The 117,128-nt window shown below is 38.7% G+C and overlaps 8 protein-coding genes across 15 annotated transcripts in view; 2 read left to right on the forward strand and 6 right to left on the reverse strand.

The window, feature by feature from the left end:
• The window catches only part of LOC128623880 (catenin beta-1-like), a 14,269-nt gene extending 7,704 nt beyond the window's left edge, over window positions 1–6,565 (reverse strand). Inside the window, exons 1-2 of one of the 2 annotated variants that reach the window (XM_053651024.1) lie at window positions 6,350–6,565; window positions 335–384 (exon numbers count right to left, since the gene is read on the reverse strand). In XM_053651024.1, coding sequence (XP_053506999.1) covers window positions 335–347 — 13 coding nt within the window. In that variant the 5' untranslated portion in view covers window positions 348–384; window positions 6,350–6,565. Of the gene's footprint in view, window positions 1–334; window positions 385–1,632; window positions 5,595–6,349 lie in introns of those variants that run through there. The other variant, XM_053651032.1, reaches the window with a different exon arrangement.
• A 1,974-nt stretch (window positions 6,566–8,539) lies between these two features.
• LOC128623893 (piggyBac transposable element-derived protein 4-like) lies at window positions 8,540–15,068 on the reverse strand. The gene is made up of 3 exons (XM_053651045.1): window positions 12,419–15,068; window positions 10,888–11,033; window positions 8,540–10,435 (listed from the first exon to the last, which is right to left on the reverse strand). Exons 2-3 carry the CDS (start codon window positions 11,028–11,030, stop codon window positions 8,800–8,802), a joined length of 1,779 nt encoding a protein of 592 aa, XP_053507020.1. The 5' UTR covers window positions 11,031–11,033; window positions 12,419–15,068; the 3' UTR covers window positions 8,540–8,799.
• A 10,906-nt stretch (window positions 15,069–25,974) lies between these two features.
• On the reverse strand, window positions 25,975–32,738 carry smim13 (small integral membrane protein 13). The gene is made up of 3 exons (XM_053651058.1): window positions 32,574–32,738; window positions 32,183–32,288; window positions 25,975–27,025 (listed from the first exon to the last, which is right to left on the reverse strand). Exons 2-3 carry the CDS (start codon window positions 32,256–32,258, stop codon window positions 26,835–26,837), a joined length of 267 nt encoding a protein of 88 aa, XP_053507033.1. The 5' UTR covers window positions 32,259–32,288; window positions 32,574–32,738; the 3' UTR covers window positions 25,975–26,834.
• A 2,781-nt stretch (window positions 32,739–35,519) lies between these two features.
• cdhr2 (cadherin related family member 2) lies at window positions 35,520–59,462 on the reverse strand. Its single transcript, XM_053651068.1, has 31 exons — window positions 59,400–59,462; window positions 56,341–56,398; window positions 55,193–55,258; window positions 54,899–55,035; window positions 54,709–54,762; window positions 54,536–54,625; window positions 54,217–54,306; window positions 53,136–53,258; window positions 51,902–52,048; window positions 51,470–51,545; window positions 51,052–51,173; window positions 50,326–50,544; window positions 49,837–49,992; window positions 49,286–49,447; window positions 47,257–47,318; window positions 46,547–46,790; window positions 44,454–44,693; window positions 44,270–44,339; window positions 42,889–43,473; window positions 42,118–42,189; window positions 41,732–41,781; window positions 40,311–40,474; window positions 39,473–39,566; window positions 38,922–39,010; window positions 38,736–38,810; window positions 38,303–38,447; window positions 38,051–38,172; window positions 37,170–37,283; window positions 36,858–36,941; window positions 36,528–36,591; window positions 35,520–36,238 (listed from the first exon to the last, which is right to left on the reverse strand). The coding sequence occupies exons 1-31, from the start codon at window positions 59,406–59,408 to the stop codon at window positions 36,092–36,094; spliced, it is 3,930 nt and encodes a 1,309-aa protein (XP_053507043.1). The 5' UTR covers window positions 59,409–59,462; the 3' UTR covers window positions 35,520–36,091.
• Window positions 59,463–70,695: 11,233 nt separating this feature from the next.
• Window positions 70,696–83,786, forward strand: rnf44 (ring finger protein 44). Of its 5 annotated transcripts, none has more exons than XM_053651081.1 (11): window positions 70,696–71,662; window positions 75,102–75,367; window positions 76,362–76,593; window positions 76,957–77,124; window positions 78,295–78,468; window positions 79,451–79,630; window positions 79,921–80,036; window positions 80,523–80,610; window positions 80,864–80,985; window positions 81,080–81,179; window positions 82,272–83,786. In XM_053651081.1, exons 2-11 carry the CDS (start codon window positions 75,195–75,197, stop codon window positions 82,332–82,334), a joined length of 1,416 nt encoding a protein of 471 aa, XP_053507056.1. In that variant the 5' UTR covers window positions 70,696–71,662; window positions 75,102–75,194; the 3' UTR covers window positions 82,335–83,786. The 5 variants fall into 5 exon arrangements, with proteins under 5 accessions (XP_053507056.1, XP_053507065.1, XP_053507075.1 ...); XM_053651090.1 differs by having other exon boundaries at window positions 70,698–71,662; window positions 79,451–79,618; XM_053651100.1 differs by having other exon boundaries at window positions 70,699–71,662; window positions 76,957–77,076.
• A 3,513-nt stretch (window positions 83,787–87,299) lies between these two features.
• Window positions 87,300–94,712, reverse strand: faf2 (Fas associated factor family member 2). The gene is made up of 11 exons (XM_053651132.1): window positions 94,613–94,712; window positions 92,500–92,568; window positions 91,263–91,397; window positions 91,073–91,149; window positions 89,914–90,052; window positions 89,679–89,764; window positions 89,490–89,581; window positions 89,180–89,357; window positions 88,913–89,084; window positions 88,657–88,800; window positions 87,300–88,005 (listed from the first exon to the last, which is right to left on the reverse strand). Exons 1-11 carry the CDS (start codon window positions 94,673–94,675, stop codon window positions 87,823–87,825), a joined length of 1,338 nt encoding a protein of 445 aa, XP_053507107.1. The 5' UTR covers window positions 94,676–94,712; the 3' UTR covers window positions 87,300–87,822.
• An 844-nt stretch (window positions 94,713–95,556) lies between these two features.
• higd2a (HIG1 hypoxia inducible domain family, member 2A) lies at window positions 95,557–99,483 on the forward strand. Its single transcript, XM_053651176.1, has 2 exons — window positions 95,557–95,787; window positions 98,025–99,483. The coding sequence occupies exons 1-2, from the start codon at window positions 95,601–95,603 to the stop codon at window positions 98,189–98,191; spliced, it is 354 nt and encodes a 117-aa protein (XP_053507151.1). The 5' UTR covers window positions 95,557–95,600; the 3' UTR covers window positions 98,192–99,483.
• Window positions 99,484–100,079: 596 nt separating this feature from the next.
• cltb (clathrin, light chain B) lies at window positions 100,080–110,122 on the reverse strand. Of its 3 annotated transcripts, none has more exons than XM_053651145.1 (6): window positions 109,677–110,122; window positions 108,485–108,528; window positions 106,835–106,952; window positions 106,370–106,481; window positions 103,797–103,850; window positions 100,080–102,710 (listed from the first exon to the last, which is right to left on the reverse strand). In XM_053651145.1, the coding sequence occupies exons 1-6, from the start codon at window positions 109,849–109,851 to the stop codon at window positions 102,539–102,541; spliced, it is 675 nt and encodes a 224-aa protein (XP_053507120.1). In that variant the 5' UTR covers window positions 109,852–110,122; the 3' UTR covers window positions 100,080–102,538. The 3 variants fall into 3 exon arrangements, with proteins under 3 accessions (XP_053507120.1, XP_053507129.1, XP_053507138.1); XM_053651154.1 differs by having other exon boundaries at window positions 108,485–108,525; window positions 109,677–110,111; XM_053651163.1 differs by lacking the exon at window positions 103,797–103,850 and having other exon boundaries at window positions 109,677–110,108.
• Window positions 110,123–117,128: the final 7,006 nt, after the last annotated feature.

Raw genomic sequence — 117,128 nt, forward strand, 5'->3', positions numbered from 1 at the left:
AAACACCCCCCCCCCCCCCATTCATGTCAAACCACCCTAACTCATTTTTAAAAAGATGAGAATCTAACCTAATGCATCTTTTAATTTGAATAGCTGGACACCACATGCGTTACAGATACAGTAAGCAACGACTAGCTTCTAGTCTATTCAAGATCTTTCTACATGTTTAAACACATCCTGCCCGGGTTTCAGTCACTGCGTGTGGTATCGTTGTGTGTACGTAGTAGGGAGAGGGCACCGTCTTTTCTGGAGGTCGCTCATTACCATGCAAACCCGTTCATTTACTTCCTAGCTATAATAAGAATTTCCAAGACTGTGGAAAACGTGTACTCACACTGGGTAGCCATCGTGATGCCGAGCTGTCAGTCCGAACTACTTCCAAATCTGTGTGGGAGAAACAAAGCAACGTGATCGTACAGAAAGAAATCAGGCAGAGGCACAAAGTGTAACTTGGCAAAGCTGTGGAAGAGGACATGCGATACGGGCTCTTACAAACGGCCTGAAATCTGATCGTCCGTATTCAACACTCCGTTCCTTTCAGACAACAGCTGTCTCTCTGTGTGTGTGTGTGTGTGGGGTGGTGGGGGGAGGGAGGTGGGCCTCGAGTCATACAGCCTCAAGCTGTGTGTGTTCTCAGGGAAACTCCCAACATTCAAGCAGCTGTCTCTCTCTCTCTCTCGCTCTCTGTGAGTCATACTGGCACTAGCAATAAAAACATTCCTGGGGGTTAGTCCACGTCATTCATCAGCACTTGAGTATCAAGATGTGCAGAACAAGGTGATGGAGATCAACAAGCTAATTGAAAATTAACAGCCTTGGGATAGACAGATGCTCGTTTCTACCAGAAATGTTTAAATGCTTATGGACTAAAAACTAATACATGGCAAGCCCACAACATAAAGACATGTGTTTGCTGGACTTTTTTTTTTGTTTTGCACACAGAAAACAAAATGACTTTGGTCAAAGTTGTAACAGTAATCTCGCAGCCACCTTCATATCATTTCAGCAACAGACTCGACTCTTCATCGAAAACCCTAAAAAATTTCATTCAAATGTGGGTCAAGGAACTAGTCACCAGTAGAAAAGTCTACACACCAGAACTAGCTAGGATACAGCATGCTTATTCCAGTATACAACTATTTATTTTTTAAATAACCAGGTTGGAATGTAAAACTTTTTAGAACTGGCCAAGATGGCTGCAATCCACCTAGTTCTCAAACAAGACGACAGAAGGAAGTAGGAGTGCGACAGATGGGCTAAATATTTTTTTTTTTTTTACAAATACATTTTAAAATGTGTGTGTGTGTCTGTGAAAGCCAACTAGCTGAACAAATACTGCACTTTTCCCTTTTAAAATAAGCAGAATAGGATGCATTGTTAATCAAGACTGACCTATGATCACAAGACTTGTAGTAACAGCACATTTTTTATGAAAGATGGGGAAAAAACATAATTAACCATAAACAGCACACTTATTCCATCTTTTTGGCTCGTTTTTAAAGAAAGCTATTCCAGCGAAGTCATATTCCACACTTTTTTCTTTCTTAATATGCTGACTAAACTAGAACTTGTACAAACATGTTAGCCGGCGCTTTGAAATCAACACTAAAAATTTAGTCAACAGCCACGAACCTGTCTTAGTGTTTCTGCAGAACGAGAGAGGATGTGGACTAATCCAGGACAACGGAAACCACTTTTAGGTATGGCTTCCTGAGCTGTGACTCGGGCTGAAGAGTGAGCGAAAGCTTTGGTTAGAGGATGATTTTAGTCCTTTTCATTAAAAATAAACAGGACTAAGTCCAAAATCTACTTGAATTCACCACTATCTTGAATTCCCCTTGAGCTACCAAGGTAGAGATAAGAGATTAATTAAACTGTGACTAACATGCAAATCCTTTTCAGTATTGCGGTTTTTTTTTTTCCCCCATGGTATTACCAAAGCAACCACAACAGGATGAAAACACACACGACCTGCTAGAAAAACACAAAGTCACTGTCGTGTGCCCTGTATCGCTCGGTACACCGCGTAACATTTAATAATGAGTTTTCACGTACGTGCAAATGGCAGCAAAGCTCAATCATGACAACATGAGACTATGTTCAGACAGGTCTGGCAAAACCATCATCAAATCTGACTCGTAAGCTTTATTCGAATGGGGTTATGGAGTAAGTTTGTATTTTACAGGTTACTCTGTGAGATTTCAACATGGATTGATTAGCTCCCCCTGCTCAATCCCCAAATGAGAAAATTACAGGCAGAATTAATTACCCATTTTTTTTTTTCTTCGACCGAGATTTTTCCATGCGGCTTCGATCGTGCATCATAGAGGACAACCCGCCCCCCCAAAAAAATGTGTTTGACTGCTGCTATTTTGTCGTGTGCGTGTTAGTTCCCCTCCACAAGACGATAAACACTTCAAGTCTCAAAACTTAAAAATGGATGCTTCTCCCATTTTGTGTTCCCAAATTGCCTCTATGAACTTTGTTTGCCCCAATCTGAAATAAGAGCTATAATAAGAGCGTTTCTTCTTGACTCCAGTGCCTCGTCGACTGCTTGGACACCATGTTGTAAACAGAGTATGATCATATGGCTGCATCCAGCTTCTTCAAAAATTCAACCTGCTAGAAACTTGCTGTGGTCATTATGTGCATTGCACTTAAATTATCTTAATATTAAATTTGGCTTCAACTGTCTTCCGTTTTCACTCCAAGGCATAATCTCATAACTAATCGACTTCAAAAAGTCCCAAATTAATCAAACATACCAAATTTTAGACAAGAATTTTTCTGACTTGTTAAGAGTCTTTTTCTAGAGCCCCAAAGTTTTGAAAAACGAGCACACAGTAAAAAGTTTGGGGAGAGGAAAAAAAAAAAAAGAAAAAAGCATGAGAGTACAGGACTTTGAAAGTTGTGCAGTTTAGAGCAAATCAGCTTGCATTTAAAACACAGCTGAGTGAAAATCAGGACACAAGCCAGACTCAAATAACCACATCTAAGAGAAAGCTGTGGCTAATAGCTGAAACGTTGGCCGAAGACCTGCTGTAGTTACGTTTTGTCAAGACACAACAGACTTGGTGTGAGAATGGTCTCTGTTGAGCACTAGAGCTATTGAAATGAAAAACAAGCATCTGTAGAATGTTTATTTACCTTTTTCCACCCCAACAATTTCAAAGCCCAAATCCAGATCATAATCTGCATTAAAAAAAAATAATAAAATCCCAACATAGACCTTGGTCAAAGCAAAAAGCCTTCAGTGTTGGTTTGGTCTTGAGGAATTAAGGAAAAAATGCTTCACATTAGGTCTTTGCATTTTTATATACACACCATCAGGTTTTTCATGCATATTAGTCATGTTAACATTTGAGAGGAGCTTAAAATACAGCAATTCACACCCTCACTCACGCTTAAAAAAATTTTTTTTTTAAAAATTCGTGCAGCTCATCTGAAGCTCTTACGCAGAAAAAGAGCCCCTTTTACACAGGTAATTACAGGAACCCACATTTATGAAAACATCCTGCAGTCAGCGTCGGACATTCCACTGTGTGTTTGGCTGCCGGGGAGGTACAGTACGGCACTTCAGACGTCTGCCTACACCAAACCAGACAGAAAGATTCTTAATAGGCGGAGGGAAACCGTAGCGCTGTGAAGTCGTGCCAAAGTTAATAAATCGGTCTTCCCCCCCCCTTCAAGCGGGTGAAGGGGGATGGTCCTGTTCAAAAATGCTCTGAGTACACACAGGAGCAGCTGTGGCTATGAAAACACACTTTGTAAGCAGTTCATTCAACATCACTCAGATCCAAATGAAAAAAAGAAAACATTTCAATGCTGAACTGAAAACGTTTCCGTGACTGCCTCAGGACTCGCTCAGAGTCAGAGAGGAAGGGAGCGATGAAGCCACATGATAATCAAACCCTTAATCACACAATTAACTATTACTACATTATACATCTGCCTTTCAAAGACGACGTGAACAGCATGATGAACAAACCTTAAACAAGAGCTCCTATCTTCAAACCAAGCACCAAGACAGACCGCCCTCATCCACATGGAAGCGATTTAGAAAAGCCGCATCCTCAAAGCAAATGTAGTACACCGCCTGAGCCTCCTTCACGAGCTTCCTTCACTATAACGATCACTATCACTATAGGATTCCTTCACTATGACGATAACAAAGGATCGCTTTTCACGAACTGCACAACTAAACATGTTGTTCTCCAGCTACATTTTCCGTGCAGTGGCGTAAGGGAAAGCGGATGCAGTGTTTCTGGGGTTCCCCCCCCGAGCGAGACGACATGCAGCTCTCCGTCTGGCAGATCAAAGATGTGCTCTACAACAGTTTCATAATCCTGCTGCTCCTTTGGTCCCCTGTTCCTGTGCAAAACACTCACGTTTCCTCCTCACCTTCCTGAAAAGGTTGTTGAGGAGCTCTTGATGAGTCAAGGCTTGTGTTAGAGAAGGGATTACACTAAAACTGAATCTATAGTGGAGGAAAACTGCTGTTTTTTTCAGGAAGTTAAAGAGTGCCGTAAGCTGTCCTCATATAAAAAGAGTCAGAAAAAACACACTCAGGGGAAACTTCATTCGTATGAATTCCCATGAAATTCAGGAATTCATTTACATTAAACAAACATTTTTGCCAAAGTAGCACACAAATCCCTAAGCTGCTTCCACACATGAATCAAACCCTGGTGTGTTTTCTGCTTGACACAGATCTTATAAGTAGATCAGAACACAGTGATCCAACACTCACGGCATCCGAGTGTGACCTGATGGAGCGGAGGAAGCAAATCAAACATCTCGCACATTTCTGGTTGCTGCGTTTCCCACCCTCCTCCCTTGCTGAACTAAACCAAAAAACAGAGCTGTAGTACCACAGAGAAAACAAATCAAAGTTGAACTGCTAAGTTTTCAACCCTGGATGTGTCACAATTGTTTTTTGATCCCATCTCTGGGCTAAACCAAACCACTAAGCGGTCTGTTCTAGGTGGAAAAGCACCGTAAAGTTTTTTCATTTAAAAGCATTTATTCAGCTATGCCTTGCTAACATGTCAGCAAATCACAACTGCTTTATTTTCTCATTAACCCAAAGACTGAAAGTCACTCATTAACAGGTTTAAACAGTCCACGTTGTTGCAGAAGTATGTAGGAGTCGGCTCACCAAGGGCATAACTGAGGGTTAAACACTGAGGTGCAGGGGTTTTGTTATCACGTTTCAAATAAACATTAACAAAACTTTTGATGAAGAAACAAAAATACTAGCGAATAGAAGAATGTCTGAAGACGTAAATCATTAACCTTGTGCTGAATGAGTGAGTGTCCTACACTAGTTACATAATGATTACTCATTAACTAATTACTTAATGTATTAAACCCTAAACAGTAAATAGTTTCTTACCTCTGTTTATAAGTAGAATTAGAAATAAGAGTAGAAATACGCTTAATATTTTAGGTTTCAGGCACATTTCATAAGCGTGTTGGTCCTGTTGTGGGCGAGTTGTGTGAATTGTGGTAAGGCTTGATGTAGTCCTCCATTTTGTGCATTAAGATAAACCGGTTGTAATTAAACGGCTAGCAAACTTCTTATTGAAAACTGAAAAACCCAAAAACATTTATGATACCTTTAAATGTATTGTAATATTAGCAATGTTTGTGCAGTTACACGAACCTTAATACACAAACTGGTCACACTCGAGGGGAAAAAAAGAAGGGGTGAAAAAATAATAACTAGCATGCTAATCAAACGTAAGCTTATTAAAGAACACTGCTAGCAATCGCAATCAGTTCACACCTATACTCCAAAGAAATCCCGCCTCGTCGCACAGGATTGGCTCACATCCAAAAAACCTGTGCTCTCTCATTGGCTAGGGAGTATATCTAATTAGCAAACTGTTCGCGTGTACGCATTGTTAGCCAATCCGGCACTGTTTGTCAGAAAACGGGTAGGGAGAGGGGGAAAAAAAACAATTATGTAGCTATCTAAACAGCGACTCTCTCGCGCTCGCTCACACACACCTGAAACGTGCGTGTAGTTGTAGAGTTTTGGTGCAAAGCATGTCTATCTAAAATACAAAAAACCTGTTCCCAATGAAAAATGCCATTATTTCGAGGAGACTGTTGGCTAATTAGCCAAGTTCTCATCAAGCTCAGTTGCGACGTTGCTCATGTGTAACATGAGGAAAAATATAAAAGTTAATCATTAGTAAGTAGTTAGTAATAAGCTAGAAAATCAACCCGACATTTACACAGACATGGACACATTTTGCTAGTTAGAGGAAGAAGTCGAACCGCTTCGATGGTAAACAGAAGAAACGCCTAAACTTCTATTAACTCACACACATTATAAACGTACCTGATACAAAAAAAACGGATAACCCGTTTTTCCCCCCTTTTCTTTCTTCTTTAAGCGGCGTGAGAGCAACCTTCTCAGTATCCAAAACTGGAATGAAAACAGCAAGATCACCGGGAATTTTTTTCTTCTTCGTGCCTCCTCTCCGCTGTGACTCGCTGCTATGTTAACTGGAAACTGGAGCCTCAAAATGGCGTCCCGTCACTGTCGCCCCTGCCCGAGTCATACTGCGCATGCGTACTTCTCTCACGCACAACGCACACCTCAGAGGAAGTTCTTATTACGGTGAATGCGGTTAATGTATCCTACCGCGTGCTTAACAAAATATAAACCGCTACCTGAGGTGTGTTGGTTTTCGACATATGGAATAATTATCAGACTGTTTTCATGATCCACGTATAATATAAATATTGATAAATATCTTGTTATTATTAATGAAAACGTGGCATTTTTTCCGCATTTCGTTCGAAGAAAACTATGTGGTATGCGCGGATGGATATGGTGTATGTAGTTAGGACGGGGTCCATTCATTAGTATGGAATGTGCCTGATTTGGGAGATCAACTTCCAAACACAAAGTAGCTTTTATATTAGGATTACGCGTTATTCAATGCATTATATATATATATATATATATATATATATATATATATATATATATATATATATATATATTAATACTCGTAGTAAGTTGTTTTTAAGAGCCTTTTTTGTCGAGTTAACCTATATAATTTTATATAGTGTTATAGCAAAAATGGCACACGAATTGCTTATAAATCTTGTATGGCCTACTGATTTCTCAGTAGAGAACCAGTATAGAGGAAAGGAAGTAATTCCGAACCTGAGTATTTGAACTAAAAGAGAGCACAAGCGCTACAAGTGTATAACCATTTCATACTTTATTTAAAATATACACTCAATGAGCACTTTATTCGGAAAAGCTGTACACCTACAAATTCATGCAATTAACTATAATCAGCCAATCATGTGACAGCAGTGTAATGCATAAAATCATGCTGATACAGGCTAGCCACTTCAGGTAATGTTCACATCAACCATCAGAATGTGGGAAAAAATGTGATCTCTGTGATTTTAACCATGGGATGATTGTTGGTGTCAGCTGGGATTGTTTGAGTATTTCAGAAACCATTGACCTGGGATTTTCACACACAACAGTTTCTAGACTGTACTCAGAGTGGTGTAATAAAGAAAAAAACATCAAGTGAGTGGTAGTTCTGTGGACAGGAACGTCTTGTCGATGTGGGAGGTCAAAGGATAATTGCCAGACTGCTTTGAGCTGCCAAAGGCTACAGTAACTCCGATAACCACACTGTACAATTGTGGTGAACAGAAAAGCATCTCAGAATGCACAACTCATCAAACCTTGAGGTGGATCGGCTACAACAGAAGAAGACCACGTTGGGTTTCACTTCTGTCAGTCAAGAACAGAAAGCTGAGGCTGCAGTGGGCACAGGCTCAACACATAGATGGTAGGGTCAAAATTTAGCACCAACAGCATGAATCCATGGACTCAACCTGCCTTGTGTCAACACTCCAGACTGGTGGAGGTAGTGTAATGGTGTGGGGAATGTTTTCTTGGCGTACTTTGGGCCTGTTAATACCAATCAATCATCACAAGAATGCCACAGCCTATTTGATTATTGTTGCTGACCATGTGTATCCCTTCATGGCCGCAAGTTACCCACCTTCCAATGGCTACTTCTAGCACCATTTCACATAGCAAAAGTCATTTCAAACTGGTTTTATGAACATGACATTTGAATGATTCTTACCTATGTTCACAAGCTCTTTGGTGACCTGTATAGTGTCTATAAAATGACTGACAGGATGCACATCCAAACACAAACAAGAACAAGCATTCCGGACAGAAGGTCAGTTTTCCCAGTCCAAATGGGTTTTCTCAGCAATCTTTCCTTAGGCCATGATTTAACCCATTGCTTTTTATCATGTAGAAATAACCTGGAAGTTAGTATAAGTTAGAAATAAAAACAATGACTATTGCACCTTTAACACTGAAACATTTTGGACATATTCTTGAAATATTAGGTTATTACCAGTGTCCTTGTAAAATAAATAAATATTACTAATAAATATACTACTTGTTATTGCTTACAAATTCAAATGATCAACTCATTATCAGCTGTTTTGGATAAAAATGATGTTCCATTCAGGCTGTACCCTTGGCCTCACACCTGGTGTTCCCAAGATATGCTCTGGCTCCACTAAGACCCTGTTTCAATTGTTCATTTTCATGACACAAATGCATGTTACCTTTAACAGATATTTATATTCAAGTCTCCACACAAGAAAAATAAAACTAGTGCACACCAGTATTACTTTTGTGGCACACAGTAGAACAGGTCATGAGTATAAGTTAATGGCATAACAGTTCATGCCAGTTTAGGAGTCAAGATGAAATTATTCACCACTCAATTATAGGTGGTAATTGTTTTTTTTATGCCATTCCTCAAAACAGTTTCTAGTCAGCTGCAGGCAAAGAGGAACGTTGCACTTCCCGCACTTCCATGGAGTGTTACTCTTTTTGGAACGTTGGAATCGGCAGAGGACGCAAGTCCTGCGACCTTGCGAAGCCACTTGTCTCACGTCTGTAGACAGTTTGGCCACAGGCACCGGTACATGATCACAGCTGGCCCGTTTTGAAGGGATTTTCTGTGACATGCCGCACAGCTGTGCAGTCAGCTCCTCCATGAACACTTTGTGTGTCAAGGCATCGCGTAGTTGTTTGGATGCAAGCTCTTTGTGTAAGATGTATGCATTAGTAGCCGCAATGTCCAAGAAGTGCAAAAACAGCTTCCGGTACCATTTCATGGTCTTCTGCTGTGCTGTGTAGTACTGGATCAGTTGGTCGGACAAGTCCACACCTCCCATGTGTTCGTTGTACTTGAGGACAGGAGTGGGGCATGAAAATTTCTGCGTGTCCCAGGTCCCTTTTGTGGTCTTCACCTTCCGTTGTATCGTCTCGCCGTTGAAGGCTGAGTGGATGGTAGAGCAAACAGAGACTTCTTGAGCATCCATCCACTTCACAAACACCAGAGGACCATCCCTGATCCATCTGAAGTCTCCCCTGCATGATGTTCTACTGAGAGCATTTAATGTAGTGCTCGGGCAGTCCTTACAAGCCTTCTTGTTGTCCCTGTACGTCCCACAAGCGCCAAATTTCTGAGTGTGCAAGTCCCTGAATAGTTTTGGGCTCGTGTAGAAATTGTCCATGTACACATGGTACCCAGAACCCAAGAAGGAATGATCCATAAATGACATCACAGTGTCATATGAAATCCCATGTCCTGTATAAGAGCTGTCCTTTCCTGTGTACACAGCAAAATCCACTGTGTATCCATTGCTCGAGTCAGCCATTACAAACAACTTGAAGCCCCATTTGGTGGGCTTTCTCTTCATGTACTGTGTCATACCCGTTTTTGCTTTCGTTGCCACCATTCGTTCGTCCACGGTAAGGTTTCTCTGTGGATGATAAAAGGTTTTGCAGGCCTCCCGAATCCTGTCCATGAGCGGTTTCACCCGGAACAGTCGGTCGTACTGCGGTGTTCCCCGTCTAATATCGTTTTCTTGGTCCTCATCTGGATCGCTCATGTGCACGTTCCAGGATATAGTCCTATATCTGTCTCTCGTCATCACTGTCCTTGGGAAGGCAATGGAAAAAATGTTGTTCTGCCGCCAATAATCTCGAATGTGGTCCAGCTTGATCAGGGCCATGAAATAAATGAGTCCGATGTACTTGTAGAACTCGTCTACTGTCAACGTGGTCCATTTGTACTTGCACCCTTGTTCAATGTTCCTGGCAGCCTGTTTATTAGTGTTCTGACACAGGGTCGCCACAGCATCTGGAGAGAAGAAGAGTTTGAACAACTCCAGAGGTGTGTGCTTGTCTGCCGAGTTCAGTTGCACCCCGGGAGGCCGTGCAGGCCAGAACCGAATTGCTGGTGGAGCCACGTCTGCGTCTTCGGGTGTCTTCCATGCTAGCGGAGATTTTGACTGTGTAGACCTGTGTGGCTTTTTCGCTTGTGGTGTGTGCTGCTCACCATCTTGACTTCTGCAACCAGAATACATTTACCTTTGTGAGGAAAATATTGTTTGCCACTTGTTCCAGCCAAGACGTACTTATTAAAACTATAACAATAGTCCTCACTTTGACTACTGTACAAGAGAACAAAATTTACTTGATGTATTCTGGTGTGGCTGAGGCTCACCATAAATACACAATACAACTAATAAAATCCCTCTAGCACTAGGTTTGTTACCTTGACACCTTTTCGTAGTGTATGATTGTGCAGTTACCTCATTGTTTTTCAAATGTCTACATGTCAATTTTTTTCCTGATCAGGTTTTTTCCTCCATTCTTTTTGTGGCTGATGTAAACATATTACTCTGCCACTTCTCTGAGCCATCAGCTCATGTGCCTCATTCACAACACAACCGCATTTTGTACAGCCTGGAGTCTTCTATGTGGTGTCCTCGCTTATTTACTGTTGCAAAGTTACTTACTCATCGGCAGAATCATCCTCATCCAGATCCATAATTTCTTCATTGTCGTCCTCGTCCTCGAGACCCGATAAGTCGTTTCCACCGTCATCGTCGGTCTCCTGAAGGACATCAAGCGGCTCCGGTGTGACTGTGCTGGAAGCCATGTTCTGAAATAATTTTTACATTTTTACAAAAATGTACACAGTACTTCTTCATTTTTTGGCCACTCTTTTACTGAGCTTTTTCTCCTTTTCAACAAAACAATAACCCTGATTTGCATGCACTGGGGCTGGGCAGGTTCCAACTTCCTACAAGTTGTTTAAGGTGAACCAAGGCAATCAGCGTATATGAATAGACAGGAATGTGTTAATGGACAGAAGAATGGGCAGATTTAAAGTAGTTTAGCTTAATGGCAACCAAGTAAAGTACATGAATTACACTATGAATAGAGAGCTATAGGATGATTGATTTTGCGCCCCATGCTGGCGTGACCTGCTACAATTCTAGTGTTAAATATAAAGATTTGTAAAGCATTTATAAACACAATATCTTAAAGGTGAAGCATACACAAGAGCTTACACATGTCGAGCTGCAGCTATATTTAATAATTATATTTAATTGTTCGGGGGGGACACTTTCTGTGTCCATCCAGAAAGTGAATTGTTTACTTCATATTTAAAAAATGGACCCGTCAGATGCCACTTCCTCATAGGACGTGACATTATAAGATGACATTTATGTTTGTGGATGCTGCTTATGTTTATAGCCAGGATTTCTTCATTTTCTCACAATAAAATGAGCCATTTCAGATAAAACACATTCCCAATTATTTACATTTAAAAGTACTTTTTGGCACAGCATGACATGTTCATCGATCGCCTCGCCATGACAACACTGTTTGTGATATCAAAAATGCCTTTTCAGTTTAACATCATGGGCAACTTGACATCATACTTACCAAATTTGGTTTGAATCTGATGAATCTGCTAGATAGGAGGTGTATTTAAACATTTAGTATGTCTCAAAATGCACAATATCCACAGTGGCTGGCCCATATGCTTACCTTAAAGGCATTACATTTCATGACATTCTCACAAAAAAAGAGCAAATAAAAAAAAAGTAATAAAAAGGTGTAAAGTACTTTTTGATCAAAACATACATTCCTGCTAACCAAAAAGACTTTGGATTGCAAGTTGGCTTACCTGTTTAAAAAAAATAAAGACTTTGCTGAAGTGCTTTGCCCATTTTAAACAAAAATCTTATACACACTGTGTATAATAAACTATTATAAACTGTTATGCCAATAGTGTACTTCCAAAGCCAAAAGTGGTACGTACGATATAGATGACCTATGGATATCATTATTTGCATGTGGATTTGCCTACAAGGTTTAATAATAGCTGAGTCACTCTTACTGCTGCTTTAGTTTCATTTTCATGGATACTCGCACCTCTGATGACATCATTCAAACAAGAGCATGTGAAAAGATGGTCAAGGACATACACTTTATCAACAGATTCCACTACAAAAAAGAAAAGAAAAATGCACTGACCAGAGATTCTTCTGTGCTGATGAGGGTTGTTAGGGTTTCACAGTTAGTCACAGTGTAAGATTGAACAGCTGACTTCTCCAAAACACCACCTACATGTTCCTAAGTTTGTCATAGATGACGGTATGACCAGTTTGTCCAGCTCAGCCTGTAGTTTGAAACCTGGCATCATTGTACCAACAGGTGTAATGTTTTGTTTGTTTTTTTGCTTTCATTTTTACCACCAGCTTATGTGTTTTTAAATGTTTGACTAATACTGTGAAAGCGTGATATTTTTAGACTAGGACATCATACCTTGAAAACTTCAGACTGTAGTAAGACGACTAGCAAAGTATCTCACGCAATGTACACACTGTAACCATAACAACAGCACCACAGAGTCTACTTGAAATTACTTGAATTGGCAAAATTGTTTTGCACAGTGATGTCTTTCACAGTGATGTTTGTTGGTAAATGAGACCTTTTAGCTGTACACATGTTCAATGCACGTGAATCGAAGATGCGTGATGTGATGACATCACATGACGTGTCCTGGCCCAAATCTGTGGAAAATCTGAGATCTGCGTTGATTTCTGTGATCGCAAAATCACAAAATCCTGGAGGGACTGATAGATAAAGATTGATTTGAGGCATGGTGAGGGAAATATAACCAGGGAGGTATATTTGTTAAGACCCAAGGTCTGAGCTTCTTTATTTGCTGTCTATCCAACTTCTGATATTATCATTCCCATATTCTCAACACTCCATCAGTGCCTTCTTAACTGGGTGTGCCTCAGAATGTCTTTTCAGAGTAACCCAGTATTTCACTGTCAGTTGTAACCTATGACTATACAAGTGGCATTTCTCCTACCTCCACTTGCAATGCTGATACTGGAGAGGATCTAAAAGCACCACAACATATTCTTAATGATTGTGCCTGTACTGCTTCAACTTTCCTAATCAAAGATAATAATGCAGACTCATAAATCATACACCCATAATGCAACGCTGACCTGATCAGTGCACTACAGATTCATGATAGATACGTTTTTTGTGGCTTTTAGAATGAATATGTTCGCCATAAGGTTAGCTATAAGCTAGTATGCTCCAAAACAGTGACAAAATTCACATTTAGGAGATATATGCATTCAAAATTTACAGTCTCTCTCTGCCACCAATACACTTCTCATCAGATTTTCTGTCCAATCAAATGCACTCTAGAATTGGAAGTGCCCCACCCCAACATTATAAAATATCCATGGTACTAACTGTCAAGTACGGCTTACCACGAGCTTTGAGGTAAAGTAAACGCTATTGACAATTTTGAAAGGGGGAGGAGCCATTTGATATGTCCCGTCCCGACTTCCTGTTTCCTCAGTGGAAATTACATCAACACAATAAGGCATTTAAAGCACTTCACAGTGATTTTAACAACCTCAGCATATTCTATTCCCTATAAAAAAAAAACTCCTTGCTTGTCTGTGCATGCACTCTCTTTCACTATCAGTTCCCGATTCATATCTACAGGTTTTTTTCATTTTACGATTAACAATTTTACTCTATTCATCTACTCTGCTATTCCCACCGAAAAAATTGTCCCCCATCTCCGGATCACTTCTAGAACTACCAACACTTCCTTTCAGGGGCGCTTCTCATTTCTTATTTGTGAATCCTCATTTCCTTTCCTTGCTTCCCTTCCTTGTGTCTTAGCCCCACCCCCTTAGGATGCGAGGGAAGGATGCAAGGATGAGATGCATGGAGCGAGGAATCGAAGCAAGTCAAATGGAATATCCTCGCTCTCTCAAGCGTCACATCAAAGCGACGTCACTTAATGATGACTGTGCTCAGCTGGATTACCTCACTGTGCTTCAGGGATCTGCCGTTGTAGTCTTTGTATATACTCTTTTATGGAAGAAAGGAAAGGAAAAAAAGAAAGAAAGAATAGCTTCAAATGTACTCTTCCTTGGATAGAAAGAAAAGCAGTTGAATATACCCTTGAAAGAAAGAAAGAAAGAAAGAACAGAAAGAAGTTTATTGTAATCTGCCATAAAGTAAGAATGTACTCTTGAACAGAAACAAAGAAAGAAAGAAAAGTGGTTTATTGTAATCTACGATGGAACAAAAGAAAAACAATGTAATGTACTCTTCTATGGAAAAAAAGAAAGAAGAGAAAGAAGTTTATTGTACTCTTGCATTTAAAGAAAGAAAGAAAACCAGTCAAATGTACTCTTGCATAGAAAGAAAGAAAAAAGAAAGATAGAAGGAAGGAAGGAAGGAAGGAAAAGTGGTTTATTGGAATCCACAATGGAACGAAAGAAAAACAATGTAATGTACTATTCCATGGAAAGAAAGAAAGAAGGAAGGAAGGACGGAAGGAAGGAAAAGTGGTTTATTGTAATCTATAATGAAACAAAAGAAAAACAGTGTAATGTACTCTTACATGGAAAGAAAGAAAGAAAGTAAGAAAGAAAGAAAAGCGACAAATGTACTGTTTCTTGGAAAGAAAGGAAGAAACAAACAACCACTGTCACCAGCAACTGTGTCCTCCATATTTGTTTTCCTTGCTTGTGACCTGGTTGGTCTGCAGCTGAAAAAGGGCTTAACTTCATTCAGCATTTTTCTGAAAAGTTTTGACACTCTGCTGTGACAAAAAAAAAAAAAGGTAGCACTTTTATAAAAAAAAAAAAAAAAAATGCTTAGGGTTACATGTATATTGCTTTTGAGTGAAAGCAGCCTTATTGTTTAAAGAAACCTGGGAAAGTTACTCCATATGTTTATTTTATTTAAGGCTTATTTGTGCATGGGTTTTTTTTTCAGTCTTGTTCTGTACTGACTAAAAAAAAAGAAATACCAGAATGAACTCCACTCCTGTACATACAGTGGGGGAAATAAGTGTTGAACACAACATTTTTTTCAGTAAATATATTTCCAATGAGGCTATTCACATGAAATTTTCAACAGATATCCATATTAACTCAAGAAATCTGGAAATATAAAGAATTCACAACATTAAAGTCCATAAATAAAGTTACGTGTAATAAAGAGGAATGACACAGGAAAAAAGTATTGAACACACTAACTGAAATTTATTTAATACTTACTGGAGAAGCCTTTGTTTGTAATGACAGCTTCAAGATGCTTCCTGTACGAAATGAATCGGCCGCAGTATTCAGGTGTGATTTTGGCCCATTCTTCTAAACATATTGTCTTTAAATCTTGTTCAATTGGATATACGTCAGGTGATTGACTGGGCCATTGTAACACCTTGATTTTTTTTTTCTCTGAAACCAATTGAGAGTTTCCTTTGCTGTATGCTTTGTCTCGTTGTCCTGCTGGAAGGTCCACCCATGTCTCATCTTCATCATCGTGGTGGATGGCAGCAGATTCTTCTCAAGAATCTTCCGGTGAAGGGCTCCATTCATCATTCCTTCAATTATATGAAGTCTGCCAATACCATGTGATGAAAAACAGCCCCACACCATGATGCTTCCACCTCCAAACTTCACTGTTGGTATGGTGTTTTAAGGGTGATGTTCAGTGCCATTTCTTCTCCAAACATGGTGTGTAGTATGACAGCCAAGAAGTTCAATTTTACTCTCATCTGAACAGACTACACTCTCCCAGTATTTCATAGGCTTGTCCAAATGAGTTGTAGCAAACTTTAAACAAGCTTCAACATGCCTTTTCTTTAGTAATGGAGTCTTGCGGGGTGAGCATGCATAGAGGCCATGGCGGTGGAGTGCATTGCCTAATGTTTTCTCCGTGACGATGACACCTGCTGCCTCCAAGTGTTTCTGGAGCTCTTTCTGAGTGGTCCTTGGCTCTTGGGCTACTCTTCTGACTATTCTTCTGACTCCCTGGTCCAAAATCTTGCGAGGAGCTCCTGTGTGTGGCCGGTTGATGACAGAGTGATGTTGTTTCCACTCGCGGATAACAGCCCCCGTGGTGCTTACTGGACGATTCAGAAGTTTTGAAATACGTCTGTATCCAATTCCATTAATATGTTTTGCAACAATAAGGTTGTGAAGGTCTTGGGAGAGCTCTTTGCTTTTACCCATCATGAGATGCTTCTTGTGTGACACCTTGGTAACAAAAAGCCTTTTTATAGACCATCAATTTACTAACCCAGCTGATATTAATTTGCACAGATATGAGGTATAATTACTTCAGCTGGTTCCTTGCCTTACATTGCCTTGGAGAACTCCTTTTTCTTAACGTGTTCAATACTATTTTCCTGTGTCGTTCCACTTTATTACACATAACTTCATCTATGGACTTTAATGTTGTGAATTCGTTATATTTCCGGATTGCTTGAGTTAATACTGATGTCTGGTGAAAATTTCATATGAATAGCCTCATTGGAAATATATTTACTGAAAAAAATGTTGACGTGTCCAATACTTATTTCCCCCACTGTAATTGTAAAACACTTCGTAACACAGCTTTGAAATTCAATACTTGACGGATCAAAGACGTGTCTTTTCATCCCACAGAAGGAAGCGATGACTTCTTCATCTTTTCTTCTCACTGAACTCACATTACACATCGGTTTGTTTGGTTTTTTTCCAATTTCCATTTGTTTAAGCAAATCTATTAGAAATCTATGAGGTACAAGAAATGGCAAAAATTAGGGTCAGTTTAAATGCTCATCATAAATCGAAATGTATTCTCATGATTCCTTTTCTGTGTTTGTGTGTGTGAGTGTTTTCATTCATTCAGTATTCAGAGCAGTAAATTCAGCAGTGTGTAGACAGTGTATGAGTCACACAAGCGAGCCTTTGTTTGGCCGCCAAAGTACAAATCCTTGGCTACAGAGGCAAGAAAGACATCAAATATGTCTGGAATTGCATTAAAATGAGTATGAATGTTTCTGTGTGAACACATTGAACATTAAGCAAAAGTTATATTTATGATACATTTACTCATAAGGTGGATACTTTTATCCAAATAAAACGGTGGCTGCTTGGCGGTCCTGAGATTTGAACTCGCAACATTCTAAGGACCAGAAGCTTAACCTCGTCATCCATTGTAAAAGATCCAAATGGTTAATAAATAATGCTAATACCACCAGCACTGTTTTCTATAACAGCAGCTCTGACAGTATTTCTAGTTGAAATTGATAATCACACACATACACACACGCTCATTGACACCAAGGAGCAATTTATCTCAATCGAGCATATGTTGTTTTGGGAGAAAACTGGAGAACCTTAGGAACCAGGGAGCTTAGGAACCAGAAACCGTTTCTATAGTAACAGCTAATTCACTGGGACTTGTATGGGCTAATCTAAGCATAATAACACTCTTGTTATAACATATTATTTGTGAGGTCAAAAAATTTCACACTCCACAGCAGTGGTTCATCACGCATATGAAAGTAAATCCATTCTTCCATTTATACCATCATCCATTCTTCCTTTTATACCCCCGTATTATTCTTTAAGCTGCAATCTCTTGCTTACACCGTCTGATGAGTAACTGACAAATCAATGTACGATTTATTTTCTTTAATTAATTCATTTAATGAATTACAAATTGTTACTGCTGGCAAACTGCTGTGGTATAAGAGGTATAAAACACTTCAAGGCATGTAAAGTATATTTACTACTTAATTAATAGCACCAAATTCAGGATTTTGTCACGATCTCTCCGGCAGAGGGTGCTGCGGCGGCGATGTGCACGAGCAGCTGGAGAGCGCATGCACGTGCTGGAAGTGCGCATGGACACTAAGACTGTGTTTACAATGGACATGTGCACTTGTTTTGGTTCCTGTTCTGTCCCCGCCCATTTCAGTTACTGGCGGAGGTGTGAGGGTATGTTGTGAAGTGTTGCCAGCTGTCAGTAATTAAGGTAATTTGGACTGGTTATTTAAACCCCTCGCGTTGCTACGCACAACGGGCATTATTAGCGTAGAGTAATGATGGATTAAAGGAAAGACAGAATGTATAATGGTGCCAGGCGGTAATGTGTCCATGCTCTGTCGAGTTTCCTGTTCCTAGGTTCATGCCCTAATTAAATGTGTGTTCCTGCTCTAGTTAAATGAGTGTTCCTGCCATAGTTAAATGAGTGTTCATGCCTTAGTTAAATGAGTGTTCCTGCCATAGTTAAATGAGTGTACTTGCCATAGCTAAATGAGTGTTCTTGCCATAGTTAAATGAGTGTTCCTGCCATAGTTAAATGAGTGTACTTGCCATAGTTAAATGAGTGTTCATGCCATATTTAGAAGAGTGTTCTTGCCATAGTTAAATGAGTGTTCCTGCCATAGTTAAATGAGTGTTCTTGCCATATTTAGAGAGTGTTCTTGCCATAGTTAGAAGAGTGTTCTTGCCATAGTTAGAAGAGTGTTCTTGCCTTAGTTAGAAGAGTGTTCTTGCCATAGTTAGAAGAGTGTTCTTGCCTTAGTTAGAAGAGTGTTCATGCCTTAGTTAAACGAGTGTTCATGCCTTAGTTAAACAAGTGTGCATGCCTTAGTTAAACGAGTGTTTCCTGATTTAAGTGTAAATAAAGACTTTACTCCTGCGCTTACTTCCTGTGTGAGTCCTTTTTCATAACAGAATACCGCCCACAAACCATGGAAGTAGCAGGAGGGCACCTTATTGGGAGTCGCTCAGACTACTGGCCGCGTTTCCAGTTCGTGCAGTTCCCACAAAGGGTCGCCGCCGAACTCCCACCGGCGACAGCGGGATTGGGGAGCTACCCACTGGAATTCCTCTGCAGCTGCCAGGTTTATTTCTGCAGCCTGGCGTATCCCAAGCCTACTGACAGCCAGTGGATTGGGTTCTTGGTGTCCCGGTTTTGCGACCCGGCCAGGGACTGGGCGGAGGAACTAGTGAGTACTGGGTCCCCCGCTCTCCATGACGTCACCCAGTTCGCGAAACTTTTTGTCGAGGAGTTCTACCGGCCAGGACATCTTCGTGGTCTGGATCTGCTGGGGTGGCGGGTCAATGGAAAGCCCCAGTCTGACCCGCCCTTCCACCGTTTCTACCAGTGGGTGGACATGCTCGAATCCGCAGCTCCGGAGCCCTGGCCCGAGGTCAACCTAGCGACCTCAGGGCCCCAGCCCGAGGTCAACCTGGCGACCTCTGGGCCCCCGCCTAAGGTCAACCTGGTGACCTCAGAGACCCAGCTGGAGACCTACGGGGAGGTTGAACAAGTGTTCATGCCTTAAGTGTAAATAAAGACTTTACTCCTGCGCTTACTTCCTGTGTGAGTCCTGTTTCGTATCAGATTTAATAAGAAAGAAAAACAAATGAACATATTATATATGGGAATAATAGTTTATTTATTCTGCTTATTAATGAAGCATAAGGTGTTTTCTGATGCTGGATTGAATATGGGTGCCAAAACTTTTACACTGCTTCCTCCTGTGACACACACACACATTTTAATGGGCTCAAGAGAAGTAATTAACATTGTTAATAATATTGTGTGTGTGTGTGTGATATGTTTTGCGTGCAGCTATTCCCTCATCTCACCATCAGAGCAGTAGGACTTGTGGTCTTGACAAACACTCGGCAGTGTAATATTAATGCGTCCAAGTGAAAACACCTTTTGTTGTTGCCGAAGCTCAGCTATTTTAAAGCCCTTTCATAATTCAGTAATGCGCTTTAGTCACTTCATATTAAAAAAAAAAAAAAAAAGAATAATCAGAAGAGGTGGCCAGTGGTAAAAGATTTTTTTCACTAGTGAAAAAAGAGATCAGATAGATCCAGGCTCTTAACACACGACTGTTCAGCTCTGTGCTTGGACTAGATTCGGTTTGGATATGTTCATGAGTTTGTGGACACCTGACTATAAAACCCTTATGTGCTTGCTGAACATTCCATTCCAAAACCAAGGGGATTGATATGAAGCTGGTTCAACCTTTGCAACCAATATTCGGAGGAGCTTGCAATTTGTTCAAAATGACTGTTGATTTTCCACAGATTTGGGCCAAGACATGTCATGTGATGTCATCACAACGCGTATTCACCCAATGCCCTCTTCAATTCATGTGCGTCAAATATGAGTACAGCTAAAAGGTGTCATTTGCTAACAAACATCACCGCGAAAGACTGTACAAAACTATTTTGTGCAATTTTGCCAATTCCTCTAAAAAAAAGCACAAAAAACTCCGCAAATTTCATCACAAATTTTGAAAAAAGCCACAGAAAAATCAAGCACTTTTGGCTGCAAAAATAACAAAAAAAAAACCTCTGTAAACCCCTCAGAGGTATCACTTCTTCAATACCATGTTTTAAACGTCGCCCATATTTTATTGTTTGGAACTTTATATTTGGCTAATACATGGTTTTTGTTTGGTTTTCGCGGGAGAAAAGAACGAGGTCTTCTTGGAGTGTCTTTATACTGAAGAGATGAACAAAACCTCTTAAAGTAGTTTACCTGGATATACAGTAAATTTACCTTGAAGATAAAAACATGGTGTAATCATTGTAAAAAACAATGGTGTAAATCCCAGAGATACTTGACTTTGCACAGGAAAAATGACATTACCCCACCTATCCATGTAAAACTACTCCAGTCCAAATAAGGCTTCAATCATAAACAACACATAGGATGTGTATATACTAAATCACTGTCGTTCAGATGAGATTAGAGGAGATGAGATATTGTGCCTTCACACACCATTGTTATGCAAAGTCTTTCAGGAGATACCAAAAGATGTTAAATCAGGCTTATCTGAAACTGAACCTTGACAAAACACGACTACTCTAGTTACTGGCTAAAAACTCAGTCTAGGCATAGAAGCTTGGTATAGTTTTTAATTACATGGTGAACTTCTCTGATCACATCAACTGCCAGACATTTATTTCTTCTCACTTACACAAACCAGCACTAATCTCTAATGTGTCCTTATCAGTAACAAATAACTCAATACACCTACCATACTGATCACAGACATATAATGATTCAGAGTACAGAATTAAAACTGGTAGCAAATGAGAAAGATGTGCGTTTTATTAATATTCATCCAATTAAGACTTACTGAAGGAGACACACACATGGGCTACAGTATAATTAATACAGTATGTAAGGAAGCAGATTTGAATACACACACTTCCCCACTCCTGTGTGAGAGAGCTGTGGCACCTGAAGGATTTTTCCAGAAACGCGACGTTAATCCCAAGCCAGCACATGGAATACTGAGCATGCTGTAGAAGGAAACACCGGCCTTATCTGGCACTGCTTAATGTGAATACGGATTCAAATCAGCAGGGGGTACAGCTGCACCCGTCATTAGCATGCACACAGACACACGCACACACACAGACGCACTCACACAGAAATTTTTGCCAAAGTAACCAGCACTTCACAAAGCAGCATTTACACTCCTCAACATGCACATTTCCTCTTTCACACACACACATTGGTAGAATTAATTATTCTAGATGCAATGCTAGATTATTTTTTCATTAAACTCTTTAAGCATCACAGGTTATGGCTTGTATTATAGCTAAATTACACAGGTAATAGATGTTTAAGCTCAGCAACTGTATCTTATGGCTGATTTACCACCGGTTATAGGTCACTAATTACATGTTATGTCTGAGTAGCTACATGTCACAGCCCAGTAACTAAATGTGTTGGCTCAAAAACATCAGGTTATGGTTCAGCAACTACAGGATGTAGCTTGATAAGTACACGTTATGGCTCATAACGTTATAGGGTTATAGGTTACTATAGTAACTATAGGCTATGACTCATTATTACTCGTTATAGTTGAGCTCTAGAGTAGAGATGTGAATCAGAAGTGGGATCCTGTAGGACCTATCAACAACAAAGAAATTTATGGGAGTGGTCGGTTATTACTTTCATGCAGAACAAAGAAATGTTCATGTCCATGTTCATTAACATGTCAGTCTTGTGGACACAGTGCACTGCTTGCCCTGCACAAAGGGATTGGTAAAACTTGGTGCAGGAGTAGGTGGGATTGGTCAAGAGTGTTTGTGGGAGTAGGTGGGTATTTTCTCTAGAGTCCAACTTGAGATTTAAAGTCAGGTCCAAAGTCTAGATCTCTAGCGCCAAAGTTGAGTCCAGAGTCCCAGCTCTAGAGCCAAAATTGAGTCCAGAGTCCTTAGCTGTAAAGCCAAATTTGAGACCTGAGCTCCTAGCTCTATAGGCAAAGTTGAAATCAAAGCCCCACATCCTAAACTCCAAGATGAGTCCAAAGCCTCCAGCTCTAAAGTCCAGAGTCCCCAGCTTAAGAGTCCAAGTCAAATCCAGAGTCCCACCTCAAGAGTCCAAGTCAAGTCTAGAATCTCCAGCACAAGAGTCCAAGTTGACTCCACAGTCCCCGGTTCAAGAGTCCAAGTGGAGTCCAGAGTGACTAGCTCAATAGCTAAAATCAAGACTAGTGTCCCCACTGTAACAGTCCACATGAAATCGAGTCGACTCAGAGTCCCAAGCTCAAGAATCCAAGTCCACTCCAGAGTCACCAGCTCTGTCACGTCAAGCATCCCCAGCTCAACGTGTAAGTCGATTTTAAAGTTTTAATCCCAGTAGTCCAAATTTAGTTTAGACTAAAAGTAAATTCAAATACAGCTAAAATACAGCTAGCTAGGCAAGGTAACTAGGCAAAACAAAACCCAAGACAATCTTAACTTGCTCTTAACTTGCTATATAGGGTAGCACAATAAATAGTCTTGTGATAGTGTCTTTAATTCTGTCTATTATTCTGGGTCCACAAACCGTATGTTACAAGAATACAAAATTGCAATACACTTGTCCAAGATACCTGCCACCAAAACATTACAGCACTCCACTACACTGTCATCACCGACATGTTTTGGCTGGTTGACTCGATTTACGGTAAGCGGATCGTTGGAGGCTGTTGATATTTCATTGAACTGTTTATTTAGAGCCTACTATAGAAAAAATGGTCAGCCTCACAGAGGTACTGCCTCTTAGTCTTACCTGTAAATGTTGATATTATAAACAGTGAATCATGTCAGTGAGTAACCCCAAACACACACAGTCTCGTGATTAAAGCTGAAGTGAAACTGACCCACATAGACATCCTGCCAATAAAGACAAAAGATAAACACACCCACACGCATTAATACACCCCGTCGGATGGGTGAGAGAGTGAGGGGAGGAAATGGCCATGCCAAAGAAACACAGGCTTCCTGCAATTCTCTCTAAGCCTCCAGTTATGACTGAAAGGGTGAAAACACACACACACACACACGCACTGAGTTGCCATTTACAAACTGGAAATATTTAAAATATCTTGATTTTTCATTTTCTTTTATGTAAGTGACCCATCACTTTTATGTGTTCTTTATGATTTCTGAAATACATCCATTACCTCCACCACTTTATCTCCACTAGCCCTCAGTAGAACTAACACTCTTCTGAAACACTGTCTGGTTTATATCGCCATCTAGTGGCTTCTTTAGACTTCGTTTTAGGGTAAAACGGGCATGTTTGATGACGAGTTTTAACAAATTCAGCAGCACTTCAACAGTAACTGAATACTAGTGATGGGAAGTTCGGATCATTTTACTGACTCGGATCTTAGAATCTTGTTCAGCAAAATGAATGAATCTTTTTTTCAGTCATTTCGTTCATTTTCAGCAGAATATAATTAAAATGTTACATGTTAAATTCCTCAACACATCTAGTACTTACGCAAACGTTGATCACATTTGGAATTATAAACTATAGGCTCATGCAACCAAGGCCGTATTGTGAGAAACAGAAATGATTTTAGAAATGACCAGCTAATGGCTTAGCTAGTCTTCAGGCCATACAATCTGTTAGTTCACCTCACCTCCCGATCCGAGTCATTCTTTCGTCACGTCACATTTGTCACGTCTGTTCCCCGGAAACAAAAATGATTAGTTCACCTCTCGAATTGTTCATTCATCACTTCACAGCCCCACTGCATTCAGTATATGGAGTGATGAACGAACATCTATTAGTGATGAACGAACGACTCGAACACAAAAATCGAGACGTGAACTAATCATTTCTGTTTCCTGTACAGAACCTACGGGTATGTTGCAGGTCAAAAATGAACAGATCACTCCCTGAGACAACTCGTCATATTAAAAATATGTTCAAAACGAACAAATCGTCATGAACGACACATCACTAGAAGACATTCCCGTGTTGGAAAGCATACTTTTTTCCAAGTGCTGACACTGGAGTGTTAACACTCCTTCCATAAATGATTTACACTACCTGGACAAAAAAATGTCGCACACACTAATATTTTGTTGCACCACCTTTAGCTTTGATTACGGCACACATTCGTTATGACACTGTTTTGACAACGTCACAACATTTATTTCCGTTCAGAGTTGCGTTCATTTTTGGCCGAGATCTTATACAGAGGCCGGGAGAGTCGAACCATCCATAAAGTCTTCTCCAGTACGTCCCAAACACTTTCAATGGGGTTAAGGTCAGAGCTCATTGACCTCTGTGGTGGTCAGTTCATGTGTCAAAATGATTCCTCATGCTCCCTGAACCACTCTTTCACAATTCAAGCCAGATGAATCTTGGCATTTTCATCCTGGAATTATGCCTGTACCATCAGGGAAGAAAAAAAATCAATTGATGGGATAACCTGGTCATTCAGTACATTCAGTTATTCAGCTGACTTCATTTTATTGCCGCATAATGTTGCTGAGCCTAGACCTGCCCAATTAAAGCAACCCCAGATCATAACACTGGCTCCAGAGCCTTGTACAGTAGGCACTATATATGATGGGTGCATCGTTTCATGTGCTTCCCTGCTTACCCTGATGCACCCATCATTTTGGAATAGGGTACATCTGGGCTCATCAGACCACATGACCTTTTCCATTTCACCACAGTGAAAGCTTTATGCTCCCTAGCAAATTGAAGTCTTTTTTTTTCTGATTAGCCTCACAATCAAGTGGCTTTCTTGGAGTCACACAGTTGTTCAGTCCCAATCCTGTAAGTTCTGTGTCAAATTGTATGTATGGAAATGCTCTTACTTTCACTATTAAACATAGCCGTGAGTTCTACTGTCAATTTTTATGGCGACTTCACCAAGCGTTTTTAAAGATCTCAGATCATGATAGTTCAAGATTTTTTTTTCCACAATAAACACAATAAGCTCTTTTCCATGACCATGGGATGCATCTTCCAACATGGTTCTTTAAGAAATGAGAAGCTACACACTGCATCAGTTAGGGTTAAAAGAATTGTTACCACCTGAAACATTAATAACTGCCACAATGATCCAATCATAGGCTAGTAATTATTTGCTTATTTAAATCCAAACAGCGACCTTTTTTTGGCCAGGCAGTGTCCATACAAGTCCTTATGAATGGGTTGTTACCATAGAAATGATAACATAGCAGAATTAATATAAAGTGGTGATTTGAACACCATATCAAAGTTTTTGTTTTGTTTTCCTTTTCCCTATTGCGAAAATTCTTGCTAATAAATAACTCACTATACTACATCAGTCAGCCCATATTGAGTCCTGGCTATTGCCCATTACTCAAGTCTACCATCCAGAATACATTAAACACAGAATCCAGGTGAAAAGAATGTCATTCACATATGTACACTCGTCACAATTTATAGACACACACACACACCTGTAGTGTAACCGAAGTTTTTATCCAATACTTTTATTGTGAAGGAAAAAATACAGCTGCTGTCATAACGGAAATGATCCTAAAACATAAAATATAACAGATTCCTTGCTGCTTTTCGCTCAGAAGGAGTGGAGTCGACTAGTAACAGATCTGATTGTTAAGTTTAATCTTTAGCATGGTTAAAGAAAACAGTTGAGGGACCTATATTCTGCTAGCTGATTGGTACGTTCCTCTTCGCATTGCACGTCAGACATCAAAAAGTGTTGAGCGTAAATAAAGTTAAGACTGTTTGGTCAGTTTGCGTCACATGTTTAGCTTTCAGAGCATTGGTAGGTCTCCTTTTACAGTTCCCTCTCACCTAGCAGCCTGTATGCGGTAACATGAATGAAATGGTTAGCAGCATGATGGCAACTCACTCAATCTGGGGCGTAGCGGGCCTGTCAGAGCCGCTTCGGAAACGGAAAAATCTTAGTTTAAATGTCTTCCAACTGTCTGCTTTGTCTTTTTGTCAAAACATTTTTCAGATCACAAAACAGTTGGAGGGTTGGATCACAATATAACTGTAAGATTCTGGAGGTGATTGGCGAAGAAGAACTCGCCTTTAACTGATCACCAAGAGGATAAACACAGTGCCTTTCTGACAATGGAATAAAACTAAAGACAGGAGAGGAAGAGGTGAAGGCAGGGAGTGAGAAGAGAAGCTGTCATTTTACTCAAGGAAAATGCTGTATAGACTACGATTATACACATCGATATTAAGCATTTTAATTCTGCTTGGCAACCCTTTCTTTATTTTTGGCAAGGTCTAAAAGGGGCAAGCTTCTTAAATTTCATTTTGGAGCTTGACGGTGCTTTCTTGAAATTTACGTAGTGCTGCTTGGAAAAGCGACTCTTTGGCGTGCGGGTTTGGTTCGATGGCGGGGCGTCGGAGGGGAACTGCGTTCGCTGTCCGATTCCGAGGGTTCCGTTTCGGCCTGTGGCGAGCCCGTGTCCCCGACCAGCTCTCGCAGGAACTTAAACTTGGAAAGGAAGAGCTGCCACACCACGTACCAACCTGCAAACCAGCAACAGATCAGTCCAACACAGAGTCGATCCACTTAAAAAATTGTTTAACCTGTCAGTGAGGCAATACACAAGCATGATGTATACTGTGATAAGGAAATATGAAACGGTTAGATCTTTTCCGTAACATATCAATATTATTAATCTGAAATATACTAGAGTTTGTTGGTGGAAAGTTCAGAAATGTGTATGGGGGTTCCTGGCTTGAAGTTTTGCCGGTTATGACAATCTTGAATTGTTTCCTATGGTAATTTTTTTTCATTTCTTAATGTAAAGTTTTAAACATAAGTGTACTTGTGAAACGTCTCTTCAGGATTGAAATCTACAAAAAGCTACAAAATGTTCTTTTGCACTGAAAAAAAAAAAACAGGATGATGAAATGGACGAGTCAATAATATGAGTCAACCACTGTGTCGTCTTGTTTTTACACTGAAATATTCAAAGATCACAGAGATAAGGTCTTCCATGGAGACAGAAGTGTAACATAATGTAGCTTATTCTTGGGTTGTTCTTTTAAAAATGTACTAAAAATTTAAAAATATTTCTTTCCAGTCAAATTCAAAACAAAGGCCAATATTCATATCTTGCTAATTGACGCACTCGGATGTTGAATTGATTTTGTTTGCCGTGTTTGTCTGAAACGAATCCAAAGCTTTGGGGTTGTTTCTTAATCTAAATTCTAGTGCCTGGAATCAGGGAATCGACTCATTTAGTTCATATTAATGGTGCTGAGAGTCGATCCAGGAGAGAGTTGATTCTCTGATTCCAAAGCTTTAGGGATGACTCTTAGTTATAAACCAACAGAATCTGGGAATCGGTTCATTTTGTTCACATTAAAGCCTGGTTTATACTCGACGCTTCCGCAATAGCGCGCGGCAAAAATTACGTCATCGCGGAGTGGGCGGACGAGAGCGTTGAGTGCACGAGGCCTCATTCCACGTGGCAGTCTGTACAGCATTTTTTGTAACTTGCCACACGGCGCCGGATCCGGAAATGAATGACTTCGAGGCGTCTCTTGCCGAAAGGTACGATTGTACAGGCTTCTCTATGATCCATCCAGGCGGGAATATAGAGATACAGGCACAAAATACATGGAAATGCTTTTAGAAATAGTGATTTGGATTTACTTTGTACGTACTGCTGAAAGAAGTTTATTTACAATATTTATATTGTAAATTTTAATCAAATTAAACAAGGTAGCATTTTATTAGTGTAGTGCGTATTTCATAACATAGACCAAGTAATTAATAATGAAATTGATTCTAATAATGAATATTATTGTTTTTGTTGAATAGTAGCTGCAGCCCCAATAACATATTTTAAATACTAGGGCTGGAGCAAAAAGCTTTTCCAAAGTGTCACTTTGGCAATTCCAGGATTTGAACTCTCTCTCTCTCTCTCTCTCTCTCTATATATATATATATATGTATATGTATATATATATATATATATATATATATATATATATATATATATATATATATATATATATATACATACATACATACATACACACACACACACAAACAGTATCTCACAAAAGTGAGTACACCCCTCAAATTTATGTAAATATTTGATTATATCTTTTCGTGTGACAACACTGAAGAAATGACACTTTGTTACAATGTAAAGTAGTGAGTGTACAGCTTGTATAACAGGGTAAATATGCTGTCCGATCAAAATAACTCAACACACAGCCATTAATGTCTAAACCGCTGGCAACAAAAGTGAGTACACCCCTAAGTGAAAATGTCCAAATTGGGCCCAATTAGCCATTTTCCCTCCCCGGTGTCATGTGACTTGTTAGTGTTACAAGGTCTCAGGTGTTAATGGGGAGCAGGTGCGTTAAACTTTGTTGTCATCGCTCACACACTCCCTCAGACTGGTCACTGGAAGTTCAACATAGCACCTCATGGCAAAGAACTCTCTGAGGATCTGAAAAAAAGAATTGTTGCTCTACATAAAGATGGCCTAGGTTATAAGATTGACAAGACCCTGACACTGAGCTGCAGCACGGTGGCCAAGACCATACAGCGGTTTAACAGGACAGGTTCCACTCAGAACAGGCCTCGTCATGGTTGACCAAAGAAGTTGAGTGCACGTGCTCAGCGTCATATCCAGAGGTTGTCTTTGGGAAATAGGCGTATGAGTGCTGCCAGCATTGCTGCAGAGGTTGAAGGGGTGGGGGGTCAGCCTGTCAGTGCTCAGACCATACGCCGCACACTGCATCAAATTAGTCTGCATGGCTGTCGTCCCAGAAGGAAGCCTCTTCTAAAGATGATGCACAAGAAAGCCTGCAAACAGTTTGCTGAAGACAAGCAGACTAAGGACATGGATTACTGGAATCATGCCCTGTGGTCTGATGAGACCAAGACAAACTTATTTGGTTCAGATGGTGTCAAGCGTGTGTGGCGGCAACCAGGTGAGGAGTACAAACACAAGTGTGTCTTGCCTACAGTCAAGCATGGTGGTGGGAGTGTCATGGTCTAGGGCTGCATGAGTGCTGCCGGCACTGGGAATCTACTGGGAAGCATTGAGGGAACCATGAATGCCAACATTTATTATGACATACTGAAGCAGAGCATGATCCCCTCACTTTGGAGACTGGGGATATAGGGTAGTATTTCAGCATGATAATGACCTCAAACACACCTCCAAGACAACCACTGCCTTGCTAAAGGACTGACCGCGCATGTCTCCAGACCTAAATCATATTGAGCATCTGTGTGGCATCCTCAAACGGAAGGTGGAGGAGCACAAGGTCTCTAACATCCACCAGCTCCGTGATGTCGTCATGGAGGAGTGGAAGAGGACTCCAGTGGCAACCTGTGAAGCTCTGGTGAACTCCATGCCCAAGAGGGTTAAGGCAGTGCTGGAAAATAATGATGGCCACACAAAATATTGACACTTTGTGCCCAATTTGGACATTTTCACTTAGGGGTGTACTCACTTTTGTTGCCAGCGGTTTAGACATTAATGGCTGTGTGTTGGGATATTTTGAGGGGACAGCAGATTTACACTGTTATATAAGCTGTACACTCACTACTTTACATTGTAGCAAAGTGTCATTTCTTCAGTGTTGTCACATGAAAAGATATAATCAAATATTTACAAAAATGTGAGGGGTGTACTCACTTTTGTGAGATACTATATATATATATATATATATATATATATATATATATATATATATATATATATATATATATATATATATATAGTCTGTGCTGGGTATAACAGAGAGAAACGGTATCAGATCAATCCTAACTCATGTAGAACTCCACCATGCTGCTTACAGGGAAGTAAACGGGTCTATTTCTGAAGTGGGTGTGTGTGTGTGTGAGAGAGAGAGAGAGACTCTATGACCTTTCAGAGACTCTGAGTGATGTGTGCACTGCACTGCACTGAACTTTAACCACTGTGAGTGTATGCATGTTATGTAACATCAGAGTTACAGTTCTGTCTGTCAGCTCACCCTACAAGCACAGCTGAATAAGCACAGAATAAACGCCCTGCTGTCAAAAATAGACAAATAAACCATAATGTATATATAATAATAAACATATATATATACACACATACATACACTTTATATATATATATTATATATATATATATATATATATATATACATATATATATATATATATATTAAAGGGGGAGAGAAGTGAATTCTGCATTTTTGATTTAAGTTACAATCTATTATTTTCTATGCTGATTCAGCTCTATTCTAATTGGATGGGGCTGCATGTTATTCCATTACTATTCTGTTAAAACTGGTCTGTTTTATTCTTATAAAATGGTCACCTTCTATTATGACAAAACTATTCTCTTATAACTATTGTACTATATTACCATTAAACCCTATTCTATTCAAAATATTCCAATCTATTTTTATAATTCCATTATGATAAAACTCTGGTCTGTTCTATTCTATTATGAACACCATTCTATTCTATTCTGATAGACTATATACTAATTCAATTTGATCATTCTATTAAGGGGGTGGGGGGACTTTTAATTCTATTCTGATAAAACTATTCCATTATATACTGATAGACCTATTTTATTCAACTCCATTCTATTATGACAAAACCCTATTCAATTCCATTCTGATAAAACTCTATTCTGAAACATGTACATTTATTCATTTAGCAGATGCTTTTATCCAAAGCGACTTACAAATGAGAAAATACAAGCAAAAATAAGAAAATACATTTGTTCTATTCTGAGAAAAACCTCTGTTCTGAGAAACATATTCCATTCTGACAAAAGTATTCTATTCTCTTCTATTCTGATGCAAATCTAATATTCTGATAACTATTATATTCTACTGTATACTGAGAGAACTATTCTATTCAACTCTTATCATATTCTATTGTAATAAACAATTCCATTTTATTCTGATAAAACTTTTTGTTCTATTCTGATAAAATTCTATTCTGATAAAATGGTTTTATTTTATTCCGATAAAATTCCATTCTATATTGATATAATCTATTGTATTCTATTCTGAGAAAACTCTATTCTTCTCTATTGTGAGAAAAACTCTGCTGTGAGAAAAGTATTCCACTCTGACAAAACTATTCTATTCTGATGCAACTCTATTCAATTCAATTCTTAATAAAACTCATTCAAATGCATCCATTTCATTCTATTCTGACTATATTATAGAGTTTATCAGAAGAGAATCGAAAAGGTTTTCTATTCTGATCAAACTATTCTAATGTATTTCGATACATTAGTATTAATGTATTTCCTCTCCAGTTCCAGTACAACGCTGTTCGCTTCTATTCCGATCAACTCTATGCTTTACCTATATGATCATTTACATTTATTCATTTAGCAGATGCTTTTTTCCAAAGCAACTTACAAATAAGTAAATACAAGCAAACACATCGATCATTCTATTCTGATGAAATAATCCCATTCTGATCAATACCGTTCTGTTCCATTCTACTTCTTAATACACTGTTCTCTTCTATGTCTTTGGGAAATTTCCCCTCCACGTGCAACACGTTCTGATACGCAAATTATTTATATTCCAACTGGTTTGTGATGTCACCAGGTGACTTCTCACGACCTGTTGAGCATTAGCTACTTATTTCCCCTGAAAAGGTTTGTACAGCACTGGAGCTGAGAGTCTTACCGAAGAGCATGAAGAGCAGCACGCAGATGAGAGTGGCCACGATGACCAGCACAGTCAAGCCCAGACTCTGCCACATTCTCTGTCTCTCTCCCTCTCTTTGTCTGTCCTAATGGACAATAATAAATAAATAAACACCCACATTCACAGCTACTTACAACTAAATCATCTACTGACAGTCCAATTGCACTTTTCTGGATTATTATTTAATGTCTGGACTCTACAATGCGACATTTAAAATTCTGTAATGAAATGAAATACGTATGTGCATAATAAACACAGCACTGTCGCATGCAGTTACTGGAAGCAAGCGTTGTTTTGTAACTAGCCTGAACAGCTAATTAGCACAAATAATAATAAATTAATAAATTAATAAGAAAAAAAAAATCCGTACAGTCCACTCTTTCCTCACGGGGACACACGCGGCTCATTGAGGGCCTGCTGGTCTTCTGTTATGAAGCTGTCTACATAACTGCGACACGTTTAAGAAAAAAATATTTCCTAGCAAAACTGTACGAGTTGTAGTCAACAACAAAATAATCCGGAAGTAGGTGACCCGGAAGTAGTCCGCAGACTAGCAGCTGTGCCTGGTGGGTAATGAAGTTTTCTGTGTTTTTAGCGAACCATCCAAAATACGTGGATCAGTACTGCGTTTTTAATATCATATATTGTATATATCTAATCTATCCATCTATCTATCTATGCCATTTCCCATAGGCAACGTTTATAAATAGATTTTCAAGAACAAATGTAGTAGCTACTACTATCAGAGACAAAACATAAGCAGAATAATTTATTATTATTATTATTATTATTATTATGCAGAATTTGAAATGAGCACACTGTTTGTTTAGGCAAAAAAGAGAAAGAAAGAAAGAAAGAAAGAAAGAAAAAGAAAACCTTATATTGGCAATGTATTCAATGTAGGCAAAAGAAGAGTAGAATTCACTTTTGACTACAATTCTGACAAAATATGATTTCTGTATAACCTTGTTGAAATCTCTGCCTTGGTTTTTAAATGGAAAAAGGTGTGTTGGGGGGGTGCCTACTTTACACTTTATATACAAATAAAATGAATAACATGAAGCTGAAGAAAATTAATTGTAGGTGTAGTGCTAAAAATTTAATGTAGGTTTAAAAACACTTGCACTTCACTGTTTATATAGCAATATACAGTCCCCGCCGTAACTATTGAAATGGCAAGGCCATTTTATTTGTTTTGCTTTAGATTGAAGACATTTGGGTTTGAGATCAAAAGATAAATATGGGAAGATATTTTATTATTTCAATTTTTGTTTCCTGGTATTTATATGTAGATGTGTAAAACAACATAGAACATAACACATTTTGTAGCAGACCACCCAATTTGTAGGTGAGAAAAAATATTGAATAAAAAAATATTTACTGACAGGTGTTTCTTGTTACCCAGGTGTGTCCTGTTAGATTGACTGTTTAAACAATAAATAGTTCTGAACATCTACTCTTGGTTTTAGCCTTCAGTTTCACATGTGACTACATTTCTTGTTAAAAACGTTAAGCCAACATAAAGATCAGAGAGCTGTCTATCTGAGAATAGCAAGCCATTTTTAAGCTGTGAAAAGAGGGAAAATTAATCAGAGGCATTACAGAAACATTGGTATAGCCAATAGAACAATTTGAAATGTCCTGAAAAAGAAAGAACCATTGGTGTACTGAGACAACAGATACCGATGGGTTGTCCAAGGAAAACAACAACAGCTTATGACAGAAACATTGTGGGAGCTGTGAAGAAAATCCCAAAAACAACAGTCAGTGACATCACCAACCACCTCCACAGGGCAGGGGTGAAGGTTTCACAAACCACTGTTCGAAGAAGGTTACGAGAGCAGAAATATAGAGGCCAAACTATAATATGCAAATCACTCAGTCAGCAGTAAGAATCAGAAAACCAGATTGGAATTAGCAAAGAAATACAGAAATGAGCCACAAAAGTTCTGGAATCAAGATTAACCTCAACCAAAGTGATGGAAATGCCAAAGTGTGGAGAAAGAAAGGATCTGCTCATGAGCCAAAATATACAAGCTCATCTGTGAAACCTGGTGGAGGTATGACTCCTGGTGGAGCATGACTGCTTCTGGAGCAGGCTCACTGATCTTTATTGATGATGTAACTCTGATAAAAACAAGTCAAGCTGCTTGATGGGAGCAGCAGACTGAATTCAGAAGTTTACAGGAACATTCTCTCTGCCAATTTACAGAGAAATGCATCCAAATGAATTGGGAGGAACATCAGCATGCAGCAAGACAATGATCCAAAACACACTGCCAACTCAACAGAGGACTTCATTAGGGGGGGAAAAGTGAAAAGTTTTACACTGGCCAAGTCAATCACCAAACCTTAATCCACTTGAGCAGCATTTCACCTCCTGAAGAGGAGACTGAAGGGAGAAACCACCTGAAACAAACAACAACTGAAAGAAGCTACGCTAAAAGCCTGGAAAAGCAACACAAAAAAAACCCCCAACAATTTATTGCTGTCAGTGAGTCACAGGCTTAATGCAGTTATTGCAAGCAAGGGATATGCAACCAAATATTAAGTGATGTTTCATTTACTTCAAGACTTATGTTTCTATACTTTTGCTCACCTAAAAATTTGGTGGTCTGTTACAAAAGGTGCCATGTTCTAAGTTGTTTAACACATCTGAAATTCTGATCTTTCCTGATCTCAAACCCAAATGGCAGTGTATAGGAAAAACAAATGTACTGGCCTTGCAATACTTTTGGAGGGGACTGTATATGTAATGTTTTAGAACATCCATGAAACAAGTTATGTTATCACTTATCACTTACGTTATAGCAGCTATAAACAGTCATTCCCTGTCCTACCAGCCTCTCTTTTTTTCTCTCTCTTGAGATTAATAAGTAAAAAAAAAAATTAAAAAAAAAAATTAAATAAAAAACCTACGCTTGTCATGTTTACGAGAGACCAGAAAAACATAAACTCTTCTATCCTGAAGACATTCCCATGGTGGAAAACATCTACAAAACGCTGACACTGGAGACTACGTCCATAAAGGTTTAATGAACATCTCCTTACAGATAATGCCACCATCAACAGTCAAAAATCAATAATTATACGTTTTACTTTGTTAAACAACAACGCTCTTTTGAAATCTGTTTATTATTAGATTAATGTATTGCGTCCATCAGCAAAGTCCCTGTGAATGAGTGGTTACTATAGAAATGAATTAGATCAAGAGCAATAATAGAAACCTGTGATTTGCAGTTGAACTATTGTCAGAGCTGCTGTTATAGAAAATGCATCAACGCCTTCTGACCAATCAGAGAAGAGAATTCAGAGGCACTGTGGTATAAATATTTATTTCCAATGAGGATTATGATACCTTCGCCGGTTACATGAGAAAATGTAATAGGAAAAAAAACAACACCACCAAATCAAAACATACATAAAAGATATAGCCATGTAAAATTATAAGTGTAAAATATAATAAAGTGATTTACTGTGCTAATGTAAAGGAGGAGGAATGATAATTTCTCTCTTCTGCACATAAAACAGAGCAGCGCTGTGGATTTTTAAGACAAGATTTTGAAAACATCACAGATTTCTACAATCCAGTTCCAAACGAGTCAAACGAAAGTGTGCACCCAATCGGGCTGTTACATTTAAAAACTAACTCTGTGACATTAACATTAATTCACGCCTTTTATTATTATGACATTTGCACAAGAGAAAGCTTTCATCTCTAATTTTTAATCTTATTTCCTGAGGTATTGAAAAACAAAACAAAACTGCATGTTAACCCACAGGAGCTGACTGTACACTGTTTAATTTATAGAACCAGCCGTATGGCTTTATGGCTGATGGAAGAGTGCTGATGTTTCCAGTTTCAGCTCAGAGCTGAGTGATGGTGTGTTACAGGTCTGTGGTGTCGAGAGATGGGTTGTCAAAGGTAAGGCTGGGACTCTGCGATCCTTTCTTCTTCCCTCTATGAGCCAAAGCTGCATCCAGCGGTTCGATGTATGAAGAGTTGCCGCCATTTTCCTCTTCTTCCTCAATCATCTAGCAAAAAGAAAATGCAGCCATGAATAGATGGTTTTATCACCTAGCCAACCACTCATCAATCCATCCATCCATCCATCATAGCTAGCTAGTTATCCATTTTCAATCCACCCATTCACCCAACCATTCAGATGTACACTTATCCATCCATCCATCCATCCATCTATCATAGTTAGCAAGTTACCTTTGATCCCTCTGTCCATCCATCCATCCATCATTTACAGCACTATCTACATGCACATTGTGTGTTAGTAAAATGTTACTGTTTTTTATTTTTTGTTTGTTTTACCATCATTGGCATATTGTCCTTGCCAGCCACATTCATGTCCATGTTGTCATCCAGAGAATTCAGGCTACAAACACACAGAGCACATACACACAATCAGAATCACATAACAGAACAACTTTATTTATTCCTGATGGACTTAGCAGCCAGAAGTGGAGCTGAGGAAGGGCTCGGTTTGTGGTTATAAAAATTAGGTATTTGTGTGTGTGCGCATGTGTGAATATATATATATATATATATATATATATATATATATATATATATATATATATATATATATACGGGTTAAGTAAGTATGAAAATATAGAAAGTGTGGTGTGTGTTGATTGTTACCTCTCTCTGTCTGCACTAGATGCCTCCTCATCAAAGCCTAGGTCTGTGGAAGCATCAATGTTCAGGTTGAGGATTGGATTCGCCCTGCAGAACAAACACCAGCACAAAAAACACGCTTAGCACACAGTCACATCATTATTATGGGGTAAGAATCTTGCTGGCAAAAATCAAGCTGGCTAAATCCAGTGTGTGTGTGCGTGTGTGTGTGCGCGTGTGTGTGTGTGTGTGTGTGTGTGTGTGTGTGTGTGTGTGTGCGCGCGTGCATGTGTGCATGTGTGTACACGTGTGAATGTGCGTGCGTGTGTGTCTCACCCCTCTCTGGTGTATTTGTTGGTTCCAGGAACAACAGGCCCATCCTTCTGGTACTCAGTAGCCGCCATGGCTGCCGTGTTCATGGCCTTGGCTGCCTTCAGCTTTGTCTTGTACCTGGAAAAGTGAAATGCAAATAAAATTTTAAACGTCAATTAAAGGTCACATGCAGAAATACCAGTATAACTCCAGCGTGGGCCATAACTGTGCAAAGGATTATATAACAAGGTCTCACTGATGGCATAAATAATGGTAAATAATGATCTAGGACAAACTATTACACACACACAAAGTCTATCTACTTTTATTTGCTCCTACAAAGGCATTATGGGGAAAAAAAAGGATGATAGAGTAAATAATCCTCCTTGTTCACATGCATTACACCCACAACTGAAATTAATATGCGCCTTCATCAAGCTGCGGATACTGTAGGACACAAAATATCAGCCCTAATTTAGATCAAATCTCGGGGGGCGTGTCACTCTGTGTAATCACCTGACACAACGGTCAATGAATCTACAGTCTGGGCTAGAAAGAAATCAGCCCTAGTCTCTGTGTATATTTCTGCATTGGTGGTGATGTTGTGCTTTGTTCCATTATAGTCCTTAATTTCTAAATATTTGTTAACAGCAAAAATAAATAAATAAATAAATTATGAAACCTTATATTGAAAGACAGGAAGGGTCATAATTTATACCAACCGTCCAGGATGCATTACACTAATGGCATTAGTCAGACGATATTATCCAGAGATTGACGTTTCTCTTTGGAAATCTGAGCATTTGAGGCTCAAAGGCCTTGCTCAAGGGCCCGAAGCGCTAAGCACAACTGAGTAACCACTGCACTGATGAAGGTAATTTTCCCATGAGTGTATGATTCCTTACTTTTTCCTAATGCAAATCATTGACGTTGTGGTGACGATCAGGACGATCACGAGCCCTGCCACGAGTCCCACCATGATGAACAACACTGTGTTGTTTTCTTTTGTCGTCTCTGTGGTTGCCCTCTGCAAAAGTCATTAACAAGAGTAAATAAACTACAATCTAGTTCCTGAATAAGTAAAGTTCAAGACACTATTGTAATTTATAATCCACATGTACGTAAGATGGAAAAAAAGCCATGTTCCTGTTTCTTACAATGCCGGTGAGACCAAGCTGCTGCAAGATGACGCCGTACTCTTCATACACGGCCTGCGAGTTCAGGATCCTCCCCACGTCTTCAGAGCTGAGGGCTGTCCCATTCAGGTACACGAAGTACACCTCTAGAATGGTCATCACTTTCCTGGGGAAAAAAAAGGTAAGGCAATGATCAGTATCATACAATGGAATCATGGTGTATTTGATTTGCTTTCGGCAATAACAGTAACATTTTGCTAATATAAATGTAACTCTAAATGGATAAAAAGTATCAGATAAAACTGAGTTGATTGATCATTTAATGTCAATATAAATATATTTATTTAACACCGAAAAGGAAGAACAATAAAGTTTATTACACATATACTGTAAGTATGACATATACAGGATAACTGCACATATGAACTTTATTTACATTTTCACATGATCCTACCTCTGCGTGGTGTCGCTTGTGTCGACTGACACTTTAAATATATGCACCATTGCTTTTGTGGCTCCCATCAGGGCCCTGAAAAACATTCCATACCAGCAGCATTTTACCTCTTTTTGCTTTACACTTGAAGTGACGGATAATGAGCTGAAGCGTATATGCTGAACAGGCGCTGACTCTGACACTCACTCTCTGATGTATGGGAGGTTTTCGTTCACTTCATCTAATGACGAATCAAATCGGAGGCTGACTTTGTAAGACTTGTCCACCGTGATGAGCTGCAAAAAGAAATAAAATATTAATAATATAAAAACAGAAAAACTTGGACATGCAGAATTGCTTGAGTGATTCATTGTACAGAGTGTGTAAGCACTCTTCTCTGTTTTGATGATGATGTAACTGTGCAGGAGCAATTTGCTCTGACATTTTGGCCATGTTACTTGAGATTCACTGTGTGAGGAATTTAGCTGGAAAGATTTAAGCCATCTTTATCACAGACTGACTGTTTTTATCACTGTGTTCGGTAAACAGAAAGATGGCAGACGTCAACACAAAGTCAGAACTAGACTGAATAAAAACATTTCCATGTCCGCTGGTGAAATATGTTTAAGTCAAGAGGTCAAAGTATATTATTCGCTGTTTTCCAGAATTCAGCCGATTAACCTAGGTTGATGATCCTACCATTAATGGTCCTATCATTAACCCATTTACTAATGGTTAAATTGTGTCATGGCGCTTACCTCCAGTGTCTCATTTGTACTGAGAATGCCATTATTTGCTGCCACAGTCACCAAGTACTTCCCCTGTTGATCAGCTTCTAGGATATTTCTGGACCTGAGAAACAAAACAACATCATGAACAGATTTGTTCATTTAAATATTCAGGATGGAGCCAGGCAAAGCAAGCTAGTTTGATTTCAGAGCACTTTCAAGAGAAGTGTTGGGGAAAAAACGATCCTGGGACAGCAGTGTTAATAAAAATTGCAGCAAAGTTGCTCATAATAATAATAATAATAATAATAATAATAATAATGAAGAACTTTCATGATTATAATGCAAGCACAAAAAATAAGGCATGTGTCGGCAGGGCAGATATATTCACTGAAGTTTTTGTGACCGTTATGCCAAATGGGCGTAATTAAAAAAAAACGGTACCGTTTGAGAAATGTATAAATGGCAGGATGGTGTGGTGAGGCAAGTTGTTGCTATAGAAATGTTAATGAGTGCATTATGGTCAATTATTATGGCACTTATATAGCGTATTTCTTTAACCTTAGCGGTTCTACAAAGCACTTTACACTGTTTCTCATTACCCATTCACACACACTCACACACCAATGCCATCAGGAGCAACATGGGGTTCAGTGTCTTGTCCAAGGACACTTCGGCATGTGAGCCAGGGATCGAACCGCCAACCCTGCGATTATTGGACAACCTGCTCTACCACATGAGCCATAGCCGCCCACATTAATAGAAACCTGTGATTTGTCTTTAGTCAGAGCTGTTGTTATAGAAAATTCATCAACACCTTCTAACCAATCAGAACTGAGAATATGATAGCGGCGTGGTATAATCTTACTTGATAACTCCTCTGTAGTTTCCCTCAGGATCCGGCTGCTCGGTCTCAGCGTAGAAAATGAGGTTTATCGGCTTTGGCTTGTCGTTCGGGTTGGTGCTGGCAAACTCCACTAAAACGACTTGAAACACAATCTCCTTATTGACTCCCGAATCTCTGTCCTTGGCCTTTTGAGAGATAACAAGAATATGAAGTTAAAAATTCAAATACATACAGTATACATATATATGCACACAAACACCCTGGTGGTTTATGTCACAAGCCATTACAGAACCTCCCTGATCATTTCTCTAATCATAAGTCATGTAGCAAATCCTAAAGGTCTATTTCTAGTTACTGTTTATTATTATAACGTCATACACAAGACTTAAAGTCCGTTCTAACAAGATAACTTGAATTAGGCATTGGAATGTCTAGGTATATACAGTCGTGCTTCAAAGTTTGTGAACCCTTTATAATATTCTGTATCTACATAAATTTGACCTAAAACATCATCAGATTTTCACACAAGCCATAAAAGTAAACAAAGAGAACCCACTTAAATAATTGAGACAAAAATATTATACCTGGTCATTTATTTATTGAGAAAAATAAGCAGTTAATTTTAAGGTGAAATTAGTCAGGTGTTTTCAATCAGTGGGATGACAATCAGGTGTGAGTGAGCTCCCTGTTTCATTTAAAAAACATGGATCTATCAAAGTCTGATATTCACAACACATGTTTGTGGAAGTGTATCATGAGGACCTCAGAAAAAGAGTTGTTGATGCTCATCAAGCTGGAAAAGGTCACAAAACCATCTCTAAAAAGTGTGGACTCCACCAATCCACAGTCAGACTAATGGAGGAAAATCAAAACCATTATTACTCCTCCCCATGAGTGGTTGACCAACAAAGATCACTCCAAGAGCAAGACGTGTAATAGTCCTTGAGGTCGCAAAAGAATCCAGGGTAATGTCTAAGCAACTAAAAGCCTCTCTCACATTGGCTAATGTTAATGTTCATGAGTCTCGCATCAGGAGAACCCTGAACAAAAATGGTGTGCATGGCAGGGTTGCAAAGAGAAAGCCACTGCTCTTCAAAGAACATTGCTGCCCTTCTGCATTTTGCTAACAATCACGTGGACAAGACAGAAGGCTACTGGAAAAATGTTTTGTGGACAGATGAGACCAAAATAGAACTTTTGGTTTAAATGAGAAGTGTTATGTTTGGGGAAAGGAAAACATAGAAAGAACCTTATCCCATCTGTGAAACATGGTGATGGTAGTATCACTACTGGAAATGTTTAGTTGCAGTTATTGCTGCACAAGGGAGTCACACCATTCTCAAAAAAATAAATGACCAAGTATAATATTTTTGTCTCATTTGTTTATTTTAATGTAAAATTCTAAATTTAAATGGAAATTAAAAAGCATCAAAAGTACTCACATAAACCCGGGCCACACTCTTGTCTTGGTCAATGTTCTCAGAAATCAGGACTACAAGATGGACGTTTTACATTAATATATGTAACATTTTTTAATACTTTTGCATCTCTTTATGAATTTATTCATTGACTGAGCATTTTTAAAGTATATTGTATAAGATAAGAAGGAAATAGAAATGTAAAACTGTAGTATTTATTAGAAACCATTAGTAATAATTATTGTAACTTTCAAACATGTAATTATGTAATAAATTGAAAATAATAATAATAAAAAACATTTAAATGGAGAACATTAGTTACTGAAGGACTTTTAACATTTCCACAAACTAGAAATACAATGTTACACACTTTGATTACAATTATAATTTTTTTTTTTTTAAAGATTTACCAAAAAATTCCTGGACTGGGATGAACACTGGTGCATTGTCATTCACGTCAATGATATCAATCATGACAACACCTGAAAGAGATGAAAATATCCGTCAAAAACCAAAATGAACTTGTGTGATGTACTTGGTAAAGCAAAGGAACAAATTCAAGTTGCTGAAATTATTGCTTAAAATTTAAGATAAAAAACGAGTCGCACAGTACAACGATGAAAAAAATTACGTAAGTATAACACAGATACCAATAGGAGCTGCACTCTTTGTTTTTGTTTTTTGTTTGTGTGTTGTTTTTTAAAGTTTGCCAAAAAGGTACACTTACACTTAGCCTTTGTTTGTGTAACTTTATTGGATTTAATTCAAATTATATGCTGTAAAACAAGATCTTGGCAGCCGCAGTGTAGTTTTAAACTAGCCCAATTTGATGTTTAAAAAAAAAAAACCTGGCAATCCTGGTATTAACTGTCTTTTCTGTCTTTTTTAACTCCTCCCCTTCCATGGGGCAGAACAATTCCTGCACCAATGTGCCTCTATAAATTGGCGTCCCATTTTTGACTAATAGGTGCAATAATAACTCTATGGTGCTAAATGGGGCAGTGAGCGTAAAGATGATTGCACAACATCTAGAAATTGGTTTATATCTGTCAAATAATCATTTTTTATCATTGGTCAATCGAAAAAGGTATTAAGATTATGAAGGTTTACATATGGAGGCCACTATAACCTGGATAAAATGGTCATGAGCAAATGTTAGTCATTTTGTGTGTATTCCTCACCTTCTGTGCTGTTCCTGCCCTTCTCCGTGTAAAGGTCCACCACTCGAGCCTTCATTTCCACCTGAGTGCACTCCTCGTAATCGATTGTTATACCCTCAGCAGTCACCACAGCCCCATTGCGCTCAAGAACGAACCACTGCTCCTTACACGGAGCCCATGTGAGGTTACAGTGGCATGAGGTGGAAACAAGCTCATAGACCAGCGAGTGGTTCGTGTCCAAGTCGCTCCCATCAATTTTGCCTATTTCCTTCCCCGCCGGTGTGTTCTCCTCCACCTTCATCGTTATCCCAGTAGGGAAAATTGGCGGCGTGTCATTTACATCTTCCACCACTATATGCACCGTGCACGTAGCAGTATTCCCACTCAGGTCTGTGGCCTCAACCGTCAACGTGTACTTCTTGTTTTCACTCTCATAGTTCAGCGCGCTATCCGGATCCACCATGATCTTACCTCGGTAGTTTGCACCGTCAGGTTCTGACACACACAGGAAGGTGCCTCCGCTGCCAGCTTTAATGCTGAATGATATGCGGTTGTTGTACACGGTTTGATCAGCATCGGTTGCGTACACAAAACCCACAGTGACGCCTGTGGGAGGTACAAGTACAAGATTAATTTTTTTTTTTATCCAAAAAGTGGCAGAAATTTTTACAGGTTGTCTTGTCTTGCATGCATGTTTCCTCTAGTGAAACAGTTGCAACATGACAATCCATACAGGATTTCGAAGAGTTTTTTTTGATCGTTGCGGCCAAAAATGCTTGATGCGTCTTTTTTCAAAATTTGAGATGCAACTTGGAATTTTTTATGCTTCTTTTTTTGGCGGAAAACTACTTGAATTGGCAAAATCACAATCGTATGAAATTGTTTTGCATGGTCTTACATAGTGATATTTGTTCGTAAATGAGACCTTTTTGCTGTAGTCATGTTTGACGCATGTGCTTTGGCTGAATGTACGTTGTTATGACGTCACATGATGCATCTGGGTCCAAATCTGAGGAAAATCTGCAGTAATTTTGAACTATTGCAAGTTTCTCAGAATATTGCAGAATTTGCTTGATTTTGCATTAATTTCTGAAATCCTGGAGGGAATGCCAAGACATATTGTAGTGCTGTAGCAAACACAAAGCAGAGTGATATAAACAATGAAACGTCCCAGTGCGGTATACTAAGAATGCTAAATACAAGCACTCTTGTAACACCGCTCGACTAACTGTCATATAGATGGTGTTATAGTATAAGACTATCATCATGCAGAACTACTTTTAACAGTATTAATTGTATAAACACAAATACACCATACACATTAACTACAGAGCTTTAATAATAATCATTTAACCTGAGTGCGCACACACGCACACATGCACACACACACACAAGAACTTGCCTCCTTCGCTTTCTTTCACATGAAAGGTGTATTCTGATTGCAGGAACACAGGTGAGTTGTCATTTACATCCTGGATTAAAATATAAGATGTGGAATCTTGTATCATCATAGTAATATAAGATCATCATCGTGCATTTTTAGATGTAAATCTACAGTATATACTCTCAAGGGCCTAAACACTCACATCGACGTTGATGATCAATTCGACCGAAGAGGACAGAGCTGGCGTGCCCATGTCTGTGGCTCTCACGTTCAGCTTGATCACTCCATTCAGCTTGATATCAATGTCTTCGCGGTCCAGAGGGCTGTTGCTTGTTATTTCGCCAGTGTTCTCATTGATTGTGAAGTTGCTACTGTATTCACCAGGCACAATGCTGTACTTGATTGCACTGTTGGGAGTACCTGGCTCATCATCATCTCGAGCCTAAACAAAGATCCAAACATCATTAAAGCTTTAAAGCTATTTTTACATTTTCTAAAACAAAAATCTAATCTCTAACTGCTGCATCTGGGGTGTGTGTGTGATTCTTACAGACTTCTCCAAGTCACTAATACTGGAAGTCTGAGGACCTGATTTATTAAAAATTTGTCTGTGTGCAAACTTGTTAACACCAGGAGAAAAAAATGTGTAAGCTGATTTACTAGCATGGTACAGAGTTTTTCGTGCCTCAGTCAACTTGCAATTCGCAGAATTTCTACTTAAGAGCGTAAAATACGGGGTGAAGATACAAATACAATAGCTTCATCAAACCTGCGACTTGCTGACATCACCAAACTGCTGGTTTCTTCTTTTGTGATGCTTTACCAGGATTTTTTAGTCTCTATCAGATATTGTTTGTTTCGGGGGGTTTCTCTCTTCAGTCTCCTCTTCAGGAGGTGAAATGCATCTCAACTGGGTTAAGGTCTGGTGATTGACTTGGCCAGTATAACCTTCCACTTTTCCCCCTGATGAAGTTTGTTGAGTTGGCAGTGTGTTTTGAATCATTGTCTTGCTGCATGATGAAGTTTCTCCCAGTTCATTTGGATGCATTTCTCTGTAAATTGGCTAAGAAATGTTCCTGTAAACTTCTGAATTCATTCTGTTGCTCCCATCATGGGTTACATCATCAATAAAGTTCAGTGAGTCTGTTCCAGAAGCAGTTATGTAAGCCCAAGCCATGACACTACCTCCACCAGGTTTCACAGATGAGCTTGTATAATTTGGCTCATGAGCAGATCCTTTGTTTCTCCACACTTTGGCATTTCCATCACTTTGGTTGCAGTTAATCTTGGTTCCAGAGCTTTTGTGCCACATTTCTGTATTTCTCTGCCAATTCCAATCTGGCTTTCTGATTCTTACTGCTGATTGAGTGATTTGCATCTTATGGTATGGCTTCTATATTTCTGCTCTCGAAGTCTTCTTAAAACAGTTGATTCTGCCCTGTGGAGCTGGTTGGTGATGTCACTGACCTTTTTTTTTGGGGGGGGGGGGGGTTTTGTTCACAGCTCCCACAATATTTCTGTCATCAACTTCTGTTATTTTCCTTGGCCAACCCATTTGGTGTCTGTTGCTCAGTACACCAGTGGTTCCTTCTTTTCCCTACATTCCAAACTGTTGTATTGGCTATGCCCAATGTTTGTGCAATGCCTCTCCTTTATTTTCCCTCTTTTTTCAGCTTCAAAATGGCTTGCATTTCTACCATAGACAGCTCTCTTATTTTCATGTTGGCTTATCCGTTTTAACAACAAATGCAGTCTTTACGAAGGCTAAAACCAAGAGTAGGTGTTCTGAGCTATTTATTGTTTAAACAATCAATAATTTATTGTTTTAAAAAATCTTACCTGGGTAACAAGAAACACCTGTCAGTCTCATGTTACAATATTTTTGGTCGCCTACAAATTGGGTGGTCTAATACAAAATGTGCTTTGTTCTTTTTTTTTTAACACATCTCTATATAAGTACAAGGAAATAAAAGATGAAATTCTAAACTATCTTTTCATATTCATCTTCTCATATTCATCTCATGTCTTCAGTTTACAGCAAAAACAAATAATTTGGCCTTGCCGTTCCAATAGTAGGGGACTGTATGTCCACAAATTAATATGACTCAATCAAGAGCAAGCCTACCCACAGAAAAAAACCTCAAGGCTCATGGCAAGCTCTGGTTATGGTACGTGGTGCACTTTAACCTTACTGTTTAATGTAGAGTTGTAAAAATATTTACTTATGTGCTATGATCATCCTGACCAGTCTCAAATGCTTTAATGAGAGTGTGTTTGAATGATATTTTCTCTCACAGTGACAGTAGTCTTCAGAACTTCGTTCTCACGAATGAAGACCTCATATGGATTTCTGAGAAACTGCGGTGTCTGGTCATTTATGTCCTCAATGGAGATCTCCAGCACGGTGGTGCCCACATTCCCCACTGAGTCTCGAGCCTGCAGAGTTGCAGAGTATGAGTTCTTGCGCTCGCGGTCCAGCTCTTTTCCATTTTTCACATAAACGGACCCATTGTTTGAGAAGACATCAAATAAGGGCAGTCTGTGAAAGGCAAGCAAAGGAAAGGAAATAATAAGATGGGATGATTCCCACTAAGGAGACAGTAATGTATTAAGATAGGCTGCTGTTATAGAAAATGAATCAACTCCTAATTCAGAATTCAATGTGGTATAATGGCCTTTTAAATTCATCGTAACATATGAAAATCACCAAGTTCATAATGCCAAGAACTATCACAAGTGGTGGTGTTGTGAAACTTGTTCACTAAATACACACAAACATCTGACTGAAAGTAGTAACAGCGAATATGTGATGCTTATAAGGTTATGTAACTGTTACATTACATTTCCAAATTGTGCACCAAGTAGCAAATTATGCACAAAGTGTTAGATTTTAAGAATGACAGATTTAACTATTAGGTTGAGACTAATCTGATCGGACACAGAGATATATCAGGTCTGACAAATTGGATCTGAAATACAGTGTCCGACACATTTACAGTACATACATGCTATCAGGGAGCAGTTTGTAGGTGAGGAGGCCATTGTCCAGCTCGTCCATGTCTGTCGCCTGAAGGACACAAAAAATGATTAAAAAAATGTTAGTTAAGGCAGATTCACAGACTGAGATTAAGATCAAAGTAAGTGATACCACATCCAAACTAAGACTAAGACCAAATTGAGATTAAGCCTAAACTGATTCCAAGCCCAAACCAAGACTATGTTTTAATTGAGACTAAACCCCTGTTCAGACCAGGACGATTTTTTTAGCGTGAAAAACGGTCTGTTTAACGCACCAGTGGCTGTCATTGAGCACATTCACACCCAGGCGTAAAACACATGGCGTCAAAGCGTCAAATGTTTTTAACGTCAAAAGGTGTTTTTTTTGCCGCGCCGCATTAAAAACTGGCCGACCAATGAGATTTGCGCTTTTGTTCACGTGCCTGGAGCTGCTGAAGTTACATAAAAGTACGACTTGATGGCGCTCGAGTACAAAACTGTCTTACTGATGAAGAAGAAGCCGAAACAAGAAGACGAAGAAGATGCAAGAACCCACTATTTTAGTGAGAGTGCATAAGTGACATACCCGAAATAAATGCTCAGTGCTAATAAATCCTTCTGCCTACACACATAAACAAGGTGCCTTTTGAAAGCACCAGATTCAGAATTACACACTAAACACTATATAAGTGTATTTATTACGTTGTGGCTATTTTTTTTGACGACACTGAAATGCGAGCATATATTCTAAGTGATCCATTTGATTCTTTCAGTGTTGTTTTCTACAGTAAATAGCATTGTATGTCTCTTCCCTGCAAATGATAATCTGCTGATTGATAGTCAATTGTATTTATTTTGCACCTGGCATATATATTATATAAGTATTCTTGACCTCTTATTCAAATAGCTAAGTGCCCCATTACTGTGTTGTTGTATTATCATACTGATCACAAAAAAAAAAGATTACTCATAGTCAACACTGCATCAGTTTGCAGGAACATTAACATTTTTGGGCACAATAGTTGCCTTAAACCCCAACCAAAAAAAAAAAAGATTACTTATTTAAAAGGGTATACTGTTTAAAATGAGATCTTTAAGGATTTAAAGAAGTATTTGTTGCAGTGGCCAAAATCACCAAAGACTTTACGTTTCACAAAAGTGTATATGTGCTTTAGCGAGTTTGCAAAAAGTGTGTGAACAGCTTAAAGTAAATACTGGCTGTCTTCTTCTTCTCAGTGATAAGCGGGTGTCAGAAACAGGAGGTTGTGCAGCACCAATTTGTGTACCGGGGTATTTATGCTTTTCAATAAGCGCCATCTAATGTCAGGAAGTGAATTTACACTTTCATTCAGCGTGTCGCTCAGGTTTAACGCCTGGGTGTGAACACAAAAAACGGGTTGTAAAACGGACCGTTTAACACGCTGCGAAAAACATCCCGGTGTGAACAGGCCACAAGAGACCAAACCCAAACTGAGACTAAGCCCAAACTGAGATTAAGCCTAAACTGATTCCAATCCCAAACAAAGACTAGGTTTTAATTGAGACTAAGAAACCAAACCCAAACTGAGAACTGAAACTAAGCCCAAACTGGGACTAAGTTCAAACTGATACCAAGCCCAAACTGAGACTGAACCCAAACTGAGACTAAACCCAAACTGACTGCAAACCTAATCTGGCACTACACCCAAACTTATACTAGCCCAAACTAAGACTAACCTAAACTGAGACAGAGCTCAAACTGGTACTAAGCCAAAATGTGTAGTAATCCAACCTGAGACTAAACCTAAACTGGGACCAGTCTTAAACTGGCACTAAACCCAAACTGAGACTAAGCTCACACTGGGACTAAACCCAAATTGGTACTAAGCCCGAACTTTTAGTAATCCAAACTGAGACTGTGCTCAAACCAGGACTAAACCCAAACTGGTACTAAGCCCAAACTGAGACCAAGCCCAAATTTATAGTACATCAAACTGAGACTAAATACTAAGTACAAACTGGGGCTAAACCCAATGTTAGGCTAAACCCTACACATACCGTAATGGTTTCCAAGATGATGCCATTTTCGCAGTGCTCTGGAACAGCTAAATTATAAGCATCTTTTTCAAATACTGGGATGTTATCATTGATGTCGTTGACTTTAATGGTGACTGTAGCTGTCGACACAAACTCAGGTTTGTTGGCATCTGTGGCCACCACCTGAATAAACCAAAGCATCCCTTTCAGTTCCTGATCAGTGAATTTCAATCTTGTAAGACTTGTAGAAAGCATGCTAGACAGATATGAGTGCTAGATAAATGTTATTGTTAATGTAGATAATGTTACATTTTATTTCATTACACAATAATTGGAATTTTATATTTATTAACCAACTTGCTGACTTTTTTGTTTGTAAACTAACTAGAAGATAAATGGGTAGAAGATAGGATCCCTGAGCTATCACCACCATAATACTGATCGACAAAGTCTGTTTCCTAGCAACAAAAAAACAAAAACTGTAAACAGTTATAACTGAATACAGTTATAACGCTTTACAACAAATTCTATATCATGCTGCTCTAATCCACTGCACATGTCTACACTTCCACCTGCACAATCATGGTTTTGCTTTTCTCGTAGTCGACAGCAGCTGGGTTTTTGATCAGGATCAGCACAGCTCGTTCCGACATGTCATTTATAGGTGAGACAGAAAACGCATCCTTATACGGTCCCTCAAGGCGGAGCAGGAAACGGCTGTTCTCGCCCTGAAACCATAATATAAAAATCTAATAAAAAAAAAATATTTGTATCCAAGTACTTCTGAACATTTAGCTAGAATCAGTGCCATTAAGTGTTTCAGTTATGCATTATATTACAAAGAGCACCCATATACAAAAAATGTTAGTGGATCTGAACCAAAAAGTTGATATTAATAGCTGTCCCATTCCATCTCATATTTCCATTAATCGTCATTCGGATGAGGATAGGTTTTGTAGAGTGCTTTAAAACAAATTACATTTGTATTGCTTTAGGTAGTGTGGGTCACTAGTACATCCTGCAGTCTGTTCTTTTAAGACTGAAAATGAGCTTCATCTCACCGCATCTTTATCTTTGACAATCATGTTTAATCCTGTGATGGACAGACCAACAGATGCATGCTCGTCCACTTCGCCGCTGAAGTCGTTTGTCTGTATGCACTCTGTCCCTGTGCAGTTGTAAAACATCGGCGGTTGGTCATTCACATCATCAATCTGGATATCGAGCGTAGATGTGGTGCTCGCGTGGATGCCATTCACATTCAAGCCAGCTTCAGTGGCCTGGGAAAAATATAAAGAGTGTAAGGAATTGAGTGGAGTAACACAACCACTGAGCTAAATTCATTAATTTAAATACAAATAAATTGTTCTAACTCATTAGAATTCCTGCAATGTTTAAGACATTAAACATTGACTGGTTGCAAGGGTAGCGGTAGTCTATGAGTTCAAACCCCAGCACTGCCAAGCTGCAACTGCTGGGCCTTTGACCAAGGCGCTTAAACCACAACTGCTCAGTTGTATAAATTAGATAAATGTAAGTCGCTCTGGATAAGGGCATCTGCCAAATGCCCTAAACGTAATGTGTCTTCTATGACAGTTATTTTTAGTATTATTAATGTAGTTATTATTGTTATCATTGCTGTTAATGTTATTGTTGTTGTTGTTGTTGATAGCTATGATCAAGACACACTTTTAAACATTAAAAGCTTATAAATCATAGTGAACAGTTAATAAATGTAAAGCACTGCAGCTACAGTGGTGTTTATATACAGTGGGTATGACTGTTACCTTCACAGTGAGTGTCACAGAAGCACCACCACTGTCCAGTAAGGCCTCACGGTCAATTTCGGCCATGACAGAAACAACGCCAGTATCCGAGTCTATTTTGAACAGACCGTTCACGCTGGAGTCTGTGAAAAAAAAAATGAAAAAAAGAAAAGTTTTTAGTTCACAATCTACTGTGCAAACAGAACGCAAATCTCAATGCTCATTATTATTATTATTATTATTATTATTATTATTATTATTATTATTACAAAAAATAGTGTTATTTTGTTACTCTAATATCTACATTTGCATCCGTCTCTGCAACCTATTCCTTACACCCTGTACCACCATACCATCTGCCACCCATAAAAAAACATAAATTGTTTATAACTAAGTTTCAAAAAGAGTTGTTTATATACTAAAGTTAAAATTATTTCACCATCAATGGTGTAACTGATGGCGTAGTTGATCCCTGTGTCTGGATCTCTGGCTACAGCCTTGAACACGGATGTTCCCTGGAAAAGGAAAACAATCACATTCTCTGCTTGTGACATAAACGGGTTTAAAAGCACAATTATTTATATTTATATAGTTTGTAAACAAAATTCTATCTTCAATATAGAAAAAAAACTTGCTAATAATGCACAAGGACAAAAGGTTCAGACAACAGCACATGCATTCATGAAAAAACAAAACAAAACAATGCAGAGTAGTTAATTTACAATGAAATAAAATCTATACTGGTCTATAAGGGTTTTAGACCCTTAACAATAAAAGCAAAGCTAGCAAACTAAAAAAGTAGATTGAAGAACATCTATCAAATTCCGTGTATCCATTTACAAGCACTAACAGAAAAAATTGTGATACGTACAATCGGCGAATGCTCCTTCACAAGAGCTGTGTTTGGAAGATTTAGGAACTGAGGATCGATATCTGCTACATCAACTATTGTGATGAAGGCAGTGATGTTGGAGGACTGAAAGTAGTTGGGATTTCCGTAAAGTGGTCCACCGCCATCCTGAAATGATAAACAAGTCAATACTTAAGGAGCTGGATTAACATGATGTTTATATGCTAACCTGATAGTGAGACTTTTTATGCTAACAACCTAACTAGTAGATATCTGTCACCAGAATTAGTGCAGAACTCCAGTTCCCAGAACGCCCTGTGGATAACAAACATGGCCACCACAGACTGCAATTCCCATCACTCACCCTCACTTACAAGCCACCTGACTTCTAATCATGCACACCTGTTCCCAATCACACACACACACACCTATATAAACAGTCTATAGCCATTCAGCCAGTTGCAAAGACTGACTTTTGTTTTAGGCCAAGCTTTTACTTTAACTAGACGACTTCATTTGTGCATTGTGCCAGTGATTAGGAAAAATGTCTAGAAAAATACATTACTTCTTGCCAAAGTTTGTGCATGGAAAAAGAAAAAACACAACTAGTATTTTTACAAACTCTTGATTGAGACCAAGATCATATTTAGCAAGGCTAAAGACCACGCCAAGTCAAAACTACAAATGTCAATAAGCATGAAACAGGAGATGCACTATTTTTGGTTTAGAAAGCTGGCCAGAAAGGTTCACACAGGGTACTGGGTTGAGTTATATTTTGGGCAATAGAACCAACTTGATTTGTTAGAAAATATAATGGGCAGGTGCAAACAAAAAAAACAGTAGTTAGTGATAGGGTCAAAAAATGCTTCTGGTTTATGCCACACCCACTTCATGTTTATATTTCAATACAGACACACATTTCTGGAGCTAAGCAGATACAGATACGGGCAGCATGCTATACCATTGATTTTCATCGATAATTAACTCCTCAGAAGCTTATGATTGTTTGTTCTTCAGTTAAAGAGTGGTCCACCTACATACTCTTTAGAAACCAACAAAAGTACACGTTCTGCACAGAAAAGTCCATCCATGTCAAACTGGAGCAAACCATCTCGTCTTGTACTTTTACTTGCAGCAGTATCCTAACATCTTTACCCAGATTGCTTCTTCAAATGTGTGACCACAATGCATGTTATTCAGTAAAACTCTTGAAGCACTTGGACAAAATGTCATGCGTGGATGAAGATGGACTCACAGACGCATCAAGCAGTAGCTGATAAAATGTGCTCTTCTCTGTGAAATTGAGTGCCTCATTCAACACAACATCTCCTTTGTCTCTTGAGATAGAGAACATGGTGAGTCCTTCAACTGGGATGGCCTAACACACAAAGACATAAAAAACATTATTGATCAGAATCACTATGTTGAATTATTGCTTCAAACTGTTTCCTCCATTCAATTCCACTTTAACTCTGAGTGCGATAAACTCAACTCAGAATCTGCACACTTAGAAGCAAAAACCCCCTAAAGATTCTTATTGTTTATTATTTTTTGGAGGAACCCTTAAAGCTTCTATATAGACCTCTACAACAGAGGGTTTCCTGTCAGAGAGGGTCCCATGTAGGTTCTTCAATTTGTTTCTTTTGGTAGGGACCCTTAAAACCTACAACAGTGTATTCCACTGTCAGATAATGCCCCAAGTAGTTTCTTTAGTTTGTTAATTTCTGGAGGAAACCTTAACACTTTGGTGTAGACTTCTATGTTGACCGGAATGTTTCCTGTCAGAGAGGGTTCCATATATATCCATATCTTCAGCTTGGTTATTTTGAGAGGAACACTTAAAACATCTATGTAGACCTATTCACCAGAGTATTTCCCTATCGGAAAGGGTTCCAAATAGGTTCTTTGGTTTGCTAATTTCTGGAGGAACCCTTACAACTTTCATGTAGAGTCCAAGTACATTATTTGGGTTGTTCCTTTCTTGAGGAACTCTTCAATGTTGACCCTAATGTTTCCTGTCAAAGAGGGGTCTTTGGTTTGCTATTTTCCAAGGCACCCTTAAAGCTTCTATGTAGATCCCTACAACATAAGTGTTTCCCTATCAGAGAAGTTTCAAATAGAACATTAGAAGGTTGAGAATCCTTAACAAAGACCCTTTGAGGAAACTTTTATATATATATATATATATATATATATATATATATATATATATATATATATATATATATATATATATATATATATTTTAACTTCTTTAAGTGATCTTTAAGTCTCGAGAAGAAGCTCTCCAACATCTTATTCCTTTTAACTAAAGAGCCACATATAGAGGAACATACCTGATCGATTCTGTATGAGACTATCCCGGCTGAGCCTTCATCAGGATCCGACGCTGTCACTTTCAACACTGTAGTGCCCACAGGGGTGTTCTGTTAGTGGACACATTAAGAAGAAAAACACAGATTTGTTCAATATATTTTGGTCATATGCAAAGTATTTTGTTCATAAACAAATTACACTGCCTCTGTTTGTTCTCCCAAAACTTACAATCTACCTCAGGTTCTTTGTGTGTGTGTGTGTGTGTGTGTGTGTGTGTGTGTGTGTGTGTGTGTGTGTGTGTATGAATGTATGATTGTACGTGCTCATTTTTTCACCCACCTCTGGCACTTTTATGTTGTACGGTGCATTTTCGAACCTTGGTGCGTTGTCATTTGCGTCTAGCACCACAATGTTAACAGGTTTTGATGTCTGAAAACAAAAACTTTAATATTACAGAGTGATGTTTCAAGAACAACCTGAGCTGATTTCAACATTGCATGAATCAAACCTACCGCATCAAGAATCCCATCGCTAACAATGACATTTACTGTAAAGAAGTCTTCAGTCTGAGGGAAGCAAAAAAATCAACAGGTGAACTTCTGCCCTTTAACTGTACCAATAACAACTGAATATGTGTGGGTTTTTTTGTTACTGTTATTGTTTTTTTTTTTTTTAAGAAAATATTCTTTAAGCTAAAATCACCTCTCGGTCGAGTGGAGTTTTGATGTAGACATCACCAGTATGTTCAGTCACACTGAAGTGATTATTGTCTCCAGTGATCCGATAGGTAAGAGGGTCATTGTCTAGATCATATGCTTTGATTTTAAATGCGAACTCACCTGTGAAGAAATTGTCCATTTTTAGTTCATAACGGGCGCCACGACATATGATGTGGATACATTGTTACAAATTTTGTTTTTGTTGCATAGAGACAAAATCAGATGTAGACTATCACATGACCTGTATCTGTAGACAAGCTGTTTGCTCATACTGTACCTGGACGTAGATCTTCCATCAATGTCACCACAGACATATTAATGACAGGAACATTCTGACTGTAGCCTAGGGAAAACACAAAACCTGAATTATTACAAGAATAGTTTCAGATATACATAACATTACAATTTTAGAAGGTAATTTTCTTATATATTATTTTACTAGGAAATGACATATCCCGGTGTACACATTCATTTTTTCCCTGCTTTCTACATAGTGACCTATATTTTAAAATCTTTTAGAACGCATTAGTGTTAAATTCTAGAATCTGATTAGCTGGAAAGTGTTGATTAACTTTCTATAACAGCAACTCTGATGGTATTTCCATCTGTAAGGCAAATCACAGCTTTATATTAATGTGCTCCTTATAATACGTTATCATTTCTATAGTAACAGCTCATACATAGGGAACTGCAAACCTGGCTCTCTATAAAATGGATTTTTGTAAATGTATGTAATTGTTGATATAATGACATTTGCTGTAGGGAGTTGTTTATTTATCATTTTTGGAAGGAGTCTCCAGTGTCAAAGGTAGAGCTGTAACATTAAGTTTTCCATTAAGTCTTCAGGACAGAAGAGTTTGTGCTTTGTGGTTTTTTGGCAACATGAATGATTACAACATTTACACTGATCACAGCAGTAAATGTAACTCTAAATGGATGAAAAGTATGACGTGTCATTCTTTAATTCAAAAAAATGTAATTGTAAAGTTTGCTGAGGTATAAGAGGAGTAAAACACTTCAGGATGTGCTGTTATAGGAAAATAATCAACTTTGGCATGGTAACAGTAACTCTGACTGTATAACACAGTTAAAATAAACAAAGGTTTATTTTATACCTTATATAGCAAATACACACTTGGAAATAATGGGTTTTTTGTGTGTGACATCATTACCTATATCAGTATCTATCTCAGTAGAGCATAACATTGAAATCATATCTACAGGTTTGTCCTGTATTAGGTACAATATCTGCCAACACTGTCAGTAATAAACAAAATATTTTGACCACATGTACATTATAATGAATTATTGGCTTTTGCATCACTATATTGCTCAGATAATAGTCTGGACTTTGAACTCTTGCAGTGTAGCAACCATATATCAGTGTATCACTGCATCTAATTTACATGTCAGTTAGATACTTACAGGTGGCAAAGAGAGTTAAGAGCAGAAGTAATAAATTCCCCATTCTCCTGCCCTCCACCTGTCAATGGAAAAAAACAATAACAAAAAAACATTAATAAAGTAGGTTTGTAATATATGTTATAGTAAATGGGCTCCAACACTTCCACCCTTATGCTGGTCTCAGAACAGTTAATAACAATACACTACATGTGATAAGATACATATTGTATCTTATATGATGAATGTTCAGACCCATTTTTTTTCTTGAAAGCATTGTATTGTTTTAAATCAGCTTTACTCTATGTATGGTGTGCTGGGAAAACCCTTCACATGGTGAAATTTGGATATTTTCTCCTATACACGACAATGAGTCAAATGAAAACTGTTTTTTTTATTGTAAATAGGTGTTCTCCAATCTCCATTTGTTCAGTGCGACTGTTCCAGCACTTAAATGTATGGATTCCTCTGGGGGGGAAAATTATATTCAAATTCTATTGAATTTATGGCATGACTAAGGTTTTCATTTGACAACAAACAGATATTTTAAAATCTGGTTACGGCCCAAAAGTGAAAAAGGAGAAAATTACATTCAGATGGCAGCACAGGAGCATCACAGACATTTTGTCAGCCGGTTATCTGTATTATGTCTGTTTTTCTACGACACGTATCTATCCAACAACTTGATCAAATCATGGCATTCACTGTGTGAAGAAATCACACATAGCTAGTGAGGTTTGAGTTATCTTTATACAGACTGACTGTCTTTTTTTTTTAAGCATTGTATTTGCTAAACTGTGTATTTGCTAAATTCTGTGATCTATGCAGGAAGATAGGCAAGTAAATAAAAACACTTCTGTTTTGTTTTGGTGACAAATATTTATGGTTTGTTAAAGTAGAGGTGTCAAAATATATGACAGACAGCCAAAACTCGATTTTCGTTCCAGAATTCAGCAACAGAGACATCTGATGGGTTTTCACAGGTCACGGCATGCTGTATAGAATTATAATCTGCTGCTTCATTCTGTATCACCTTTGGACTGTGATTATAACACAAGCCAATGAGGAAGAAATTGATTATAAAAGGCACATGAATCATCAAGCATTTCCTATTAGTTGAATACCAAAGTTAGCATCCCCCTTGGTTTCTGAGTGGGAAAAATGTACCACTATTTTCCAGCTCCTATACAAATCAGTATCTTACGTTCATTTAATGGTGTTTTCTCACTTTATAAACCTTTTACAACCGCACATTTTAACTATTCTTTCCTATTCAAGCGATTACGGTCTGGAAAGCATTTCAGAACAGGTCAAACAAATGAGGCACGATGTATGTAAAAAAGCAGTATATAGCACATATGTGGTACATTTATTTAGTCAGTTAGTGCATTTACATTTGTACATATTTTACATTCTGTTTTATAATACATTCTCTATTATATACCGTTGTATAATTTGTACTGTTGTGCATCTATGAATGTGCCAAATTAAGGTATCTAATCATTTAAAACATTAAATGCAGTTTTGCTTAGTTATTAGAAATTAGCTGAAAACCTGAAAAATATTGGCCTTTTTCAGAGCTAAAGACTTTTTTAAAAAAGATTCAGAAAGATTTAGAAAATGAAAGAGAGGGACACACACAAACACACAAAGACACAACGAAAGAGTGGGTGAAAAACAACCCTTTACATACAGTAAATTGTACAAACTCACATTTACATTACATTTAGAAACACCATTTAAAATCATTCATTAATAATGTCCTAACATTCCGTTTGGACCAGTTAAGAGCAATACAGTAACCAGGATCAAAGTTTCAGTGAGGTTTACAGTGCATCAATTACTAAATCTACTAACATCCATTATGTTACAAGACAGCCTAAGTTTTCAGGATTTCGGCTTCCAAAAGCAGAAATTTGACTATATCTCAGAGATTTTTCTGTTTTCTCTACATATATATATTAAATAACAGTGAATTGACTTAATATAAAAATCTACCATTTATTTTATCTACTTGTTGAACCTCCAAATTGATGTCACTATTTCTTACTGAGATTTAACATTGAATATTTTTCCTGATTTCATGTTAGAGAACAATGCATGAGAGATTTTACCATTAATAAATAGTCTATTTATCTTCAACTGAAATGTTCATGATTTTGTATATTATAACCTACTTACATAAAAAAAAGTTTTCACTGAACAAATGTATGTAACACGAACAATCCGTTCTAGCAAGCAGAAGTCGTGTACAGTAATTAATAAGGGTGCACATGTAAACATTTGACCTACATAGACGAGAGGCAACTTTTTTTCCTTTTTCTCCCTGCCAGTGGTTAAAATGATTAAAATTAAACCTCATATACATAAAAAACTAAAACCAAAACCATTAGCTAGTTTCCTCATAGCTAGTTAAAGCCAAGGCTCGGCCTTTGACTTTCCAAGAAGCAATATAAGTTTTGGATATAAACATAATGAATTTGAAATCTAACATTTCTATGGTCGTATAATGCATGGGCAGGAGCACTGTTGTTTCAAATGAGGTCTTTGAAATGACAAGGTTATGTATGACCTTTGCACTTTTGGGAAACTCAAGCTTATATGATGCGGAAGAAGATTAAAAACGCTAAAAGATTTAAACCTTTTGCTATATTTTATATATGGATCCTATGAAATGAAAGGCACAGAGTCCCACTATACTCCTAACTGTGTGAGAATATGTACATAAGCACAATATATTCTTAGTACGTCTTTATTTAGAGTAATATGTTCTGTATATGTTTTGTATATATGTTTTGTGCTGTACCATGTTTGTAATTTTGGGAAAATCAACACTATATTTGTCAAATTAAACGAACAAAGAAGCAGATCTCATTTAAGATCGGCAAAACAAGTGATCTCATTAAAAAAGACCAGAGAGATTCATTTGTACTAATTGTACTAATAACTTTATATGAGATTTTAATTTCATGTTAGAATTGTAAGATTTCTGGAACGACAAAAAAGTCGGAGTGAGATTATCTCATTTCATTCTCATTTGTTCATATTACTAAATAATATAGCTCTCATAAAACATGGCTCACCTTCCCCATTCTCGTCGATGATGCTGTTCTGATAGAAGTCTTCTCTTGAGTGATGTGAAACTGTGACCATGGGGAGACCTTTGCCTGGTACCAGCCCTGTAGTTTACTGTCTTGCTGTTGTAAACGTGAATCATTAACGCAGTGTGAGTGGAAATCAACACCACTACTGAGCTCACCTGACAATACAGGGCACAGTGCTGTGGTCTGGGGATCTGAATGAATGTTACATCAAAAGATGTACATAAAAAAGGCTAAATTCTTGGCATCCACATCTTATTTGCTGTTAACAGATGTCTTGAGGTAGATCAGTTGTTATTTTATGACATTATAGGAACCAAGTGCAACAGCACCACCAGTGGTTGCATGAAAAAAGCTTGCGGCTGATTTCCTTTTAGCTCAAATATTAGATTTGCACAGTTTATCATCGATAGTAGTCTCAGATGAATACATTTGGCAAAACTCTCCTCTAGATCCCTAGCTTTAACGTCCGTTGAGGCTAATTTATTTAAGCCACATCTTCAGCAATGACTGTGGGGGGGAAACAATAGCGTCCACCCAACGTAACGCAGGGTGAAAAATCCCTGAGCCAAGCTTCCTCTTCTGACAAACACTAATGAACCCCTTCATCTGCCTGTTACGTAAAGACCTCAGACAAATGGCCATCTTTCAGCACCATCATTCATTGCAGAAAACAATGGTAAAAATTCCACTAATTTTCTCAAGCATACGAGAACCCAGTGCTCATGCTTTTGTATGTTCTGCTGTGGTTCAGCTGTAGTACACAAGAGCAATGGTGGAAAGAATGAAACACAGTAAAAGTGCTGCTACTGTAGTAATAATTCACTTGAATAAAAGTGAAAGTAGTGACCAAGAAAATTACAACAATCAGTAAGTATAACAATCGGTTGAAAAACTACTTAAGGAATTACTTAACAATTTGCTTTTTAACATGTCTATGAGGAAAATGTTCTATTTTCTATTCTGTTCTCATGTCAAGAAAGGTAATGATAGCTGGTTAGCTATCTAAGCCAAATGCAGTTTGTTTCAGTAGCTTGCTAGGTTCATGAGCTAGCTAGATAGCTCTTGTTAATTCATACATGTTTCTAGCTACATAGTTAGCTATATCTAGCAAAGATAACCCTTACACATTATCCTGAGCCTATAGCAGCACTAGATATATTTTAACACAACAGAAAATATCGAAACAGCATCTTAAGTTTAATACAGAGCTTTCATATCATAAAACATCAAAACATCTGGATAGCTTGTCTAGCTCATTCAGCTAGCTAATGATTTACCTGTAGATGTTTCCATAGGATGGAATTTGATGTCTCCATGGTTTTTGAAGTATCCAACCAAACATTTCAAAGGAAATGTGAATAAAAAGCAAATAAAATGTCAATCAAATGCACTGGAGCCCATTTCTTTGATCTGTACTGTAGCCTTTAGTCATTGGCTGGATTGTTGAGATTTGTGTCTAAATTTGAAGGTCTGTATATAAAGGTAACAAGTAAACAATTTTTTTTTCTTGTAAATGTAATTAAGTAAGAGTACAAGAATTTAATTTCCATAACACACAATGAAAATATTAATGCCACAAAATTATACTTAAGTATAGTAACAAAGTACAGTTACTCAGAAGGTGTTAAAGTGTGAAATAATGAGTCAATTTAAATGTAAATAACATCAATTGTAAGATTTAAACTTTAGCATAGCATACTAGTTTGAAAGGGTAAACATACATTCTAGTATATTAATATTATTGGTACCCTTCAAGATGATAACCAGGAATTATTGTATTAACATAAACATTACAAAATTCTGACTCAATTTTTACATGATAGATATTTTTTTCTCAGACTTGTAGGTAACAGGAAATGGTCAAAGAGCAAAAGGTGTTTGTGGTGGCTTAGCCGTTAAGGCTCTGGGTTACTGATAGGAAGGTCGGGGGTTCAAGCCCCAGCACTGCCAAGCTGCCACTGTTGGGCCCTTGAGCAAGGCCCTTAACCCTCTCTGCTCCAGGGGTGCTGTATCATGGCTGACCCTGCACTCTGACCCCAGCTTCCTGACAGGCTGGGGTATGCGAAGAAAACAATTTCACTGTGCTCTACTGTATATTTAACCAATAAAGACTCATTATTCCCTGGGGTATAAATAATACGTGTGTGCAGCTTAGAATTTTGTCCATGATCTTCTACAAGTACATTCTTCTACAAGATCTTATTAAGGTCTCTGACCTTATCAGTCATCACAGGAGGAGGATTATTGCTGTTCTACTCTTTAGGGGGAAAGACTGCACAGAATAATAATTTGGGGGGTGCCAATAATTTCTGAAATATTTTTTCTGGAAAATATGCCCTACTTTATTTTTAATCTTTGAAAAGAATATTAAAATACAAAAGTGTTTATACAACTATACAACATAGTATTCATTGTGTGTTATTCATTGTATATATAGCGCTTTTGAGGGGTGCCAATATTTTTGGGGTACTCTATAAGATAATGTCAACTTCAGATTTACTTTATATGCCATTATATAACATCCATTCTGTGACTCATAGTTGCCGTTTCAGAGATATTGCAATGTTGTGTTTATCTTTTTGAGCAATCAACTGAAATAATAAAATGTATTCAAGATCATGTAACTATGATACAGTATGGTTAACAACTCACTGCTGTCATTAAGGGTGTGGCTTATATTTGAATCTGAAGGCAGGTCACGTATCAGATTTTAAATCTGGTTTACTGTAAATAACTCTGAAGGGAAGGAGGTTCTGATCTTATCCTCTTAGACTTTGGTTTATTACATAGATGGTTTCATACATAGATGGGGGAGGGGGATTATGATTCATCTGATCATAATTGTTCTCTAAATATCCAGCTGTAAGACCAGTCACCAGTCAGATAAGCAAATCTGTGTGTCCTTTCCAGGCTTGTTGATTTATTGTGGTTGGCAACAGACTATACACTTCAGAGAATAAAGGTTACTCACACAGCAAAATCACTGTTCTTAGTGGTATTTATAATAATACATACATAAATAAATAAATCACAGGATGTATTTATGTATAACTCAGAGACTTACAGAACCCTGCTTGGGACAGCCCTACTTGATAATAAATAAATAAATAACACATGGTCATGACTTGCGTGGGAATAAGATCATTAGCCTCTGGGAGTGAGATAATGAAGTTGTGGCCACAACTTAGTAATATGAGGGAATTGGATAAGTAATTTGTGGCCACAACTAAGTAGTGTGAGAGAATGAGATAATAATGTGTGGCCACAACTTACTAGTGCAAAGGAATGAGATAATTAAGTTGTGGCCACAATTTTGTAACATGAAGGAATAAGATAATTATACTGTGACCACAAATTAGTAGTGTGAGAGAATTAGATAACTGAGTTGTGGCCACAACTTAGAGGGAATGAGATAATTAATGTGTGACCACAACTAAGTAGTGTGAGAGAATGAGATAATTATGTTGTGGCCACAAATTATTGGTATGAGAGAATCAATTTGTGGCAATAACGAAGTAATGTGACAGAATGAGATAACTGAGTTGTGGCCACAAATTAGTAGTGTGAGAGAATGAGATAATTATGTTGTGGCCACATTTTAGTAGTGTGAGAGAATGAGATAATTATGTTGTGGCCACATATTAGTAGTGTGAGAGAATGAGATAATTAAGTTGTGGGAACATATTAGTAGTGTGAGAGAATGAGATAATTAAGTTGTGGGAACGACAATCTGTTGTTCATTAATAAACTGAAAATTGTAATCGTTGGCAAAACTTCATGGTGGATTATATCAGCAAAACCAGTCCTGCATTAAGTGCATCCTGTTAGAGTACCGTCCATTAGAATAATTCAGATGTATTCATAGTGTAGGCTACTTTTAAAGTCACTTTATAGAGACACATTACATGGCCAAATCTTTGTGGACACCTTTGTGGACACTCCAGTCCTACTTGTTGAACATCCCATTCAAAATTTAGTCCCCCTTTACTGTTACACTGCCATTGTGTGGCAATAGTTTGTGGAAGGAACACGTATGGGTGTGATGGTCACGTGTCCACAAACTTTTGTACGTGTTTAACTGCCTTTAGACTTCTGTTATAAGGGAGTTTTGAGTAATTATGCTTTTCTCTGTACAGTGAAACAGGATTATATTGGGAAAAACTATGGAATATTCCTTTAAAATGATGGAGGGCAGGTCGAAGAGGGCATATTAAGACGCAGTGAAGGTGGGCGATATGACATTGACGTTTTGGGCAGAACTTTTACAGTCATTACGGTAAAAAATAAATAAATAAATAAATAAAATTCCAGAGCTCCCTTTAAAACTGCTCCATATAGGGGTAGATCCGAAAAATTGCGCACATGCCTAAAGCATGACTGCAAGCCACATGGAGTCACTGTGTTCAGTCAAAACTCCAGCCTTTGTTTTTTATTAAATAACAACACAGAAGACAAGACATGTCGCACACATATCTGCTCGGGTGGACTGGGATTGGCTTGATGCGCCGCCGGTTTGTCCCTTTCAGTGGTGAAAACCGCGGAATGATTCACTGAACCGGATCATCCCGGCAAAACCGGATCCGTGTATGTGTGTGTGTGTGCGCGCGCGCGGATGAGAGATGGGACCAGAGAGTGAAATCCGTGCAGATTAACCATCAGGTAGGCTATGTTTTGGGATGTTTGCATGCGCGCTCGGGTGTGTGCATGTGTGTGTGTGTCTGCGCCTTTGGAGAGCTCCTCGGTTTTGCTCCAATGTTTACACAGTGGACTAGAAGTGCATGAAGATGCGTCCTAGTTCTGCTAAGGCTTGGAAACATGCAGTTCACATGACCTTATGCTTAAATCAGGAGTGATTAATAGGCTGATGTCTGTAATTGATTGATTTGCAACTGATTTGCGCATTTTATTCTGGCGTCTTTTCTGCAGCCTCTGATAAGGATGTACCGTCTCTGATTACAGCCTGGAACTTACATTGCTTCAAAAAGGAAAAAAATAGCTTCAGATGTCAAAGATGTGCAAAAAAAAAAAAAAAAAAAAAAAAAAAAAAAAAACCAACCAAACAAAGCAACATGATATTCTTTTGCTCTTATGTTCTACATGGCTTTCTGCATGTCCGACATGCTTTTTTATTAATTAAAATAATTAATAAAAATAATTAACCTCTAACAAATTCAGCTTTATTAGGCTGCATCTTGTTTTGAAAAAGCATCTGTAAAATTCTCACATTGCTCATTTCTTTTTAATTTTTAATTTAATTTTATTTTATTTTTATTAATTTTTGTTGACGGCTGGTCATTTGGCGCAAAGGTTTACGTAACTCGGGATGAATCCCAAACGGCTCCATAGTCCCTACATAAGTGCACTTCATAGCATACAGACAACCACTTATGCGCCCTATATAGGCTAGTTCACGGTTTCATTTGGTTCCCAGTCATACATCAGATTTAAATTAATCGACGGATTTAAGTGCGATAATAATAATAATAATAATAATAATAATAATAATAATAATAATAAAGGCGTTGTTTTTAGTCGCCTCAGTAGGGTGAAGAAGTAGGTGACGTCACTTCCGGAACACTCCTCGCGAGACTAGGTTGTCCATTTATAATGTAGTTTGCATTTATTTTGGCCAAATATTTGCTTCCATCACGATTTATTCTTAGAGTTCTCTCACCTACAAGAAATGTAGGTTCATTTCACACAACATTTGTAACATTTTAGTCAATATTTGCCTTTTCTTTTGTCAAAATGTCACTTCTTATTTATTTATTTATTTTTTTTGCATAAACAGTATTTCTATATTATGACACAGTAGTTATATAGACATATCCATCAGATGTTATTGTCCTCACACTGATCCAGCACATTATAAGAATCATTTTATTTAAAAAACAAAACAAAAAAACAAACATGTAATTTGCCTTATTTTGATCATGTCTGAGTCTAGACAAAAATAATATTCCCCTACTAGTTTCTTCACAACTAAAATACTTGTGAGTCCAGTTCATGTTACTTAATAACTCAAAAGTGGGAAGTCGGAACTACGTCATTTACATTACAAATTTGTCATGATGTTACTGATATAGCTTCCAAAACAAGAAACAATAACCTATGCCGGCATGTGTAGAATAAACAGCTGGCAGTGTACACGCTATGAAAAAAAAATGCATACACATAATAGTTAGGTTCTGTGTGACTATACATATTATTAGGGCTGTGCCATATCGTTTCGTCCGTCATATACCGGTACAATTCCTCCCCACAATAAAAATTTTTCATCCCGCAATATTCACGATATAGTTGATGACGTGTTTACATGCCGCAGCGTGCGCATCTCATACGTAGAACAAGAACAAGCATGGTGGAAGGCAGAGTTCTAAAACTAGACGAGGGAGAAGAATTAATCCCCAAAAAGGGAGCTTCTTCAATAATACAGAAGTGGTTTGGATAAAGAAGCTCAGATGTGAAGCAAATGTCTGCGATTTGTAAAGTGTGTCAAAAAACCCGTATCAACAAACAATGCAAACACAGCAAATTTATTCCACCACCTCAAGCAGAAACACCCTGTATTGAATGTTACAAATTTCAAGTGGAGAAATAGACATGGACATCTCCATGTTTATCATTTGTGAGCTGTGATATCACCATAAACTAGTGGTGTGGCTTATTTGATTGACAAGCCATCAAATCATACTACTGTGTTGTAAATCTGACAAGAACATGCTCGTTTCTCTGACACTGTCACTGTAAAGAAATATCTTGTAAGTTTGCAGCAACCTACATATAGCAGACAAAATTTCATCCTGAATATTTATAATTAACATGTGATCTTTAACGGCATGCAATAATTAATCTGTAATTAAATTGAAAATTAGTTGAATTTTTTTTGTGTGTGTGTGTATAAACTGCTTTCACCAACATGGCCACTTTGGTTAATGTTTTCCTACGTTACTCACAGTGCTGTTTGTCTAGTGGCATCATGGGATTTAACCCTTGCTTCATCTCTACCTAAAGAGATCGATGCAGCAGCGCTTTAGTCCTTTATTCTGTCCAGCTCTCTCACATCTTCATCTGTACCCTCTGCTCAAAGAGATCAGCTTCCGCAGTTGTCATTGTCCCATACATCGCTAACTAGCTGACCTGAGTTGCTTTGTTGCTGAGTTGCTGCATTGCTTTCTGGAACTTTGCATCCAACATTTGTTTTTTTTTTTCAGAACTTTGGAGTTGAGACAAATAATTTTGCCATACAAAGAAATTAAGCTCTCTACTGAAGACTTTCCTGTGGTGGAAAACTTAGTGTTATAAAGTGCTGATGCTGTAGACTCCTTTTATAAATTTTAAATAAACTTCGCCATACCAACAATTATACGTTTATTATATAGCAAAAAAATTATCAATGCCTTCTGACCAATCAGATTTGAAAATTCAACAGCACTGTATGTTGAATATAATGCAGCTGTATACTAAGGTCATTTGATAGTGTAAAGTAATCTTTGAGTACTGTAAATGTTTGCAAAAACATTTTGCCGACTCATGGTGTTATTGTTTGCGTGTTATTTTTTGCTTCTATTGGAAAGTATGTACTCGGAGAGTATCTTTTTTTGGTTGACCTGACGGAATTATGTCATTGTCTTCCATAGGAATATAGGGCACTGGATTTGCTCTTTTTAAGGGTCTTGCTGTGATTCCTGGGATTCAAACTCACCACTTTCTAACCAAATAAGCTACTATGAAAAATATCATGAAACAACTGTATGATTTATCACAGTCATATCACTACCATGCGGTTTAATACTGGTAGATGATGGATGCTGTTCTGAGGTATTTTAAGAAACCTTATGAGAGCCTGGTTGTTTTAAGTGATGCTACAGATGTGAGGTTTAAGATTTTTTTTTTTTGGCAATTGTTGTGATCACTTGATTCTTTGAGTTTGTGGAAAGTTGAGATCCGTTTTTCTAAATGTAGATGTGTGTGCATATATAGATGTTTATAGACACATGCAATTACACTTGAAGTGTAATTTAACCAGTTTGCGATTGCAGAAATTAACTCGAAGGAGTTTGCAATTTTTCAAAATTACCACAGATTTTCTGCAGATTTGGGGCAAGATATGTCATGTGACGTCATCACAACACGCATTCAGCCAAAGCCCTCTCAGATTCAAGTGTGTCAAACATAAGTACAGCTAAAAGATATCATTTTCCAACAAACATCACTGCGAAAGACCGTGCAAAACAATTTCGTGCTATTGCGATTTCACCAATTCAAGTAGTTTTCCTCCAAGAAAAAAAAAGAACAAGAAACTCCGCAAGTTGCATCGCAAAATTTAAAAAAGAAAAAGCTGCAGCAAAATCAAGTATTTTTGGCAACAACAATCTAAAACAAAACTCTGCAAATCCTGTATGGACTGTTTCATCAAAAGGCTTCCAGGGAAAAATTGTGTTAGTGTGAATGGTTAGACGTGTGCTTGAATCTCAGCTGTGTGTATGACACAGCATGACAGGTACGATCCACTGCACTGCTACTTCTTAAAATGCATTGGAGGTGATTATATCAGTATAAATGACGTTAGATACAAAAAAAAAAGAAGTCAGCGAGTCATTTTGGAGCCAAAAAGTGTCGACTCTCATTGATCTGACTCCGTGAAAAGAGCCGGAATTCCCATCACTCCTGAATTGCTAAGCAGATGTGCTCCTCATCACAGCAAGGTAATTAATGGTGTCTATACAATGGTGTTAATGTGATAAACTTCATTAATAAATGAGCATGGTTAGTTAGTGTTGCTAGAGAAACACACCCTGCTCTTTCAGCTGAACAGAAAAATGCTGTGTCATCTGTATGATGGAAAAGTGCGGCCTGAGAGACCTCACATGAACCAGCTGATGAGATGTGAAGTGCAATAAACGGTTGTGTGTAGACTGAAAAAATTCAGTCTGCAACTTGTTTATGCTTGAATACCTACAAGAACACGGTGCAGTTACAGTATGCTGAAACAGACGAGCAACTAGTTAAATTCACCTTGTAGGACTTTCTGGCCTTTCTGCAAAGGCCAGAAAACACTTAATATAGGTTGTAATAAAATTTCATCTGTGACTTGCATTGAAACAAGGTGGCATCATGACCTTTACATTTAGTAAACAGGATTAAAAGGCATTAATATAATATGATAATTAATAGCTACAGAATTATTGGCACCCTTACTGTATAAACCATACACACTATGAGAGCTATCCAAGAAAGGGAGGAAACATTTCTTTACTGTTGCCTTCAACCAATTGTATTTTAAAAAATCAGGTAATACACCATCTGTCTTTATTTAAAAAAAAATAAAAAATACTTATTCAATTATGGCTGTAAGAAAATACACTATATGGCCAAATGTTTTGGACACCTGTCCATCACACTCATATGTGCTTGTTGAACATCCCATTCCAGATTTATGTCCTCCTTTACTGTTATAATAAGCTCCACTCTTCTGGGAAGGCTTTCCAACAGATTTTGGAGTGTGGCTGTGAGGATTTGTGTTCATTCAGATACAAGAGCATTAGTTTGGCGAGGAGGTCTTGGGTGCAGACGGCGTTCCAGTTCAACCCAAAGGTATTCAGTGCGGTTGAGGTCAGGTTCCTCTACACCAACCATGGCAAACCATGTCTTCATGGAGCTGGCTTTCTGCATAGGGGCATTGTCATTCTGGAACATGTTTGCGTCTCTTAGTTCCAGTAAAGGGAAACTGTAATGCTACAGTATACAAAGACATTCTATACAATTCTATACAATTGTGTGCTTACAACTTTGTGGCAACAGTTTGGGGAAGAACTACATATGGGTCAGGTCACGTGTCCACAAACTTTTGGCCATATAGTGTATTTAAAAGACTGGAACAGGATAAATTTGGAACAGGATGAGCATACAGCAAGGATGACGATGATGATGTTGGAAGTAAACAAGAGTCCAAACATCACCCATTCAGAATTGCACAGGTTTGTGTATTCTTGTGGTTATCAGTTTTTTAAATCAGCTATAAGATACCACTACATCAAGAACAACAAACTGCAGTGCTTCACCAAACAAAACAAAACCTTTTTAAAGTGACTTGATGAAGGATCATTGATTTGTTGGAGCTTTCTTTGCACCTGGTGGCCCAGGGGCTCTTGTGAAATTATTTGCATGAATTCTGCCAGTATATTTAGACTCAAAACCTTGTTGCCTCTGCCGGGAGGATAAGACTTCGCCGTAGACTGATCTTTCAACTAGAGCCTAAATATACATACTGTACATATCAAGCCAGGAATACAAAATCAGGAGCCCAGAACCTGGTTGCATCTACCAAGAGGTTAAGATTTGGGCAAAGGTGAATCATTCACCAACATAATTAATTACCAAATATACATCACAGAAAAAATATTTTAGCTTTCAACCCTGTTGAAAATGTGGTCTGAATTTAAGAAGGAAGTTCACATGCCTAAGAATATAAAGGAGTTTAAAATGTTCTGCATTTGGAGAAATTGATCAAGATCCTGCTATATGTATCTCCAGTCCTTTGATGAAGGTTGCCAATATTTCTGGACTAGCCTGTAAAGCTAATGTCAACCCACAACTTGCTCAGGTTAATTTAGATTGTTAAAATAAAATACTTTTCAGGTGGGATGAAATTTCTGGACATATGTATGTTGAGTAATGTTACTGAAGGTAACATTTGTGGTAATTATTTGCTTGCATTTCCTCATTTGTAAGTCGCTTTGGATAAAAATGTCTGCTAAATGAATAAATGTAAATGTAAATTATGATCAACTTGCACAAGAAGCAATCACCAGAGATGACGTACACACGGTTGTCAAACTAAAAATTCCATGCGTACTTCATACATCTCATGTTAAATCTGTTGCAATCCCTTGTACTCAAGTCTCCAAGTTGATTTTTCGAAGTTCCCACCTAGTTTTCTCAAGTTTTATCAAGTAGAAAATAATGCAAAGGGAATTCTGTTTATGTCAGAGAATGTGGGCAAGGTAGATGTCACCTGACTTGCCTACATGGAATTCCAATTTGAATGATTTTTCCATGACAGAGGTCAGAATTTTTTTCAGAGTACACTCGATTGTAGCATAACTGCATCGCCACACCTCTCTATGTAAAACTAAGCCAATCCAAACAGGGCATCATGTTATTGTTCGATTCAGTTTTTTACCTCAAGACCGGCTGCCTTGATTTGCCGCTATGACACAAAACACTCTGTTATTCCTTTTTAATAACCCGAAATATCATAACAAATCACTGCAGGTTATTTATTTTAGGATATTACTATATATTATTTAAGGATAAAACTTGTCATAAAGACTTGAGCTGGCAGAAATACCTCTTTCTTCAGATTGAATGAATTCAAGCTATTTCCTTCTTAACCAGCTTACAGTTGGGGAAACTGAATAAAACGCATGTGTTCGAACAGCCAAAAACACATTTACAACCCATGCTTGCTGATATGATTTCTCTCGCTCAACAACAACGATTTCAGCAAGATGATGTTTATAATGTTTATAACACTTCAGATTCTAGAGTGTATTTGATTAGACAGAAAATCTAATGAGAAGCTGAAGTGCAGAATGATGTCATCAAAATCGTTGATCCATGTCAGTGGTAGAGAGAGACTATACATTTTGAATGCGTATATCTTCTACATGCGACTGTTGTCGTTGTTTTGGAGCGCACTAGCTTATAGACAACCTTAAGACTAACATGCCCATACTAAAAGCCACAACGCTTCTATTTTGATTTCATGGGGACTTTAAAAACAGCGTTTGCTCTGGGTCTGGCTGACGTGTGGGGCGGGGCTATGTCGGAGTGACGTCATCACAACTGGGACGTAAGCACCCCGACACAATGACAACACGCGCAGTGGAATGCTTGTGAAATAAATGTAGTTGAAGAATTTTACCGTTAGAGCCGTATTTAGTTTCGGATTTTGAGTGTTAAATAGTTGAAATAGCAAAAAAAAAAAAAAAAGCAGCGCTTATGAGTGGCGTTTATTGCTGTTTTGCTGGACATGAAAACACAGCAGCTCCAATCAACAAGCTCAAGCGGGACGCAGCGGATACAAAGCGGAGAAGAAGACTCCTAAAGTCAAGCATGCATACAAGTTAACGGTTACTGTTTTTTTTTTTTTTAAATTGCAAACAAAAACAAACCGAATTCATAAAAAAATATACCCGGTTTAAGGATAAGAAGTGTCTGGACCCGCCAAAAAACAAGTAAGCTACGCTAAACAGCTAGCGTCTATTGCTTCTAAGCTTTAGCGTTTGGTTTTATATTTTGCGCAAAAATGTTAGCGCTGTGAATATAACCACTTCCTGTGCTGCAAAGACGAGAGCGAAATGTTCGTGAAATCATTTTGAACCAAGGGCGGATTCTTTTTAGGTTAGCAAAATTGTTCGCTTTTGCACGCGGCTAAGATGGGCTAGGCTAGCTGTGCGTTTCCTGTTTGGGTTCAGCTCGTTTGCATAAACAACAACACGAACAGCAGCAGCAGCAACAACAGCTAGTTCACCTAATGTCGACTGTGCACGCCTTAAAAACGCACTTTGCCGTTATTTCTGGATGTCGCTCTTCTGTCTGACTTTATTTCTTTGCATTTGGTCTGCATTTTAGCCAAGCAAGCTAGCTCGTGAAGCTAACAGTGGCTAACAACAAAGTCAGCCACATGTGCCCTTTGTGCTAGCTGTTTATATTCACACACTGCTCCATCCCCCCTGCTCTTATACACATGTTATAAGCACAGAGTGCACGTTTATACGATTTGCACTCGTTTACGAGTAGAAATGTCGTGCACCAGGTGGTATTTATCTGTGGGAGGTGTGTGTGTGTGTGAGTGAGTGAGTGAGTGAGAGAGAGAGAGAGAGAGAGATTACACTCGGCTCATATCTCTTCTTTGTTGTTTTGCTTTGTCTCTGAGCACATGGCGCTGCTTCACTTCACTCCACACCATCTCTTGATTTTAATCATGCAAAAAACTCTTATCCTTTGTTAAATCCTTCACACCAAGAGTTTTATCGACACAGAAGAACATTTGTGCTATTTCATCGTTTTTAACGGATCTTTCATGCAACGTTAGGTCCTTGTTTTTCAGTGATTGACATTGTGCGCGTGATTTTACAAAAATCGACACTTTATTCCTGGTCATTATGAATCGTCATTTTTTTACTCGTTTAGATATTGCGCTAATTAACATGGACGTGTTTTAATACGCCACAATCCCTGTTTTAGTAGTTGAAAAATAGCAAGTAAGAAAGTAAATGCAAGTCGCGATGTGACGTCATAAGTATCGCGTAATTTGCATATTCGCAGTCATTTGCATATCGACTCGTGTTACACGGATAATAATGGGAAAAAAATAAGGATTTAATCATTCTGGTAATCTGTGCTGATAAAGTAATAATCTATGACGGGTTAGTGTGAAGCACCCCCTGTAATACTTTTTTTTTATAGCCATTTACAGATACATTTATTGTTATGGAATGTATACGAAGCGGGGAACGTAGTTCCTTCACCATCGTTTTTTCCCCCCTCTTGCTCGTAAGTCTTTTAATAAAAAAGACAAGGAATAAAAACCTACCACAAAGCCATTACAGCTTCACAGCTGACTGTTACAAAGTGCTGACACTGGAGACTCCTTAAATATAACATCTCAGCTTTTAATTATGCATAAAACAGCATTTGTTATTAAAATACACATACCACTTTTTTTTTTTTTTTAGAACTTTTATTGGTGCGACATTGCGAGTGACATACTCATGATATTTGAAGTGCATCTATTATGGTTTTTCAGATATGACCTTTTCATGTAGTGTGTTATTGAGCTGTTGGTGAATGTAAAAAGTCTGGAAAGTTTCAAAAATCAAAGTGCACAACAAACGGAGTTATTGACTCCCAAAAGAAGGAAGCGATTCTGAACCGCTGAAACGAGTCGTTAGTAATTCCAGATTTACTTGCTGTACTAATCTATGTAGGTTTGTAACAAAAAGCCCCGCCTCTGGTCTTCATTGGCTGCTCGCTGACAGCGGTAGACCAATCACAACAGATTAGGGTGTCTGACCAATCAGAGCAGGTTATGCTCTCTGAAAGAAGGAGTTTAGAATGAATCCTTTAGAACAGATCATTTTAACGAGTTGTTTTTGACACTTGGGCGGGGGGGGGGGTGTAAATGCTGCAGTTTAAATTATGAGCACATTGAAGTGTTTTTGACCTAAGATGCATGTAAAGCTATTGTGTGAGACCTTTGAAATGTGCCTACATTTTTTAAAAACCATTATGGGTGCATTTTAAATAATGCTCTAGCAATAGTGGCATTTTTGCTCATTGTATAATGCACTGATGACACGGACACAACTGAATATGCAAAATCGTCCAATTTTAATAGTTTGAATGACCTCAAATATGTTACCCTATGTTGAATACAAATTACATTGTTATTTAATAATAAAGAATCCAAGGAAGGGAACCCATCTCATGTAGGGTTGATCTGCTTCACTTCAAAATGCATCCAGGTCTTCAACTTTCAGTGTAAGTATAAAATATTTGCACATACGATGGCTGCACAGATTTATTTTATGTTTCAAATCTAATGTAAATCTAATGTACTCCAATGACACAATGCATGTATGTCAAATCTAATCTGTAATTACAGATACTTGGCACTGCATTAATTGCCTCATATCAACACCAGTTTCCTTGCTAGTTTTCTTAAAATTGCACTCAGATTCATGTTATTCATGTTATGTTGTTGTTATTATTATTTATACTTTACAGCATCCACTAAGAAGTCCAATTGCTATGAGTGGCATTAATTTGAATATGTATTTTTAATAGTAGTCAACAGCGATTGCAGATATTATGTCGTCTACGCTCATTGTTTTTAAAGCGTGGTCTGTAAAGCTTATCCAGCTGATCAGCATTAAATAACAGAGCACTATCAAAGGTCCTTTAGTTATGCTTGATATTAGTTATTGACCGGTCACATGAATTAAGGAAGGAATAAAACATTTACAGGCATGATGGTATTGAAAAATAATTACCGACACTGATATGAATTGGAACATGATTATTCTGGAGCATATTCTCTTCCTCTCGTCTTTTTGTTTTTAAATTAAACAACACCATGTACTTTTATCTGTTTATAGTTAGATTTCATGTTGTGGGACGTTGTGAAACAAGTTGCAGTTGACAAAAAAAAAGAGAAACAGTTATAACTTTACTTCTGATTGTTACAAAAAAAAAGCGCACTGATACTGGATGGTGAAAAAACCCCAAAAAATATCCCGTGAGCAGCAGTTCTGCGTGAGGAAATGCCTTGTTGATAAGAGAGGTCAGAGGAGAAGAGCCAGTCTGGCCAGAGACTGACAGGGAAGCTACAGTGAATCTTTACCACTGTAGTGAGCAGAAAAGCATCTCAGAATGCAGCACATACCAAACCTGTAGATCAGCTTCAACAGCAGAAAACCACATTGGGTTCCGAACCTGTCAGTCAGGACCAGGAATATGAGGCTACAGTGTGAACCGAAACCGGACAGTTGAAGACTGCAAAAACTGCCGCTCGCTGAGTGTTTTTTATTTTCCCTGAGACTGTTGTAAGTTTCAGCCAAACCTTTACTGTGTGTGTGTGTGTGTGTGTGTGTGTGTGTGTGTGTGTGACAGAGCTGAAGAGAATTTGAGGCCGCCGTACCAGAGTGCCTCGAGCACCAGTGCTCCCCCACCCGTGGCTGTGACTCGTTCTTCACAACATCCCCAATGCGACCATGGGAAATAGCTGTGAATAGGCGGCCGCCAACAGCCCCCTTAAACCAGAGGAGCTTCATCGGGGGTCCCTGCAACGCGCCCGTGCACCTCAGGAGAAGGTGGGACTGTGCTGCTACAACTCTCATTCTTTCAGCAAGTGTGTTCATGTTTCGCTCACTTAAAAGGTATTTGAGTGCATTCAAATATTAATGCATATGTTAAATCATTAGCAGTTGGGCCACATTATTAGCTTGTATCGTATTCTTTTAATTAGTAAACAATCAAATAATTCACCAGAGAGGTCTTAGTGTCCATTCGGGTCACGGCACCCAGTGCTTAGATATTTGAGAACAGCGAGACAGGAACCAGGAGGCTGATGTTGATCTTCAGACTCTGATGTTTATGTGCTTGAAAAAAGTTTTTGTGGGCTCACTCTCAAGATGGAGAGGCCAGCTTGTGTACAGAGAAGAAGTGTTGGGAGAGGGGAGAGATAAGAGTAGCAGGCGCAGCCAGACTACATGTCACCTCTGACCTTGGTGTGTTCCGAGATCATAAGGTGTTCTGACACCATCCCAAGAATGAGAAATATGATGTATTCAGCATTTAATATAGATGAATATAAGACTAGCCGATGATGCTAGAGTAGGCAAATATTTCCTTCAGAGGTTGGTTTTATTGATTTCTCTACAGTTTTCTTGGTGATATTTAGCTTGATATTCATTTTCTTAAGTAGGATCGAAGACCCCAAAAGCTTCCTGTTTACTGTACACAATATATAGGGAAGATGATAGTATTGTAGACCCTACTTAGTGCATTGCATTCCTAATAAACTGCCATTTCAGACTCGGCCCGGACTCGTTGGAACTTAAATATTTGAATGTTTTCTTGCTTTTGAATACATACTACTTTTAAATTTAACTACTAGAATTCATCATGACCGCTCTAAGTGCTGCATGATTGAACTTATTTCCTGCTCCAACATCAAACCCATCTTGTTTATATCAGGTTTGTAGGCATGATGATGCCGAACTGTGTGGAACCGTGATTGGCTCATCAACCTGACTTGCTTTTGTCTGTATAGTAAATTGTGTCCTTCCGTCTCGTTTGTCCACCTCGTGCAAATATTTGCGGATGTTTAAAGTCGATAGCATTGTGGAAACGTGCGGTTTGTTTCTGCAGTCCTCCAGCGCGCTGGCAGTGGGGGCAGCGAGACAGAACGGCTGCGCACGCTTCCCCGCGGCAGGATGAGAATTTTCCCCACCCCGCATTCCCTCAGCAGCAGCACCAGCACCAGGCCGTTCCTGTAGAGGAGGCGAGGCAGTACAGCCAAGCCGGCGCACCGCCCCGCATGCTCCATCCGTCCACACACCCGCCGCAGCAGACCTCCATCATGGTGGACCTTCATGAACAAGTAGGCTTGACATTGTAAAGATGATCATTATAGCCGACGCTTTAAAATTTACTTCTGTAAACAACAGGTTGACTTCCTGGTTTATCCTGATTCTTCTCCTGCTGTTTGCATACCTGTAGAACAAACTGAATGAGACTTTTAAGTTTCACCAGTTCAGAGAGCATTTGCTCTCATTTAGTATTTATGTATATTGATCTGTGTGTTTATTGCTGTGCATGACACTTAGAACTGTACTGAAGTTGTAGTTTCATAAATAGTTTTTGATTCACACTTTTGTAATTCCACTCAAGCACCTTTTAAATAGTTTTATTTTTTAACTTGTATTTTTAATTCTAACTAATGTTCTTGTTTCCCCTCCCAAAGATGCACCAAGGATCTGTTCCGATATCTTACACAGTTACCACGGTGACGACCCACGGCTTTCCCATGCACACAGGGCAGCCGATCCCAGCATGCAACGCGCAGCAGCTCCCAGCATGCTCGGTAATGTTCAGCGGACAGCTCTCTCTGCTCTGCTGCCTTCCTCCTCCTGTGAGTTTGAACAAGGAAGAGCCGGAAGCGTCAGTGCCGTCTGTGTAGAGCGCACATTCCACTCCGCTCCAGCTTAACGTCAGCTTAAAAGAACTGTTTAACCAAAGGAGAAAATAAATACTAATGTGGCTTGCAGCTAGTCATGATTTCTCTTCTCAGTGTTTTGGTCAAACAGTTCCCTTAATGCATTTAGATCAGAGCATCATTACAGCCACCGTGCATTATTTATCCCTTTTCATCTGAGAGTATATCGAGTCATCTGCTTAATTCATTGCATCTGTTTTGTCGACATGGCAGCTCCCACCCTCGTATTGTGTATTGTGAATGCATTATGTTGGTTAAAATGAGTCAGGGTATTTCAGAAAAATGGCTGATTGTGCAGTATGTGTGCGACCACTGTAGCTTTTCAAATATCAAAGCAGAGCAGCTACATTTCAGTTAAGGTGCAGAATTGTAAATTATTGATCATTATTAAAATAATGAATGATTTGAGGTGTAAAAAATGAATTTTAAGCAGCCAGCAATTCAATAAAATGATTTAGAGATGTTTCAGTGTGATGCAAGTGCAAGTTCTGTAAGGGGACGTGTAGACACAGAGGCCATGCCTCCTTTATTGGGCTTGACTCTGCCAAATACCCCTCTCTGCAGAACTGAAAGTCAAGGGGGTGGAGTCGAACCTAATCCAGCTCCTAACTAAAAGTCCAGGAGGTGGAGGTAACTCGGTGCGTTTTAGGCTGGATAAGTGTGTTGTGCAGCGTCTTGTGGATTAGGGTCAGGTTTATAGGAAAGGTTGGATCAGGTCCAGCTCCATCCCTGGACATTTGGTTTTCCACCAAGGATTACTTTGGCCACACAGACTACATCACCGTTTCTTAGATGTTCATACATCCTTTATTGGGACTGGCAAGCCACAAAGGTATTGCCTTCTGTCTTGTCAGACATTCTAGTGCATATCTTGTAATGCTTTAGTTTGTGGTCAAACCTGTGAGATACTACAGTTTTTTTGCTTAGTGACCTATTTCCAGGGCACCGTAGTTTCCACAGTTTAAAGCCCTTGTTTGGTCTATACACCATTACAGAAGAGTTATTTAAGAGTCATCATGGGGAAAGTGTACTTTAGTTCGGTATTGAAAATGACACTTATCTTGGTGTTTATTTGTGTCTCTGCAGCTAATCCAGGCGTGCACCATGCACCATTTACCCGTGTCTTACCAGGCCTTTCCGCCTCTGATCTCCAGCGAGCATTTCCTCCTGCACCCGAGTCCTCCAGTGGCACCGCATCAGCCCCCGGCGCTGGCGCCACTCAGCCACTTCATCCCCCTGCAGCCCCAGCACCCACGCATGGTGAGCCACTCACTGGGGCAAGTCTCTTGCCGTGTCTGAATGCATTCCCTGTTCACTATAGTGCACTTTTTAGGGGCAGTGTTGGAATTCTCATTGGACAAACGATTCTTTCCTGGATTGTGTACAGTAATTTTACCTACAATGCATTGTAAATTCAGTGTACTACTGATGCACACTACATCTACAGAATAATCAAATACAGGGTGCTTGTGATGAAGCGAAGTTATTGTTCCCACCCTGAAATACATCATTTTCAGGATCGAATGTCCTGAAATGTTTTCACCTTTTATACCACAGCGATTTGCTGTCTAGTAAAACTTTTCTTTATTTCTAAATTATATCATACAGTCATCATACAGTTGCAATCTTTTGCAGTCACTCGGGGGTTTTTCACAACCTGCCTTCTCAGATATCTGGTTGCAACCGTTGATAGCTTCCTTTTTCTGCCTTGTCCAGGTATTTAATACATTTTCTACCCATAGCCAGTTCAGGTATTTCATGTGTTCCTGCTCAAGCACACTTGGTGCAATTGATGAAGCCATTGATTAATTACATCAGGTCTGCTTGAGACAACACCTGTTCTGCATATTTGGGCTGTTGTGAGGGATTCTATTCAGGGGGTTGAATAATTTTGAGACTGGAGAAGTCATTAGAAGTGGCATTTTCAGTTGAGTTCGGAGACACCACTTGAAGCATTCGTCGTGTTGAACTATTTCAATTGCTTTTGTTTGATTTGTTCATCGCAAACAGCTGAAATTCTGTACATTTTGACAATAAACCTGATTTGCAATGGGGGTTGAATAATTTTGATTGCAACTGTGTTTATTTTCTTGTACGAAAAAAGCTATCTTCTGTTGTCCCTCATAATGAAACAGATATAAACAGTCATTCTCTTCCTATGTCTGTTCAGATATTGTTAGCCACATTAGCATTTTTGAGTGAAGCATGTCAGTTTGGGTGTCCTTTTGCATGTTTTCCTCAGCCTCTGCAAAGAGTGGAGAACGAGGTGGACCTGAGAGGAGAGCAGCACCATTTGGGAACTTTCTCGTACCCTGCGGCTCATCACCCACCAGCAGCCATGCCCCCTTCCGTGCCCCTGCAGTACCACCTGCCCCAAGAACCCCTACATCAGGAGCTGCCCTTTGCGGTGGTGAGTGAAAATGTCAGGAAATTCTCATAATTCTCATCATGTGCAACGCCAATAATGTATCTGCAAACAGCTACAGTCCATATTGTGCTTACAGCATGGCCTATATTTATTAATAATTTCAGACTAGTATGCCACTGTGTCATTTTATATATATATATATATATATATATGCATGTCATATACAGGTCCTGGTCTAGGATTAGATGAACCCTTTGCGTGTCAGTAACATTACAATGCTGATTGTTATTTCATAGACTGACTGTTGCATCATGTGCTCACGTGTGCATTGTGTGTTTCTTCAGCCATATCCACACATGCTGCCCAGGCGTGGGAGTGGCCAGAGGTATCGCTTACAGCAGCCGCTGCCTCCTCCTCCCCCTCCTCCACCCTACTACCCCGGCTTCCTCCCTTACTTCCTGTAAGAGACATCTCCACATACGCTCTGTCTGATAAACTTTGTAGAAAAAAAGTGCTTTACTTCCTATATCTTAGGCATAATCACATGCTTTTAAGTTACAATATAGTGGACATGTATAGTATTTATGCCCTACCTAGCAATAAAATAATCTCCTTGGTCCCTCCAGTCTTTAGTGTGCATGAGTGAATGCCTTTTTCTCCTGACGTATTTGGCCTTGAAGTAAGACCATGTGGTCCCTCTTATGTGCTCATTATAAGAGTATAATAGTGCTACTTCAGATTTGCCTTTGTCAAACCGTTCCAGCTCTGAGGATAGGTGATCATGGATCGAGTTTTTAGGTGTGATGAGCATTTAAAAAGCCAAAATGTGAATCTTTTAGGCATGGGTTGGTAACTACATTGTTACCAAATCAGCTGTCGAAAGCATGTTTCTAAGCCAGGTGTTTCAGGGATAACTTGTGTTTATATATGGCATGTCTGTGTACAGCTCGATGCTTCCTGTGCCTCCGACTGCTGTGGGTCCGGCTATCAGCTTGGACCTGGACGTGGACGACGTAGAGATGGAGAACTACGAGGTGAGTCCTGAAGGCTTTCCTGTTACAAAGCGCTGACACTGGAGACTCCTTCCATAATTGTTACAAGGGAAAAGTCTCATTACAGAAAACTTCACATCAACTGATGTACGTTTTTTTTGTTTTGTTTTGTTTTTGTTTTTTGGAGCATCCACTATACAAGTCCCAGTGCAAGACGTTACTATAGAAACGCTAATGCTCATGTTGCGTCAGCATTATAAGGAGCATGTGCTCAATGTTGTGACTTCTGCCCCAGGCGTTACTGAACCTCGCAGAGAGGCTCGGTGAGGCTAAACCTCGAGGACTGACGAAGGCCGACATCGAACAGCTTCCGTCCTACAGGTTCAACTCGGAAAAACACCAATCAGAACAGACCCTGTAAGTGAGCTGAGCTCGTGTTTAATAGTAGGAATCATTTTAGTAGTTGACATCCTACTCATCAGCGATTGCCGTTTTTCATCTATCCTTTCAGGTGTGTCGTTTGCTTTAGTGATTTTGAGTCAAGGCAGCTACTTCGAGTATTACCCTGTAATCACGAGTTTCACGCAAAGTGTGTGGACAAATGGTTAAAGGTACGTGGCTCATATAAATTCATACCTCTGAGGGACACTTCAACACTACATCAGGCTAATGATCGTAGGTACACACTGGGTAGAGCTCGGCAATATGATATCAGTCGTGATGTATTCTGTCACAGTGCATTTTTTTGAGATGTCTTTTCTTATTTTTATAATTACAATCTGATGGGAGTAATGCAGCTGATTTTGTATTGAATCTTTAAAATTGTAAAATGTTCACATTGATTTAGAACTGATTTTCCTCTTATTCAACATTAATTGACTTTTCTGAACATTAAACGAAACCAGTGTTGAACTCACTTTTTCAGTCTTTTAACCCTTTACTGCATGGTGTTTCCAGATGGCAACAATTAATTAACGTTTTCTCAAATTTTTTGATGGGCAATAATACAAAAATACTTTTTCCGTATGTAATTGGAAAATGGGGACTTTAACTTTGACATAAGAAAAAAAAAAGCCTTGTCACATGACCAGGAAGTGCTGTTTGCACTTCCTTTTCTTTTAACAGGCCTACACAGCAAAAATACAAACAATTCTACTACAATTAGGGTCCTCTAATAGTATATTTACATTTTTTCACATTTAAAGTAAGAAAAACCATATTATTGCACCTTATTTTCTAAATGTTATGACTCAAGAGAAAGAATAAAATATACGTCCCCAAAAACATGTTTGGATCTAATTTGTGTATGTATTTTGAGTGAGCTTTTACAACTGTAATTCCTTTCTAGAAGTTATAATGTTTACATGTTTACTAGGTGGCAAAAAAAAACCCCATCTGCAACTTGCAAATGCAGTAATTGGAATTGTAATAATACATTTTGTGCTATTTTTGACTAGATGATACTTTCCCCATTGGACTTTGTTGCCATACAGCAATTTTGAAAAGATTTTTTCGAAATCTTTTGTATCTTTTTATTATGTGAACTTGATGTAAATGTAATAATTCATGCAGTAGAGGGTTAAATGTGGCACTACAAGTTTGCTGGGAGTTTCTTAGAAAGTCTATATTAAAAGTGCTAATTAGTGGTGTGTGTGTTTGTGTGTAAATGACCAACGTTTGATTCCATTCTCATTGTCTCCCAGAGTAACCGCACGTGTCCAATCTGCCGTGCGGACGCTTCCGAAGTTCACCGTGACGTGGAGTGAGTCCGGGCCTTCGTCCTTCACTGGATAACAGCACAAACCTTGGAGTGTGTGGTGGGAGCGGGCACACACATACACTCACACTCACATAATACATGTGCGCACCACCCGACACCTGTGCCCTCCAGCAAAACTTAGAAGCATCTCCTACACACTCCAACTGCCCCCTCCTCCCAAACATTCGACCAATAAGCAATCTTGGAATTTGTACGGATTGTGTTAGACCTCCGCTGTGCTTCTCACGCAAGCTACTGCCTCCTCTGAGCCCGGCCAACTCCCACAAGCACCGTTTTCCAGTTTTCATCCGCCCCGCCCTTATTATTATAATTTTTTTTGCCGATTCCAAAGATTAACATGTGTGGTGTTGGCATCTGTTTACACGGTTGAATGTGTTCTCGCTGTTCGCTTACGAATAATCCAAGCTGTGCTGTAGTGGCGTTAAGGGAAGACAAGGAGGGGGTTCGAGGACGTTGCTCAATCGGGGGAGGAGAAGAAAAGGCAACCGCCGTTTGGTTTGTCCATTCCACTGTCTTTTGGAGAAGAAAAAAGAAACGAATCGCCTGATCATTAGCTGCATGTTTGTATAGGTGATGGGGCTGAAGTGACTTGTTAATAATGTATGTTTTGCAATAATGTATTGATGATTTCAATAGCTCTATCCCAGCTTTGCTAATGTGAGCGTGAAGGGCAGTGGCTCCGAATCTTTTGAGCTAATGACGAAGAAAAAAAAAACATGTACTGCAAACTAAACAGGATGAATGTGTGCGTGCGTGTGTGCGTATACACGTCTGCTCCTGGGCCTCATCGCTGTGGAGTTTTGCACTGTTGCTGCACTGGAAAGGTCACAAGGATGAGGACCTTGGCGCGACCTATGACCTCTGTCCGCCTCCCAACCTGGCTGTACTGCACAGGGAAGCCCTCCTTTCGTCTCCTCCATCCTTCTCTACGTTTGCTCTCTTCTGGATGGTGTCTCACGGACTGTTGTTCTTTTTAGGTTAGCAATACTTTCGACTCGACGAGCTTCTTGCTGCATTTCACGCGCAGGTTCAGCGGGACAGCGGCGAAGGGAATTTCACTTTCACCTGACGTCCAAACAAACTGACTTTGGAAAAAGGTGTCAGTCCCTTTTGCAGAAAGCAATATGTGTAACGAGTGTCTGTCCTGAACGAATCCTTCTTTTTTTTTTTTTTATTGTTTTGTTTTATTTCGGAGGACCGGGCTTTTTCCTCATCTGTGAGCCAAATATTCAATAATTCAATACACTCTCCAAGGATACAGCTCTGCCTTCTTCAAGACGTTGACAAGCACAAACTTGTTACTAATCATAAACGGACAAACAAACAAACAAAAAAAAGTAGACTCCGTAGTCGGTTTAACTTCTTTTAGGTTTTTAAAACTGGTGTTATTTATCGGCTTTATCTTCTGGATTGATGGGCAGAGCACTAGCACGGTGTATCTTTGGGGTGAGGTGGGGGGGGGGCACAGTAGCAATGTGAAGTGATGTAAAAAGATTCAGCATTGTACGCATAGCATCCTTATTGCCGTCTTGTATTGAGACAAAAAAAGAAACGTGGAAACGCCCCGCAGCGCGTCGTCGACTCTGCTTGTGTGTGCCAGCTGACTGTAGTGATTTACACGATTTGAAGAGAAAAGGTCGTTATTAGAAATGCACTGTAAAACCTGCTCAGCTCTTGGTTTGCTCTGCATAAGACTCCCAAAAAAAAGGACAAAAAAAATTCTTTAAATAATAATAATAAAAAAAAAACACACGGATGAAATGTTGAAATAGGGTGTTTTTTTTAGCTACGCTAATTATAGGACACAAATATATATGATACATATATATATATATATATATAAATATAAATATAAATCTATATATTCTTGCTTCCTTGTGTACACAGAGTAGCAGTTCTAATCAGACTCGCTTTATGGGTGAAGGGACATCGCCGTGATTTTAGCATGCGAGTCTGTACTGATGCTCACCAGGTAAAAAACAAAACAAACAAACAAAAAAAAAAACAAGCCATTGTGATGAATTTAAACCACACTTTTTTGATATTAAATATTGTGTATACATATCCGTTCACTGGCATATATTTTGGAGGAAAAAAAAGAAAAATACTCTCAGGGCCTCTTAGTTAACTTAAAACAAAAGGAAAACAGGCGGAGGGGACGGATTTGACGATTTCTCAGTTTTCCTCAGGCCGTGCATATTTTATGTGTAATCCTTTTAAACGCTATTTATCATCACACCAGTTAAAGACCGGCATGCAAAGAAAGAAAAAAAGTGAGAACAGGCGTGTCGCGGTGACCAATCAGAGTGTCACGCAGAACGTTTTCGTACTTAGAACTCGTGCTTGATGTTGGAGGAAAATAATAACAATAATAAAATTGATTAGAGGAAAAAACAACCGGCCGATCGCATTATCCTACCTAATAAACCACTTACAGATATTAACAGTGTTTTTTTTTTTGCATGGGGTTGGGGGAAAATGTTTTTTTTTTAAAAAAAAAAAAAAAAAAAGAAAGAAAGAAAAGAAAAAAGCAACCTGTATTTTTCATTTCAGTGAAATATCTAGACATGTGTGGGCGACTATTTAATCGTGCACAGTATGCATGCGTGTCTTAACCAGGTCCCGGCTGTTTGGTTTTTTTTTTTTTTTCTTCAATCTTTCTTGTTTATTTTTTATTAATTTTATCAAGTTCTAGTTGGCTTCGGGTTCCGGGGATTTCCGGCTCAGCTGAAAACTGCCATGCGTCGTACTGCACAGAACCCGAGCGATTACAGAGCGAGACTTTTTAAGAACCGCTAAAGCCGATCCTAATTGGCGTGCTTGGCTTGTTGTAGACGGTGAAGGCCGTTTTTAATTTTATTTTTTTTTTAAATTCCTCGGCTCTCGATCACATTCGTGCTTCTGCTGTTGCCTCAGCGACTGAAACTGACTTGCCTGGAAAAACTCGATCACTGAAAGCCATATAGTGAAACGGTGCTAGATGTCTGTCGCTCCATTCACATTACAGGAATGCAATAGTGTGTGTGTGTGTGTGTGTGCTATGACTATGACTTTCACGTACTCTTTATAGCATGCCGTGCTAGTAGTGCCCCTAAAACGGTCCGTTAGCAACGTTCAACAGGGGTTTCTTTTTCTTTATTTGGTTGGTTTTTTTGACTGAGAATCTCTTAACTGTTAAAGGTTACTGTTAAGCGCGTGACGCCGCCTTCATAGCGCGTCCTTGCCGCGTCGTATTTTACTGCCCGCGCGATCACATCAAGTGCATCTGCCTTAAATTTAAAAGCGTGTATTAAAAGGGGACTTAAAAGCGTTCGTCTTGCTCTCACCAAAACTTAATATGTACCTGCCATAGGGTCTTTTACCTTAAACAAGCACTATCTGTAAATGTTATGGTTTAAAAAAAAAAAAATACATCATAAAAAATAAATAAAAGAATTCAGCTGCCATATACATAAGCATTTTAGCTTGGGGAGGGGAGGGGGGTGTGAATGAGGGGGACCTGACAGCTGTTTATACTGTACTCTTATTTAGATTTATAAGCAAATTTTCACAATAATCTGATTCCTTGAACCTCAGTGTTACCTGTACTGGAAAAAAAGAGACACATACCAATACATAGAATCTTGTAGTCTTTCTGTGATCTGATTAATAAATAATCTCACAGCTTGTGTGGTGCAGTTGTGTTCCAATAAGCAGCTCCGATTCTTTAGGACTTGTGATTTGTTGATTGCTCCGTAGATGCCACTGATTGTTTACCGATAATTGATTTCTTTTTTTTCTTTTCTTGCTGTGGGCTCGTGAATTGTTTACTGTTCTAATACTCGCCCTGGCCTGTAGGGGGCACCGTGTCCACACCGGAGGCCCACCCTCACTCACCACCACCACCACCCAGGGGCCAACAACAGGGCCACACCTGTTCTGTGTTAGGAAGTTTTTTGTTTTTTTTTTTCCTTCTTCATTTTGTTTTTTGCTTTGGTACTTGCACATTTACAGTTACCTCATTTTTGCCATGTTTGTATTTGGAAGAGAAAAAAAAAAACAGCAAAAAATTCAAAAAGCTAATATATATTATATATAGGAAATGGTTCTTAATGCTATAATTTTCATTCCATTTGAATCATATTGTTTGTAGCATTTAACATATAACTAGGTATAGTGTATTATTATATACACGTCTGTATACTGATTGAAATTTTTAAGATTTGTACTTTTTTTAAAATGAAAGTTGCTAGTTCTGCTTTACCGAGTAGTGCAATCATATTTTTTTTAATTGTTGTGGCTGATTTGAGAGGGTTGTTCACTAATAAATGTATGATGTATACCAATACTACGCAGACTAAGTAATCCCTGCTTTAACAAATCTTGCACAATACAGCTGTTTACCATTACAGTATCTGTCTGAAGCTTTCTTACACACACACACACACACACACACACACACACACACGATCCAACGTTCTTATTTTGCATTCAGGTTAGCCGCATGACATGCATCAGAAATGCTAATGAAACAGCAATAAAGCCTTTACAGAAAAAAACCTAGCATTATAAAACAGCTGTTTGACAAGAAGAAATGAAGCGTGAGCTCACATCTGTCTGTGATTACCGCTCTGCCTGCTTTTGCGACCCATGCCGAGTAACAACACAGCTTGTTTCATCATGACTTTAAAATTATGCTCAAAATAGCCACATCAACATTCACACTGTTTTTTGTCTCACTGAACCTTTTTCCTCAGCCTTTAATAATAATTAAAAAAAAAAAAAGTGAACAGCATTTTGTTCTTACAATAACAAAGCCTGTGTATGCTTTTAAATAAATATTTTAACCCATAACTTGGCATCATTTTTTATTTTTTAAATTCTTTTACATCCCTACAAAAAAATTTACGTCAACATGGCTTGAAGGTTAACGGTGTCTGCACCAGAATGCTACCAGAGGCAAACAACAACAACGGTTTTAAAATGTTTAATTTAGAATAGGAAAATTACATCTTTACACGGACAGCCCCGTTCAGATGAAAGACTGGAGGTGTTTATGAATGACCACAGGCACACTATGGGCAGACTTTACTACTATAACGTACACGGCCGCAGAGCAAAGCTGTGGCTCCGCCCCCTCCAGATGAATTTAATGTTATGAGTCAAAAACTTTGGTCGACCCTCATATAGTCATTGTATGTTAGCTGGTCAACTTTGATTCGCTTTAAAAAAAACAAACAAACAAAAAAGTTGGGCTATTATATTCACGCTTGTCTTTAAATATCTAGGTCGTATTTACAAAGCTGTTCATCTTCCACTTACATAAAACGTTACCTGTGAGGAGGGTGGGTGAGGGCAGATCCTTAATTTAATCAAAAGGTAGATACGGCGATCTGTTGCACACAGCGGTCGTTTCACAGAGCCGAACAAAAGGGCAGAGTGCGATCGTGTGAAAGTAAGGGGGGGGGGGGGTGTTTCTGGGTTGAATGTCAATGTCAATCGTCTGTGATGTCCTGCACGAAGAGCACCTCGGAGCGGCTCAGGCCGGCCTCCCTAAGCGTCGGAGGGTTCGGCTGCTCCTCTGTAGGCAAACATGGCAGCACGCGGCGCGGGAAGCTCGTCACGATCTGGAATTTCTCTGGCGTCTCTTTCAAGGAAAACAGGAAGTCGTGGATTACCTAAACAAATGTGGAGGGAGAAAGGAAGGAAAAAAATAAAAAGGAACACTTGAATACTTTCCACATTCAACATATCATTTTCACCTGGACATTTAAGCTTTACTGAGATTATTGCTAAAAAACTGCTGCCAGAATCAGCAGAGCTGTATTACAATCTGTACACAATATCACTCCAATCAGCTAGATATAGCAATGGACATGACCAGACTCTTCAATCTGTACCAATGAGATTCTTCACACGGGTTGAGATGGAGGCAAAGGGAAGCAGCAATGGTGTTTCCCTACATCAAGTCTTTTATTTTCTGCTATCATGCTGCCCTTTTTTTTTTTTTTTTGTAGCATTTACCTCAGCCACGTAGCAGCACTGTTTACTCATGAACCATGAAAATCATTGATCAAGCTGGATATGAACAAATATATTCGTAAATCATTTGGATGGGCATTTACACAAATTCGGCTTCATGAAAATGCTGCAGTGGGGTGGGGGTAGATGGGGTAAATTTACACACAAAACCTCAACCCGATTGACATCGAATCTTAAAATTTTTATGGATTACTGCACTTTTTTATTACCCTGGAATTCTGAATACACTTGTGCCATGGCATTCCCATATCCAGTATGTATGATGCAAGGGGCGTGTGTGTGTTTACCGTCAGAGACTGGGAAAAGAGGAAGCGTCGCTTTACGCGTGTGTCATTGGGGAGCTTGAACATGATTTCCAGGCAGTCCGGGTCGTCCTGCGGCGGCTCGGGGGGAAGACACTCGGACTTGCGCTCTTTTTCTTCAGCGAGTGTCTGTGAACACGGACAGAAACACACACACACACACACACACGGACTGTACTATTACACACATGACCAGATCCACTCGTCATGATTGAACAGAAGCATGGATTTTGTCGCCCACCCTCTGCCTCCTCTCCTCGGCTAGGCGGGTCTGGCGTTCCGCCTCTTCCTCCTGCCGTCTTTGCTCCTGCTCCTCCTTTTTTTTGCGTTCCTTCTCCTGATCGGCACGCAGAGAGACCAGGTACGCCTCATCCTGCTGCTGCCGCAGCACCTGCGTCTGGTTCCGCTCTTCCCTGAAAAACACGCGATCGGACGTCAGGATCGTCTTTAAGCATTCGCCTGAAGTATGTGTGTCTTTAACAGTTACGCTTACGAATAAACCTGCTACCTTTCGAGCCTTTCGGACATCAGGTAAGTCTGATTGGCCTCCATGATGAAGTTGAGTTGGTTGATGAGATCCTCGGGTTGGATCAGGCCCTCCAGCCTCCCCACCACAGTCATCTTGCGATCCTTCAGCATGATCATGGCCAGGAAGGGATACGTGTTCTCCCGCAGAGCCTGAGACACTGAGCACACCGTGGTTAAAGAATGATTCAAACAGTTTTAAAATCTACTGCTTATGTCACAGCGCAAGTGCAAAAAAAAACCCAGAAGTGGAAAAAAAATTCTAAAACTAATGCAGACTGTGTGATGGTTACCTCTGTATCCTTCAGGCCTGCTAGTGGAGCACGCCCAGAACAGCATCCGGGTGTTGATAAAGGTCAGTACCTCTTCACTACTTAACGTGTTTCTAAGGGGGGGATTGGAGGAAAAGAAACAACGTGAATTCACAGTGAGTGCCCGAATAAACGATACCGATAAGTACATAAAGTACACCAAGTTCAAACCTGCAGAACTCATCAGTGTCCTGGTGGTCTTCACCATGAAGGTAAACTAACAAGTAGCGGAGTTCCCGCTTGGCATCGTTCAGAGCCTGAAAAAGAGAGGAAAAAGAAGCATTTACGGTCTTTTTAAGCAGAATCGCAGCTCTGACAGAAAGAAAAGTCACACGTTTATCTTAATGTGCTCGTTCCAATACATTATCGTAAAAGGTGGGGCTCATCTGCAATCTGGTCAGCGTACCTGACTATACGTTCCCTGGTAGAAAACGGGATGCGACCGTCCGTATTTCTCCTCGAAACTACGAATAAAGGACACGACGTCACCGACGGGGTCTGTGACACGACCCCGTGGATCTGGCCTGATAAATCTCAGGGCAAACCTGAATACAGAGACAAGACAGCATGAAGTATATCGTGAATTCAAAAACACATGACTATCAAACATTACTCACTTAATTCCTGTCTAGGCCTGCTGTCGCTTACACGATACACTGCAAAACACGCTACAGAGAATACTGAAGAGTGTGGACATCCATTTTAGGTCAGCATTTGGAAAGTGCATGTTAGCTCGCTCTATGCTGCTGTCACATGGTTACCATACTACACATGGATGCGACACCAAAAACAGTTCTAAAGTCAAAATTTCGAAACTCGTTCTGCCCAAGTGGTGGCTCAACGGTTAAGGCTCTCTGTTACTGATTAGAAGGTCGGGGGTTCAAGCCCCAGCACTATTAAGCTGCCACGGTTGGGCCCTTAACCATATCTGCTCCAGGACTGCCTTATCATGGCTGACCCTGTGCTCTGACCCCAGATTCCTAACAAGCCAGGATATGAGATAAAAGAATTTCAGTGTGCTGAAATAAATATGAGACAAATAAAGGTTTCTTCTTTGGCAGCACAAGAATTCACTTTAGGTGGAAATTCCATAAATTAAAATGATTAGCAGTACTGAGGACTGAAGTTATGAATCAATAACATTTCCAGATTTATGTATCTAATTCTGAATGCAATTTTTGAAAAACGATAGCTCCTAATAATAAGCGCCTACATTCTTCTAAACTGAGAAGCGCAACACACTTGGAGGAGAGCACTATCTGCCCTCTTCCTGCATACATAAGCTCATAGATGCCCATACGTTAGTGTTGCTCTGATCGACAGGGCAGAGAGGGTAGGACATCCCTCCCACTCACACATCACGGCCAGTTTTATTCTTTGACGAGCGGGATTGGAAATGACGCGATCGGCATGACGATAGAGCGAGCATATCGGCATGACGGCCGGGTATCCACAAACTTTCGCCTGTTTATTGTATTTTTTAAAATTATAACATTTCCACATCATCACCCATGAAGTCGAGCAATTACATTTTTATTATCAGATTATTGATGTGTCATTATTACCTGAATATGTCCATAAGTGTGTAATATGTAAACCTGAATGGGAGCATTATCAAATAGTAACTCCAACCTAATAAGCCCTAAAAAATAAAGGAGAGAGAGAGAGAGAGAGAAAGAAAATGTTAAATATTTTCTTAAAAACAAAAACATTTGGAGATTGATGTTATGAGCAGGGATGAAGGTAAGCACTCACTCTAGGCTGAGGCCTTGAGACAATATAGCTATACACTCTGTGGTCTCCTGTGTTGACCTGCAAAGGTCTGGCAGGTGGCGGGTTAAACACACTCGGAACTCCTTCCTGCTCATTTAGTCTGTCTTGTACTGCAGCCTGAAAATAACAAATAAAAATCATACATAAAAGGACCAAATAACTCCGCTCTCTCAGAAAGAACGCTGATACACGCAGTCAGCATGGAGGATATCAGACCAACAGTTGTGTGCTTGGCAAAATGTGTAATGGCGCTGAATCCGCTCCGGTTATGGCCGACCCGCTCGAAACAACTCAATCAATAACACATGCAGAGCACAACAGAAAAGCCTTCTGGGTGCAGATCAACATCTGGCACTGCGAGACACATCTCTGTGTGTGAAACTCGAGCCATGTTTCTGCTCGATGCTGAGTGGTCCCTCTCTAAAATAATCACGCTGCACTAATCAGATACTGAATCGGTGACATTTCTGAACATATATATTTATATATATAGCTGCTGTTGAATTCCCACTACTGTCTGGTACAGACAGTAGTGAGGCTGCAAATCAGAGGTAGTATTAGTATGTTATCGATTCCATAGTAACAGCTTAAATGAAGACTACTATGATGGACACATCACATCATACTACTACACTAATTTAAAAACACGTGTAATTGTTGATTTGGTGACTTTTGTTTTGTGAGATGTTGAGTTAGCATATTTGGAAGGAGTCTCCAGTGTCAGAGCTGTAAATTGGTCCTTTTTCCAACATCAGAAACTATTCCAGGTGGATGGCTTTGAGATTTGAGAGTAATTAACTGAAACTCTTTTTAAAGAAGCTATTAAAGGCCGGGGATTTACATGCTTTAAATGCGACCCTTGCAGGCTTACCAGCAGGGCTGAGCAACATAAATTAGGTCATGATGCACTTTCTTTAGGAACAAACAAACAAAAGCTCCCGTGACGAGAACTGACGAAGTAAAACAAAGTCAGTTCTGATTTTGGGTTGTCCGCAACTGTTCACGGGATCATTGGTGAGGTTTCTTTTCTGACAGTGTGGTTCACTGAAACATGTAAATGAAAGCAAAACAGGCAACAGTCATGCAAAAAAAAAAAAACATTTAAAAAGTGGGAAATTAATACAAAAACTTTGGAATTTGGCATCGAGGATTTTATCATTTGTCCTGAAGTTTCATTAAATTCAATTTATGTTTTATTTTGTTTCATCACATTCATCACCTCGATGTTCCAGTTGTGTTGTTCTAACGTGCGCCGGCATTGGTCCATTGACTCCAGTCCTGTTAGGTCCTGTCAAAACAAAAATAAAAACAAAAACGCAGTGAATTACTTGACTCATCAGCAAATCAGGAAATTAGACGCTACGAAGAGGAGATCGCTTCATCATAATCAGAACATTACGTAGACAACGTGTACATTTTTAAAATGATAAATACCAATTGGAGCAAAGCCTCATGGATACGAGAAGAACGTGCAGAAAAACTCCACACAGACGGTAACCTGTGCTCTGGAACTTGTGAGGTGGCGACGCTACCCTGTGCGACACCATGCCGCTCAGTATGCATACTTAATACAAACCAAAGATGTACTATATGGCCAAAAGTTTGGGGACACCAAATCGTTCCAGATTTAGTCCCTGCTTTGTGCTTATAATAGCCTCCACTCATCTGGCGTGGCTGTGGAGGTGCGTGTTCAATCAGACAAGATCTGTGTGAGTGAGATCAGGCAGCGACGTTCGGTGAGGAGGTCTCGTACGTTCCAGTTCATCCCAAAGGCGTTCGGTGGGGTTGAGGTCAGGGCTCTGTGCAGGACACTCGAGTTCTGCCAGTCCAACCTTGGCAATCCATGTTTTCACAGAGTTCACTCTGTGCACCGTCATGCTGGAACGGATTTGGGCTCGACCCCTTACTTTCAGCAAAGGGAAATTGTAAAGCTACGGCATACAAAGACCTTTAGACAACAGTTTGAAGAACCACATATGGGTGTGATGGTCAGGTGTCCACAAACTTTTGGCCATATAAGTCTTTTTATTTCACTATTTTCAGTTATGGAAACTTTAATGTAAATCCAAAGACTGTCATTTTTTGGTTTTGAATATAGAAAAATACAGGTGCATCTCAAAACCCCATAGAGAATCTCTGAGAGACCCCAGATCCAACAATGCAGATGAGCTGAAGGCCGCTATCAAAGCAACCTGGGCTTCCATAACACCTCAGCAGTGCCACAGGCCGATTGCCTCCATGCCCCGATGCACCGATGCAGTAATTCATGCAAAAGGATTCAAGCTCTGACCAAGTATTAAATGCATAAATTAACATACTTTTCAGAAGGTCGACATTTCTGCATTATAAGTACTTTATTCTAATATTTTGATATACTGGATTTTTGATTTCCATGAGCTGTAAGCCGTAATCAAGATTTTTATAAAAACATTTTAAAAAAAAATAAAAATAAATAAAAAGGCTTTAAATATTTCACTTTATGTGTAATGAATCTAGAATATTTTAAAGTTCCACTTTTTGAATTAAATTATGGAAAAAGTTCATTTTTTCATGATATTCACATTTTTGGAGATGATACAAGGGGAAAAAATGTGACCCCATGGAGAACCCGTACACTTTAACATAATGAATAGAACATACTGTTTACTGCTGGTACCTCAGTGTGCACTACACACACACACACACAACAGCTTGTACACTATTTACCAGAAGGTTGTGAGTTCAAATCCTCTGAGCTGTCAAAGAGTCAAAACCTTCCAATGAACACATTTTATATGCAAATACCTCGTTCTACGTGAGCTGGCTGTCAACCTAGGTAGCAAGCTAGCTATCTCCGGAAATGCAAATCATAATAAATATTTTCAATATACACTTAGATATGAAAATAAGGTTTAAATGCAGCAATAAAAGCAAGCTGTCGATCCAAACAGAATGGCAAACCCTCGTGTGCTGAGGAACTCACCGAGGCAACTAGCACAGCTAGCTAAAAAAGTTGATATTAATTGACAGCTCTTAATGAAATCTGTTTTAATTAAGTAGAAATCCCGGGGGTACTTTGTTTTATCCGCTTTATATATTCGCAAATATATTTCGTGCAAATCCGAAAACGAAACTAAACACAATGAAGTAAAACGCTGAGTGAGGTAACCTAGCTACGCTGACGGAGGCTGGCTAGATCATTTAGCTAACGTTAGCTGCCTATTTCGCTGAATAAAAAGAATAATTTTAAAGTGGATTTGTCGTAACATGAACTGAACCCTAACTGAAATGAATATTCACGGGAAAAATAAACCTGCCCTTCAGAGCTAAACGGATAACGAAGCAGACGCTACCTGAAACTGGAGGAGTTTCTCAGTTTGAGCCTGAGATAATTCCTGCTCCTCTGGCGCCGCCATCTTACCTCGCCAATCCCCTACGAACACGACGTGATGACGTTTAAGCCAAGGCGACGTCCTCTGATACGTCAAACGTCACGTCGAGGCTCTCACGCCTGCCGCCTGTTGTACTGGAGGAGACACAAGGCTGTGCTCCAAATAACAATAAAGGAGACACAAGGCTGTTTTTAACTTCAAAAGAGAAAATAAGAGAAGTTGGTAAGGTAACAACTGTTTATTATTATTGTTTATTTTTATTTTTGCTATGACTTGAACTAACTTGTTATGTTTCACAACATTAAAGATATCGTTATTTAATTTTTTTTAATGGTCAGTATTGGAAAATTGCTGGGGTATAAAATGAAGAAAACACACTGAGACATGTTGTTGGAAAAAAATCAACGTGCAGCCTATAACAGCACGCTCTGTCATGTTTTATTCCTTACTTAATGTCCTAGAAATAACTGAAATGGCCCAAGAACATTTCTACACACGCAATAAAATGTCCAGAATCTAGCCGTGTACATGAATAATAATAATAATAATAATAATAATAATACTAACAATAACATAACATACCGGATACAGAGTTAAAATTGTGAGAAAACAATTCAGCATTTTGAGATACTATCTCATAATTTCAAAATGTCGTTATAATTATGAGCTAAGTCATCGTTTTGAGATACTGTTCTAACGTAACACAAAATTGTGTAATAAAAAATGATGACTCGTTATCTCATAATTCTGACTTTCTATATAATTATGACACAATACACAATATTTTTAGGCGGGAATGGGCTTTTTTAAATACGTGTATTTGTTTATTTATTTATTGTGTGTACCAACCATATGGTTCAAACCGCGTCCCTTCAGGCTAATGCCTACAGCGCATGCGCAACACTTTCACACATGCGCAGGGTCTCGTGCTGTGTGTAGATGGTCCATCATGGCGGCTGCGTCCAGTCGGGTAGAACAAGCTTCAGCGGTTAAAACAGCGCCGCCGATAGCCGCTGGTTTCGACCTGTCAGACCCGCCGGTCATCGACGGCTTCACTCCTCTCTCCCGGCCCAGAGAAGAGGGGTTTAAAGACAAATTCATACGGAAAACCAAAGAAAACCCGTTTGTTCCTATCGGTGAGTTCTGAGCAATGAAGCAGCTGATTTGAATTTAATAAACGGTTTGACCTGCTTTTTATGTTAATTTAAATTAAAAAAAAGTTTTCTCAAGATGTCTGTTGTTGTCGAGGAACTGCTCTGAAGCTTTATGTCCTTCTTGAGACACTGTTACACTTGGTTAAACGGTGACCTCTGAGTTTCTAATAGCAGGACAGTGGACACATGACAACCATTACAGTATGTGGTTGAAGTTCAATACGTGTTGTTTATTGAACTTAATAATTATAATGATTCAAAAAATGTTTTCTGTGATCAGGGGAAAAGAAAGGCAAATGCCAAGCTATGCATAGCGCACGACACTATGACTCGAGTAAGGAATAAACCATTTGCAAGGGGGCATGCTGTCATAGGAAAATAATCAACAACAGTTTCCATACCAGCATATCCTGAAGTATTTTATTCCTCTTGTACCACAGCAGTTTACCAACAATTCATTTTTTCCTATTTATTAAAGAATGATACATACTTAATATTTAATGTTAATGATATTTAATGCCACGGCATGTCCGTGAAACAAGTTAGTTCATGTTTTCACTAACATTTGAACAACTATAAACAGCCTTTCCTTCAACAGCCTCTCTTTTTTTCAAAGTTAACAAGACAAGAAATGCAGCTTGTCATGTTACTAAGAAATCGCAAGGCACAAGCTAAGCTGTAAAGCCTTTCCTCTGTCAGAAAGTTTGTTTAAAGTGCTGCTGTTGGAGACGTCTTCCTTTAAATGTTAAATAAATGACCCTGAGTAAGTTGTTACATTGGAAAGCTAATGAATCAGCCCGAGCTGCTGTTATAGGAAATGAATCAACATCTTATGACCCATCAGAATCAGTGCTGTGGTATAAAATGCAAAATAATGCACCTGGGTAAAGTTAGCAAATTGTCTCAAGTGGCAAAGAGTTGAATCTGGTGACTGTGGAGTTCCCGAATACTGAGAGGGAACAGTTTGTTCGCCTTCCTCGGCCTCGTGGGGATTTGGTGATGCGTATGAGCAGCCTATGCACAAACAAACCAAAACAGGAAACGGCTGTTTAAATCAACAGCACTGAAAACGGACTGTCAAACTCCAAATATGAGTCTGTCTGAGATGCGATTGTACAGATTTTTAAATATTGACGTGGACTTGTACAGTGGCTTGCATAAGTATTCACCCCCTATGTGCAGTGTTCACAGAACAACCATGCCCCAACACAAGCCACATCTAGGCTTTATTGAAGAGTGGTGAGAAGAAAGCAATTATTGTATAGCAGGGGTGGGCAATCTTATCCGGAAAGGGCCGGTGTGGGTGCAGGTTTTCATCCCAACCAAGCAGAAGCCACACCTGAATCCATTGAAAGCCAAGATCAACTGATTAAACAGATGGAATCAGGTGTGCCTCCTGCTTGGTTGGAATGAAAACCTGCACCCACACCGGCCCTTTCCGGATAAGATTGCCCACCCCTGTTAGAGGGGACAAAAAAGCTGTTTAGAGGCTTGGCACGTTGAAAAAGGTTCTGAGACTAATGTTGAATTTTTTTTTTTTTTTGGTGTTGATACAAAGCATTATTTGTGGCGTAAACCCAACACTGCTCATTACCCTGTACAGTGAAGTGTGGTGGTAGTATCACATTGTTGGGGGAGTGCTGGTCAGGTTTGAGGGAAAGATGATCCTAGATGAAACTTTTTTAAAAGTCTGCAAGAGGTTTGAGACCAGGACAGAGGATCATGTTCGAACAGGACGATTCTAATCGTTACTGCCAAAGCTCCTTGAAAATTGCTGTTCACCAACGATGTTCTCCGTCCAATCTGACAGAAGAAGAAGAATGGGCAAAAATATCAGGATCCATATGTGCGACGCTGATGGAGACCTGGTGATTTAATGCGTTTTTGTATCGGGCTCATAAATTTTATCACATTTTACCCTTGATTGAAATCTGATTGCTGTAGTTAATATTAACATCCAAACCAGCTCAATATGTTACATCGTCAGGGTTCTGTGTTTCTTGTAAAGCACAAGATCAGGCGTAAAAGGAGTCTCGGACTGCGTTACGTCGCTTTGAAGGATTGATGTTTGTTTTAAATGCATCTTGGGTGCATTTACTTGGATAATTTGGATCTGGACATGACCCTAAGGATCATGGATCCGACTGGTATGCTTTGATGGTTGTGTATGTATTTATTTATTTAATAATTAAAAAATTGAATTGTTTCCGGCTCTTCAGGTTGCTTGGGCACTGCAGGAGCGCTGATCTACGGCCTCCGAGCCTTCAAACAGGGGAAGACGCGCCAGTCCCAGTTGCTCATGCGCACTCGCATCTTTGCCCAAGGATTCACCGTCGTGGCCATTATAGTGGGTGTCGCTGCAGCGGCACTAAAACCCAGACAGTGAAACGAGGGTTCAGACATCAAACCTAGACGCACCTTTTCCTCACGGCTCATGTGAGCGACTGCAACTAACAGATTTAATTTTTAAAAAGTGTGTTTTGGTCATCTTCGGATGAAGCCTTATATTGGCAAGCAATAGGAGTGCGGGGAACCCTACCGCAGTTAGGCGTGTTAGTTCATTTTTCCCTCTTTCTCTACATTGTTTTACAACTATATCTATTTTTCCATTTAAGTTTTCTTGTAGTATCTTGTAATAGAAAGTGTCAAACATGGGTAAATGAACAGGCCAAAAATAAAATGTTTCTGTGATTGTTGGCTGAAGATTACTTCTTGAGTTTTGCACTGGAGATGCGACAGAAACCTTTAGTTCACACTAGCTGGCACACAAAGCAACATCAACAAAAAGCAACTTTTGAATCGAGATTTTCTTAATGCTATGCAAATTTAGTATGATCCAAATGCTTGGTTCAAATGATTCCTTGGACCAATCCACTGGCACGTGCAGTCTGGCGCACAGATATGGAAGAACAAGTCGAACCTGACAGGGATGTACCTCCACCACCAAGTCTAGTCCTTCTTGTTACTAATTTGTATGCCAGAACTACCATTTAAAATGCACTTCAAATGTTAAGGAAGCTATGGAAGAGAAACTATTTCAGACATTTGACCGTGACCCTGTTTGGATCAATTCCAAAATCTAAGCAGTTCATCTGCTGGTTTCAATGATGATGATTACAAATAAATCCTATAAAAACATTCAACCATTTTGTTCTTGTGGTGATATGCTAAAGAGAATCTCGAACCCCAGACAAATGGACAGACGGAAGGCATAAATTGTAGGCTTTTTTTTTTTGTAATGACAACGAAAACATAGTCCAGCAACTGTCAGAACGGCAAGGCCAATTCATTTGTTTGTGCTGAACACCAAAGACATGGATTTGAGATCAAAAGATGAATATGAAATAAGAGTTTAGGATTTCAGCTTTTATTTCCTGGTATATAGAGGTGTTAAACAACATAGAACCTTTTGTATCAGACCATCCAATTTTTATGGGAGCAAAAGTATTGGAACATAACGGTATTTATGTAAATTAAAGACTTGTTCCATGTCAGCTTGTTAGTACACCAGTGGTTTCTTTCTTTTTCAGGACATCCTAAATTGTTGTATCGGCTATGCCCAGTGCTTGTGTAATGGCTCGGATTGACTTTTCCCTCTTTTCTCAGCTTTAAAATGGCTTGCTTTTCTCCCATAGACAGCTCTCTGGTCTTCAGTTTGCTTTATCCATTTTAACAACAGATGCAGTCTTCACAGATAAAACCTTGGGCTCAAACCAAGAGTAGACATTCAGAGCTGTTAATTCTTTAAACAATCAATTTAACCAGGTACACCTGGGCAGCAAGACACACCTATCAATCACATGGTTCAATATTTTTTGATCACTTGAAAAAATGGGTGGGCTCAAACAAAAGGTGCCATATTCGAAGTTGTTTAACACATCTAGATGTAAATGTGTGGAAACAAAAGCTGAAATTTTGAGCTCAAACCCAAATGTCTTCAATGTCAAGCGATAACAATAGAATTGGCCTTGCTGTTCCAATACTTTCAGAGGAGACTGTAATGCTTCCCCCTCTCAGTGGGGGCTTTATTTTATTGTCCAACCTTTTCTCATCGGAATATATATATATATATATATATAAAACTACTAACAACACGAGCAACATGACGCTTGCTAGTGTGAACATAAAGTAAGGGATGTCGCTAAGAGATACGAAAGCTACTAGTCTGGAATAATTTCATTTTGTGGGTGCAGTATCGCCATCACTAAAAGGTTGTAATGTTATTTTTTTTCACATTTCCAGTTGAAAAAATGGAATAAACAATCTCAACCATGAAAAGCCGTATTGTTTTTTATTATGTTGTGCATTTCAGAATTGCGTCTGCATTTTCATACACGCACAATCAAGAGTTTGAAAGTATTCCGTTACAATTCATGTAAACCTCTACCACGTCCTAGTTTGCTAAAAGTGTCTCTAACAACACGAAATAAACCTGAGATGATCGTCCAGACAAAATAACACCTAACCCAACCATGCTTTCCTACATCCAAGCACTGAATCGAGTCGTGTCTGGAAAACCGTCCCAATATATTTTTATTTCATAGCGTAGTCAGGCATGAACATACAGTCTTTGGCAGCCAGTAAAAACCACAATCTGTCGCACAGCACAACAGAGCTGGTCCGCTGAAAGGCAAGTAACAGTTTTTTAAAAATCTGTCTTTGAGAAAAGGCCTCAGAGCTGTAAGACAGTAAATGGAAATGATGGTAAATATAAATATCCCTAACACTAACACATGCTCAACTGATTATATCTGAACTTGGATGAGATGAAATACTAATTAAGGCAAAGCCTGCTACAGGTCAAACCTGAAAATTTTTATAATCAAGACACGCGAGGCTGAATGGTAAAAACAAGACCACCAATAAATAATCCACTGAACAAATATCATACTTGAATAGAACTGTTAATTTTCAGGAAATATTTGGGGGGGGGGGGATTTAACTTGCAATGCAACAGGTTTGATGTGAATACGAAAAGAATGGATAAAAGTATACTTATTGCCAACCTTCATGAAATTGAGCAAAAACAAGCAAAACATGCAATAAGCAGTATTATGAGCAACAGTATGAATATGCTGTAGTTTACTTTGAATTGAAAATTAAAATACCTTTGTTTTTAGCCGTTCTCTGAAGAGAGAACAATAATCTGCGAGTTTTCAAATTTGATCTTAATCAGAAGTGTAGGGTTAACACACATTTATTCGCAGTATTCTTCCATTCTACTATTTATACTAGTTAAAGCATGGTTTCCCAAATTGGTCTTTAGGACCCCCAGACAGTCCACATTTTTGAGGTCTCTCATCTTCTGAGGCATCTCAAATCCTCTGCTGTAGGGAACAGAATTTGAACAGAAGATTAAACGACGTTGTGCTGTACGCTACGTTACATGGGTTCGTTCAACACTCACATAAGCACGACCTGAAACAAACCAATGTAAAGATGCTGCTGGTGGACCGAACACGTGACTACAGAAATCCGCTCCTTACATTTATAATAATGACGTATCGTTTGTCAACGAGTCATCTCTTTTCGGTGGACGTTGATTGACTCGCATGTGTACATGTAATCAAAAGTACGTGTGTGTGATCAGAATGTTTCCATGGAAACCTCTTTTCAGCTTCGGTGTATAAGGGAAGATTAGGAGCAGGAATTAAAATGAATCTTTATCATACGCATATTTGTAGTGCTTTGCTGATTTATCTGAACAATTATAGTCAATTTAAATATGTTTTTCTGTAATAAGTAATGTTATTTTCTTAACTATAAAATTAAGGTAGAGTTTTCAGGCAAAGACACTCAACGATCAAAATATTGCAAACTTTGTTCAGTTTGGAGAAAAATTACCAATGAGCCATTTGGGAACAGAAAGAGTCGACTCTTAAAGTTGCTAAAAGAGAAAAAAAAGTATAACAAAGTTGGATGTTACCATTTTATCTTGCTGGCTCTCTCAGTGAATGTGCATGCATGTAAATCAAACAGCAACTCAGTGCATTATGGGTATTTATGACTACTAGAAGATATCGTGATGCAGTGTGGAATTAAAACATGCTTCAATAGTGAACTATATCGTGAATAAAACCAATTTTGGATAGAGGCTTGATTCTCATCAACAGCCACCATTGTGTGGTATTTTAAGTGTTTAAAAGTAGAACATCTGGATGTCTCTGAGGACCAATCTGGGAAGTACTGCATTACAGCAAGCCTGATAATAATAAATAGGGTATAAATATAGCAAATCAAATTAAAACTGCATAAAAGTTTGCCTTCTGTTCCTTATAAAATTGTTTATTTTGGTAAACACTTGAACATCTGACTGTAGAGGTGGTTTTACTGCTTCTTTTACAGTTTCTTTTTAGCTTCCTTCAGAATTGTGATATGTAACAAGTACAACAGCAGTATCATCTCTGCTGTTTTGTCCACCCAGAGTATCGTGTCAGTTTTTAATTTTGCTCTGAGGTGGTGTGAGGGTCACACTCCTGCGCTCGGTCCTCAACTAGCCTACCCGAGAGGCTCTTTTTCTTGCATAAAAACAGCAAAAAAAATAAAAATTCTATTCTGTCAGTTGATACAGATTATTTGTAACAGGATTTAAAAAAAAAAAAGATTCAATTCACCATACACCTTAAATGACAGACAGAAAGAAAGAATACCCAAATTTTTAGTGTGCTAAAATAAAGTGCGAGAAAGACAGGGAGATGGAGCGAAGGCGAGACGTGAGGCGGAGTGAGAGGCCTTAGCGAGCCAGCGGCGTCTGTTTCAGGGAAATGAGGACGGAGCGCATTCGGGACACGTCCTTGGTCTGGCGGCTCGTCTTAGGGTTGAAATCGCATAGCCGGGCCACTTTCTCCCACTCGGTGCCAGGGCTGTCGTCGTCACACTCCTTCAGGAAGGCGTCCTCTGACGCTCTATACACACACATGTGCACACGATAAAATAATTAGGATGGATATCAAGCATCCTTTCATGGCAACACAGAACACATGCCATGTAATTCATCACCACTAGGAATATATAGTAATACATTTTTTTTTTTAAATCACAAATGATGGATTTTCAATTCATTAACTACAATGAATCCTGTAGATGCAGATATGCACTCTGACCACACAGAACATCACAACTACTTTATATATTCAGCAAGAGGACCTCACACTCGCCCTAGCAAACGTCAACGTGACAGGACGTCATCAAGTTCATTTAAGGTTGAGGAATTTGGGAGACTTACCGGCAATTCCAGCAAAGGATAATTAAGTTCTCAATTCTATGCAACAAACCTGAAATAATTCAATCCATATTTTGTGATTGTTGCAGCCAAAAATCCTTGATTTTGCAGCTGCTTTTTTCAAAATTTGCTATGCAAGTTGCAAAGTTTTTTGTGCTTTTTTTTTTTTAAATGGCTACTTGAAATGGCATAATCGCACTTGTATGAAATTATTTCCCAGTGATGTTTGTTGGTAAATGAGACCTTTTAGCTGTACTCTTGTTTGATGCACATGAATCGAAGAGGGCTTTGGCTGAATGAGTATTGTGATGTCACATGACGCCTCTTGGCCCAAATCTGCGGAAAGATCTGCAGTAATTTAGAAAAATTGCAAGCTCCTCCGGATATTGCAGAGTTTACTTGATTTTGTGTTCCTTTCTGTGATTGCTAAATCCTGGAGGGACTGAAAATTGGGTTTGTTAAAGCACCGGGCAGTCTTCTGTGACATCACGACTCGATTAAAAAAAATATATATCTACTATCTGTCTGGTTCCTATGAAGCTCGGTCCAGATTACAAACCCTTGTGAGCCGAGCCATTTTTGAAAAGAAGCAGATGTTTTCAGAACTATAGACAAGCTATATACGGAGTTCCCCCCCCTTGTTTTTCTTTGTTTTTTTTCTGAGAAAAACGAACAGCGAGTCTCTGGACATGTATTTGATTAAGGAGGAGCAGAGTGATGAGGTCATTTCGCCGATTTGTCCTTGGCAAGAATGTGACAGGAGACATACACAAGGCCCATCACATCAGAGTTGGGCTGTTTGTAGAAAGCCTTATCAGCGATCCTAATGTGCAAGCAGGCAAAGGAAGAAAGGGAGAGAGACGGACAGAAAACACACACACAAAGGGAGGAGGGGAGAGAGAGAGAGAGAGAGAGAGAGAGAAAGAGTCAATTTTACACAAGCTACACATGAAGGAAGGTGGAGAATGGTTAGATTGTGAGAAATATTAATGAAAGAGAGCTTTCAGAGATCAGTTGACAAAACAGCATTCAGGTTTTCTGTCATTAAGAAACAAAAAAAACATGGCTTGTTTTCAGGAAACAGATCAATCTTACGCAATAATTAAATGACTGTTTAGTGTTCTTATGGGGAAAATAATGAATGTTATGGGAATATGCCATGACCTGCCCTAAATATAGCTTGTATTTCTAGCTAGTCTTGTTAAAGTTTAAAATCAAACCAGTTTTTTTCTGAATCAGGTCTGTCTCAAAGTTCAGAAATGTTGGAGTAACCCAGCTTATTTAGGTTCAGAACTAATCAAGCACATTTTACAGTCACTTCCTTGATGACAGTTTGAAAGCAGCATTCTTGATTATCCATCCATCTTCTACCGCTTACTCCTTTTCAGGGTCACGGGGAACCTGGAGCCTATCCCAGGATGCTTCCTATCCCAGGAAGCATCGGGAACAAGGCGGGGTACACCCTGGAAAGGGTGCCAGTCCATCGCAGGGCACAATCACATACACACTCACACTCCCATTCATACACTACGGACACTTTAGACATGCCAATCAGCCTACCACGCATGTCTTTGGACTGGGGGAGGAAACCGGAGTACGGGGAGACTGGAAACCGGAAACCCCTGCAGCACGGGGAGAACATGCAAACGCCACACACACAGGGCCGCGGTGGGAATCGAACCCCGGACCCTGGAGGTGTGAGGCGAACATGCTAACCACTAAGCCACCGTGCGCCCATTCTCGATTATACAAAACCAATTTTTTGATACTCATGTGAACTGATTCCAATTATTGTCCAAAAATCTGGAACAGATATATCTCAAATTAAGTCTGTAGTCAAAATGCCAATCGGAACACATTCAAGAGTCAGGACTTTGTTCAGCAGCATGCCTTGTCATCACTTGTAGAACGCTCTGCAGGTTGCTTTTGTTTAACCATTGTTGTGACCGTCTGGCTTTTCAGCACACGTACAAAACCCGAGCAGGCTCGTCAGGGCTAGCTTGCGGTGACGTGTTGAAGTGTGACCTGCCTGAACCAGCTGTTAGAACAAAGTCTGCCAGGTACCTACTTTAATGAAATCTTCCAGAAGCACGTTTTGTCTAAATGAAGACAATCCCAGATGCTGATCTTCAAACGGCTTATTCATTGAGCTACATATTCACTATCTGGATTTGCTGCTGTTAATTCAGAGGTCTATGATCACAAGATAGTGTCTGATTATTGTGATGTTTCCATCTGAAAGACACGATACTGTACAAGAAATGGATAGAATCTATTGAGTAACGAATAACACCATTTACCGTGCTGTTATATGACAAGAAATATTTTTACATTTTATGATGTATACATTTTTCCTGACTCGTAAAAAGCCAACGTGTGTAGTGCAGCTGATGACGAGATTCAAAAGGAGTTGTCTGTTATAGATACAGCATTGAGCTGTGTTGCACCACTTTTGTGGCCATTTTGTTTAAACATAAGCAAAAGTATTTATTTGTTTCCAAATGAGAAAAAAAGTTAAAGATAAGTTATCTTGTTCCCACTGATTTGTCTACCCCTGCCAGTGTTTCTCAAACAACTGACTCGACGTCTAAAATGTATTCTTGTATCAGCAGTTTTGCTTTTATTTGAAGGCAATAAATAAACAAATAGCAGATATGGCAACCCATTATTTATTAGTTAACTACATTTTTAAAAGAAATAAATACTTTGTGTAAGACCTTGTGAATAACAATCATGCTACTATTTGGCGAGATTTAGTTGAAACAAAGTCACCAAAAGCCATCATACCTCCCTTAATTATGGGAAAGGTTTTTTACTACACTAGCTACGTTTCCATCCACGTATTTTTATGGAAATTTTGGGATATCGCATTAAAAAAATGTGTTTTTTGTTAAACGCTGGATGGAAACACCAGATGCGAATAAAATCTCCAAAATGCAAATAAAAAAACTTAGGCGGATTTTTTTTTATTCTATAAGACAACATGCGCATAAACTACGATGGAAACACATTTACCAAATAAATTCCTCAATGCGCATTAAAAACGTCGTAACAAATCATGTGATTGGATAATTGGCTCAGAAAAGTAAAAGTGGCGGAGAGCGAGACGTGTCGGTTTCCCTGGAAGTGACTATTTTGTTCTCTTGAACACATGGGATGGAAACAGTGCTTTGATGGCAAATGTTTTATGTGATACTCCAATTTTTCACAGAAGTTAAATTAGCAACTTGGATGGAAACAGCTACTACTATTCTGGCACAGACGAAACATTGAACAAGCTCAAAGAGAACATATTCCTTCAGTTTCACTGGTGTGTTTTGCAATGACCTTGTGGTGAAATACCTGTTGTTGACTTTATTCTTCTCCATTTGCTCCTGCTGGTGAGTGTGCCAGTCCTCCAGCTCCTTCTTTGCCTTCTGCCTTAACTCAGCTTCTGCTGCCTTGGACGCTGTATCTGTAAACCAAAATAAAAACCTCTGTGCAACTTCTACGGTACTAATCAACTGGTTAATATTATATATATTTTATATATGTGTATATACATATATACATACAGAGAGAGCAATGGAATAGTTCCAAAGGGTTCAAAAGAAATAACATTTAAATTGCAAGTACGAAGTTAATCATGAGATTTTGTTATTTCAAACTGAACTGAAATATTATCTAAATTAGATTACAAGTGTCCTATCAAATGGTCCTTGACAATTATCACAACATATCTGCTCTTCAAGGTAAAATCTCCAGCGTGTGCTGCACGACTCATAATCCAGAATAAGGACAAAGCCGGGCCGTGTTATTAGGTCATACCTAACTGTTCCAGCCGTTCCTTCTGTTCCTCTCTCCACTTGCGTAAACTTTCAGGCTCCTGCCGCTGCACGTCGGCCTGGGAGATGGCCGCGTAACCGTCTGCTATGTCGTTGGACTCCTGAAGGGATTGAAATCGCACGCTAAAGGAATAGTTCAGCCAAAAATGACATGCACAATACACATTCTCAAATCAGCCAAGATTTTTTTTTTCCCCCAGATGTGCACCAAACAACAGCTAGTTTAAAAAAAAATCTGGTGCCCTACTTAACTATAAGCAGCTCCTTCTCAGTCCCACCCACTCGTTTTCTACTGGCTCACAAGACTGATGTTTGAGAATCCACAGGTCATGAAACTAACTACTACCAGAAAAACCATCTCTCACATCCCACGTCCTTTCCCCTTCAGTGAACTGTCTTGGCATGAATTTCATTTGTTTGGTCTGACTGTTTCATTTGAAAAACGAACATGCTTCTCCTGTATTGGCTTGGCAAGAGGTCAAAAATTTAATATTCTATCGCTAAACTGTAGATGTCTTTTCTAACAGAGTAAACTACCCATTACAAGACACAGCAAATTACTTTTAATGGCTGAGAGCGAAAAAGCCAACTTTAGCGATATTTAAATTGTTGTTTAAAAAAAAAAAAAAAACCTGAGAAAACATATGGACTATGTCTTAATACAACAAAAACTTACAAACTCACATTTTATTCTGTGTCTGAATCTCAAACCATGGTCTATCAGGCTCTGGGAATGTTCTTCAATGCCTAAATGCATAAGGCATGTTATATCCTAAGTAGTGAATAGGAAGTCATTTGGGAAGGACCTCAACTAGAGTGTGTGTTTGTATATATGGATGATTATTATTATTATATGGATTTCAGCAACAATGAAACATTTCTATGGTGAAATGAATAAAATGGAATCTGAAGCATCAAACTTTATGGTAAATATTGGACAGCAGAAAAGGACACCTAAAAAATGTGTATGTATATATGTGTATATTATATATGTGTATATTATATTTTATATATATATGTGTATATTATATTTTATATATATGTGTATATTATATTTTATATATATATATATATATATATATATATATATATATATATATATATATATATATAGAGAGAGAGAGAGAGAGAGAGAGAGAGAGAGAGAGCTCTAACAATTCTTTCTGAAATTAGGGTTGTATCACTTGTAACACTTTTGTGGCATTTGACCATTCTGTGGTCTGCATTATTTCATCCTCCACCCATACATCATACTCTTGGGTAACCAAATTCAGCACAGGTCCTTATTTACAACATGGGCACTTCTTCGTCTTTTATATTCGCTTAGTCAGAAAATATAATTTTATGAATCACTAACATGAAACTGACTGTTTTAATGGATCATCACTGGTTAAGAAACCATTTACAGTAAAGAGCAACGGCAAAAAGTTTGATTCTGCACTTCGGTGTCTTGTGGAAAATTGTTAATCAACAGAAGGAAATGTACTTGGTACTGGCTTATTAGTACACACAGAGTATAAATAATGTAAACAATGATGTACAGCCTGGATAATCCAGTTGACCGCAAAATCATATGGTTTTAAATAGATATTTAAAGTTTCTTTTGTAGGAAAAACAACTGAAGAACCCTTACCTGAAACAGTTCTCCATTCATAGTTGCTCCTCCAAACTCATCTGCTTGGGGGGGGGGGGGGGATTAAAAAAGGAAAAAAAACATCAGCTCTCTCCTTGCTACTCTTGTTGAGAAATGGTTCTCCTGATTTCAGAAACACTACAGGAGTGTCACTGGAATCCTGAAAATCTTGTTTGGCTGCTAGTCATAAACGCTCAAAACGGGAATGTTACAGTAGCTACCGTTGAGGACGCTTTGCATACTCAAACGTCAAAAATGATAAACCAACAGGACAACAATATCAAGAAAAACTATCAGAAATGTTACGTGCACCTATAATGGTTTTGAAACGTGCCTAATTTTGTTTTAAAGGTCTCATACAATAGATTTACATGCATCCAAGGTCAAAAAATATTTTAACGTGCTCATAATTGAAATTGTAGCATTACCTGTTCAAGTCTCACAGGAGTGCCTGTAATATAGGAAATTACCTCAGGAGCCCATGTAAATTTAATCCCAGCTGGACAGGGCTTATTACAGATATCCGCCTTATAAACTAATCCAGTCCGAATAGGGTTTAAGAGCTCCGAAATGTTTGAGAACCACTGAACTACATACAGTGTGTCAAGGGGTGTACAAACTTTTGCACTTGCTTTTAAAAAAATAACTGCTCAATTCTTGAGTTCTTATAATAACGGTCAAGTTATAACGGCTTTCAATTAAAAGTTAAATACTATTCAATGTTCTATTCAAAAAAAGACTTTAGTTCCTCTGGATAAACTAATGTATTAAAACAGGGAGGTTCACAGTGAGATGCGGATATTTATAACCAACTGTAACTAAATAGCTAAACATAAGCGCTAGCTAATTACAGTATAGGTTAACATAAAGCTGTGACAATTATTTATGTAATTAATCTGCTCGCATAAATCCTATTGTGTTGGGTTGAAGTTCCTGTGGGTGGGTGAGTAGCTAACTGAAGTACAAGATGTTAAGCTACTTAGCATTGGCTATTTAGCTAGCTAGTTCAGTTGAAAGCATCAACTCGGAAGAGTTCACAAGATAAAACACTACCGCGCGACGTATTTAATGAAAACTTTATTGAAATGGGGTTCTTATGATGTGTTTAAAAAAACAAGAAGAAACAAAGCTTGTTGTATTAGGTTGTTTGTTTAGCTAAGGTAGCTAGCCGGTTGATTAGCACAGCTGTTACCTTGGAAAGAGTTCGGACTCGGATGTGACGGTTGGGATTCTTGTTGGTCGCGCGCCGTGAACTCGAAGCCAAAGTTGTCCTCGTCGTTCTCGATGCCGGCGATCTCGTGCTGTTGCTGCGCGAGGAACGCGGCCGCGGGGTCTTCTTCCGTCTGCAGTCCGAACGCATCGGCCATTTTCCACACAGTGACTGACTCACTGACACTGTACTTATTCGCTCGCTCCAGCTGCGGCTGTGTGTATATGTGTGTGTGTGCGCGCGCGCGTGCGTGTGTGTAGCTAATTCAAACCGGCTCCGCTGGTGCTAAATAAAAGCGCGCGCGAACACGGAATTTCAAAAATAAGTGGTCAATTGATTGTTTTTTGTTTTATTTTAGGAATATCCAGAAGGAGCAGGTGGGAAACCTTCATAAGTCGTATCCCAAATCACTCACACAAGTGCACTACTAAGAATAAAAGCTCCTTACTACATAGTGGAAGTAAGGGAGCGAGATGTGTACCTTATTTGTTGCGTTTTGTCGTCATCTAGTGAACGTCTGTGGAACTGAACCGCATTTTGTAAACGGAAAGATATACAGAAACAGCTACTTGTATATGTGTGTAAGTGGGGAAGTTTTCGGTAAGGAGATGTTTATGTAATATCGATGGAAGGAGTCTCCAGTGTCAGAGCCTTGTTACAGGCTGTTTATAGCAGTTATGACGTGATAACAGTTGACCAACTGCGGTGGTATAAGAAGAATAAAACACCTTCGGTCATACTATTAGAGGAAAACTTCAGGGTGGTAAGAGTAACTGCACTTAACGTCAAGATGCATCACACCAGCCTGCCATTTATTATTTTCCCATAACAGCACACCAAAATAAAAAAGTGTTTTATTTCTTACATAAAACATGATAAAACAGAGACTGAAATTCCACCATATTAGTTGCTGGCTCAAATTTAGCCTATTACCCAAAAACACTTAAAATTCAACATAGAAGCAAATACTCACATCTATCTCCGAACCCAGTTGGAGATAAAAAGACACCAGCCGTGAGTGAGAAGAAGCAAGGGTCCAGATTTATTGGTTCCGTTCCACCACACGAGATCCACACCGATGAGAATTCTCAGAAGTGATCTGACACCCGGAGCTCAAGCTCCAGTATTTATACTGTATTTACACAGTAGATAACCAATATATTTCAAATAGACTATTATATCAATACCAATAGGGTTAAAAAAGAGCTCATCTACATTACCATTATGTTTTGAAAAAGGCCTTTCCAATTTACCATTAGGTTCTGAAAAAGGGCTTTCCAAGTTACCATTATGTTTTGGAAAAGGGCTTTCCAAGTTACCATTATGTTTTGGAAAAGGGCTTTCCAAGTTACCATTATGTTTTGGAAAAGGGCTTTCCAAGTTACCATTATTTTTTGAAAAAGGGCTTTCCAAGTTACCATTAGATTCAAAAGTGGAGAGACAAAACAATTTAGAGTGACCTTGGTCTCACTATTATCTCGTGGGGGGGGGGGGGGGTATCAGCTTGACTCAGCTACCCTTATAAATGGCTCCTCATGGTTTTCTCTTAAAATTAAGGCCTTCCTTGCAAGACAAGAATCTTCACCATCTGAATTATGAGTAAGTTACATTTTTCTGTATTTCTAGTTTATAATTTATTTTCATATTTGCACTATATCTCTATTTTATATATAGTTATACTGTACTGTACTTCCTACTTCATAATATCATTATATTACCCTTCTACTATCCTACATATCCTACTACTCTTTATTTTTATATTTTATTATTCTAAGATATTACCCTTATAATATCTTAGTACTCCTTTTTATTATTCTTATAAAGTTATAATGTTATGTGTGTGAGAGAGAGAGAGACAGAGAGAGTGTGTGTGTGTGTGTTATGTCTACATGCCCGCCCTTGACTGTACGAGAGAGTGTGTGTGTGTGTGTTATCACTCCTCAGCTCTTATACTTTTTTTGACTTTTTGACTAATAAACCATAGTGTGTTACTCTTAAAAGATCTTTAAAGTGTGAATCCAATTCGTCAATATCCGCCTAATACCGCTTCTGTGTGTCTAGGTGCCCGTCGTCATTCCTTCTTCTCCCCTTTACTGGATCTGGATCTGGATCTCGATCTGGACACTCATTATCAGCTTGCGCATCTCACTGCTGATATCATGGCGCTACTTAACTTTCTTCGCAGCACCCCCTCTGGAAATGGAAATGCGGGGTTCCCCCCCCTCCGATACAGAATCTACCCCGTGAATGTGTGTATTGACGCCTCTACACAACCAGAACCTCCCTCCAGCTTTCAGTCTGAGGAAGATGTCACCTTCTCTGATCTGGGCTCTGACCATTCTTCCCTCTTCTCATCTGTCAGTCCGCCCCACTCTCAGTGGTCTTCTCTCTTCACCTTTGCTGACGATCCCATGTCCCCAGGACGCACCCCATTTTCTTCCCCCTACCACTCTCCTCAAGATTACGCACCCACCAGTCCTGTGAATTATCAATAAAATTACATATTACTCATACTAGGTCTCCCTCATGTTTATTTCATGTCATTTTTATCCACAACATAGTCATCTCTTAAGATTTGTTTGTTTCAGGTTTAATAATAATTTTGAGATTCTTGAAAATAAACTTGAATGTAAAACAACAAATAAAATTTGATCCTTTCTTTCTTTGGATTTTTTTATGTGAAGTGTTATTGTGGAGATTTATTGTTTGTTTGTAGTATATGTTATTATTTTTTTTTATATGTGCTTATATGCAGTCGTAAAGTCTGGAAAAAATCATAGATCTAAAAAAAAAAATTAACCAATTTAATCAGTTTTGCATTTCATTTGCAGTTATAATAGCCATGTGCTTTGTGGAGTAAGACCAGTTTTGGACTACCATGAAGCATGACCACCCCAGTAGGACATGATAATGATGATGATTGTTAGAATTATTATTATTATTATTATTATTATTATTATTATTATTATTATTATTGTTGTTGTTGTTGTTGTTGTTAGTATTAATATTGCTATTAGTCATTGTGGTCACCAATGACATATAATGTGAAACTGAATGACTTGGTAAATAATAATAACAGAAAGTCTACTGTAACATCTCTAAGAAATCTGAAAGTTCAGTGCGTCACTGTCCAATGGTGAGGATTGTCCTTAAGTGTAATGTCGTGCAGGAATAAACTAGTTTATCTAGTTAAAGCAGACACAAACAATTCCTTGCCCCAACTGACCGCAAAAAACAAACAGCTATATTATATTCATTATTTCTGAATATCAATAAATTCAGTATTTGGAGGCACAACATTGGATTTTTTCAGTTCATTATTAGCTACTGTTAGCTAAAGATTTATTCAACACTAGCGTAAACACTGAATTCATAACGGATAAGTCATTTTTGTGTGGATTCATATTTTGCCCCACCCTAAACTGTCGTCCCAAGAAAGTCACAGGGTGTAACATGGCCACCCAGCTGTAAAAGGTCTGGCCACGCCCATGATCTGGCGTCATCACCGCTCATTTGCAAACTAATCTGTGATTCACTGACTTGGTGTGCTCTGCATGCCCTACATTCCTACACCTTGAAAACGTCAGACTCACTTAGTCAGTTCAATACAAAGAGCAAGACATCATTGCAAGACACAATCTGGTTTTATGGGGAATCTACGTATAGCAAATAAAATAAGATTGGTGTGGACTTGCTTGACTATAGAGACCTGATATAGAACATAACAGTCTATTTTTTCCTATTCAAAAGCCTTCTATAAGGCACAACTTTTGGTTTTGGTGATTATTTCTGTAAGGCTATATATATATAAAAAAACCCTTTACTATAATTGTAATAGTTCTATCAAGTTGAAGTATGACACTTCCCCTAGATTTGATTTCACTCGTGGAATTAGACAAGGCTGGCCTGTCTTCCCTTATCAGGTTTTACTTGCTTCCTATATTTCTAACAGTGATCTTTGTGGTATCTCTGTAAAATCTGTAATAATGAACAATACTGAAAATGGTGCGTTAAACATTTGAACAACACATTTAAAGTCAACTGGATAAGACATTTTGTTAATAATCTTGTCCCTAACCATATTTTCTCAAAACCAGGTGGCTTAAGGGTTTTTTTTTAATTAATTTGCAATTACAACATTATCATTATTATTATTATTATTATTATTATTATTATTATTATTATTATTATTTTTTTTTTTTTTAAAGGGGTTATAATTTGACAGTGATTTTTATAAACAAATGCTTTTGGTCTGGTCTCTCATTTTTAAACACAATTTCACACCTCACATATAATCCATCTGGAATAATAAGGACCTGTCATATAAAACCAAATCTCTTCTCTTTGACAGTTGGTTTAGAAATTGTATTATGTTTCTGGCTCAAGTTTTCAATCAAAATGGATCAATTTGTAATTATTCAGATTTTAAAAAATGTTTTACAACATGGAATTCCTATAACCAAAAGAGCTTGCCATCATGGCTGATGTAGTACCATGGGGAGTTGTTATGCTTTTCAAAGGGTTTTGTCCTGTGATGGTTTCTCTTCCATTTGTAAATCATTTATAGGCAAACAGTGTCTTTCATCAAAATAAATCAAGAATGTGTCTCCATTCCTTATGTCAGTCGTTCTCAAACTTAGGGCTGTGGCTCCTTGGGGCGCCACCAGGGGGGCCACATAGAAATTATAGACAATTATTTAAAAATATATATATGTAATGTAATTTTTGGTTTTCTGGAATATGAAAAAAAACCAATGGCGTTTTTTTTCTTTATATATATATATATATATATATATATATATATATATATATATATATATATATATATATATATATATAAGCACAGTAGCATATTCATAAATATAAATTCTCGAAGTTGTAAACCTCTCTTTTTTGGTCTTCAAATGTGAGCTTCAGAGTAATTTTGAGTCTATTGCACAGCAAGGACACTTAGAAGCAGTAAGCACTTTTGCTGTGTATGAAGACTTGGGGATCAATTGGGACTAATATTAGTGTCTGTGAACGACTTTATATACTTTAAGGACTTTTTATATTTGTTTATTCTTTCCTTCTTTTCTCCTGGCTTGTTTATACTGTGTTGTGTTTACACTGGCATAATAGATTTATTTATTTATTTATTTATTTATTGAAAAGAGAAAGAACACCGTTGCGAATTGAGACGCGGCCATTTCACGTTAAGGTGCGTGCATCAGTGGCCACGTGACTTGTGACGTGTCTGTCCGAGTCCTGCTAAAAATCCAGGAGGGAGCGCGCGAGCCGCTACGCGAGGAGGCGACCTCACACCTCAAGAGTTAAGCTACTGAAAGTTTTCTCCGTGTCCAGTCTGTTCAAGCTCGATAAATAAACACTTTTTTACGACGTCTAGACACACCAAAGGAGCACAGGAGGTAATTACACAGCTTTTTAATCTGATTTTTTTTAACGTGTTTTAATTGAGAGACTGACGAGTTAGAAGCTGATGCTGGGTTTTTTTTGTTCTCGTCAAAACGCGTCAAGATTCTTTCTCAGAGGGGTCAATACTTTGGCCAAAGATCATTTTCCACTAATAACTTATGTTTTTAGTAGTGTAAAGGTGGCTAGAACTTTCCTCAGTTTCTCCTGCGTTTAGCTGTTTTCTCTAATGTTAGTTACCCACTACATTCATTCATTTATATTTTGTTTAAGTTAATACAAACGTTACAGTTATAAGGATATTAAAACAAAAATAAAAATCGTAACATCATCAGCTATGAACTCCTCTTTACACAGAAACAGAGACTGTATTATACTCTTACAGTGTTACAGTATTCGTATTGCCAAGTGCATTCTCCTAAAGGTGATGGAAGTCGCCACATGACGTCACAAGTCGAATCTGCATGTTATTTGAATCGTCATGGTTATTTGCATATCACAACAACATTTGACATGAAGAAAGAAGCTTTTCAGAAGTATAGATTAGTTTTGTTAGAAAATAAGTGATTTACAACTAACATTTTATAGAAAGAAGTCGTCTTTGGTTACGGCCCCACGATTTATTTGTGTACTTACAAAGTGCTGTAATTTCTTTCAAGGACACAGATAAAAATAAAGCAGTGGTAGTGAGGAAAATGATTACAAATGGAGTAACTCGCATTTATTACTGTAAATATCGCCAAGAAGAGAGTTTAAAATGAAGTGTGCGGTTGGGACAAAAATGGTGATTAGTTGTCGTGAAGAATAGTGATCAGTGATTGGTTGTCGGGAAGAATAGTGATCAGTGATTGGTTGTCGGGAAGAATAGTGATCAGTGATTGGTTGTCGGGAAGAATAGTGATCAGTGATTGGTTGTCGGGAAGAATAGTCATCAGTGATTGGTTGTCTGGCAGAATAGTCATCAGTGATTGGTTGTCGGGAAGAATAGTGATCATTGTCGGGAAGAATAGTGGTCAGTGATTGTTGTCGGGAAGAATAGTGGTCAGTGATTGGTTGTCGGGAAGAATAGTGGTCAGTGGTCAGTCAATGGGAACAACAGTGTTCAATGATCGGTTGTCGACAAAAGTTGTGATTAGTAATTGGTCATTGGGGACATTGGTGATTAGTGATCTGTTGTTGAGAACAATAGTGATCAGTAGTAGTCTGTCCGGATAAGTGATTGGTCCTTGGGAACAAAGGTGAGCCAATTGGTTGTCAAGAACAGCGGCTATATATAAGTTGTTGGGAACAAAGGTGATCAGTGATTGGTGGTTGGGAACAATGCTGACTAGTGATTAGTCATTGGCACTCTCTCAGGCTTTACATGCTGGTGGGTATGTTTGTTTAGACTTTTATTTATTTATTATAAAGAATTATTTTGCCTAGCATTTACACATCTTGTGTTCAGTTCCCTTAAGGCTTCTGCAGTTTATTGAAACAATTCCATGATACAACTTACTCAGATTTTTTTTCAGTTCTTTTAAAAAATAGGAAGGAATAGTTGTTTTTCTTGGCCCTGTCATTTACTAAACCTGGTATAGAAAATGCTGAGCAGTATAAATACTTCAGATTTTTGTTACAGATACCAGCCTCCTTTCCTCGTTGGACGAAATCCAGTGCTTGAACTTGGTTTTAGGGTCTCTGGTTGTTCTATTCGTGTAACTTGAATATCAAGTACTAGTGGAAAAAAACCACATGCGTTATGCGGATATTTATTATAAGCGTCACCATGTTTCCCAGTGTGAACACGCTACTGGCACCAAAAGTATGCTGATTTTCATTATTAATTTGACCTTTTGTCCACTAATTATCAAAACGGGCTGGTGAAGACTTACAATAACAAAACGGAGTTGTGATGAGGAAACTCAGAAAACTCAAAAACTGCAAGAAGATGTGAAAAATATTGTGAAACTAAACCGAACCATTTTGAACAGCAGTGCAAGACTAACGGAAAATAGGGGCAGGATGGAGAGCATTTCTGTG

This window comes from Ictalurus furcatus, chromosome 2, assembly GCF_023375685.1.
Source record: "Ictalurus furcatus strain D&B chromosome 2, Billie_1.0, whole genome shotgun sequence".
Taxonomy (NCBI): Eukaryota; Metazoa; Chordata; class Actinopteri; order Siluriformes; family Ictaluridae; genus Ictalurus; species Ictalurus furcatus.

What these genes read in the sequence shown, in the direction of transcription:
- cltb (XM_053651145.1), bottom strand. Translation starts at nt 109,851, where the DNA reads ATGGCCGATGCGTTCGGACTGCAGACGGAAGAAGACCCCGCGGCCGCG. An exon ending in GAGTCCGAACTCTTTCCAAG is followed by an intron (nt 108,529 to 109,676) that starts GTAACAGCTGTG and finishes CCCCCCCCCAAG; the next exon opens with CAGATGAGTTTGGAGGAGCA. An exon ending in GGAACGGCTGGAACAGTTAG is followed by an intron (nt 106,482 to 106,834) that starts GTATGACCTAAT and finishes TTTGGTTTACAG; the next exon opens with ATACAGCGTCCAAGGCAGCA.
- LOC128623893 (XM_053651045.1), bottom strand. Translation starts at nt 11,030, where the DNA reads ATGGCTTCCAGCACAGTCACACCGGAGCCGCTTGATGTCCTTCAGGAG. An exon ending in GAGGATGATTCTGCCGATGA is followed by an intron (nt 10,436 to 10,887) that starts GTAAGTAACTTT and finishes TTCTGGTTGCAG; the next exon opens with AAGTCAAGATGGTGAGCAGC.
- smim13 (XM_053651058.1), bottom strand. Translation starts at nt 32,258, where the DNA reads ATGTGGCAGAGTCTGGGCTTGACTGTGCTGGTCATCGTGGCCACTCTC. An exon ending in GCTGCTCTTCATGCTCTTCG is followed by an intron (nt 27,026 to 32,182) that starts GTAAGACTCTCA and finishes GCTGGTTTGCAG; the next exon opens with GTTGGTACGTGGTGTGGCAG.
- higd2a (XM_053651176.1), top strand. Translation starts at nt 95,601, where the DNA reads ATGGCGGCTGCGTCCAGTCGGGTAGAACAAGCTTCAGCGGTTAAAACA. An exon ending in AAACCCGTTTGTTCCTATCG is followed by an intron (nt 95,788 to 98,024) that starts GTGAGTTCTGAG and finishes CCGGCTCTTCAG; the next exon opens with GTTGCTTGGGCACTGCAGGA.
- rnf44 (XM_053651081.1), top strand. Translation starts at nt 75,195, where the DNA reads ATGCGACCATGGGAAATAGCTGTGAATAGGCGGCCGCCAACAGCCCCC. An exon ending in TGGTGGACCTTCATGAACAA is followed by an intron (nt 76,594 to 76,956) that starts GTAGGCTTGACA and finishes CCCCTCCCAAAG; the next exon opens with ATGCACCAAGGATCTGTTCC. An exon ending in GGCTTCCTCCCTTACTTCCT is followed by an intron (nt 80,037 to 80,522) that starts GTAAGAGACATC and finishes GTCTGTGTACAG; the next exon opens with CTCGATGCTTCCTGTGCCTC.
- faf2 (XM_053651132.1), bottom strand. Translation starts at nt 94,675, where the DNA reads ATGGCGGCGCCAGAGGAGCAGGAATTATCTCAGGCTCAAACTGAGAAA. An exon ending in AACACAACTGGAACATCGAG is followed by an intron (nt 91,398 to 92,499) that starts GTGATGAATGTG and finishes TGTTATTTTCAG; the next exon opens with GCTGCAGTACAAGACAGACT. An exon ending in TCTCAAGGCCTCAGCCTAGA is followed by an intron (nt 91,150 to 91,262) that starts GTGAGTGCTTAC and finishes TTTATTTTTTAG; the next exon opens with GGCTTATTAGGTTGGAGTTA.
- cdhr2 (XM_053651068.1), bottom strand. An exon ending in TCTCATACAGAATCGATCAG is followed by an intron (nt 53,259 to 54,216) that starts GTATGTTCCTCT and finishes TTTGTGTGTTAG; the next exon opens with GCCATCCCAGTTGAAGGACT. An exon ending in TTGTCAAAGATAAAGATGCG is followed by an intron (nt 49,993 to 50,325) that starts GTGAGATGAAGC and finishes TTATGGTTTCAG; the next exon opens with GGCGAGAACAGCCGTTTCCT.